Raw genomic sequence first — 121,896 nt, forward strand, 5'->3', positions numbered from 1 at the left:
TTCAGATACATGTATTTCTAACAACCTTATTCTGAGGTAAAAAACATTAATATTACTCTGAGATCAAATGTTAAAAAAATTACAACCTCAAACTATTATAATATCAATCATTTGAAGCATCTCTTCACAAAAATGACTGTAGAGAGTGCCAAAGAATGCTCATTGACCCTCACACAAGTGTTTATCAAGTAGGCAACTTCCCTGACAACCCAACATCTACAAGCAAAAGTCTGACCACACTGTGAGGGGAACTGGAAGGAGCCATGTGGCTGTTTTCTAGTGTACGGAAGTTGACAACAGAGGCCTAGGGCACTTCTGAAGGTCATGACCAGATGCTGTGGAAAAATACAAAGGTTCTCTGTCAACAATGGTGTTGTCCTCCTGAGCCCTATCTGAGCTAAGAATCCATGTGACAAACAACCTCTTGCCCTTGGTGCCCATGGCAGACCTTTCATATTTAACCAGTGTACATCTAAAAGGCTAAATCAATTAGTTGAAGTCACACTTCATATTTATCTAGGTCAACATGTCCTGGGGCTATCTTGTGACCTAAGAACAAGGTCTGAGTGATGATAACATGGCGAACCCTCTCACCTTAGAAACCTTTTTCATCCCATCTAATTTACAGTACATCATTCAAAACATCTGTTAAACTAGGTCCTAGGGATTGTGTAGTAGTGTATACTGAACGTTCCAGCCTGGCATTCTCATCAGAGTGTAGGAGTAGGGAATGTTATTGCGATGCAATTGCTATTAATGTCCTGTATGTATAGTTATTGAGACGATTATGCAGATGTTTTGTGTCACCTGTGCATGTTACATAAGACAACATTGAGTGAAGACACTGTAAGGTCAGATAGTTGGTTGCTGGGGTGGAACCTAACCTTTAACACTAAACACAACATTTTGTCAAACCTAGTGCTTTTTAGTGTGTTATTATTTGGTTAATTTAATAATGTATTGACTTAGTGTACATGTTTGCGTTCAATGGGCGGAATTTAACCATGCAACCTTTTGATCTGCAGTTACATTTTCTGCAACTGCGCTACAGCCATTAGTCACTTTGGTGTCCTTATTGGATACCCCCTAGTTATGAAACCATCTATGAGGTCTACCCCATCTCCTCAGTTTCAGCACTGGCTGTCCTTTGTGTAGAGCCCAATGTTCTCAATGTCAATCCATGTGCATTAACCTATCTTAGTAACATGATGTTCTCTCACTAGAACAGTTACCCAATGTTTGTATGTTCTTCCTGGCTAATAGCCCCTTTCTATAGGAAGTTGGTATGGCCACAGGTTTAATCTTTACACTGACTCTCTGTCGTAAACCAGGTTCTCTGGGTGCAAATCCATACTGTTCAAACACATTTTTCTTTTAAAAAAATCCTTGAATTCACATGTCAAGCACTGGCACCCTATCTTAAAAAGGCTGTGCAAATTTGCTATGCAGCACAAACGCACACACACATAGCCTGCAAGCCATGGCTCACATGTTGCGAGGGTCAGGCAGGGTTGTGATAAGGCGTTGTTCAGTTAGAGTGGATTCAGATATGAAGCTTCCATATCATTTATGTATGAATTGACACAAGTTGTAGATGTTTATATTCTTTAACAAAAGAGGCAGGATGGGGTCACTTTCAATTATGAATAATAATAATAACTAGAGAGCATACAATTTCTGGGGAAATTGTGAGGATGTGCTTGCGGCTGCCCATAGTCTCCTGGTGTTTACATATTTCAAAACGCATTTAAGTGTATGACTGCAGTTCTGACCATTATGTTTCCTTGATAATAATTTTGTAAAAATGACATGTGTCACTCAGATGAAGGAGTGGTGTTATTAGCTGGTTGGAAGAGAAGGAGGCCAAATGTAGCTCATGAAGATGCAGCACTCAATAGGAAACTTAGAAAGTAAATTGTAATCAGATATAAACAACTTGTTGGTTGCCCAGCAAGAGGAAGACACAGCATCTGCTTCTTCAACTCCTTAATCCTCTCAAGGCACCTGTTGCACCTGGTTATGAACTCCCATCTTTGGTAGCCTATGTTTAAAAGGTCAATTGTAGGCTATGGGATGTCTAATATTGCATTTGTTTAATTATGTGTGTTTCTCAAGTGGTAGGACATATTGATTCATAAAACATCTAAATGTAACCTATCAACGTCAATATATATACATAGGGCAGCACGGTGGCTCAGTGGTGAGCACTGTCGCCTCACAGCAAGAAGGTCCCTGGTTCAAACCAGTCGCTTCCAGGTCCTTTCTGCGTGGAGTTTACATGTTCTCCCCGTGCCTGCGTGGGTTTCCTCCGGGTACTCTGGTTTACGCCACCATCATAAAGACATGCATCGTATGAATGTTGGTATCAAATGTTGGTGGGGGTCGGAGGGGCCGTAGGTGCTGATTGGCAGTCACGCTTCTGTGCCAACACCGGTTTGACTGTGTCTGAATGAATGCTGGACTCTGTAAAGCGACTTTAAGTACCTTAAAAAGCGCTAGATAAATAAAATGTATCATTATATTAATGGGTTCTGTTATTTTAAAGCAAGCTCAAAGACACATGAATGTAGCTGCTCGCTATATAGAGTAGCCTACCGGACACCGTGAGCTGAGCTCGCAATGTAGCCTACGTGACGCTGCTTTTTATGACACACTTCAAAGATGTAAATATGGTTGGCTACCATTTACCCTGTAAGACCCTATGATTGTAAAATTAAAACGGCACTTTTAACGGTCTAATTGCTCTTTTTTTTAACATTTTGGGTGGCTCTTAAAAGAGCCGTTGTTGTGTGTGCTCTGGCTAACACAGGAGTTGTCGGAGACCGTCTTGGATGTTTCCCAAGAAAACCTTGTTTCCAACGTGATCAAGATGGACACCGTGGGTCGCCTCGGAGCGTAGGCACAAGGTCTGCCCACCTTATGCCCCTCACCCCTACCCATTCAATAAGGCACTCGAAGGCAAGCACAACCCAATAATAATAAAATGTTACATTTTTATAGCGCCTTTCCGGAGCTCAAGGACGCAATTGACATGCAATTGCCTGTTCTCGACTTGCTTTAATAAGTTTCAGTTTCTGTCCTGATCTGGATTACTGACACAGGAACCAGAGGGCAAGAGACACATGCACGCACAAGCCAGACCTCGGCAGCCCCAACTAGGGGGGGAGTAAAGGCATTTTGGGGTGAACAACCTGATCTACCCTTTCGATCTTCCGCTCAATGCATCACTTACGTAATTGACTTCCTGTCAATGATTGACAGGTGTCATTCTCAGTGTCAGAGCTGGCATGGAGTCATGGGAGTGGCTAGCAGGCTTGCGCTGACATACAGATGGGAGAAACAGGCATTTGGAAAAAACACATTCAGAGGTTGGGTATCGCTCAGTAGTTAAAGCACTTGACTGTTCCAAGAGGTCATAGGTTTAAATCCTACCAGAACTGCTTGCGTTTGATAAAAGGTTTACAAAATGATGTGTTATTATAATAAATATTCTATTAAGAGGTTATTAGCTGACGGCAGGAGTTTATAGGCTCTTGTCTTGGCCTGCACTGACTTGATTTTGTTGCGTTTTTCTGTTAAACATTCCAGTACAATCCATCAGTCCTATCGACATGTGAAAGTTTTGTTCAAAGTTGAAGACTTTAAACAGCTGATGTTACTGTTTAACAGAGATCACTACATTGTACATAATACTGTCAGCTCAGGCTAAATGTGAGGATTCAAAACTGTTACATGTTCGCTTGACCTTTTGTACTGGAAACGTATTTGCTTTTCACGATGCATGCTTCATGTTTTGGCTACCCACAATGTTTTTGGGGTTATCTTGTTGTTTAGTCATTCTTGTAAGTCATTTGGATAAAACGTCTAAATAAATGTATAACGTCTGAATAAATGTAAATGTAAACATACTCATGCAGCAGTTTTCAAGTATGTGTGTCAAGGTTCACATAAGGTGTCACCCTGGAACGGATAAACAGTTCCACATTAGCACCGACAGCAGGGCATCAGGCAGCGGTCATGTGACACAATAGGGTTACTGTCACTTGACCAGTAACCCTTTGACCCGGCTTCCATGCTGTAATCCGGCTGAGCAATGAAAATAAACATCTCGTTGGCCCTTCCCCCTTCTTCTTACCCTTAGGCCCTTGTCTTGGGATCAGCTCACTGTTTACTAACAGAGTTCACTGGAAGAGAGCAAGTGATAATCTCCTGAGACAAAAGCTTCATCATGACCTCCACCTGACCCGTGTACTTGTCTTTGAGGAGCAAAAAAGAAACAGTTTAACGAGGGATAAAGAATCTGTTTAGTCTGCAGAATATCGTCCAATGGTATATAAACAAAACAACAACACACATTCTTAAAACATTTAGTATTAGGTTGTATGACTTGTTTATTAGGATGGCCAACCAATGTAACTACTGTGTTAAAAAATGTACTAGTGGTTACAATACTTAAATGAAGTAATCCCTATGTTGAGATTATGGACTATATCCTGTATTGATACCTTAGTGTGTGAAAGATGATAATTAGAAAAAGAAATATAGATAACAAAGAGGAAGTCTGAATGAAAACAAATTCAGATAAAGTAATTACCTGCTTTCTCTCAGTTGTCTAAGATGAAACAAAAATGATGCCTTCAAAAGACAAAGGATTAAGTAATGTGGTCTGCTTCTCTACTCAGACAAACCTGTGAAACAAACATCACATAGAACCAAGCACATTCCTTAAAAAAGACTTGTGAATGAAGAAACGTAACAAGCATAAATTAAGCAACAATATTCATAGAAATGCAGGATCGTTTTTATAGATGATTCCAGAAACTCCATGAGGTCATTTTCCTCACCAGCTGAATGACATCACTCACTGACAAGCTGTATGTTTGACGGTGAGAAAAGAGTCTCTGGGTTCAATTCAGGGGAGAAGGAACTCCCCCCGTCCATTTCAGAAGATGATAAGAGGATGTGAAGTCTGAGACTCCCATGAGACAGTGACCCAGGCCCCCCTGATTCAGTCCTTCAGTAAGTGAATCTGGCGTTACCGGAACATATCCTTAGACTCACAACTTGTCTCACGTGAAAAATTACTTGAGCGTCTGAACTTTAACATAAGCAAGTACTGTACTGTTCTTAGCTGAGAAGATATAATATGTGCTAATACAAGAACATGTTTAATGTGAAGCAAAACGTTTCAAACACTTGTTTGTGTCTTAATGAGTCAAACAATGGTCTCAACTATGTGTTCACAGTTTGCGGACTAGGATTACAGTGTTATTCTCACTACATCCACATGTCTCCAAATATAGGATGGTCCAAGAGGTAAGAGAATAAATTCAAACACTAGGGGCTATTTTGGACTCTGTATCACTTTAGTTCCACAGAAAAGTATATTTTTAGTGTCGCTATTATCTTGTTATACTAACACAGCTATGTCTTACCATGCCACACTAGTCAGTGCCAGCTTCCTAATTGAGATCACTGTTTAAGATGAACAGACCATTCCAAGAAATCCCTTTCCAAGGAACTTTTCTATAATAAAATCCAACAAACTGATCTCAGTCTCGTCTCTTGTGTTATCTATCCAATCTTTTTCATATCCCAAGAGCAAACCTACATGAATTCTTGTAGTGAATTGAATCAGATCATTAATGATTGAACATAATAACCTGTAAATATTCTTCAGCAGTTAATTTGCCTTTTACTATAGTTTCCATCATCCCCTGAATGTAGGGTGTCTTGATACAGCAATGATGTGAGATGAATACTCTGACTGAACAATTATTACTAAGTAGTAATTTAGCAGACGCTATTATCCAAAGCAAACATTGGGGGATTTAGGCAAAGTTTTAAATGCAATGAAATATATCTTCAACATTATACATCAACAACATGCCAATACAAACTAGTCTTGAGAGAGACACAAGAGACCTCTATACAACAAGTGACAACATCCCTTAATTCATAGAAACAGGACGAACTTGGGAAACCTTAGACATTAAAAAGGTGTTTTTATCCTCCTCAGACTGAGGGACAAAAGACGTGCGAGGGAGGGTGACCTATCAACGGTCTGCTGAGGTTTCCATCACGGCTAGACCACAACCTTGATAGTACGATTAGCCCGAGTGGGACTTGATGGTTGCTTAGGAACCGCAAGCCTACTCAATGGCATGTGAAATCTAAGAGACACAGTAGCATGTTGACTGTGGCTAAAGGAATATTCAAGGGGGGAGGGGGCGGGTGGGGTAAACAAATGTTCAAAGAGAGTTATATTTAGGCTTAATTTACAGAATATACCTTTTATTTTCTGTACAACTGACCCTCAAGGTTTAGAGAGCAGTCATGACAGTGTGTGTGTTTGTGTGTGTATGAGTGTGTGTATGTGTGTGTACCTGTGTGTATTTTGTTGTGTTGCTCTCTGGCAGGCTGGCTGGTGTACAGTGGTTTCTGCTGGATCTCCCTCGCTCTGCTTGCCTCCCTGCAGGCTCTGACTGGGCTGTTTATTCTTATTCTCGGTTGTCCTCGCATGACCTGCGCTGCAATGCCAAGCACTGAACTGAGGCTCATAAAAGTAACTGGGTTGGGAGCCAGTAATTTATTTCAGAAACAAAAACAACCAGGCGAAAAAACTCAATCAAGAGTCAGGCTACCAATATAATTCCAATAAGCCCTACATGTCAGACGCATGATCCAGAATGTGGAGGAGTAGTGGTGAGACTGTGACTGCTGCAAAAGCCAGCTAACAGAGATTTACTGGGTTAGGGTTAGTAGGCTAGAGGAAATCTCTCTCCTCTGTTAAGGCTGTTTTGCCTCGGATGTGCTGTAGGCTGCAGGCTATGCTGCAGTCAGTCAGGCTGAATGCTCCTTGTCCCGACACGTCTCAGACTACTACTGCTCAGTACCAGCTGAGCTGAGGTGCTGAGACACAAGACACTGAGTCCTCAGAAGATAATGGTGTCACACGGTAATGGCCGCTATAATAATGTAATATGTCGATCAAACCCCACAGAAACGGAAGTACATTTGAAGGTAACCCTTTACATTGCACTGTCTAGTGCAATTACATGGTTAGGGACAGTGTTGTAAAAACTGTGCATGTGTCTGTTAGTGTTGGTCATGGACATATAAAACAGTCCTAAACTACAAATTAGATAATACTATTGTAAAAAAAAAAAAAAACAGCTACTCCTGCCAGAGTGTACAGGCTGTGGTTATCAGGTTGAGTTTAGTAAACTGACAGAGTCCTTCTCACTGATGTCAGCTGACATTAGAATACATCTCACTTCACTTGTCAGTCTGGGACATTGATCAACTGTAAAAGACACAAAAGCGGCATATACTGTGTGTGTGTGTATTTGTGTGTGTGTGTGTGTATAGGCCTATAGTAATTGAGCAGGAAAACGTTAATAACATAATTATAAGGGTTCTGTTGATATGTTCATATCATTGAAGTATGTGATCAAGTTCTAGCCCGATATTAGACATTTCTATTCGAGGCTTTTCCATAAAAAGAAGAAATAATTTTGGGGGGCGATTTATAAGCTTGTGCAATACAAACGACGTAGAAATCTTAATGATTTTTGCATTTGTGTGTAAATTCTAAGCATTTACAAGGTAAGTCACGTAATTTTGGTGTGGATAGAACATGGTGCTTGTATGTGTTTGCGGCTGTTAGATATGCCAAGGTAGTGGACATCTGGTGTCGGGCAAAGCATTTGCGAAATCATCTGTCTATCTTCCTCAAACAAACAAAAAGGTAGGCCAACAGTCCAGTATGGGCTGTCAGATAATGTCGAGATGGTATACCCTGCAACCTAGTTTGACCCACGTGTAAAGCGTAGTTACAGCATAATCTTAAATGTAAAACCTGGCTCTGTGAACAACAGTACGAGGCTTTAATTTATGCCACATGTTTGCAGTGAGATCAAGAGGTAAGCTTTCACCAGCACCACCTCCTCCCAATTTAGAACCATGAAACCAAATAAATTCACAGCTGAAATACATTCGTGGAGAAATCTCGACCATTAAACTGGGGACTGGTGGACCAGAGGCCTGTAGTGTGACACTGGGAAGAGTGTATTAAAAAATAAACAAGAAATGCACCGCAAATAGTGATAACCTATAAATGGCCTACATATGCACAAATTTCAGCAATGTGCAACCATTTAATAGCCTACATTGTGTTGAAGTAAAAACATATACATTAGTCTTTAACTTAACGTAAATTAATCGCAGCCTATTGTTCGCTGCAATTTATTTTATTTCAATCAATATGTGTTTAATTAAGATCGTTCCAAAAATGAAATAAAGCATTAAAAACGGCTTCGCTTTGCACTCTCAGTGCGTCATTACACATTTTCAGGACAACTGCAAAAAAAACAACGTAGAGCTTTTTCCATGCTTCTATTATAACCCAATAACATAACTCTGACCAGTATGCTTCCATTTGAATCTGGGCTGTCATTTAGGCCTACATAAATCAGTCCAACCCTTACCTTTATGTATTCATTAGGCCATAGATATGTTGTTTCATTTGATCTCTTTTGAAGTATTAATAATGATCGGGCCAAATTGAAAGAGTTTATTCACCAGCAGTCATAATGGTACACTACGCTACACTACAATCCTTGACATAACTGGATAATCCTTGCACTAAACCTTTCCTTACCTTGCAACACCATCAAAATTTGGAAGTTTGTACATGATTATAACTCTCCCAATCTTTTTACTCTTCAAAAACTCTACGTTCTTACATTGAAACGGAGAGGAAATGTGTGTGAAGAATATCGGGAAGAGTAAGTGACCTAAGATAACCCGTTTGGTTATAGCCCATTCCTCTGTGACTCGTATGCGCGAGCGCCGACTAGTGAGAAAATTCTGCGGATCACAAAAAGGACATGGGATAATGTTTACTTACAATTGGAATAATATCTCGCATATTATAATACTAAGATGATATTGCAAATTGCATGACAAACGGAACTAGCACCTCATTTAATCGACCTGGAATAATGTATGTCTATTGGAAATAATGAATAACAAAATAGGACCAAACTGAATAGCCTAACTAAATCTAAATAGCCTTTGAGCGCAAATTCCGAATATATTAGACTATAGATGTCGTAGTCAAATTGTTATCTGTTCAAGCAGGATAACAGCCTATTCACATGTGGAACCGTAAACAATTCGAGGATTCAGGCCTCTAGAATTTCCCATAATAAACGGTTTTGGTAAACCTATTTCTCTCTTTCAATTGCATCATTTCCTAGAAACTGATTGAGATGAGTGTCTGTTTCCGACGTGACAAGTTTCTCTCTCTCTCTCTCTCTCTCTCTCTCTCTCTCTCTCTCTCTCTCTCTCTCTCTCTCTCTCTCTCTCTCTCTCTCTCTCTCTCTCTCTCTCTCTCTCTCTCTCTCTAAAGCACAGAGTTGACGGGAGGTAATCCCCACCATGTGAGGGGGCGGTGCGGGCTCCGGAGGGCGGAGGCGTGTTGTTTTTTATTCAAATCCTAGCTGTTCCTATAAAAAGGCAAACTCAGAACGTCAGAGAATTTCATCCGATGAAGAAAGGTGACTGATGCGATTGCCTTTTTGCTTGCCCGGCTGCATCACCTCTGCAGGCACCAAGATGCAGGAAACTGCAGGTGTCCAAATGCTGAGGGCTTTAAAGCATTCAGCCTTTTGCCTGATGCTACTGCCACGCTTCCTTTTGGCAGCGCTCATGCTGTGGCTCCTAGATTTTTTGTGCATCAGGAGAAAGGTGTTGCAAAAAATGGGAGAGCAGACTGGCGGACCTGACGACCCGCCGGTGTGCGTATCCGACTCGAACAAAATGTTCACCCTGGAGTCTCTCAGAGCCGTGTGGTACGGCCAGAAATTAGACTTTTTCAAAACGGCGCACCTTGGACTTTTTGCGCCCAACACTGAAGTGGTACAGCTTCAAGAGCAAAAAAAGGTTCGAATCCTAGACTACATGAAAGGGAGGAGACCGCTTATCTTAAACTTCGGGAGTTGTTCTTGACCACCGTTCATGACGCGCCTTGCCGCGTTTCAGCGCGTCGTCAATCAGTACGCGGACATTGCCGACTCCCTTCTGGTTTACATTGAGGAGGCGCATCCGGCGGACGGCTGGGTGAGCTCAGACGCGCCCTATCAGATCCCCAAACACCGGTGTTTGGAGGACAGACTGAAAGCGGCTCAGCTGATGCACTTGGAAGTGCTCGGGTGCAGCGTGGTGGTGGATACTATGGACAACTCGTCCAACGCTGCATATGGAGCCTATTTCGAGAGACTCTATGTGCTGAGAGAGGAGAGAGTCGTGTACCAAGGGGACCGGGGCCCAGAGGGATACCGGATTTCTGAGCTCAGAAACTGGCTCGAGCAATACAGGAATGGTCTCCAGAATTCCAGAACAGTGGTGCTCCACGTCTAATTTATCATCTCCAACTGCCAACATCCATCCCAGTGCGCGCTAAGTGTCTACAGTAACGAAATATTAAGATGCTGCTGTAAACTGTTATCACTGCACACAGCCGTTGTTTTGCTCCAGTGTCCAGCAGCAGGAATATTCAGCAAATATCAATCTTGTTTAAAAATGTGAAGTTCTAGTCAGGCCTATAGCTGTTCTGTTGTGCGTGTCTTGCCCGCGCTTGGTCGTTAGATAGTTTTTGTCTGGAGCTGTCAAACTGATATAAACCTGTTCAAATATTCACTATTCATAAATCATTCTATAATTATGAGCATTTTATTTTTTATACCGTGTGTGTGTTTGTTTGAGTGAGTGAGTGTTTGAGATTGAGAGAGTGAGCATGGGAAACAGTGACTAAAGCTAAAACCTTTTACTCCTGTGTTCTTGTGAAGTTCGGCTTTTAAAAGGTTCAGCCAGAAAACCGATACTGATGTTACTAAACACCGGAGTACTGGGCGGTCAGCTGGAGTTTATCCCTAATGAAAAACTGCCAAACTTGTAAATTGTAAATATATTTTATTGAAAAGATATTTTTAATAAATGTTAGACCACATATTGATCTATGATTCTCATGCCTGAAACACCTGCTTCTTTACTCCTTGTGAGATCTTGACATAGAATATTTAAAACATACAGTGGCGACAGAGTATGAATCGGCCGGGGCGCACGCTTCCATACCTAATCTTTAATTAATAAAGCAATTTACTTGTATTTATTTTCTGAAAGGGATGGAGACCATTTTGACATAGTCTAATATGACAATGACACAATCTTTCGAATTCGAATGTGATGTGGAATGTGGCTTAAATAGTCTAGATTTAACTTATTGGTTGATCTTACATAGCAATTTGGCTATCTGTACGTTATCACTGGGCTCCGTTTTCCTCTCATATTTAGATACTTTAGTGTCATCGTATTCTGAACTAGAACTTTCTAAATTCATCAAATTTACACTGGATCTTTGCAGTGTGTATTTAAATACTCGGTTATTGGCTGCATGTCCTTTAAAGTCCTTTAGTCAATTAAGAAATTTTCCTCAAGTATATGAGCTAAAGTTTTATTTTTTGCTGACTCAGAAAGGCCTGACTGAATCTTGGCATCTAGTACAGTTTGGTAGTATAAATACAGAGCCTGTTCATTTCTGTTTTGAAATATTCTAATCCAAAGGAACATAGAAAGGGAGTTTTGAACCTGCAATCTCTTGATCTGCTGTCAAGTGCTCTAACCACTGAGGTATACACTACTCGTTACTGTACTAAGCATACAAGAGTGTGTGTGTCTGTGTGAGTTTATAAATCATGTATGCAATTGTGTACGAGTGTGTTTGTTATGAGAGCGAGCCTCTGTGTTGGTTTGTGGGCAATGTTGTGTGCATGTGTGTTTGTGAATGAGTGTATGTATGTATGTATGTATGTATGTATGTATGTATGTATGTATGTATGTATGTATGTATGTATGTATGTATGTATGTATGTATGTATGTATGTATGTATGTATGTATGTATGTATGTATGTATGTATGTATGTATGCATGCATGTATGTATGTATATAATGCACAGAGTCGTCGGATTCAAAGAAAGTACAATAGTTTAATGCTTGCCGGAAAGGAGACAAATCTGATCGCAATACATGAAGACCATTTAAACATATTGGTGAGAAGTCCCCTCCCCTGCATATCAGCTGTCAATGTGATCGATCCCAGAGGTATTGCGTGGTGCGTGCTCCTGGAATTTTACAGAGTTCTCTGACCCTAGGCTCGACCATATGATTCACTCAACACAGATAAGGTTAAACACATTTATTGCACCTCTAGTAAGACACCGGTCAGCCTAGGTCAGTTTGTTTACGTAAGCCTAGTGTTATCTATAGGTCATGTGAGGAGGGGGTTCTCTGCTGACAAGGACTGCTAAGCGCCAGTGTTTTCAGTATAAAACGTTACATTCTTAATTTCTGCAACCTATGTATGTGTGTGTACATGTGTGCGCGCATGTATGTGCATGTGTACATAGGAAGATTCAGGGTAGGGGTGTATGTGGGCGGAGCATGAGGGAGGGGTACAAATGTTAAAAAGAATTATATATATGATTCATTTACAGAATATAGCATTGTCAGTCCTGTTCAACTGATCCTCAAGGTTTAGAGAGCGGTTTTAACAGTGTGTGTGTGTGTGCCCCCCACCCCTTCCAGTGGGGAGCAGAAGGTGGGACCACCACCAGATGCTGTGGGAGAGTAGAGTCAAGAAAGGGACATGGTGTCTCACCCAAAGCCAGAGCCTAGGACAGCTGCCCTGAACCAGGCCTGACTGAACCTCCACCCTCAGTCACCTGACATAGTGAGTGTTTCACAAACACTTCCATATCTATTCTTCCAATATAAATAACACAATGAATTTTTGGATGTTAAAGTTACTGTAAACAGTACTACTCAAGAAACAAACAAGTAGTCTGCTTGTTTAAACACAATGCACTATCACCATCTTTGGCATTGGAATACCTTTGTTGTTTGTACATATTCTTTTGCGTTGGAATCCAGTGTTCCTTAACCTGGGTCTCTGATTGTACGGACACCTGACCAGACTCCACAACGCCCTATTCACCCTCAGCTTAATTCACTTTGGTGGAATGTTTTTGTGTGCATTTTTTTAATGACCTGACCCAGTAGTTTTCATGTATCAGTAGACAATAACAATAACAAGTTTGGTTCAGGACGTCACAAAATCATAATCATGCAGTGATAAATAGGGTCACATTATTGTAAATTTGTATCCATGAATTTCAGCTGGCACTTTTTATTCATAATTATTTCTTAGTAGCTCATAGAAGCTAGACCACAGGTTGTTTTGGTTATATTCTCCATATAATTAGTATGGAACAGCGGGGCAATCATTAAAAAGTTGAATCCAAACAAATTAAAATAGCAATACCTATAATGATAACAATGTAGATACATACTGTAGTAATTGCTATATGATTAAATTGAATTAAGACTTAGTGGTATATGTATTTACAAAAAAGGCAGATGAAGATTGTGTTACCAAACTATAAATAATGTGAAAAACCTTCCCAATATCAAGTTTCACTTGCATCACAACTTGTACCGCTAAACCATAATGAAGTGTAACTATGTTACAACAATGTTGTAAAAGTCTTGCTAGGAAATTACATGGTTGTTAATTTAACTTAAGAAACTATTTGACATCATAGATTAGTTTACGAGAACATGTTACAATTTCAATGAAACATTTCAGAATAATTTACAAATATATATATATAACTTTTCATTAATATCATCCCAAGCAGCCATTTACAAATCCAGTATGAAACGTCTCAGTATGAGTCATTTCCTGTTTCCTCCTGACCTCGACCCTCAAGCTCTTACAACTAACAAAGGACAAGAGCTTTTGACCTCTGCAAACGTATCATTGCTCGTCAAAGTGAACAACGTCACAAGGTTGCCATTAAAATAACGCCTAAGAAAGTGACAAAATAATTGCCATAGCTTGTATTAGTCCTGTCGTGACATACAAATGAAAACAGCATTATTCGGTGTAGCTACAGCTATCCCTTCCCACACAGCGGCTTGGAGGTTTTTATTACACGTCTTTCTGTCAACACATCAAAGGCTGACTGTCAAACGACAATTCTGTGACTGTCAGCTGTGGAAGTTCTGGCGAGTCCTATCCAGAGCTAGCGTCCTGGTCGCAGGTCCGACCCAGAGCTAGCGTCCTGGTCGGAGGGCCAAGCAGCAGAGCGCCACAGAGAGCGAGGAGGCAGAGAGCTGCAGGATGAGGACTCGCAATGGGGGTCTCTGCTGTAATAAGCTTTGAAGAGATTAGACGGATGATGTTGGGGACACTTCTCCTTTGTAGCGCCAAGCAGACCAGGCCTCAGTAATACACTGCCCAATCACCCTCAAACAAATCAGTCCTATTACATTATGTTCTAGTTTCGATCGGCGTCTGCTCTTTAAGTGCGACACGTGGCCCTTAGCTAGCGGGGGGATTGATCTAATAACATACATCACGTTGTTGGGATGAATTTCCAAACTGCTAAAAACATGACATTTCGGTCTCTCTGTTTTGTCTGTCTGTTTCTTCTCTTCTAGTCCTTCCTCTACTCTTTTCCCTCCTCTTCTCCTCTCTCATCTCCTTTCTTCTCTCTGCCACCAGAAGCTGCCAGAGTGATGTATAGAGTGCGTTAGCCACATCAGAGATGAAAGGTGATTGGATAACTGTGTCTGTAGCCGTGACAAAAGGTATCCATGCATCTTTCTCATAGAGTTCCATTTAACTGGTCACATACTGCATACCTGGCTAATTAAAGGTTATTCTGACAATTGCAGAGGAGTTTGGATACCAGTTGGCCGTGTGGCACTAATTGAATCTTCCTCGATGTTCATACAGAAATTGCCCCTCTCGGAAAACATTAGAATGAAATGAAACATTCAACTCTAATAAATATCTGTTGTATATAAGAATTTGTTGGACGCGCACAGACACACAAATACACTCACAGACACACACAGACACACACACGGACACACACACATGGACACACACACAGACACACACACAGTCACCGACTCAGTCACAAATGGCAGACAGAGGGAGAAGAACTGATTGAGGAGCTGTGTTCCAATGGGATGACATTTTCAATCTAATCTGATGACCTTATATGATAATATTTCATTTTATCAAGCATTCCTGGTCCCAGGGATCCTTGGCTGACAGGGCTGAAGGGAGAGAGACAAAGAGATAGGCCCAGAGAAAGAAAGAGAGAGAGACAGAAAGAGACAGAGAGAAATAAAAGAGAGACAGAGAAGGGAGACGGGGGGTGGAGGTGGAGAAGTAAAGAGTGGTGGTTTGTCTGACGTTACAAAAACAAGTGATAAAGACCATTTTCCCTGATAAAAAAAAGAGAAGATTCACAACCACACAGCGTGAAGTGTTTTGTTGCTCGTCTTCATGGTTAGGAGTGTGTGTGACACGTAGAACGTCACACTATCTTATCTAAAAACCTATGGTCATGCTTGAATAGACCTTACCAGGCAAACAGGCCCAGGACACACCACCAAAATAGATTCTAATGTGGTCAGCGTACATGATAAGATATGATCAGTTTCACCACAGTTATGGAACTGGGGGAGGAGGAGGCCAAAACAGATGAACTGTCTGCAGGCTGTGTCTCTTTCACTATCTGGAGCAATTCTTGATCACCTGCCGCATCACACCGGCCAAGCGTCTGTATCCTAGTTACCATGGCGATCTTGTTGCTACGAGATCAATCCAGCTGACGACTCGATATTTGCTGATAACACCAGTTTCCTTTGTGCTTAGATAATCTACAATTCAACCTTCCTGGTCTCTTTTTACAGTTTATAACGCATATTGTACATCCAACACCCTAACATTGTCAGATTTTTTCAAGATCTCAAACTCATTCAGGGTTAATAACTTAATTAATTGTTTGGAGTGACTGGGATACTCTGTACCACATGACCACCTGGGATGTGTTTTCTAATGCTGAGTAATAACAGAGTTCCTTGTCTTGAATTTAACACATTTTGAGGTGAGTTATGTAGCTGGTACCTACATATCTATAAACAAAAGAACCAGAGTCCTGGTATCGGAGTGTTTGCACCAGCAAATCAAGAAACAGAATCATTTCACAAATATTTATAAAGATTGAGTCCGAATGAGTATGAACCGTTTGACCCCTCAGTCAGGCCCCTCTTGTGTGTTTGCTAGATTTAAAAAATCTTCTTCTTCTGCACATGCCCCTGCTAGTGTCTGGTCAGGGTGACTGTGAAGGAAAATAAATGTTGGATTAGAATGTCTTAAATTGTCTGAGTCTGTTTGATGTCATATACTGAAGGGCCTGTGTTTATCAACTTAAGAGCCTGCAAGAAACAGGAAGGATTTGAAGTCACAGGCTGTGGGAGTGTTTATTAATTTACAGACCATTGGAGGGAGACGTTGTTTTACTTCCCTTGTGGCTGTCCGAGAGGTCACTAAATGACCAGGACCAGTTGTTCAGTCGTTATACAGACGGATCATTACTTTTGACCTATTTGGGTATTTAAGATGCATGTTGAAGACATGTTGGGCATCAGAGCTTGTGAGATGCTGTTTGGGTGTGCACAACTTCTGATCCCATCTGATTCATGGCCAGATGGTTATTTTCTGATGTTTGTGTGTGTCAGACAGTTGCGCCTGTTTAATATATTTGTTTTCGAAAGACATTTAACAGTTTAACAATTGAATATCAGAAAACCTTTGCCAAGATAACCCTCCAGGGTGAACAGACAGCCTGGGATCTGGAGCAGCACAGCCAGCCCAGACAGTCACGTGAGGCTACCTGTGATTCTTCCACTGTTGCTGGGTTAGCGTGACTCCCTGTCCTACTTACAGGGGGACGGTACTACTTACAGTCCCTTCTCTGGACCGTCTCATCGTGTCCCGAGGCAAGTCCCTGTGTGACATGTAGAAGGATAATGAGTGTTTGTGCGTGAATCCTTCCAGCAGGTCAGTGTCTCAATGTAGCTGAGCTGGACAGGCAGCCTTTCTACTCCTTCTGATGGGATTACAGCCACAGCTTCATCCCCCTCACACACACACACACACACACTCACACACGCACACACGCACACACACACACACACACACACACAAACAAACAGAGAGAGATAGAGAGACAGAGAGATAGAGGCTGCCTTTTCAGATCAGCTGAGATAACAGGCTTATCCTTGTTCACCTCACTTCACCTTGCATGGCTCCTTACATCTTCTCATTTTGTAATGTATTCAAGCTGGAGAGCAGGGGGAGGTCAAAGGTGAGATGAGTCTCACTCCTTAAAGCCACTTGTTTTCTCTTTTCTTTACATTCTTTCCTTCATGTTGACCACCCTCCTGCCTGCTTCTCTCCGTCTCTCTCTCTTTGTCAGACAGGCTGACTGAGTCTCATTCTTTGGTGTGGAGCTACACAGTTCTCCAGTGTGATGACCTTAACGCTGTTTCGGAGAGTCCCATGACCGAGGGAAGAGATAAAAACGAGCTCTCTAAGACGACTGGGACTGATGGCTTTGCTGTGTGCTTGGATGATTTACTGAGGTTGTTGTGACCTCACGAAAGGAGTGAGAAAGAGGGATAAAAACAGACATATACAGACAGAAAAGAAGACAGAGGTGGGCAGACTGAATGACTGACGAGTCTATTGATCTATGCATCTGTTTATCTGCCCAGCACACAGACAGACAGGAAGACTGACTGACCTGAATACAGGCAGACAGGAAGACTGACTGACCTGCATACAGACAGACAGGAAGACTGACTGACCTAAATACAGACAGACAGGAAGACTGACTGACCTGAATACAGACAGACAGGAAGACTGACTGACCTGAATATAGACAGTAAGACTGACTTGCAGATTGACAAAATACAAGCAGACAGACAGACAAAGAAGGAGATGAGGACACAAGAGTCAAGGAGAGCACCAGGAAGAAACAGTAAACAGAGATAGAGAGATACAGGAAGAAGGGTCTGAGACAGAGGTAGCCAGAGATAGGCTTGACTGGCAGACTGAGGACCAAGAGGAAGATAGGAAGAGACAGAGAAGGGGACGGACAGAAAGACAGACATGCCAACCTGCTGCCTACCACCCCAGACACCGCCCTCGGGTTGCATGAGTCAGTCTCCAGCTGTGTCTTTCCTTGCTGGTTCGGCCTCATTCCCATTCAGAAGCTTCTAGATACAGATGCTGAGTCACAGGGAGGCGGGGGTGGCACGCACAGACGCACACAAGCACTCACACTCGCAAAAACACACTCGGAGCTATTTCACCAAAGCCTAGCTCAGCATGGAGAACGTTGCCTAAAACGCGATTGGCTGCGATCACAATGGGGTTCGATGCTCGAAAGTTTCGAGCCTTGTTTCCATGGCGATGGCAGTCGACACCTCCTGCGGCGACGAGATGTTTTTGAATAAAGACCCGGGTTTGCGCAGCGAGACTATAACAAGCATCCAACAAACCCACTGACCTCTTCTCTCGGAACAGGAAAGAGAAAGTTAAGGAGGGAGAGAGAGGTAGACAGAGAGAGTGCACTGGAAAAGAGAGAGGTAGAGAAGAAGAGAAACTCCTTTTGACCGACCAACCCTCTGACGTGTTTGTGATGACGTCTTAGATTAGTCTGGGAACGGATAAATAGAATGCAAGGTATTGGTAAAGTAAAGTGGCTAACAACATGAACCCAGTCACAATGCAGCCTTCTTCACTTGTTTTCACACATTATACAAAATTCACAAAAAAACACACAAAAAACAGATGACTGTACAACAGATGACAGATCAAACAAATGTTGCTCAAATAGGGTTTGCATGACTAGAAACCTCAATCTAAAAATAGCAATGGCAATTAACTTCCAAAAGACACAAAATCTGCAGGGACACTCAATTAAAAATAAATAAAAGAAAAGATTTTCACTTGATGGAAAACCCTAAATTTGCACAGTTCAAATGACTATCATCTTCATAGTTAGTCAAAGATGAGGAAGAGACGGCGTCCCTGCTTCAGTGGGTGCGGATCACAGAAGGCTTTCTGGGCGCGGATGGGTGTAAGTCAGGTTTGGGTCCTAAGGGGCGTGAGAGGATACTGAACTGAGATCCAACCATGAGGCAGAACATGAACAACTTAAACCCACAGCACAATTTCTGCTATTTGACATACTATTACAACCTTCAGAGTAAAAACAACTATATCCTACAGGCTTAATAAGTGGAGGTCAGATGGCTTGAGCGGTTAGGGAATCGGGATATTAATCAGAAGGTTGCTGGTTTGATTCCCGGCTGTGAAAAATGACGGTGTGTCCTTGGGCAAGGCACTTAAACCTACTTGCCTCAGGGGAAATGTCACTGTACTTACTGTCAGTCACTCTGGATAAGAGCGTCTGCTAAATGACTAAATGTAAATGTAATAAAAGGTGCTTGCCTTCAGACTGACATTTCACCTCTTTCCTTAAGTTCCATATACCTAAAACACTTAAAACAGTCTCTTATTTACAGATCACGCCGTGAAAATAATGTAACATTCCGCACTTCAACTGGTACTGCAGATTATATTTATTTTAGTAAATGCAACAAATATTTTCAGGCACAGAGGACTACATTTATGTAACTTTAACCATTACTAGACCCATATTAAATCGCATAATTTAAAAAGAGGGCGGACCAAAGTCCTCATGTTTAATTTTCCAATTACGGAATCAAGAACAGAAATGTTTGCAACCTCAAGATGGCAGCAAAGGATCATAGAAATGAGAGGTGGCTAAAGCGAATGTTGTCTCTAAAAGGATACCTGATCTTCAATTCCCATCAATGGGGAATGATTAAGATAAATAGGTGCAGTTTGATTGTCTGGTAAAAACTAAAATAACTATTCAAAACATTTTTGCTTGCAAATTCCACTGGCAGCTAATATTGTTGAATAGTTGGGATGTAAAATCTCTGAGTGCATTCAAACCAGCTTCCAGGAGGAAGAAAAACTACTGGAGGCAGACTGTAGGATGAAAATATAAAACACACATGTTCTCTTTATTTACTGTATATAGATAGATGTACACCACAGAAGGTTTGCATAAAGCACACACAAAAAGCTCATGTATGTAAGATGTTCTCAACACATACTCTTGAATGCAGAAAAAATATCTTAAATTACAAATTGATAAAAAAAACAATTTGAATCCCAATTCTAAACCGTTCTCTAAATGCAAATAGTTACATGTAATGGAGACTGTGCCACATACCAACTGTCTGCAGTGCTTAAAGCCTCTGTGGTCTGTACGCTGGGGCAATTTGTACAAAATATGAAATCTACCATTTAATAATAGATATAACAAAACAAAGTACAGTATATGTACATATTGGATGAAGCCATTTAGTACAGCAAGTATACTAAAAGGACACTTGCAAATATTATTCTTTAGAAAGAAATGCGAGAGTATGTCAACAGTGCTCCAGAGAAGCCATTATTAAAGCCATTTCATGAGGAACTACAGCTACCAACAGGGAGACAGCAGCTCCGCGGAGAACCATGAAGGTCTAGTCTAACTCCAGCCCTCTGCACAGAACACCTGGACGCTATACAGTAGGAGACACCAGGTCAGGTGGGGTGAAGGGAAAGTGTTCAAATATTAAAATCGATCGGACACACTTGGGGAGGATAAAAGCATAAATTATTGAAGCGTGTAATTACTTAAGACAAAGACCAAAGAGATGAAAACAATGCAGTTATGGTAAAAGTGTATTTACAATGTGCACATTCAGATCGAAACATCAACTTGGAGGTTTCACAAAAAAAAAAAAAAAAAAAAAAAGAAACAAAAAAAAATAATAGAACAGAAGAACACCAACTCAGAGGCTTGGAACCCAGGCGTCTAGACGGGGGTAACAGCCAGCAAGCGTGTAGGTCGGCTGAGGTCTCAAACAATGGTACTGGACACCAAGACAGCAATACTCACTGGGCATGGAGGGGGGGGGGAGAGAGTGGGTGAGAATCTCTCTCATGTCGGTCGCTAGGCACACGGGGGAAGTCACACAGCATACGCCAGAGAGCACGACCCATTTCTATTCACCTCTATTTTTATTGTTCGTGTGTGTCGTTTTGTTTTGAAATGTTCAAGTTTTTTCAGGAAGTGCTTTTTCAGTTAAGTAGTTGGGGTCACTCCTCCTCATCATCGTCGTCATCATCTTTTACACTATTCGCCCGTCAGCTACGCCCGTTAAACAAGGCATCTACGATAGATCCAGCAGCTTGACAGCATTTGACATGCTGTTCATACATACAGTGCTTTCACACACATACATACGGGATACTGGGTGGTGTGTTGAGTAGCTGCTAGGAGTCAATGCTAAATATAAACAGTTTGGCATGTAGATTGCACTGCTGTGCTTTTGCCGAGCGTGGTCCATAACCCCTCTTGTACAATAAAGGCACTATAAAAAGAAAGGCTTGTGTTTGACGTCTTTCTGAGCTAAATCTCTCAGGCTACTTGCTAGTGTAACAGTGTCGTTTTAGTTTTTTACTCCGTATGAGTGGTACAAAACCAGGAACATTCAGGAACATTACCAGAGTGTAACCTTGGCCAGCTCAGTTCCTCTCTACCCACTAAGACGATGGGGCTCCATGGGAGTTTGTAGACCCAGCACTTGGTCCTTCTCCTCCTCCAAGACCAGGGGGAGACAAGGGACTTCAGGTGGAGGTGACGACAACAGAGACAGTTTTGTCTGTAGCGTGGGAACGAATAAAGTAAAAAGGATCAATAACGGGCCAGTGAGAGTTCAGAAGCATATGAACGGATGTGTGCGTGTCCTCTGACAGAGCCATATACCATTGTTTGAACAACCAATACACACTGCAAACTGGGTAAGCTTATTGCTTACAATACCATACAGATAAATAAAAAAAAAAAAAAAAAAAAAAAAAGTGTTTGATAAAAAAATAATGTAATAATCTGATACTGAAGTTGGCACCAAGCGATGTTTCTACAGCAGAACAGATGTCCATCAGAGATGAGATCGTCGAGGAGGCTGGCCCACAGACAGCCCAGCCTCATCAGATGTGACTTTATTAGCCGTGACCAACACTCCCAGACAGGCTTCTCAGCTGGGCCCAGTGCCCTCCCTGGGGGTTAGAAACCTGGCTGGAACAGGGCCCACAACACCAGAGGAGGAAGTGAAACCTGCTGTTAAAGGTCAGAGAACCGTCACCTGCTCAGTGACCTTGCGAAAAATAAAACAACATCGTAGATGAGTTTCCACGAGTATATCAGAAAAAAAAAAAAAAAAAAGCTAGACAGAAAGTAATGGTGAAATCAAACCTGTTTGAATAAACAAAGTGTTAAACTGAAGCTGCCATCTAGTGGGATGTGGTGGTGGTTAGACTATACCTGCTAGAAGAGGTGAGAGAAAGGACTGAAGGAAAAATAGACGACCTGAGAGAAATGACCAGAGGGGGGCAGCACTGCACCCGAGTGTCTGCAGGAGGACAGTGAGAGAGGTGGCTGACTGTCTGTGTGTGTGTCTGTGTGTGTGTGTGTGTGTGTGTGTGTCTGTGTCCTTAATTGAAGTGGCTTTATCAGTTGCCCATGCTGAACTGGACCACAGTCAAAGCAAATCTCTCACAAGACCTGTTCAGCAGAGCTGGGATGGTGCTGGTGAATTGTGCTGTTCTGTTCTCTACTGGTGCTGCCTGGCTGGTCTGGGCTGGTCTGGGCTGGTCTGGGCTGGTCTGGGCTGGTCTGGGCTGGTCTGGCCAGTGTTGGTCAGTGTGGGGCCGGTGGGGCGGCTCTCTGGGATGTCTTGGGGTGTCTCGGGGTGTCTAGACTGCGTCCTGCGGGGTGAGCATTTCCTCGGCCCTCCGGTGCGTCTCCAGGGCGCTGACGGTGGAGACGTCCTGGGGCAGCTCGGACTTCCTGCGCACCATCGGACGCTCTTTCCTCTGGTCCCGCTGGATCTGCAGCACACACACACACACACACCAGGGTCACGATGACTCTCACTCTGTCTCTACTCTACAGAAGGCCGCCGTCTGTCAGTGCCGGCCCTGTCTCTACTCTACAGAAGGCTGCCGTCTGTCAGTGCCGGCCCTGTCTCTACTCTACAGAAGGCTGCCGTCTGTCAGTGCCGGCCCTGTCTCTACTCTACAGAAGGCTGCCGTCTGTCAGAGTCAGCAGCCCACCTATGAAACGTGATCCTGGCCACAGCTGCATCAGTCCTTTGCACTGGCCTGCACTTCTCTATCAACAAGCACACAGGAGAGAACAGGGGGTCAGCCACTACTGACGGCCCACTGCGTCACAACACACTACGCCCCAGTACGGAACAGGGCTGCCTGGTTACTCCTTCCAAAGGGCAGCAAGGTGTGACAGCACCCAGGGTCTCCATGTAATGAGTCTCAGGACTGTGCCACATGTCTCAAGAGTTGCAGCCCGGCTGCAGTCATGTCAAGGTAGAGTCAGAGAGAGGGTCAGAGAGAGAGAGTCAGAAAGAACCCAAGAGCTCCCAAATGAAACCATTCCTCTGTTCAAACAGGGACCTAGACAACATGTAGACATGTATGTACACGCACCACCCCCCTCTACAAAGCACACACACGCGTGTTACCTGCGTTGCTTCCTCCTGGACGGTCTTCTTCAGCATGTTGACGTCCTCCAGCAGGGGGCCGTCGGTCTCCATGTCCACCGGGCTGCCCAGGCCTGATGGGTCCACGAACACCAGGAACTACACCCGCACACACACACAGACACAGGGAACTGTGTTACAGCGAGCCACAGGATGTGATGCAGTCAGAGGGCATCGGGAGGGCTTGAGATCCTAGCAGACCACCTAGAGCACGTTGAGGTTAGGACTCTTACCTGAGGGTTGGACTTGGCCAGATCCTCTATCTTGATCCACGCATCTTCCCTCTCTTTCCACTTGGCCTTCTCTCTGCACAGACACACACACAGATGAACAACAGAGTGGCAGGGTGTGTGTGTGTGTGTAGATGATGACAGGAGTTGTGTGTGTTCTTACTTGTTCTTCTCTGCTCTGAACTGCTGAGTGCAGTCATCAAACAGCTTCTGGTTCATCTCCATGAAGAGCTTCAGAGCATTATAGATCAACCCGTGGATTGTTCTGCACACACACACACACGCACATTAACAGCGGGTCACAGGACAGGGAGCTGTGCTGTGCAGGAATCTAACCCAAGACAATAAAGAGAGAAAGAGAAAAAGAGACAGACATAGACGGAGAGTAAGATCGAGAAAGAGAGAGGCAGCGTTGCGGGGATGTGGCTGTGACTCACTTGTTCCAGTGGCTCTTGGAGTTACGGTAGAGCGAGGGGAACATGATAGGCAGGATCCTGGCCGCGTTGTCACTGATCAGGCTCATGATGTACTCATTGTTCCAGTAGTAGAGCGCTCTCTCTGCCACCTAGCACACCACAACAGTCAGGGACCAGCGCATACGCAAACAAAACACGTTCCAATTCGACACACAGGTAAACTGAAACGTTCTTTGTTCTGTCACACACCAAAAGGCAGTGTTCCTATCACTAGCACTCAACGCCCCGCACGCAGACGAGGGGGGGGGGGGGGGGGTTGGAAGGAGACGGACCTGGAAGTGCGGGCTGGAGACACACTTGGCCAGCTGTCTGAAGAGGGGCTCCATGACCTTGACAAACTCGCTGGGTTCGATCACATCCAGGATCTCCTCCAGCTCGTTAAGGAACATCACCTCCTTAGGACTGTGGGTCTTGGGCCAGTACTTCAGCAGAGCCATCACTGTCTGTAGACACACAGAGTCTTCAGCAAATACCACATCTTCAACTTCAACACATCATACCAACTGCAAAAATTGCCAAAGTTCTGAACAAAGTTTTCACCTTGCTGCTGCTTAAAACACACGTGTTAGGCTGCCAGTGCAGTTAAAATATTTCATTTGATGAAACTTTGTAACACTATGTGTTGTTTACTTAAACTAACGTCACTAGATAAGCCAAAGAAACAAGTCCAGCTAGATATCAAAAGTGTCTTACCGGCTCTGTGAGAGTGCTATCCTTCTCCAGAAACTGCACAACACAGTATGCCAGCTGAAAGAGACAAGAGAGAAAGGAGAGCGAGAGAGAAAGCGAGAGCGAGAGCGAGAGAGCGAGAGAGAACAAGAGAGAGGTCAGATGAGAGAGAGAGAATAGATAAGGTTGGGGGAGAGAGAGCAAGATAGATGGAAGAGAGGAAAAAGAGAGGGGTTTCTTATGAGTCCATGTCTGCAGTCTAAGCAGGATTCCAGTACTGATCCCAGAGGGAAAAGGAGGGGGCTTACCTGGGGGTGGTACACACTAAGAGACTTGACTTTGTGTAAAGGCAACAGAACTTTCAACAGGAAAATCTTGTGCTCCTCTTTCAATGGTAAGGCAAACCCATTGATTATGCTGTAAGGGAGATAAGGAGGGAGACAGATTAATGACCCGACAATCCAATACAGTTGACAGGGCATGAAGGCATTTTCTGTGGAGCAAGGCATCAATTACCTTCCTAATATTTCCAATAGTTCTGCTATTCCATTATGATGTTCTGTTTCATAGATGAACCTGAGAGGAAAATAACAGCCCTTTTAGTCAGCAAATAATGAACCAAACATCTCAAATAATCCTAATAATAATCCATTAGCCTTGGCACCATGTAAAGACCGTGCAGCGTAGCATGGCTTGTCCCTCACCTGTAGAAGATGTTGTTGATGTGTTTCCTGATGTAGGCGCGCAGGCCTAAGAACTTGCCGTAGATGCGGTGCAGAGTGGTCTTCAGGAAGTCTCGTTCCCGAGGGTCTTCACTGTCAAACAGATCCAGCAGCTGGGGGGAGACCGCACCGGGGTGAGCCAGCGCCACCCAACACACACACACACACACACACACACACACACACACACACACACACACACACACACACACACACACACACACACACACACACACACACACACACACACACACACACACACACACACACACACACACACACACACACACACACACACACACACACACACACACACACACACACACACACACACACACACACACACACAATAAAAAATGGGGCAATTCGATTGAATGCCCTTTATTGATCACTTGAACCCGGAATTTCCTCCTGGATCAATATAATGAATGGAATTGATCCACATACAAAAAGACATAGACCATAAACGCATGCAGGCATCGCTCACAGCCATCCTTCACAGGCATCGCTCACAGCCATCCTTCACAGGCATCCTTCACAGGCATCGCTCACAGCCATCCTTCACAGGCATCCTTCACAGGCATCGCTCACAGCCATCCTTCACAGGCATCCTTCACAGGCATCGCTCACAGCCATCCTTCACAGGCATCGCTCACAGCCATCCTTCACAGGCATCCTTCACAGGCATCGCTCACAGCCATCCTTCACAGGCATCCTTCACAGGCATCGCTCACAGCCATCCTTCACAGGCATCGCTCACAGCCATCCTTCACAGGCATCCTTCACAGGCATCGCTCACAGCCATCCTTCACAGGCATCCTTCACAGGCATCGCTCACAGCCATCCTTCACAGGCATCCTTCACAGGCATCCTTCACAGGCATCGCTCACAGCCATCCTTCACAGGCATCCTTCACAGGCATCGCTCACAGCCATCCTTCACAGGCATCCTTCACAGGCATCGCTCACAGCCATCCTTCACAGGCATCGCTCACAGCCATCCTTCACAGGCATCGCTCACAGCCATCCTTCACAGGCATCCTTCACAGGCATCGCTCACAGCCATCCTTCACAGGCATCCTTCACAGGCATCGCTCACAGCCATCCTTCACAGGCATCGCTCACAGCCATCCTTCACAGGCATCGCTCACAGCCATCCTTCACAGGCATCCTTCACAGGCATCGCTCACAGCCATCCTTCACAGGCATCGCTCACAGCCATCCTTCACAGGCATCGCTCACAGCCATCCTTCACAGGCATCGCTCACAGCCATCCTTCACAGCCATCCTTCACAGGCATCGCTCACAGGCATCCTTCACAGGCATCCTTCACAGGCATGCCCTCTGATCCACTTGACCCAGACAGAGAGGGGGAGAGGGGTCGTACCTGCATTACAAACTTCTGGTCGATGTACTTCTTGGCTACATTTGGTTGGAAGTCGGGCGACTCGAGGAACCGCAGGAAAAACTCATAGACGAGCTACAGAGAGAGAAGCAGGGTCACTCTTCCTGTGTGTGTGTGTGCGTGTGTGTGCACATATACTGTATACAGTACTGTGTGTGTGTGGGCAAATATACTGTATACAGTACTGTGTGTGTGTGTGTGTGTGCACATATCCTGTATACAGTACTGTGTGTGTGTGTGCAAATATACTGTATACAGTACTGTGTGTGTGTGGGCAAATATACTGTATACAGTACTGTGTGTGTGTGTGTGTGGGCAAATATACTGTATACGGTACTGTGTGTGTGTGGGCAAATATACTGTATACAGTACTGTGTGTGTGTGGGCAAATATACTGTATACAGTACTGTGTGTGTGTGGGCAAATATACTGTATACAGTACTGTGTGTGTGTGGGCAAATATACTGTATACAGTACTGTGTGTGTGTGTGCACATATCCTGTATACAGTACTGTGTGTGTGTGGGCAAATATACTGTATACAGTACTGTGTGTGTGTGGGCAAATATACTGTATACAGTACTGTGTGTGTGTGTGCACATATCCTGTATACAGTACTGTGTGTGTGTGGGCAAATATACTGTATACAGTACTGTGTGTGTGTGGGCAAATATACTGTATACAGTACTGTGTGTGTGTGGGAAAATATACTGTATACAGTACTGTGTGTGTGTGTGCACATATCCTGTATACAGTACTGTGTGTGTGTGGGCAAATATACTGTATACAGTACTGTGTGTGTGTGGGCAAATATACTGTATACAGTACTGTGTGTGTGTGTGCACATATCCTGTATACAGTACTGTGTGTGTGTGGGCAAATATACTGTATACAGTACTGTGTGTGTGTGGGCAAATATACTGTATACAGTACTGTGTGTGTGTGCACATATCCGGTATACAGTACTGTGTGTGTGTACCTGTAAGTGCGGCCACGCAGCCTCCAGCGTGGGCTCGTCCTCCTCGGGGTCAAACTCGGCGCCCGTGGGGTTGGAGGACGGCGGCAGCGTCCTGAACATGTTCACTGCAAACTGGAGGCAAGCAGACAGTTACTACCCAGCCTGCACAACCAAAACCACAGCACCACACACCTACGGGAAAGCACACAAACCACCAGCTAACTAACGCGCTTGCGCGTGTCATCGAGTGTTCATTTGCGAGAGCGTTTGAATCAATACAGCCACTGGGGCCCGCAGGCTGTTAATCAGTGGTAGTGTGGAAGCAGGCCCTGTGCAGCAAGACATGACAGAGTGTCAGGACCTTTACACTGGCATTTACAGGGCCTTCCTCTCTATCACAAACACAGAGCACACCCTTCCTTTGCACTTCTCTCACTAACGCCCTCACTTTTCATAACCTTCAAAATGCTGACAGCCACTCCCTCAGATGAGAAACCACAGAGAGAAAGAGAGAGAGAGAGAGAGGAGATAAAGATGCCCTCACTTGTCAAAGTTTACATTATTTACATTTAGTCATTTAGCAAACGTTCTTATCCAGAGTGACTTACAGTAAGTACAGGGACATCCCCCCCCCCCCCCCGAGGCAAGTAGGGTGAAGTGCCTTGCCCAAGGACACAACATCATTTGGCACAGCCGGGAATCGAACCAGTGACCTTCTGATTATTAGCCCGATTCCCTATCCGCTCAGCCATCTGACTTATCTGATGTCACACGCTCCCCCCCAGCGTGACTCAGCCCACCCCAGCCTTCCCCAGCCCTCCCCAGCCAGTGGAACCTTCATGTCACCAGAGAACCAGAACAGTGGCAGCAGAGCCTGGAACCCCCTGCCAGGGCCACGCAGGCGTCTGGGTTCCTTATCCCTGTGGTGTCAGCTCTCAGACTACGCTGGCTGAATAATGGAACCACAAGAATTAGAATAGAAGCCGCGTCCTCGTCAATCTCCATACTTTGATGATAAAAGCAGCTGGCTTCAAAGTGTCGTCTTTGTTAAGGGAGGAGGAGGAGGGGACAGGAAAGGAACAACTCAGGGGTTACAGAGTATATTTTCATGCTGATTCGACTGCCACCTTGCATTTTCTGCTGCCCTGATCAAATAAAAAGGCCACGCGAGGTGAATGGGGGGCAATTTGCACCTCGCCCGCCGTATCCTGCCCCGCGGCATCGAGGCCAGCTTTGATAAACATCAAAGAGCTTTAATTCAACCACAGGGACGGTGAGAGAGAGACTGAGAGAGACGGACCTGGCATCCAGCGCTCATCCAGGTCACATCATCAGGGGAGCCTGATCTGATCAGCCTGACCGGACCCTCTCGCTCCCCCCGCTCCCCCCGCCCTCCAAACAACACGTCTGAATCAGAGTGTCACAAATGAAGCAGGCTGGTTGATTTCGACACAAGTGTAAACCAACGGTAAACCAACTGCAACCACCGCCTTTAATCCTGAGGCAGGGGAGAAAAAAAAAAGAGCAGACCGCTTCTGCCCTCAAGGTTAGCTCACAAGCAACCTCAAGACAGACAGTTGCTAATTCAGCTACCACTTGATTATGCCAGCTCCACAAAGCCAGAGGTCTGGTAAGCCTGATCAGGAATGTTAGATAAGAAATCCTAGATGAGTTGCGTGTGGCGTGACGTCCTCCCCAGGGTTCAGATGCAGGTCACTGGATTGTCTTTGAAGTGTCTGTGACTCAGGGGCCAGGGACAGAGGGAGGTGGAGCTGAGATGAGCAGAGGCTCTGTGTGCACACCTCTCCTCAGGCTCAGACCAACCATGTGAGTACTAACCATGATAGATCAAAAGATACCTACTAGATGCTGACCCTGTGTGACAGAAAGACAGACAGCTGTTGGGTACTGACCCTGTGCGACAGACAGACAGGTGTTGGGTACTGAACCTGTGCGACAGACAGACAGCTGTTGGGTACTGACCCTGTGCGACAGACAGACAGGTGTTGGGTACTGAACCTGTGCGACAGACAGACAGCTGTTGGGTACTGACCCTGTGCGACAGACAGACAGGTGTTGGGTACTGAACCTGTGCGACAAACAGACAGCTGTTGGGTACTGAACCTGTGTGACAGACAGACAGCTGTTGGGTACTGACCCTGTGAGACAGACAGACAGCTGTTGGGTACTGACCCTATGTGACAGACACAGACAGACAGCTGTTGGGTACTGACCCTATGTGACAGACACAGACAGACAGCTGTTGGGTACTGACCCTGTGCGACAGACAGACAGCTGTTGGGTACTGACCCTGTGCGACAGACAGACAGACAGGTGTTGGGTACTGACCCTGTACGACAGACAGACAGACAGGTATTGGGTACTGACCCTGTGCGACAGACAGACAGACAGGTGTTGGGTACTGACCATGTGCGACAGACAGACAGACAGACAGACAGAGACAGGTGTTGGGTACTGACCATGTGCGACAGACAGACAGACAGACAGACAGAGACAGGTGTTGGGTACTGACCATGTGCACCACCTCTGGGTAGATGGGCTCTGTGATGACGTTCCTGTTGTGGGTGATGTACTCCACCATCTCGCTCAGCGCCGCCCGCTTCACCTCCTTCCATTTCAGGTCGCTCAGCGGGTCGGACAGGAAGTCAAAGAGCACACAACACTGTCTGAGCTTCTGGATGAAGAGCTTCTCCTGCTCGGCGGGGGGGACATCTACAGGGCACAGGGGAGGAAGGGAGGAGATCTTCATCACGCACAGGACGCAGCCAGTGTTTCTGTACGTAGACCCAACCCACCAATGGAACATTTGAAACCAGTGCAGGTGCTGAGGAGCTTTGAGTATGTGTGTACATGCTCGAGTGTAAGAAAAAGATAACATCATTGGAAAAACCAGTTCTGTAAACGATCACGTCAGTGAATTGGGCCTTCTGTCTGTGGCGGTTAATTTCTACTCACTGCACTTCTGAAGTCGCCCATCTATACTATACAGACAGACAGCCTTCTGTGTATGCATGATGGATCGCACAACAAGCCTGGCACAAATCAATGTTTATGAGCAACCAACCAACTCACTCACCCTATTATCATCATCTGTGGAGAGGAGATGGATGTGGACCATCTAATTCAACCTCTAATCTCAATAGAACCAACCACAATTCCCTTCGCCTACATCTGCAACGACTGAATGAATGTAGATTAACAGTCCCAACCTAAAGGGTTCTCAACATGGCCCATTTACGAAACAGGGGCCTAATGTAGTACTTATATATATCTAGCACAGTTCCCTCTCCTCCTAAGCATGTAAGAGGGTGAGGTCTATTTTGAAGCATTTCAAACAGTGTTACAAAAATTCTGTAACACTGCCCTCTCCAACTTCCCTGTCTGGGCACCCTGTGAAGAACAGATGGGATCAGCTCTCTCTCGCTCTCTTTCCCCTCAGACTCCCTCTCCCTCCTACTTTCCTCACTCCCTTTCTCTTCATTCTTTCTCACTGTCCCCTGGTTCCTGCTTGTCGTTGGTGTGTTGAGACATGTGCTGTGCTCTTAGCATGTCCCCTCTACCCCTCCAAGGCAAGCACAGGTCTGCTCCAGTTACACAACAGCACTAGTGTTTCTGAACAGGCCCTGAAATATTAAGAGAGGATCGAGTCTGGCTGTGTGTGTCGCTGCATGCCTGGGCTCCTGACCTTTCCTCCCTCACAGGAATCCAGCCACCCTCCCCAGGCACAGCCTGCCTGCCAGCCTTTACCTTTCAGCCAGCCAGCCAGCCTACCTGCCTCCCTTTCAACATGCCAGTCTACCTACCTACCTCCCTTTCAACATGCCTGTCTACCTGTCTACCTACCTGCCTCCCTTTCAACATGCCTGTCTACCTGCCAGCCTACCTGCCTCCCTTTCAACACGCCAGTCTACCTACCTACCTCCCTTTCAACATGCCTGTCTACCTGCCAGCCTACCTGCCTCCCTTTCAACATGCCAGTCTACCTACCTACCTCCCTTTCAACATGCCTGTCTACCTGTCTACCTACCTGCCTCCCTTTCAACATGCCTGTCTACCTGCCAGCCTACCTGCCTCCCTTTCAACATGCCAGTCTACCTACCTACCTCCCTTTCAACATGCCTGTCTACCTGTCTACCTACCTGCCTCCCTTTCAACATGCCTGTCTACCTGCCAGCCTACCTGCCTCCCTTTCAACACGCCAGTCTACCTACCTACCTCCCTTTCAACATGCCTGTCTACCTGCCAGCCTACCTGCCTCCCTTTCAACATGCCAGTCTACCTACCTACCTCCCTTTCAACATGCCTGTCTACCTGTCTACCTACCTGCCTCCCTTTCAACATGCCTGTCTACCTGCCAGCCTACCTGCCTCCCTTTCAACACGCCAGTCTACCTACCTACCTCCCTTTCAACATGCCTGTCTACCTGCCAGCCTACCTGCCTCCCTTTCAACATGCCAGTCTACCTACCTACCTCCCTTTCAACATGCCTGTCTACCTGTCTACCTACCTGCCTCCCTTTCAACATGCCTGTCTACCTGCCAGCCTACCTGCCTCCCTTTCAACACGCCAGTCTACCTACCTACCTCCCTTTCAACATGCCTGTCTTCCTGCCTGCCTACCTGCCTCCCTTTCAACATGCCTGTCTTCCTACCTGCCTCCCTTTCAACATGCCTGTCTTCTTGCCTGCCTACCTGCCTCCCTTTCAACATACCTGTCTACCTGCCTGCATTCCAGCCTGCCATTCAGTCTGCCTGTCTACCTGCATTCAAGCCTGCCCTTCAACCTTTCAGCCTGCCTGTCTACCTGCCTTTCAGCCCTGCCTGCATGGCCTCCTACCTGTCTGCCCTTTGACATCTATAGCCAGCTTGTCCAACAGGGGGGAAAAGGCTAAACAAGCAGTCCTGTAGATCTGAAGGAACTCGTAACTCTGGTGTAATCCTCTGGTATTGGAAGGAAGTTAAAAAGGCCTATAGCGTAAATCTATGCATGTTGATAATGGACTAACATTTACTGTGTGGATTTTAAACTAACCTTTTAAATGCTTTTTTTTCTTTCAGTAGTCATATGAAAAAAGATGACCACTGAAATCACAGGAAAATCTGTGATTACTCATACACACAACTGCCAGCAATCCCTGTATTTCAGTACACGTTACAACGCAACATCATTAAAATGCCAACCTCACAGTCACTTCACAGATTTACCCCTGCAGCAAAGTGGATCAACTTCAAGACAAACCCCCTACACACACCCCACATTAATTTAGCTGAGCAGCAGTTTGAGAAGTCATAAAGCAGCAGAGACCTGGGAACACAGCTTCAGAGAGACAACATACATCTCTCCAGCCTGTGACCTCACATCCTTAGACATCAGCAGTCTTAGTGGGGGATGGGAGAGGCAGCAGAAGACAGTTAAACTAGCCCCCCTCCCCTGACTCGCTCCCTTCCTCCCGCTCTCTTTAGCCCAGCTATGCAGTGCACTAGCCTTCCCCGTTGACACAATCACAACACTTATCACCTCCCCCCCCAAAAAAAATAAATAAATAAATACCCACGTACTAACCCAGTGAGTACACAAGAGGATATCACACAAACACACGGCAAACTGACAACCTCCACACAAACCACTCCTGTTCCCTGCTTTTCCTCCACCAGCACGCTTAGCACGAGGCCACAGATGGCAAACGGTGACGCTTTGCTCAACCGCCCCGAGAATCAAACACGCAGGAGAAGACACAGAATTATTATTTTTTTAAATCCAAAATAAAAATAAAATACAGAACATAGCAGTCCTCCTCACCTCTAAAATGCATAAGGGCCACAGGATGAAACGGCCCGTTGGAGCTTGGTGCATCCAGGACCATCCCTGCAGCAGTTCTAGTACATGTCAACATCTAGTGGCTGAGGCAGACGCGAGGAGAGCAGAGGGCAGGCCAGGCTACTGCGAGGAGCCAGCCTCCATTTTAGCACAAACACTCAGAGCAGAAAATGAAGCTCCCCTGCTGCTGGAGGGAACCAGCTAGTTAGTGATGTCATTCCTTACAGGAGGAGCCTGATTGGCTGCCCCCTGGTCACATGGGCAAGCTGTCAGAATGCATAAACATGAGGGAGGAGATTGGCCTGGTGGGCTGGGGGAAGGGAGGGACCTCTCCTGTGATTGGAGCAGGTCTTACAGCTAGGTTCAGAGTGCAGTGAACTTCAGACAGCTCTAGAATCTAAACCAAACAACATTTAAGGGAAGAAAAAAAACTCTTCAAGAAGAAACTATAACTCAGGGGCTAAACAAAACATTTGATTTCCCTCCCTCTCCATATGTCTCAGATAAACCAGCATTGTTCTCCAACTACAAAGTATAAATCATGTTAGTCTAAAAGGGACTTAGGCCTAGAGATCAATAAAAGAACAGTATGAAAACAGAGAATAAAGGGATCTGATGTCTCAATGACAGTCACAGGCCAAAAAATGGCATGGGCTACTGTCATACATCGGGTGTGTTTATGTGACCCAGATCCAGGTGCATGCGAGAAACACAACGACAGGAAGTCAATATGCAAGCAACTCAGGAAGTGCTTATGCAAGGCACCACATTCTACAGCTAGCTCAATTGCTCATTTAGGGCAGAAACGTGCACTGCTGATGAGCTAACACCAACACCACACACACACACACACCCCAACACCACACACACACACACACACACAGAAGACTGGGGGAAGGTGTATGGGAAAATTAGGCTGTATTCTTATGCTAGACCATAATATTAATAACATTAAACTCTGCGAGGCACCTTATTCAAATGTCTAAGGAAATCTCCAGACTGTGACTCAGATGCTTGGACAGAGCCCTCAACATGGCGAGATGAGACCATGGGCATGAGTTCTAATATCCCCATAGTTCCACTTCATCTCAGAAACACCGTCCAACTTACTAAATAAGACTAAGTCATGCGTCATTTCACTGGACTATCGAGCCCATGTTCACATTGAGACGCCTGCTTTTCTATGCAGACACAAGCATGATTCATCTTTTACCTACTTTTTGTTTGGAGTGTATTATCTAAATCAATCATGTTGTTATCTGAAAGGTCACAACTAGCTGGTCGACTTTCCAAAGCAAGTTGGCCACTGTGTTCCTAGGTCCCGGCCGGGGTCCAGCCCAGAGGAGCATGTGTAGGCAGAGGAGCTGTCGCTATGCCAACAGTTGTAAAATGTGTGGAGTGTGGGAGGGGTTGAACGTGGTTATAAATGAACTGGCTAAAGCAACCAGGCCACACCCTCACCCTTCAACCCCAGAGTGAAGCTCCAACAGAAACACAAGACACAGAAGGCACAACATGGAGCTTCTAAGCAAGCCTTCAGTGAGCTTAAGAAGGGGGGGGGGGGAATGTGCTGGATCAGCGTTTGGCTTTGACACTTACTGGACGACGGTCGGAAAACAAATCTGCATATTTAAAGCTGAGAACCACACTTCAGATATCGTCTTGTTCCATTTGACGGTTTGTTGTTATTAATGGAAAGTCAGACTCGTCATCTAAAAGGATCACTCAGAGATCATCACCCTCAGGCATACTGACGTTGAAGATTTTTCTGGTTGTCGTGGGTTTAGTGCTGGTCTGAATCTCGAGCCGGGACACCAGATCTTCCTCGGGCTTGGCTTACGTAGAGGCCAAGTCTTCCTCTGTGAAGAGGGGCTCTGGGTTGTCTCTGTGAATGCAGCCCTTTCTGAGCTGGTCTCTAGTCATGAGGTATTCTACCATCAGAGGACCTGTTGTTCCAAAACATACCAACCCAACACACACACTCTCTCTCTCTCTCTCTCTCTCTCTCTCTCTCTCTCTCTCTCTCTCTCTCCCTCTGTGGTTATTTTACCCTCCTTTGACACCCACACACACACACACACACACACACACACCAGTCCAGGTTATTAATAAACACTTGTCCCATTCTCAAGAGTCACGGTGTAGAATGAGTTTTAGCTTGTGAGGCATCAGGCTGTTCTACATCTAAGGTTTGTTTGTAGACCTTAGAGAGAATTCTGGGATAGCGAGAGAAAGTACAAAAATACACTAAAGCTGCTGACAGCTAAAGGCTTGATTCGGTCTGCTGATCTTATTAATAATCACAGGCAGCCAGTACTGTATTATCACTAGCATTTAGGGACCTCGTCCATTTGAAGCACTATACCGTTGATCAGATACACAATAGATTAATGTCCTTCGCAGAGAGGAGGACTGAGAGTAGAACCCATCTGAGGGTTCTAAAGTTGATTCTAGAACATGGCATCAAATTAAGAGACACTTGGGCTGATAATAAAGGGAAGAAAATTAATCAGCGAAGTGCTGTGTTTCCGCTCAACCAACAGGTGGAGACAAAACTCAGGAAGATGTTCCTCAGCTCAGGACAGCCTCTCTCCACATGGAAGGGTTTGGGTTATATTATGCCTGACTGTGTTTAGTTTCACATTCACATTGAGTCATTTAGCAGACGCTCTTATCCAGAGCGACTTACAGTTAGTACAGGGACATTCCCCCCAAGGCGAGTAGGCTGAAGTGCCTTGCCCAAAGACACAACCTCATTTTTTGCACGGCCAGGAATCAAACTGGCAACCTTCTGATTAATAGCCCGATTCCCTAACCGCTCAGCCATCTGACTACCTGTTTCTGGACAGGCTCTGCACTGGGCAGCGTTCTACCAGGCCGGAAGGCTTGCAGCTAACACACACAGCCCCCGTCCAGAGGCACAATGTCTGGGATGACAACAGGCCTTGCTAGGTGGACAGGATCCCTGATTACATCCAACCGACCACAGGACAACATATGGAGGAGCTTAAGATGCAGGATAAACCGAAGAAATGGGAAGCTTATCTGACATCTGTATACAGTTTATGTAACGCAGACTGTAACCCAAGTCTGTGCCCAAGTTAACAGAGTATTGAGTCCAGTGCAGATTGCCCTCCTGTGGCTGACGGAGCAGCTAACCACAGGACACGGTGTTACTGCAGCTGAGGCAGTTAGATTACCTGGTTACTGTTACAGATCAACAGAGGTGTGCGTGCATGCGTGTGTGTGTGCGCGTGTGTGTGTGCGTGCGTGTGTGCGTGCGTGTGTGCGTGGGGTGGGCCCTTTTCCAAAGGTCTACTTCAGGTTGGGCAGGAGCCATAGATGGATCAGCAATTCAACCTCTGACCTAATCCTTCTGAGAGTAGGAGTTATTAAGTCCTGCAAAAGCAGAGCACCAGCCCACAGCACTAACATGAACACGGCAGGACCACCCAAACGACCTCATCCTGACTGATTGTATAACAACAAAAAACTAACGCTGTTCTGGTCCTTGACGTCCAAATCGACACCAGTCTGTGACACACACATTAACAACAATATTATACGTCAAGTTTGGCATAGCAGAGGTCTTCTCTGTGCTATAACAGACAGTTGGACAGAGAGGGTCCTGTTGGCCTCTGCTTATCTGGGCACCAAAAGTATTCTGAAACACAAGGGCCGGTGGCATTAGAGCCTTATCTCTGGATTACCCCTAAATATAGACACTTGGGTCAAATCCAGCACAAAGTCCATGCCATCTACGTCTCCTGTTTGTTTCCATGTCTTGCGTAAGTCTGTCTGCGGCTCGACGTTTTACGAGGACTGGGCACGGTAGCGGTGGAAAGGCAGGGGATGCTCAGAGGGCCGTCGAAGGAGGAGAGACAAGGGAGCGTGTCATCCATGTGATTTACATAAGATTTTTTTTACGTAGTGGGTGGTAAATCCACAGCTTACTCAGGGCTAAAGCCCCAGGGGCCTGGGCTGGAGCACTGAGCATGTAGACTGCTTAGAGTGCAACATAAGAACTGATGGGACCAGAGGCACAATAAAACCCAGCTTAGCAACCAAGCTCAGACCATCCTCCCAGATGAGGTGAGCTTCACCACTGATGTTAGAAACTGGTTCTTGATAGGTGCCATAAGAGATGAATAAATCAGAGAGCCCAAGAAAGGGAGACTCCTCTGCATGTAATAATAATGAAATTATTGGGGGGGGGGGGGGAGATTTGATCTTGCGACCTTGTGATCTGCGGTCACATGCTCTACCACTGAGCTAAACCTATCCCACCAAGCCAATATACTCAAAAAATAAAAATAAATGACTGTGGCAGAACTGTCTGTAGATAAACACGAGGTGTGCCCGGGGGGGGGGTTGTGATACCTTTGAATGCAGGCAGCTTCTGCAGCTCTCTGTTGTTGCTGAGGCTGAACCGGGACGAGCTCTGCCTCTTGTCCTTCTTGACCGGGGTCTGGGCTCCTGGCTGCTTCCCCTTCAACAGCTGAGTGGTGGGAGGAACGCTGTTACTGCCCTTCCTGTTGGAGCCCTGGGGAAACAGGAGGGACAAGGTGAGACGGAAGAATTTCGCAATACAATGAATGTGAAGGCAGTGGCGTGAATGATGCCAAGGCTTCACTCCTTGCCATGGCAACCTCCGTTGTGTTTACAGATCTGACGGCAACATGAATACAGTGTAAACAACAAGCCAAACTTCCCTTACAACGTAGAACTCTGAAGACAGGGCAGTTAGGGTTCGGGTCATGTTTGTTTAGATAAACTGTTCCCAGAGCCATAAACGTAGATCACATGGGACAAGTCTGGATGTTAATGTGTGCGTGTTTCATGGCTGGTCCCACCTGCTGGCTAGGATCCTTTAATCCCCACACACCTGACAACATCATGCTCACTCTCACTGCAACCACGGGTTCACATCAGTCTGGTTTTATCAACAGTAGCCCTGGGGGCAATTGTCAAAGTCACTTAAAAACCCAACTAATGTTGCCCCACTGGCTCTGCTTGCTGTCCCTCTCTCACACACTACAAGACCACAAGTGTTTAGGAGTTAGACCAGCTTAGCGTGGTGGCCACTGTCTCGTAATGGGAGAACTAAATCTGCGGCTGGACCCCATGATGGGCTGGATTACTGACTCATGTGACCCAACAGAAGGTCTTCTCTCCCACTGATTCATTAACCCAATGTTGTCTATGCTCTTGATACATCCTCAGGCAGCTTCATGGGTTCATACAGTACGCAGGAGAGCAGCGCTTCAACTGGCAGGTCCTCTGAGGTATTGCCAAGCGTTGATTTGGAAGAGCATACAGTTACAAGTAAAACCTGAAGCGGTATTCCGGAGAGGCCCTTAGCTAGAAAGGCGATGAATAACGAGAATAACTAGCAAAGAAACCAGCTAGCAGCTTGCTCCAAAGCAGTAAGCTTGATACTTGCGCGTAAACAAAGGGCATTACAGTGCCTAAATCGGCTCTATGATAGCTATGACCACCATGATTTTGTCACTATCCCTCTGAAGCTTACAGGGCTCTTGTGGTCAAAGGCATCTAAGAGGACGCGTTGATGGGAGGGGCTTTGGTGGTATAGTGTGTGTGTGTGTGTGTGTGTGTAGCAGGGGGTGGAACAGTGACAGCTTGTTGCCCAGCAATTTCAATTTGACACAAGGTTTGCGCATTAGCAGATATGCAGCTGACACACAACTGAATACAGATAACCCAGGATTACAACTCAGGAATAGGCAGAAAGGAGGAGATTCTTACGTCTTCAAATATTTCAAAACATCAGTTAACTAGGGTCTATCCACATTTCTGTAAGCTTAACATGTCACTGTTGGTGGTGGAGATATTGTATCTGTCTCCCCACTCACATAGCAAAATGGGGTCTCACAGAACACCATTTTTATTTTCTACAATATGATGACAAACAAGAGATTAAATTCTTTCATTCGTTCAAGAGTGTCCCTTTTTGTTCAAGATGATCTCTTATCGTGTCATAGAGACCCACAAAAGTTAAGGTCACCATCAATGGCTGGTGTTCCTTATTTGACAGAGTTGCTACTGTACAGTACGTGTTGTCATGTCTGATGTCTGAGTACTACGTTACCTCATGTTCTGAATTCTCTTGTGCTCCAGTTTTCCCGACTTTACCAGACTTGGGGGTCTCCTAAAATAAAACGTGAAAATACCTTAATTTATATCGTCTTAATTCACAACTCTAGGCTCAAAGCTCGAGAGGGTTAGCTTACATAACGGTGACTAGTACCCACACTTCGAAGCCAAATTTAGCACAACAATAAAGTGGCTACTCTACTTGGCCTAGTCACATAGTACTTACCTCGAGCTAGCTATGTAGCGTTAGCTGTCAAACGGACGTGGCTAGCATTACCCTAGCTAAAGTTTAAGCAATGTTACCGCTAGCTGACACATCTACCTAGCCATCTGGCTAGTGCTAAATAACGTGATGTGGTGCATATGTCCGCTTAATTTCCGAATTATAGTATGACTAGAACAAAGTATTTCAAAGATACTAGCTAGCTAACATAGCTGAGCATTTTTGGTGACTGACGCTTTGGTGAGGATTCAGTCTCAGACTAATGTTACTGTGTCTTGCTCGCCTCTACAGACACCCGGCAAATCATAGTGGCTAGCTCAAAGTTCAGGATTTCAGGCACATATACGTTATAATAGTAGCCATTACAAACATATTATTTTTGTGCATAGTTAGTTCACAACCGGCTTAAATTTCCAAGCGTGAAATTACAAAGTACTTGCTAACGTCGTTACCACATACCACACACACACCAGCCAAGAGTCTGTTTGTAGTCGCACCTAGATCCAGATGGGACATACCGTAACGTTAGCTAACTGTCAAGTATGTGGGCTTAGATTAATCTTTAAAGACATCGAAACGATACAAATGTTATCTGCAGATAGGCCAGTCCCGTGTTGTAAACTCACCTTATCTTTTTTCGTTTTATTCGGCATTGCATTAACGTAGCCACCCTTGCTCCCCTTCTGACAGTCCAGTAGCACCAAATCTGCCAACTCCCGTCTTCTGCGCTGTAGTGGCTGGCGTCGCTGGTGTGATAGGCTGCCATCTATCAGGTGACCCAACGTCTCTCTGACAGATTGTGCTGGTGGAAGAGAGCGGGAGCTGTCGGTAGGCGACACCTTGTGACAGCGGCGGCTTTTTGACACATTGTGATGAGTTACCTCTAATATAACACTACATTATAATCCAGTTTCATATGAGTACCAAACAACAAGGTCAGACATGTAGGCATTTCCAAATGCCACTATTATTCTTATCTTTACCTATTTGGTAGGCTCCATTACAACTTTTATTAAACCATTATTCCAAAACGATATGACGAGCTAATGAAAGTTCGGGAAAGCGTGCTCCTCTCCCTTCCCCCACTGATCGATGTCGATATACGGAGGCAAGCGCCATCTACCGTCATATTCATGTAAAATACTCCAGCAATTTATTTATTTTTATCAGTATTCTTGCTTCAGTCTGTTGCAAAGCAAGACAAGGAAAATATTACATTCAATCATTGTATACGTTTATTTTGGGTTCCATCGTTTCAGGATACAGTGTCAATTTTGAGAATATATTTACAATAAAATGACACAAAAGGAATGCCGGTATGTGTATAAATAAAAAACTTAATAGAAAAAAAAGAATTGTCAAATGGCTCTTATTTCTTAAAATAAACAAAACACAATTTTTCAAGGAATGAATCTGAGCTGTTTGTCGTCAACGTAGAGGGCAAAGGAGATCCTGGTTGAGTGGAAAGCAGGGAAACATTCCACATGAACAAAACATCAAATCCAGGCATACACAACACTACTGCCGAACGGTTTCTGGTATGATATAACGGCATCTGGTCTAATCAACCTCCTCCATCCTGGAAGTGTCATCTTCCCCTTCCAGAGGGGGCATGTCTTCAAGTGGGGCAGAGGAAGGCTCATCTGTGGTGAGGTCATCCTCATCAATACCTGGGGGGTAGAGGAGAGTGTCAGTTGAATCAAGACCCTTGAAACTATCTGCCTGTCCCTCAGCCATTGAAGCCCCTAACACTTTTTTTGGCTGGCATTCTCTACAGTAAGAACTGCTTAGAGTGATGCAATGTAGGTGAGGCTTAGGGGGATGATTATAGATAGGACTGTCAAAGGCCCCCCCACTCACCCAGACCAAGCTTGATCATCCTGTAGATGCGGTTGGAGTGGGTCTGGGGGTCATCCAGGGTGAACCCAGAAGACAGCAGAGCCGTCTCAAACAGCAGGATGACCAGATCCTTGACAGACTTGTCGTTCTTGTCTGCCTCGGCCTTCTGCCTGAGGGTCTCCACGATGGCGTGGTCTGGGTTGATCTCCAGGTGCTTCTTGGCAGCCATGTAGCCCATGGTGGAGTTGTCCCTGAGGGCCTGAGCCTTCATGATCCTCTCCATGTTGGCCGTCCAGCCGTAGGTGCTGGTGACGATGCAGCAGGGAGAGGAGACTAGGCGGTTGGAGACTGTGACCTTTGCAGGGAAGGTGTTTACGGTTAGAGTAGCAGTAAAGAGGAAGGGAAAACTTTCATTTGTCCTCAAGCAGTACGGAACAATATAAACATTGACACTCAGATCAAAGCACACACACACACCACTGTACTGTACACCAAGGCCGTAATCATAATACATATTGGGGGACACACATCCCCCCCCAATATTCAAATCTGGTCAAAATGTCCCCCCCAATATATTGACATAAAAATATAAAATGTGCTACCCTACGACAGTCAACCACGCACGCTGTCCCAAAATTATCATAACAAAAATGAATTTGTCCCCCCCAATGTTGACTCCATGGCTATGGCCTTGTTGTACACACATAAAAACTGTAGTCAAGTACTTTAAAATTAAGGAGTGTTACGTGGAACAGGTTTTGATCACAATAAAGCTGTAAGAAATAGCTTGGCAGTCCGCATTAGAGTAGTATTATCGATCACTCCCCTCCATTCCTTTCCATTGGACTGGACAAGTCTCAGTTTCAGAGCCAGAGATTGATTTTATGCTAGAGCCTTGGCTTAAGTCAATACTGTAGCACTGAGTGAAATCAGGGACATTTCATCTCACCTTCTCCACTTTCTTCTCCAGGATGTCCTTCATGATCTTGCAGAGGTTCTCAAACTTGGTCTTCAGCTCTTCCTGCTTCTTCTTCTCATCCTCATCCTCAGGCAGCTCCAGACCCTCCTTGGTCACTGAAACCAGGTTCTTGCCATCATACTCCTTCAGCTGTTGGACGCAGTACTCATCAATCGGCTCAATCATGTAGATGACCTCCAGACCCGCTTTGCGAAGGCGCTCCACAAAGGCAGAGTTGGCTACCTGGTCTTTGGTCTCACCTTAAGAACACAAGTGAAGAATTAAAGAAAGAGGGAAGTTATTTAGATATTATTACGTACACAAATATCTTTCACTTTGATGTGATGGATGAAGTATGAAAACGGGAAGGATGATTTGATGATGGCTTTTCATTGGTTGAAGTGTGTGTTCTCACCAGTGATGTAGTAGATATGTTTCTGGGTGTCCTTCATGCGTGTGACATAGTCCTTGAGAGACACCATCTCATCTCCTGAGGAGGAAGTGTAGTAGCGCAGCATATCTGACAACTTCTTCCTGTTCTGAGAGTCCTCATGGATACCCAGCTTTAACAAACAAAAGACCAGAGAATTGGGATTATTAAACACAATCATTCTAAAGCCAATACAGTAAACTTAGTGCAAGCTGTTATTATGCACATTTTACATGATTTTCAGTTGGGATAGGAATTGCAAATGCAGTGCAGAAATTACACATCAATTCATGATGGACTGCCAACTATTCCCTGTTATCCATAGGAGTGGTACAAGATGGAGGTAAGAGGATCTGGGAATGGCCGTAAGATGCTTAGCTCAGGTTTAAGAGGACAAGATGGCGGGTGGATCAGACAGGTGGAGAACTACTACTGGTTAGTGGGGCACTAAAAAACGCTCCACTAGACCAGACATGTAAAGAAGGAAGATGGTGAAACAATCAATGGTGACAGCGTCTACCCTTTAGGCAACAGTGTTTGAGGTCTTTCTCAGTTTAACCTGCAAGGTCATGGCAAAGTGTGAGAGCACTGGTGTTAGGAACACGAAAGTATAGTAAGAGTATGTTAAACCAACCTTGATGTTCTTAGAGAACTGCTCGTAATACTTGGAGTAGTTTTCCTTGTCTTCTGACAGCTCTGTGAAGAGCTCCAGACACTTCTTGACCAGGTTCTTGCGGATCACCTTCAGGATCTTGCTCTGCTGCAGCATCTCTCTGGAGATGTTCAGGGGAAGATCCTCTGAGTCCACCACACCCCTGATGAAGTCTGATCAGGAAACACAGACACCAACGGTTACTGCTTTACATTTCGCTTAGTGCTAAAGAAAATCTATGTCAATTACAGGGACGACGAGCAGACAATAAAGCTAAAAGGATTTGCTGAGATACAGATAATAAATTCTCATTATAATCTGTTTACAAGAACAATCTGACTCATTTCTGACACAAAATGAATATCTACAATGTGTGATATATATAGTATATTCATATATATGTTGTCTTACTGAGGTACTCTGGGATGAGCTCATCACAGTTGTCCATGATGAACACCCTTCGCACATACAACTTGATGTTGTTCTTCTTCTTCTTGTTTTCAAAGAGGTCAAAGGGCGCACGGCGAGGCACAAAGAGCAGGGCCCGGAACTCCAGCTGGCCCTCCACTGAGAAATGCTGCAGGGGGAAACCAACAGGAGGTCAACGATTATACTGGATTTGTCAATTAACTTTACTTATGGTTTAGATAAACAGTGCTGCAACTTGGATGCAAAAGGACAACTGCCCTTTCTTGGTCTAATACCATACACTATATCCTGTATTCGTTTTGTGCGGTTGGGATTTAGAGAGGTATGAGGACTACAAATTAGTTATTAGCTATTGAAGTTATTTGCGTTCCATGATGGACTTGGTATGCCTCACCTTGACTGCCAGGTGCTCCTCCCAGTCGTTGGTGAGGCTCTTGTAGAACTCTCCGTACTCCTCGTTGGTGATGTCGTCTGGGTTGCGGGTCCACAGAGGTTTGGTCTTGTTCAGCTCTTCATGGTCGATGTACTTCTCCTTGATCTTCTTCTTCTTCTTCTTCTTGTCTGAGCATTTGTCGTGGTCGTGCTCGTCATCTGAACCCACATCCTCAATCTCAGGCTTGTCCTCGTCCTTGTCATCCTCGTCTTCCTCATCTTTCTCCTTCTTCTCCTCCTCCTCCTCCGCTTCATCGTCACTCACCTCCTTGTCTCTCTCTTTTTCCACCTGACAAAGAAATATACAGTATTTATACATCACTTAAAACGAAATATATACTGTATCATACGTACAAACATTCATAAAATGCAGGGCTTGAAATTGCAACCATTTTGGTAGCAAATAGTCTTGATATTTTACCTGTACGACCTCAAAATATATTTGGGAGCATTTGTGCGAGTGCAAATAATTGTTAGGGTGGGACCTGTTTTAATTTCTTTATAAAAACGCTGCCTAATTAGCCTACTGCACAGTTTGTGCCTACTGTGAGCTCTGTATTCATGTCACATGGAGATAACTAACACCCAAAATGAGCTGAAAAGACGATATAAAAACCTTCGGTGGGTGCTCCTGCATTTTGGCTGGTACTCTTGTATTTTGGCAGTGCCAGTGCTACCAAATAAAAGTTAATTTCAAGCCCTGAAATTGCCTTTCTTTAGTATGGACCAAGGCACATATATTATTTGATCTATTTAAGAAATATATTTTCACGGGGAATACTTACAAAAAGTGTGATGGGGTAGCCAATGAACTGTGAATGCTTCTTCACAATCTCTTTGACCCTTTTTTCCTCGTGGTACTCTGTCTGGTCATCCTTCAGGTGCAGGATCACCTTGGTGCCACGCCCAATTGGCTCATCTACAGGATGACATCACGGTTAGAATTGACTTTATTTAACTGACATGCATACATCTCCAACACCCGCCAAACTGAAGTCAAGTCAGACATAGCCAATGAATGAAAAGGAAGTGTACTGAATAAAAAAATTAAATTAAAAAACTGTCTGCATTAGCTGTGCTTACGGTTATCAACTTTAACTGTGAAGGAGCCACCAGCAGACGATTCCCAGATGTACTGCTCGTCATCGTTGTGCTTGGTGATGACGGTCACCCGCTCAGCTACCAGATAAGCAGAGTAGAAACCCACACCGAACTGGCCAATCATGGAGATGTCAGCTCCAGCCTGCAGGGCCTCCATGAAGGCCTTTGTACCAGACTTGGCAATGGTGCCCAGGTTGTTGATCAGGTCAGCCTTGGTCATGCCGATGCCCGTGTCGACCAGGGTCAGGGTGCGCTCTTGGGGGTTGGGAATGATCTCGATTTTTAGGTCTTTGCCCGAATCCAACTTACTGGGGTCAGTCAGACTCTCATATCTGATTTTGTCCAAAGCCTTTAAAACATTTTTTTTTTTTTAATCAATGAAGGGTTTGAAAAGTCAACTTTTTGTCCCAGTAGTGTATTCATTCAACGTCATCAACTAATACAAAAATCTATAATAGATCAGCCTAATGAACGATAAAACTTAATTGCAATATCAAACAGATATTTAACCAGGGGGCTTTTCCTACTTCAAAGGTTCAGGCCTAGTGTATATGTGTGTGTGTGTGTGTCTGTGTGTGTGTGTGTGTATATAAATATATAAAAAATAAAAACTTACATCAGAGGAGTTGGAGATGAGCTCTCTCAGGAAGATCTCTTTGTTGGAGTAGAAGGTGTTAATGATCAGAGACATCAACTGAGCAATCTCAGCCTGGAAGGCGAAGGTCTCCACTTCCTCCTCCATGGGCTGGTCGTGTGCCTCGGGCATCTGATGACAGCACACGCATGAGCAAAACAGGCATGGAAGGAGCAAACACACTTCGAAGGGAACACAGCGAGAATGTGTGTCATATTCACACAGTGTTTTCATGGCACTTCCCAACCAAAATATATATATATATATATATATATATATATATTGTGCTGCCAAGGTTTTTATCAGGCCACAGAAGGTGAGTCACCAGCTGTGACGTAATTGGCACAGCAAAAAAAAAAAAAAAAAATGTTACACTGTATGGTCAGTTATGTAATGTAGTTATGTGAATAAAGATGGATCTTTGGCTAAGGTGCTCGCAATAATCAATTACTCCTGAACCCCTAAAAACTTCCTGAGAGACTAATGGCTTAGGACAGGTGGTGTGACAGACTGCTCTCTCTCTCTCTCTCTGTTCTGCTTACTGCTGCATTAGGGTAATCCATCCTTACAGAACAAACAAGAGATCTAATTGTCCCTATCATGATAAAACAAAGGCTATTACACGATCAAAATTACGTGTATTGTTTGACAAGACAGGCTAAAAGTCGTATGTCTTCTCTGCATGTTCCTCTAAAATCGGAACATTCTATAGTTTGATCAAATTATTTAAATTTTGAATCTCACTAAGCACATTCCAGACATACTGTGTGGTAGTAGATGCCTGTGATGGGGGGGGGGATGAGGCTGGTATAATTATATTTATTTAAGCTTTTGAAGCCGAGTAGCACATGGCTTGAGATGCCATAGCCTACAGAGAATACTCCACCTGCCGGTTCGCGCAGCAAACGACATGATGTTTCTAGAAACTACTAGATAACACGATTAATTCATCTCAAACCGAAACTCTGCCTTCAGGATTAAGGGAAACCTTGGGAAGGTAGCTAATTATCAATGTGTCACGACAGTTAGTGTACGAACGGAAAATAACTCCAGTAAAATGCACAATCAACTTGAATTAACAGTAACGTTAAATTAACTGACATTACAAATTAATTAATCCGTCGATGAGAAGATCTAAGCACGTGGCAGCAGGTTAGACCACGTATAGCTAGGAATAGATTTGAATACTGTAGGTACAAGGTACAATAAATGTGTCAAGTACAATAAATAAATTGGATAACGTTAGACAAAATACTTCCCAGGCACCGACTACAGCAGTTAAATTATGAAAAACAATTATGATTTAACGTTTTAAAATACAACGATGTCATTTTCATATTTCCATCATTCTCCACAGTCACAGAATCGTTTGGTACAGTACAGTGTAGTAATAGCTAGCGAGCTACCTTAAATCCTACTTTTCTAATTGATGTAGCTATATAAGTTGTTCTCTTTAGTGTGACTAGTGTGTCTTACCTTTCTATTAGGTTTGAAAAATGCCTACAGTCTTCGTGTGAGGTTGGTCCTCAGTTGACAACAACACTGTCTTGCCAAACGATGGGGAAAAGGAGAGCAGGATGGGTTTTATACCGTCCCGGAGTGTTCGAGAAATCTTCAGCTTCGAGAACAGTCTGGAATATTCCAGGCTAGCTCGTGAGCGTGCTGTGTGAGTGGGGCAAAACAATGTCAATCATACAGTATAGTCACTCTGTCCACGCCCATCGTTCATTCAATTCTGTTGTGGAAGGCGGGCAAAGAGGGGTGGTTCAGATTCAATACTGAAGACAAGAACGTGGATTTCATGTAGATGCATTTGTTGCTGTTTTTGTCGACATAGTTGCATAATGAGTTATACAAATGATACGATTAATTAAAGAAGCCAAACTGGTTGTATATTTGAATATATATGTTTTATTACAAAGCCTTATTTTTTCATACAAAATATTTCACTCTTACAAAAATGAAATTGGTAAAACTCCCGTTGAATTCTTATTGAAGTGTTGTTGACACTTCAAGTGCAATCGAAAAGACAGAAAATGTGTAATTATAGTTGATGAATTGATAATGAATAGCTGATATATTACAATAAAGTGAAGGACCTCACAGTGAAGTTAACTTAAAATGATAAACATTGATATAATTTAACAGATTAAAATGGCAAACGGAAAATATGTACTTCCATAATCATTAGTCAACTTCCTCCATTCTTGATGTGTCATCATCACCTTCCAAGACAGGCATATCATCCTCACTGGGCTGAAGGATATCATCAACTGCTGAATCATCATCATCAATGCCTGAAATGCAGAGAAGATAAGTACAACATGAGTAAAGAACAGTCCTCCTATCTAGTGCGTATTAGACCCCCCAAAATAATGATCAAATCCTTGTATCTTTATGTCGTCAAGGAAAGTCAACCGAACTCACCAAGGCCTAGCTTAATCATCCTGTAAATACGGTTTGCATGGGTCTGGGGGTCCTCCAGAGTGAAGCCTGATGACAACAGAGCTGTCTCGAACAACAGGATAACAAGATCCTTCACTGCTTTGTCATTTTTGTCCGCCTCTGCCTTCTCTCTAAGGGTCTCCACAATGGGATGATTGGGGTTAATCTCCAGGTGCTTTTTGGCTGTCATGTAGCCCATGGTGGAGTTGTCTCTGAGAGCTTGAGACTTCATGATCCTCTCCATGTTGGCCGTCCAGCCGTAGGTGCTGGTGACGATGCAGCAGGGAGAGGAGACTAGGCGGTTGGAAACTGTGACCTGTTATTATTGAAAACAATATATGGGTTATCGTATTCTTTGCGATTGTGTTGTTACGTTGCTGCTGTGTTTGAGCAAAGTTGAAACTGTAAGCATACCTTCTCAATCTTCTTGTCAAGAATGTCCTTCATGATCTTGCAGAGGTTCTCAAACTTGGTCTTCAGCTCTTCCTGCTTCTTCTTCTCGTCCTCATCCTCAGGCAGCTCCAGACCCTCCTTGGTCACTGAAACCAGGTTCTTGCCATCATACTCCTTCAGCTGTTGGACGCAGTACTCATCAATCGGCTCAATCATGTAGATGACCTCCAGACCAGCTTTGCGAAGGCGCTCCACAAACGCAGAGTTTGCCACTTGCTCTTTAGTCTCGCCTAAAAGAGAGAGTGCATGATGAGTCACGTTGTTTGAGGTTTTGTTTTTTGCTAAAATGTATGTTCAATTGAATGTGCTACAAAAGAAGGAACGTGGATTTAAATAACTCACCAGTGATGTAATAGATATGTTTCTGGGTGTCCTTCATGCGTGAAACATAGTCCTGGAGAGACAGCATCTCATCTCCGGAGGAGGAAGTGTAGTAACGCAGCAGCTCTGACAGCTTCTTCCTGTTCTGAGAGTCCTCGTGGATACCCAGCTAGACAAAAAAAAAAAAAGCAACGAGTTTTGAATCTGTTATTATGCACTTAGACAGGTAAAGTAGTCTCAAAAAGATGCCTTGGAAAGTTGCGAGTATCCATTTTCGGATGGGCTTACCTTGATATTCTTAGAGAATTGTTCATAACACTTCTTGTAGTTTTCCTTGTCTTCCGACAGCTCTGTGAAGAGGTCCAGGCACTTCTTGACCAGGTTCTTGCGGATCACCTTCAGGATCTTGCTCTGCTGCAGCATCTCTCTGGAAATGTTCAGAGGAAGATCCTCGGAGTCCACCACACCCTTGATGAAGTCTGACAAGGATCACAAAAGCAATTGGTCAACTCTCAACCAAGGACCTAGGGTATTGTGGTAGAGACACTGATGGTGAAGCTACTATTGCAGGTGAAGTACTCACTAAGGTACTCTGGCATCAGCTCATCACAGTTGTCCATGATGAAAACCCTGCGCACGTACAGCTTGATGTTGTTTCTTCTCTTCTTGTTCTCAAAGAGGTCAAAGGAAGCCCTTCTGGGCACAAAAAGCAGGGCACGGAATTCCAGTTGGCCCTCCACAGAGAAATGCTGCAAAAAACATGAATTCATGAGATAAGCATTTACCCATTCTGTCTCATAAGGATTGTTAACTATCCTTTCTGGGGGGGGGGGGGAACATGAGATTTGGTGTGTTTTGTCAAACATTCAAATATTTACCTTGACTGCCAGGTGGTCCTCCCAGTCGTTGGTGAGGCTCTTGTAAAACTCTCCGTACTCCTCGTTGGTGATGTCGTCTGGGTTACGGGTCCATATGGGCTTGGTCTTGTTCAGTTCCTGGGCATCAATGTACTTCTCCTTGACCTTCTTCTTCCTCTTGTTCTTCCCGTCCTTGGTGTCCTCGTCTTCATCAGAGCCTACATCCTCAATCTTAGGCTTGTCTTTGTCCTCAGCGGTAGCAGCATCCTTCTCAGCCTCCTCCTCCTTCTCTCCATCCTCAAGGTCAACCTCCTTCTCTCTAGACTTCTCCACCTTCAAATAAATATATTTGTATTTTAAACTGGTTTTAGGGTAGCTTAATGGAGGATTTTGATAGTATTATGTTGATCCATGAGGTATTATAAAGATGTAGTAAGGATTCAAATTGAACTTACATAGAGTGTGATTGGGTAGCCAATGAACTGTGAGTGCTTCTTCACAACTTCCTTAACGCGCTTCTCCTCACAATATTCAGATTGGTCTTCCTTTAAGTGCAAGATCACTCTGGTTCCCCGGCCAATAGGTTCGCCTGTTGGATGTGTAAAAAACAAACAATCATTGGATGTGGAATTAAATTATGTGGAACAAGCATTTTAATAGGTACAATCTGTGTTTGAATTGTTGTGATTGAGTAGCTTACCAGTGTCAACTTTAACTGTGAATGAGCCGCCAGCTGCTGACTCCCAGATGTACTGCTCGTCATCGTTGTGCTTGGTGATGACGGTCACCCGCTCAGCTACCAGATAAGCAGAGTAGAAACCCACACCGAACTGGCCAATCATGGAGATGTCAGCTCCAGCTTGCAGGGCCTCCATGAAGGCCTTGGTACCAGACTTGGCAATGGTGCCCAGGTTGTTGATCAGGTCAGCCTTGGTCATGCCGATGCCCGTGTCGACCAGGGTCAGGGTGCGAGTACGCAAGTCAGGTGTGATCTCAATCTTTAGGTCCTTGCAGGACTCAAGTTTGCTGGGGTCTGTCAGGCTCTCATATCTGATTTTGTCCAAAGCCTGCCATAATAATGAAAGGAGATCATAATAGGGGTTCAGTGATGTGGTTACTGGATAATAACCAGTGTAAAACATGTATAGAATACTGAGTGTGCACAACGTTTTATCAGGTAGTTTGTTTCGTATTAAGGCTTTATCAAACCAGACAGGGAAGTTGAAAACACTTTCTTTATATGACAGTGATGGTGTCAAATATAGACGGGTTAACTCAGATGTATATTTTTTTTACTTACATCAGAGGAGTTGGAGATGAGCTCTCTGAGGAAGATCTCTTTGTTGGAGTAGAAGGTGTTAATGATCAGAGACATCAACTGAGCAATCTCAGCCTGGAAGGCGAAGGTCTCCACCTCCTCCTCCATTGCGGGGCCGGCTTTCTCTGGCATCTGCAAAGAAAATGGCAGAGGTTACATTTTTCATGCAGGAATATCCAGTCAAATCCCTACCTCTGTCTGTATATCTTAAGAACATTTTTTAAATAATATACAGGAGATAGAAAACCATATACAACCCAGTTTGGACCCCCGTTATTGCCTATTAAAAGTGAGTGTCAGTAAAATGGGAAATAATAATAATTAATCTAGTATGACTTGCATTGACTCAAATTACTTAATTTTATTTAATATCTCGTTATTTTGCACATTTTGGTTGTTGCTTTGGACAATCCCAGGTTTTGACATTAATTTTGTTCATGAAGCCAGTGGTCATCTCGAAAGCTAGGAGACTAATGAAGAGACGCAGAGGCAGCTGCAGCTCAGGATCACATTGCACAAGCCCCATCTGTCAATCAAACCCTTGCCGTTTCAAAAGACGGTCTTTCACACCCACATAGCAACAGCTGCAATAGCACCATGTGACTCCGGTTGTCTGAAACGCCAGCACTAGAAATTTCAACTTTTGTCTAAAATACCGTTTAATTTGATCTTTTAGTAGTAGAATATCTTTCCAAGTGTTTGGCTACATCTTTATTTAAAGGTTTTAGGTCATTTGTCCTGAAGTTGTATAGGCCCCCTGACAGCCGTGGCAAGCTCTAAGGCTTTAAACTTCTGCATTGAAAGTTAGTCATTAACCACTCAAGCAAATGTTTCTTTATAAAAGTTACCGTCATCAAAATGACCCACAATTCACTATTTCTGTTCATTTCAAATACCATTGCCTTTGAGACTTCGTGTAACAGGTATGCAGCATGTGTCATTCCTTCAGGGTCATGCTTTTGGCCATGTGCTCCCGTCCTTTCACAGACATCTACAGCATCCAGAAATCATTTGTTGCCTTCTACCCAGTGAGCTTTTATCATGTCAAAGCCATTCTGTATGATGGTAATACATCTCTGTATTTTCTCCTGTGTTTGCAAGTATGCTCCCTTGCAACCCCTCGATTGTAACATCAAATTATCATCATCAAATAATGTAATAATTATGTCATCAGATGAGTAGAATGTCTTACCTTGAATTTTATTTATGAACTTCTGAGCTTTGCGTCTTCCTGAATGTGTCAGTAGAATGAAGAGCTGAGTTGAATAGTATAGCTGAGTAGTATAAATCTCAGTGTATCACTGCTTGTCCTGTGTATCGTAGTCCTCTAACCTTTCAGGTCAATGTCTTCTCACTGGCTTCAGACCCCCAGGTCAGTTCTGGTCTTTATATACTCAAGGGGTGCCTTTCTGGAAGCTCCCATTCAGAAGGTTCTAGAATAAACGCCAGGGGGAGGGGGGGGGGGGAGGGTGTGTGAGGGGTTTGTAGCCGTAAACTGCTTGTGTCCTTATAGGGCTGTGGAGTCACAAGGGGTATCTGTCAGTCAGCGCAAGCCATCTTCTGATAGAGTAGGTGGGCCTGGCCCACCTCCGGGCGCCTTGTCAACGTCACAGCTGTGCGCAGCCCGCTCTGACACCAGCTGCTTCCAGCACTGGATAAACGCGGGCCAGAAGGCCTCTGAGAGAAAACAGGCCTCAAATCTTTTTTGGGACGGTGAGATTGTGGAGAATAGCTCATGTGCTTAAGCCACAGTTGCACCCAAAATTCAGAAAGGCCGTGGGCTGGTGGTTATTTTGGTCCTTTTCTGTTTAAGAAGAAAACAGGTGTACACCTAAGATTCAGAGTTTTTACACTTAAATTGTTGTTCATTAGATCTCATATAGTTGAACACATTCAAAATCAATGCATTTTTCTTTCATATTCAAGAACGTTTTGTTATAAATGCTGGCACACATGGAAAATAAACCAAAATGACACATACATGTTGCCTAGGTGTTCAATGTATTGCTTTTGAAAGTCATACATCACAATCAACAACAACAATTTTATAAACATGTATTATCCTACTTAATGCAGAGTACATTAAACCAGTTCAAACGTAAAACACAGGCCTAGAGTCGGTAGAAGATCATTGATTATACTAGTAAAGACTAGAATATCCGTGGTGATGACTAGGGTGCTATGACTTCAGCTATACAGAGGATGGCACTGCTATTCATTTTTCCCACACACCAGTAATCTGAACGTTAATAGTTGTTAATGGAAGCTGTTTCCTTAGAAACATCCAGATGAGACAGCAGAACATTTTAAATATACCCTGACCTCAATTGAGCATGATGAATCATCGTATCTTGGTTTCCAACTTCTACAGTGCAAGTTGACACAATATAATTGTGATCTTCTAGTCTGAGTCGTGGGTTTATGCTAGTCATGTTCTCATTTAATTTCAACTGGCGTTTCAAATTCACTCTTCTCTTTTTTATACCTTGGTCAGACATGGGAGAGATTTAGAGAGAAATTAGTTACAAATGAGCAAATGTTTAACGTTTCAGTGTGGAATACTTCAGCGCAGACGTGAGGACACTCGGGTATAAACATACGTTTATTTATTTTTTTATTTTTTTTACATAATTTAGCTGTTATATACTACTACACATATAGCTTATACAATGCCATTTGTCTAATTCTGGCTTCTTTCTTAAGCTAAGAAGTTTACTCAACAATCGCGAAGACTTTACTCATCCCCCTGAAAGCACATGACCATAGTTTTGTTGAATTCCTACTATTTCTGTAAAGTAGCCTTGCAAAAACACTGATCAATCGCAACACAGTACACCGCAGGATAGCCCAAGTACTTTTAACAAAAGTTACTCCTAAGTTCTGGAATCAACGGTTGAACGCATGCACTGTGGGTAAGATCCGGGGTTTGGACAGGATGAACGCCAATTTCCAAGATGGCGGCGGAGGGAGGAGGGAAGGAGATGAACGAAATTAAAACTCAATTCACCACTCGGGAAGGTGTCTATAAACTCCTCACTCACTCCGAATACAGCCGCCCAAACAGGGTGCCTTTTAACTCACAGGGCTCGAATCCAGTTAAGGTATCATTCGTTAATGTGAACGATCAGTCCGGTAACGGCGACAGAATCTGTTTCAATGTGGGCCGGGAACTGTACTTTTATATTTACAAAGGCGTGAGAAAGGTAAATAACATTGTTTTATTACAACGCATTTAAAGCTATGGAGTTAATGTCTGTCTTCAAATATGTTGCATTATGCCTGTCAATTTGGTTGTTTCATTGACGTACGCACATAGCCAGTCAAGCTAGGCCATATATCTGGCCAGCTAGCTAACGTTAGCTACCTAGCTAATTTAGCTAGCATCGCCACAGTTTGTTTTGCCCGTACCTTGTCCGGGATGTGCTATGTGTAGTTCGGTAGCTAACTAGTTGTAACGAAGTTAACGTCCGCATTTTAGTGCTGGCGAACTTTTCATCTTGCCGGTGCAGCATGTGTGACATTACATTCTTTCGAGGCTGAATTGCACTCGAAATGTTCACGCTTAACCTTGGAGTGAAGGAATGGCTCGTCATGAGATGAGTGCGACACGATGTTGACATCCAGTGTGACACGTCCCGTCATTGACGATTGGCACTGTAAAGTAGAAACTATATTGACAGATTCATTGCAGTACTGACCTGTTCAGTTAGCTAGGTGTTACAATAATGTATTGTGTGCTAACATTACACAGAATGGTTGTTAGAGAGGCATCGATGTTAGTCTGAGGGGAGACAGTGTTTGTGTGTCTGTCATTTAATGACGGTGTGTTTGTGTGGAACATTGCTGGGCAGTTCTGTTTTTGTTGATGTCATGCTCAAGTGAGGCTTGCGGGTTGCGGTGGTTGTGACCTCCTGTTTGTACATGGGGGTGTTGGCATTTTAGCAAGAAGCGGTTGTTGACAGAGGTGGTTGTGGTGATGATCATCACACACAGTTGTGGTTTTCTTCCATAGTAGCCTAACGGACCTTACATTCAACCCCTCATATTGAATATGTCTTTAGAACTGCTTGTGAAGTAATAGTCCAACAAAGGTTGACATATTGTGTCTATTTATATCTAATCATCCCATTGACTAGGTGGTGCCTTGCTATATCCCATTGCAACCCCAGTTGAATGGTTGCTGGTGCATCATTGGCCATATTGATAATCTCAATCTTATCCAATTTGCAAGTGAATCATTTATTATATTGATAACATCAATCCTATAAACTCTGAACTAGCGATTAGCAAGTTAATTGTAGGTGATGTTTCTGGAGTTCACATAATAGCAACTTAACATTTTCACCAGTTTGGCCTTAGTTCAACTTGATCTAGTTAACTTTGCATAGCCCAGCCACCTGTTGGTAGACACAGGCACTGCAGGGTAACCTACATTCCCTTCTGGGCCTCAGTCTCTAGGGTAATGATTGCCAGTGTTTCAAACATCATTACCCCCAGATAGGTGCAGTGTCTTCGGTCCAGTGTAGATGATAACAAGTATTACCAGTCGCTACTTGTTTGATGAAGTCAATCGATTGGATCTGCTGTAGCCTGGGACTGGAGGTTTATTTTTGATTGTGTTTGTGCTGTTGGTGCATTTTCTGTGTCAACATCTTCTACAAGACAATCGCCGAAGACAAGTCAGATTGTTGTTGGGCTGTTCAAAGTCATCGGGCTTGGATATGTCGGATTTAGTTACAACAGATCTTTTTATGATAATGAACTAAAGAGGTATGTGGTATGTAATAACGTGTCCTCGAACCTTCCAGGCAGCAGATCTCAGCAAGCCTATAGACAAGAGGATATACAAAGGAACGCAGCCTACTTGTCATGACTTCAACCCCCTCACTGCCACGGCAGAGAGCGTCTCCCTGCTGGTGGGCTTCTCTGCCGGACAGGTGCAGCTCATCGACCCCATCAAGAAGGAGACCAGCAAGCTGTTCAATGAGGAGGTGGGTACCCCACTCCCTTATGGATCAGAGTTTGTGTCTTTTAATGACCCTCTTGAAAGCAGATTGCATGTCCACCACAGCCTCTCTTCTCTGCTTGTCCCACACATGAATGTCAGTACATGAATGGAAAAATACAAGAAAAAAATACAGGTAGTCAATGAATGTCTACTTTCTGCGAGGCATAGACAGATCATTTTCATGTAGGATTGTCAATGATCGAGTGTCAAATTCCAAGAGTGCCATACTTTTCGGAAAAGCAGGTGTTCTCACACGCCCTCACAAGCTTCTTTGTCTCTCCTCCCCCAGAGACTAATAGACAAGTCTCGGGTGACGTGCGTGCGGTGGGTCCCTGGTTCTGAGAGCCTGTTCCTGGTGGCCCACTCCAGCGGCAGTTTGTACCTGTACAACGTGGAGCACACCTGTGGCACCACGGCGCCCCACTACCAGCTCCTAAAGCAGGGCGACAGCTACGCCGTGCACACCTGCAAGAGCAAGTCCGCCCGCAATCCCTTACTCCGCTGGACGGTGGGCGAGGGGGCGCTCAACGAGTTTGCCTTCTCCCCGGACGGTAAGTTCCTGGCCTGCGCCAGCCAGGACGGCTTCTTGCGGGTGTTTGGCTTCGATGCCGCGGAGCTCCACGGAACCATGAAGAGCTATTTTGGCGGGCTGCTGTGTGTGTGCTGGAGCCCGGACGGACGGTACATCGTAGCGGGCGGGGAGGACGACCTGGTGACCGTGTGGTCGTTCTCAGACTGCAGGGTGATCGCGAGGGGTCACGGTCACAAGTCGTGGGTGAGCGTGGTGGCGTTCGATCACTGCACGACCAGCGTGGAGGACAGCGACCCGCCGGCTGAGTTCAGCGGCAGCGACGAGGAATTCCACGAGCAGATCCATTTCGGAGCGGGTAGAGACCGGGCCAACAGCGGCCAGTCAGGCCTCTCCAAAAGGAACTCCACAGATGGGAGGCCGGTCAGCGTGACCTACCGGTTTGGCTCGGTGGGGCAGGACACACAGCTGTGCCTGTGGGACCTGACAGAGGACATTCTCTTCCCCCATCTCCCCCTGTCCCGTACCCGAACTCACACTAACGTCATGAGTGCCACCACCCCCCCTCCTGCCACTGGGGTGACTGTTGCTACCACCACTACTACGACCACCACCACCACCAACTCCACCATCTCAAATCCCTCCGGCACAAACGGCAACAACAGTGTAAGCAGTAGTAGTAACAGTGGCAACCCCGCTAACTCCCTCCCTGCCCCCCTGCCTCGCTCCAACAGCCTGCCACACTCCTCCAACCCAGCAGGGGGCAGCACCCCCAACAGCCACACCGGGAGCAGCGGCAGCAGTACGAAGGGCGGCAGCATCATCGACAGCGCCTTCATCGCCACGGGCGTCAGCAAGTTTGCCACGCTGTCGCTGCACGACACGCGCAAGGAGCGCCACGAGAAGGACCACAAACGCAACCACAGCATGGGCCACATCAGCAGCAAAAGCAGCGACAAGCTCAACCAGCTGAGCTCGGCGCGGACGGCCAAGGCAGACGCCGCTAAGACTCTGGGCACCCTGCTGTGCCCGCGCATGGAGGATGTTCCTCTGCTGGAGCCCCTGGTGTGTAAGAAGATCGCTCACGAGAGACTCACTGTGTTAATCTTCCTGGAGGACTGTCTGGTCACAGCCTGTCAGGAGGGCTTCATTTGCACATGGGCCAGGCCGGGGAAAGTGGTGAGTTGTTGATCCCTCCCCCCTCCCCCCTGGTTACTGGGATGTGATTAATTCGCTGGCCTAGAGATGGTACAAAACTGTATCTAAATGTAATAACTTGTATAATAGTAACATTGATTAATAGTACCCTGTATAATAGTTACATACATGTTGGTTTGTTAGGATCGAAGACACCTCATTTATAAACAGATGTGCCAACTACCCTAACTTACCAATAGGACTAACTCCATGATACTTTCACAATTGTCATGTGTTCATTATGTGTTCCTCTCAGTCTAACCCAACACTCACACACTCCCTCTCTCTCTCTCCCTCCCTCCCTCTCTCTCGGACACAGGGTTTACTATCATCCCAGAACCCAGCCAACTCCCCCAGTGGGACAGTAGTATAGCCCTGGCTCCTGCTGCTGCTGCTGCTTAACCAAGCTCCATTGCACAGAGACGGGATCACCCAGACCCAGGCCCTGCAGCGCTGCTCTTCACTCTCACATCATCATCATCACCTCCATCGTCATCATCACCATCATCAGTGTGATCCCCACCTACCATGCTCTGATTGGGTTCCTTTTCATGTCCAGATAGCTGTGAGTGTGTATGGTAGTACCAACACGCTGTCTGACAAGTGGGGAAAGGATGTGAGAGATGCAAGCTTGAACAGGTCTTGGGAGACTTTTACTGTTTTGTTTGATCAGGGATCTGAGCAGGCTGCTTTCAGTGTGCTTCGACCTTGGTTTTAATCAGCTTGTGTCCCGCTTAGTCTGAAAACAACCTGTGGCTTCCTTTCCACGTGTGGACTGACCTGAAGGAGATTGGACAGGGGTAAGCGCAGTGTGGGGAAGGCTTTATCCAGGCCGACAACAGGGTCCTATGTGGGAACTTCTGCCATATTTTATACACATCTCTTGTACCTGGCTTCTTCCAAACAAACCGCACAGGACGTAAGGACAGGCAGGTTGTCGTCAGACTAGGCTCTGGTCTCTCCTCTGGTCTCTCCTCTGGTCTCTCCTCTGGTCGTACCTTGGGTCTTTCCTCTGGTCTTTCCTCTAGTTGTACCTCTGGTCTCTCCTCTGGTCTCACCTTCTGGTCTCACCTTCCTGATACAGCTCGATCTCAAGCTCACAGATAAGGGAGACTGGAGTCTTTGCTTCCTTTACCAAGACAAAAAAAAGGCTTTTGAAAATCTCAATCAGAATATCATAGCTTGAGTATTTTGCACTGATTTTTCTTGTTCTGTCATTTTCTGTTTCTTTTTAATTTTTTTAAATTCATTTAAGTCTGACGGGACATAACGTTTTCTTTTTCTTTGGAAGAAGGCCTTGGATGCACTTGGGATTATGGGATTATGACGTCACCCCCCTCTGTCTGAACTCTGGATGCTGCAATCATAGTTTTTTTTAAAGAAAGAAAAATAAGATAAAATTGTTTGCACTTAATAGTTTATTAGAAGAGAATGGCTTTACAATTTTGGAGTGTGCAAGGACTCCCTGACAAGGTTGGAATATAAATAGAATAAAAACCTTTGTATCTATTGAACATTTATTTTAATATTGTTTCAGATTAAAATGGGCTCTGTATTATATATGTAAATATTGTACTTCAATGATTTATGGGTGAAATGATCATTATTTCTAGTTGGAAGTTCCTCATTTCAGAAAATAGTGACATTTCTAATGCAGAAAAATATATACATAATAATATTAAAATGAATCTTGAATATGCAGGTTAATGTTTCTTTTCTGTTGTACATAAAGAAAATTCAGGTGTATTTTTCTTAATGAAACATTTGGTATAGGAGAAGTCTATGAAATCCTCTTAACTAATAGGTAGTGCTGAGCGCTAGCTAGCCTGTGGCTGCAGGGTCCTCCAGGTAGGCAGGAAGGCCGAAGTGCAGCAGTCTAACTCAGCCATCACTCAGAGCTCAGGTAAACCACAGAAGACTAAGACTGACATAGTCCCTTCACCCATTAGCACCAGTGCATTGACATGTGTGAATAACTCACTCACCTACATAACCAACCAGACTGGTCCGGTGTTGCGTCATGGGAGTGGGGGTCATGGGTGCTATGAGGAACGATGATGGGGACTGATGTCGTCATTGTGTGAACTGACTGACACTGTGTTGATAACGTCAGTACTTGATGGTAAGGGTGCTTGGATCCAGCAAGTACTCGGAGCACCCACAGAGGGGTGTGAGGATTCTTAACAGTGGGAGCTTTTTTCCTCCATGTTATATCTATTAAACAGCTTTGACAGACCACCTGTCTCTGACCTCTTTCTTGCACATAGGGAACAAGTAACATTAGGGCCATTTTTTCTTCTTTTTTTTTCACAAAGCTTGGGTTATGAGGATTATGCACAGAATTGTCCTCAAGCATGCTGTGAAATTATTCACTCTGTGTAAAGTTGAATCTAGTTTTAATAACTTGGCATGTGGTATGAGAGAAGCTAAGATTAACATATTATGCGTGAGGGCTTCGTGACTCCTTCCTGTTGGTGTTACCCAGAGGGGGAAATATGGTTCTCTCCTTTGCCTGCAGTGGAACCTCTTCTCTGGGCTGTGGGAAACCCAGAACAGGCATGAGGGGAGTTCAGTAGGACATCACCACTCAGTTCAGATTGACAGGTCACTGATACATACAGCAGTATGGACATGAATAATCTGACTATCCATGCTAAAACCCTAGGTTACTCAATATTATATAATACACAATATTTATACAACTTACATAATTCGAAGAAGTTCTCAATCTCCCTTTCTATGTATTTGAAAGTTTCAAAATCCTTACCTTCTGGCAAGTGGAGCGATTGGTCCTGTTGGTAATGGGTGGAAGACGTTCTTGGTTGCACCTGGCTGGACAGAAGGGCAGGGAGTCAGGGCAGGCCCTGGGGGAAGGCTGGATGGCTTGGTTCAGCCTGGGCAGCTTCACTACCTGACAGGCCTAGAAAGGAGACACGATCAAACAGGCTGTGAGAGGTGGAGTTGATTACTCTTGCATTTGGAATGTTGGGCGGCCATATTGGCTTGGCACTCTAGTTGATCGGTGTCCCAAAATTCTGTGTCTGTGTGTGTAAGGACCTGTCGCATCCCATGTTTCTGGTTGGCTCCAGTGCTGGGAGAGTGGGTGCTTCTCTGTCCTCTCTCTAGATCCATGCTGGTTTGTCGGGTCAGGCTAGTGGCTCTCCTCTCCTCCAGCCTGCCAGAAAAATCAACATGCCCACACATGCACACAACACGGTTTTGTCTGCAAACAGTTGGGACTGTCACCAATACAATCATCGTGTTCATTCAGGCTAGACTGGCAGAGTGGGTTGTTGTCCCAGAGACTAACCGCTGTTCTCTGAACCAGAGGTGCTGCAGTGCAGCTCTGGAGCTGATGCGCTCCTCTGGGTCGTACTGCAACATGAGGCCCAGCAAGGACATGCTCGTCTCGGAGCACTGAGGGATCAGAGCAGACAGACCTCTGCCTTTCCTCTTCGTAAAGTTGAAGGCCACCTTACGATATCTGACGGGAATGAGTCTACTTTCAAACAGTGGTTTCAAATGAATGGATGTAGGGTAGAAAGTAGCATTAGACTTGTCTATTGACAGCAATCGGCTTGATTTAGAGAAGGACAGGTGTCATTTTTCTTTTACTATTACTGGTTTTGGAAGAGGGACTGGCTTATCAACTGTGGATGTCAAGTGGTAGAAGCCCTTTACTCACGGCTTGAACTTCCTAAGAACAGTGGGTTTGGGTGTTCCCAGGACATCATGGATCTTTGACACCTGGTCAAGATCACTGGATCCAGGGAAGAGCGGTCTAAACCTGGAGCGAACAGGAAGTCATGTCAAGGGGTGAAAACTTGGAGAGAAAAAAATGAAACCACAAATAACAGCATATTCTAACGAGACATTTTTGTTTCACCATAATGTTTCAATAGTTCACATGTTTCATAGGTTGACTGTTTGTTCTCATGCCCAGTGTAATGTATGCCTACGTGAGGATCTCATAAAAGACGCAGCCAGCGCTCCACAAGTCCATCTTGTGTGAGTAGTGTCCGTCAGTAAGCAGACACTCGGGTGCGCGGTACCACCGGGTGGAGATGTACTCGGTGTAGGGAGGTCCTGCGTACAGACTATTACAGGAGCCAAAGTCTCCCAGCTTCAGAGTGTTGTGCTGTTGGGGTATTTGGTTCTAAAACTGCGTCTGTATTAAATGTTGTTGAGATGTGAAGTGTTTTGGAGTTGACTGGCTGTCTCACCTTGATCAGAATGTTTTCAGGTTTGACATCCCTGTGAAAGATCCCGTTGCTGACAAAGTGAAGACAGGTTGTGTTTTGTCCACCATGGCTGTTTTCTCATCTTTCTAAGTGTTATAAACAATAATTTACTAGGACTACGAGACTGTGCTTGCAGAATAACTCCAGAGCATACCTGTGCAGGTGGTGGAGAGACTTGCAAAGCTGGTACATGTAGTTCTGGATCTTGCTCTCTGGCATGGGATACTGGCGGGCTTAAAATAAAACACTTTTTAGCACGTCAGATAGTTCAGATTCCTTTCTGGTCAACGTCATGCTGTGAACAGAATGGTGAACTGTCCAACATTAGGTAGCCTGTATTGTTTGTGTTTTGCATAACTTGTACTGTTCCTCAGTTACAATGACATAGGTGGATAGGTGACTGGGATAATGGAAGGAGAAGACATGGATGGATGGATAAATGGATGGATGGATGGGCGGATGGACAGACAGACAGACAGACAGACACATTGATTGATAGAACAGAACTTTTGGATGGACATGTTGCCTCATATCACTGACCTTTGATCAACTCAAATATATTCATCTCCATCAGTTCAAATACCAGGCACACTGATCCAGTTTCCAGATCACTAAACAGCCGACAAGACCAAAGAAAATGAGTCATTTTGATTTTGCATCTGTTTTTTCCAATTGATCTATTGGCAGGATGTCCTGGATATAGTTGGAGCAACAAGTGAATTAATTGGCTTGAATGTTTCAAAAGACCTACTGATCAAACAAACAGCAAAATAAGATACTGCTGGGAAGCAGGTAATGTCACCACTTCAACACATCTTACACCAAATAGCCAAGTTGCCTGAATAAACCACCACACATTAACTTTATAGTACGGTTGCTGAATCCTCACAAAAGGATATCATGGAGCTGCAGGAGGTTGGGGTGTGAGTCCAGCATCCTCAAAGCTTGGACCTCTCTCAGGTTGTAAACATGGTTCCAACTGAAAAACCACACAGAAGATTTACAGGAAAGAATATCTAAATCTGTGCCATGATATTACTTTTTGTGTTCAACTGGTGTCAGTGTAAGTTTAAAAGAGAAATGTATAGTATCAATTTACAAGTGTTGTGAGTTACCTTCTTAGAGTGTGTTTCAATGTCTTACAGGCATAGTATTTTCCATCCTCCAGACTTTTGGCCTTAACCACAACAGCAAATGTCCCCTCTCCAATCTTCTTGATTGTTCTATATTCTGTGACAGAACAAAAAAACATGACATACTGAAGGCTTGGGTAGTGCCAGGATGAATTCGGAAATATATGCAATCCAATAATGGCCCATAGTCCTTATGACATGTCTAAATCAACCCTAAAACACTAATGACTGAAGTTAAAATAATATAAATGTGCACAAATGTTCGTACTATTCATTCTTCAGTTTGATTCTTTAGCTCTGAATGACATATTGCATTTCAGGTGGCCACAAGTAAAATGTAGACTGATGTGTAATACAGACACAGACATCACAACATATCGAAATGACAAGGGGAATTATGACATCATTCTGAGGGTCATAAGAGACCTCTGCCAAGTAACGCCTGAAAGAAAGCTGCAATTTACGGGTAATTTCAGTAGGAGGCGGTATAAAAATTAGTACAATTGAACAAAGCACGCATTCAAAGTAAACATCTTAACAACGATACACATGTTCAAAAGTTTCGTATCGAAGTGTTGCCTGGACACCGGTTCAACATTTCATTTGGAAGACGCACATATACAGATAGTGGTTGTATCCCACAAACCCCGGGCTCATTCGATCCGACAACCTCAGCCTCCCGGTAACTTGGATTACAGGCACGCACCACCGTGCCCGGCGAGATCAGAAGCTGCAGGTGTGGGTCATGAGTTGATTTTGTGTGACGTCATCGAGAATGGGCTACATCTGCACAGCCTATTAATTTGTTTTGAGTCGAATTCTCTTGTCTGTATTCATTGCATTCGAAATAAATGAATACAAATGTGCTATGCCAACCTTTTTGGGAATATGAGGTTCTATGAAATCCCCAAAGATGAATAGCCTGTTGTTTTGGATCTAGCCTACTGTGTGACATAAGCAACCAAAGGAACTGTTGTTTTATTTATCAACACAAATGGAGAAGAATAAAAAGGATGGGTTCCGAATTATTGCCAAGGCTGAGCTGCAGCGTCTATTCACGGGCGCAATCCCACTACTGGACGGTACGGGGGCTTTGACCTGCTCCGTTTCCGACCTGGGCCGGTACACCTCTCCTTAGACGACCTGGTAGTCCCGGGCTCCCCCAGGAGCACCATATCGATACCGAACTTAGTCTGGACACCCGTTCGACATAGCAGACTGCAACCCACAAACCCCGGGCTCATTCGATCCGACAACCTCAGCCTCCCGGTAACTTGGATTACAGGCACGCGCCACCGTGCCCGGCGAGATCTGAAGCTGCAGGTGTGGGTCATGAGTTGATTTCGTGTGACGTCATCGAGAATGGGCTACATCTGCACAGCCTATTAATTTGTTTTGAGTCGAATTCTCTTGTCTGTATTCATTGCATTCGAAATAAATGAATACAAATGTGCTATGCCAACCTTTTTGGGAATATGAGGTTCTATGAAATCCCCAAAGATGAATAGCCTGTTGTTTTGGATCTAGCCTACTGTGTGACATAAGCAACCAAAGGAACTGTTGTTTTATTTATCAACACAAATGGAGAAGAATAAAAAGGTTGGGTTCCGAATTATTGCCAAGGCTGAGCTGCAGCGTCTATTCACGGGCGCAATCCCACTACTGTACGGTACGGGGGCTTTGACCTGCTCCGTTTCCGACCTGGGCCGGTACACCTCTCCTTAGACGACCTGGTAGTCCCGGGCTCCCCCAGGAGCACCATATCGATACCGAACTTAGTCTGGACACCCGTTCGACACAGCAGACTGCAACCCACAAACCCCGGGCTCATTCGATCCGACAACCTCAGCCTCCCGGTAACTTGGATTACAGGCACGCGCCACCGTGCCCGGCGAGATCTGAAGCTGCAGGTGTGGGTCATGAGTTGATTTCGTGTGACGTCATCGAGAATGGGCTACATCTGCACAGCCTATTAATTTGTTTTGAGTCGAATTCTCTTGTCTGTAGGCCTATTCATTGCATTCGAAATAAATGAATACAAATGTGCTATGCCAACCTTTTTGGGAATATGAGGTTCTATGAAACCCCCAAAGACGAATAGCCTGTTGTTTTGGATCTAGCCTACTGTGTGACATAAGCAACCAAAGGAACTGTTGTTTTATTTATCAACACAAATGGAAAGAATAAAAAGGCTGGGTTCCGAATTATTGCCAAGGCTGAGCTGCAGCGTCTATTCACGGGCGCAATCCCACTACTGGACGGTACGGGGGCTTTGACCTGCTCCGTTTCCGACCTGGGCCGGTACACCTCTCCTTAGACGACCTGGTAGTCCCGGGCTCCCCCAGGAGCACCATATCGATACCGAACTTAGTCTGGACACCCGTTCGACATAGCAGACTGCAACCCACAAACCCCGGGCTCATTCGATCCGACAACCTCAGCCTCCCGGTAACTTGGATTACAGGCACGCGCCACCGTGCCCGGCGAGATCTGAAGCTGCAGGTGTGGGTCATGAGTTGATTTCGTGTGACGTCATCGAGAATGGGCTACATCTGCACAGCCTATTAATTTGTTTTGAGTCGAATTCTCTTGTCTGTATTCATTGCATTCGAAATAAATGAATACAAATGTGCTATGCCAACCTTTTTGGGAATATGAGGTTCTATGAAATCCCCAAAGATGAATAGCCTGTTGTTTTGGATCTAGCCTACTGTGTGACATAAGCAACCAAAGGAACTGTTGTTTTATTTATCAACACAAATGGAGAAGAATAAAAAGGTTGGGTTCCGAATTATTGCCAAGGCTGAGCTGCAGCGTCTATTCACGGGCGCAATCCCACTACTGTACGGTACGGGGGCTTTGACCTGCTCCGTTTCCGACCTGGGCCGGTACACCTCTCCTTAGACGACCTGGTAGTCCCGGGCTCCCCCAGGAGCACCATATCGATACCGAACTTAGTCTGGACACCCGTTCGACACAGCAGACTGCAACCCACAAACCCCGGGCTCATTCGATCCGACAACCTCAGCCTCCCGGTAACTTGGATTACAGGCACGCGCCACCGTGCCCGGCGAGATCTGAAGCTGCAGGTGTGGGTCATGAGTTGATTTCGTGTGACGTCATCGAGAATGGGCTACATCTGCACAGCCTATTAATTTGTTTTGAGTCGAATTCTCTTGTCTGTATTCATTGCATTCGAAATAAATGAATACAAATGTGCTATGCCAACCTTTTTGGGAATATGAGGTTCTATGAAATCCCCAAAGATGAATAGCCTGTTGTTTTGGATCTAGCCTACTGTGTGACATAAGCAACCAAAGGAACTGTTGTTTTATTTATCAACACAAATGGAGAAGAATAAAAAGGTTGGGTTCCGAATTATTGCCAAGGCTGAGCTGCAGCGTCTATTCACGGGCGCAATCCCACTACTGTACGGTACGGGGGCTTTGACCTGCTCCGTTTCCGACCTGGGCCGGTACACCTCTCCTTAGACGACCTGGTAGTCCCGGGCTCCCCCAGGAGCACCATATCGATACCGAACTTAGTCTGGACACCCGTTCGACACAGCAGACTGCAACCCACAAACCCCGGGCTCATTCGATCCGACAACCTCAGCCTCCCGGTAACTTGGATTACAGGCACGCGCCACCGTGCCCGGCGAGATCTGAAGCTGCAGGTGTGGGTCATGAGTTGATTTCGTGTGACGTCATCGAGAATGGGCTACATCTGCACAGCCTATTAATTTGTTTTGAGTCGAATTCTCTTGTCTGTAGGCCTATTCATTGCATTCGAAATAAATGAATACAAATGTGCTATGCCAACCTTTTTGGGAATATGAGGTTCTATGAAACCCCCAAAGACGAATAGCCTGTTGTTTTGGATCTAGCCTACTGTGTGACATAAGCAACCAAAGGAACTGTTGTTTTATTTATCAACACAAATGGAGAAGAATAAAAAGGCTGGGTTCCGAATTATTGCCAAGGCTGAGCTGCAGCGTCTATTCACGGGCGCAATCCCACTACTGGACGGTAAGGGGGCTTTGACCTGCTCCGTTTCCGACCTGGGCCGGTACACCTCTCCTTAGACGACCTGGTAGTCCCGGGCTCCCCCAGGAGCACCATATCGATACCGAACTTAGTCTGGACACCCGTTCGACATAGCAGACTGCAACCCACAAACCCCGGGCTCATTCGATCCGACAACCTCAGCCTCCCGGTAACTTGGATTACAGGCACGCGCCACCGTGCCCGGCGAGATCTGAAGCTGCAGGTGTGGGTCATGAGTTGATTTCGTGTGACGTCATCGAGAATGGGCTACATCTGCACAGCCTATTAATTTGTTTTGAGTCGAATTCTCTTGTCTGTATTCATTGCATTCGAAATAAATGAATACAAATGTGCTATGCCAACCTTTTTGGGAATATGAGGTTCTATGAAATCCCCAAAGATGAATAGCCTGTTGTTTTGGATCTAGCCTACTGTGTGACATAAGCAACCAAAGGAACTGTTGTTTTATTTATCAACACAAATGGAGAAGAATAAAAAGGTTGGGTTCCGAATTATTGCCAAGGCTGAGCTGCAGCGTCTATTCACGGGCGCAATCCCACTACTGTACGGTACGGGGGCTTTGACCTGCTCCGTTTCCGACCTGGGCCGGTACACCTCTCCTTAGACGACCTGGTAGTCCCGGGCTCCCCCAGGAGCACCATATCGATACCGAACTTAGTCTGGACACCCGTTCGACACAGCAGACTGCAACCCACAAACCCCGGGCTCATTCGATCCGACAACCTCAGCCTCCCGGTAACTTGGATTACAGGCACGCGCCACCGTGCCCGGCGAGATCTGAAGCTGCAGGTGTGGGTCATGAGTTGATTTCGTGTGACGTCATCGAGAATGGGCTACATCTGCACAGCCTATTAATTTGTTTTGAGTCGAATTCTCTTGTCTGTAGGCCTATTCATTGCATTCGAAATAAATGAATACAAATGTGCTATGCCAATGTAACCGGACAGGTTAAAAACGTTAGACCCTTGAATACACAACAATACCAACAATGTATTTATGAACACGGTTTTATTGGTATTAACAAAGTTTAAAACAGGAAACTGTCATCCTATAAAATACTAGCAGAGGAAATAACACAAGAAAACAACTCATCAATTCACAGTTAGAACAGGGTGGCCAGACTAGGCGCCGGCAGTGGAAATGGGTATTATCTGCAAACCTGTAAAGAGGGCTATAGTAATCTAACCGACCGTGTGGTAACCCTATAGTGGAAAACGTCAAGATGTGCAAAGTTTAAGCAGTGATCCCCACTGAGATCAGTCTGTGCAAAGCGTGTAAACAATGACACTGCAAACGTACGTGCAAAAACTGCAAACAATCTGGCACTATAATAGCATGTGCAATATGCAAACAGCTGGAGGCTAAATGAGCCAACAGGTAAGATCACCACCCAGTATGACAACACAGAGCCCCAGGTATGAAGATAATCGATATAAATATGGTGACACTGCGGGCAGCCAGTGGAAAGTCCAACCACAATTTAAAATACACAATTCCCTACTCTAACGGGGAACGGATTCGAAGGCCAATCACCGTTCGACAGTACTCACGGCCCAACCCACGGCCTAGCCAACCGAAGTCCAGGAGGAGGTTGAGGGACAGATGCGAGCCTGTCGGCCACGCCTACGAGGCACTGACGTTGTTCCCCCGTGCGTTAGCAGCCCAGCTCAGACTGGGGAAACAGGAAACTATAATCCACACCAACAATAGTTCGTCTCGGGGTAGTCGTCCACACTGCTGATGGCGTCTGCTTCTTCTGTGTGCTGGGGAAGTGCAGGAGGTGTATAATTAAACGCAACCAAATGTAACGATCACGGTTGCAGTTGTTCTTACACACATAAAGTAATAGCGGGGCTACTTCCCTTTATGGCGTGGAGTTGAGTGCGTTGAACAATCTGATGGGGCTTGGAGGCACCGTGCTGACCGATCATCCAGGACTCGGGGAAGAGGGCGGCTGGCTCCGGATCTCGCCTCCGTGTGTGGAAACCGTTGTCGTCCGTAGTCGGGTGCGAGCCCTGAGAGGAGATCTTGGTTTGTTCTTATGCCTTTACCCAGCCAATCCCGTAGGTGGTCAAATCAGCCCGCCGATAAGGAACACCTGTAGAGAGATGTCACGCAAACACCGACACAGCAAACATACAGAACGATATCGGCTGTCCCGCCCCCAAACATGTGTTCAAATGAATGACATTTGCTCCCGTTACAATTATTCCCCCCACATTAACAGTGGTCGTCCCGAGCACTACTGTCTGGTTCAATCCTCAGGGCGGTACCGTGCTGGAGGTTGACCCCGATTGTGGCGAGCTGGGTACCTTGGTGGGGTACCCGTTGCGTTTCCTTGATGGTGTGTAGGGGTTGGGCCATGATCTACAGGTACATTAAGAGGAACTACTAGATCGTATACAGGGGCTTCGGGGGCCGGGGCGACTGGAGCAATGGCAGGAGGTGGCGTTGCTGTGGAGGCCGTTGGCGCTGCGGCCGGTCTCAGCGGTGCGGCTGTGGGTTCCTGCTGCTGTTGTGGCATCAGTTGGTGGCGTGCCAGTGGGATGTATGGCCAAACCGGTTCTGGTTGCCAGGTGTCGTTTCTATGTGGGTTCGCAGGGGTGTGGTTGGTTGGTGGTGGATCACCAGGACAGGATCTCAAGTTGTTACGATGGATTGTTCGAATAGGACCATCTTTACCCTCTGGCCGTATAGCAAATACTGGCCGGTCCTGGTAAGGCTGGGAGACGACTACAAAGGGTAATGGGAGCCACTGAGGGGCCAATTTACCTTGAGCCCGACGGCGAAAATTTCTGATTAGCACCCTCTCTCCAGGTAGCAGCGGCAAGGTACGGGCATTGCGGTCATACCGTTTTTGGTTCCAGTTTACACGACGCTCCGCATTTCCCCGTACTGCGTCATAAGCTTGTAGAAGTGAGTGATAGTGCGTTCGGACCCACCCGTCTAGATCAGCTCTTTGTTGAGGTGGTGCGACTTCATGTAGCATGTCCACTGGAAGCCTGGCGTGGCGGCCAAACACGACGTAGTGTGGTGTCATCCCGGTGCTAGCGTGGGAGGAATTGTTGTATGCTTGCAGGAGGGCTGGAAGATGAACTGGCCACTGGGCCTGGTGCTTAACCTCGATTGTGCTCAACAGGGACAGAAGTGTGCGGTTAAGCCTTTCGCAGGCCCCGTTGCCCTGTGGGTGGTACGGGGTAGTATGTACCTTCCTGCAGCCATACATGGCACATAGTTGTTGCATTAGGGCCGACTCGAATGCTCCCCCTCGGTCGGTGAGGATCCGTTCTGGGCAGCCAAATGGGAGGATGAGAGCAGTCCACAGTGCCTTCACCGTTGTAGCAGCCGTCTGATCCTTCGTGGGCACGGCCAGTGCGTAGCGTGAAAACAGATCCGTGATGACCAAAATATATTGGTAAGGGTCCGCGGGCCTTCCGAGTGATAAAAAGTCCAGGGCCACAGTTTCAAATGGAAAGCTGGACGGAATGGGGCACAGGGGGGCTTTTGGTTGTTGCCCCCGCTTTCCTACCACACAGGTGGTACATTCGGTGGTCCATGCCCGGGCACTTGCACTCATTCCCACCCAAAAGAACCTCCTCCTAAGCAAGGACATCATCTTGTCGCCGTGAGCGTGACCTGCCGCTCTGTGGTATTCCTCCCATATCGATCGAGCTTGGCCCTCTGGGATGACAATTTGTCTTACTGGGGCCCCAGTGTCAGGTTCAGTGACGTGCCTCACCAAGGCTCCATCTTGAAGCTCCAGATGGTCCCACTCTTGAAGCAGGCGACGGAGTTGTGGGGACAAGGCCGAACGGTTACCGGTGACTGGAGGTTCTGCCTCTAGCCTCCAGGCCTGGAGGAGTCGTAGGTCTGGATCCTCTATTTGACGCGTCGCCCATAGGTTTGAGCCAGGGCAGGGTTCTACTGACGTCGTGCACGCTGTGGCCTGTGTGGTGGTGCTGGTGGCTTCTCCTGGAAGTCGCGACAAGACATCTGCGTTTCGGTTGGCCGTCCCTGGTCGGTAGCGTACTTCGTACGAGTAGTTGGCCAGTTGGGCCACCCATCGTTGTTCGGTTGCCCCCAGTCGTGCGGTCTGCAGGTGGACTAGCGGGTTGTTGTCTGTGAACACAGTGACTTGGGCCCCCCACAAGTAGTCTTTGAATTTGTCTGTAATTGCCCACTTCAAGGCCAAGAGCTCCAGCTTGAAGGAGCTGTAATTTTTGTCGTTGCGCTCAGCCGGAGCGAGGCTACGGCTTGCGTATGCTATGACCCGCTCTTTTCCATCCTGGACTTGGGACAGGACCGCTCCTAGGCCATCCAGGCTGGCGTCTGTGTACAGCTTGAAAGGCAATTGGAAGTCCGCAAAAGCCAGTATGGGGGCACTAAGAAGAGCCTGTTTCAGGTTGTCAAAAGCAACTTGGCAGTCAGCTGTCCACTGGATTGGGGCAGAAGGTCTATTAGCCTGGCCCTGTAGGAGCTGGTGAAGTGGAGCGGCGACTTTGGAGAAAGCAGGGATAAATCGCCTGTAGTACCCCGCGAAGCCTAAAAATGACCTCACTTGCTTGACGGTCGTGGGCGCAGCCCAATCGCGGACAATGGCCGTCTTGTCTGGGTCGGTTGCCACACCCTGACTGCTAACCACATGCCCCAGGTAGACCACTTGCTTCTGGAACAGATGACACTTACGGGGTTGTAGTTTCAGGCCATGTTCTTGAAGGCGGGTAAATACCTGTTCTAGGTGTTGTAAGTGGGTGGGGAAGTCGGGCGAATAGACTATGACGTCATCGAGATAAATCAAGAGGTGATCGTACACTTGTGAGCCGAGGCAACGTTGCATTAATCTCTGAAACGTAGCTGGCGCATTGCAGAGTCCAAAAGGCATACGTTCAAAGTGGTAGAGGCCAAAGGGTGTAGTGAACGCAGTCTTCTCCTGGTCCTCTGGTGCGACATCCACTTGCCAGTATCCGCTCGCCAAGTCGAGCGTGGAGTACCATTTGGCTTGGGTTAGGCTCGTGAGGGACTCCTCAATGCGCGGCAGGGGAAAGGAGTCTTTGTGAGTCACGGAATTAAGCTTGCGGTAATCCACACAGAATCTCCACGACCCGTCTTTCTTTTTTGCCAGGACCACTGGAGCTGCCCACGGACTCGAACTTTCTTTCACCACCCCACTGTCAAGCATGCCCTGCAATAAGGCCCTCAACTCTGGGTAGAGGTTTGGAGCGACAGGGCGGTAGCGTTCTCTTATTGGGGGTGCTGTGCCAGTGGGTATCTGGTGGGTGACCACTGAGGTCCTTCCAAAATCTTCATCGTGTGCAGCGAATATGTGTGACCACTTCTGCAGGAGGGCCTTCAGTTGTGCTTGTTGATAGTCATTCAATTCCTCCCCACGTAGTGCCAGTGCCGGGTGCTCCTCGGTTGAAGTCTGCCCTACGTGCTGTACATCGACCTCAACTATCTGGGGACCAGTATTGCGCAGCACCAACTTCGACCGCCCTTGTACATCTCTGGGGTCAATCTGGGTCACTGTAGCCAGGGGGCGTCGTTGAGGTAGTTCCAGCGGGAAAGGATTAGGGTTGCAGATGCGCAGGGGGACCCTCCCACCACGGGTCCAGCTCAAAGATCTGGCCACTCTCCATTCGTGCCCATGGTCTTCTAGGTCTTCAACCAGGACCAGGCAATCCTGTAGGCCAGCTGCTTGTGGAACTTGGGCCCAGATAATAGTCTCTGTGGTAGGAGGTAACCTCACTGGGGACTGCCGCTGGAGTCTAGCCACCCCTTGTAGCTCCATCTGGCCCATCGACGTATCCGCTTTCTGGCAAGCGGCAAAAGCTGCATCCCAAGCCTTCTCTGCATGAGGAGAGAACACAGATTTAAATGCCGTCACTCCTGGGTGCCCCCTACGGAATACCTCTGTCCAACAATCCGCCACCACATTCATTCCAAGGAGGCCATATTCTGTGTTTATACAATCATCCCTCACAATAACCACACCCTTTTTCTTAATGTCTATTCCCCCAATACTAAAATCCAAGACAGCATAACCCACATAAGGAATACGAAGACCATTGGCCGCTTTCAAGGTTAGCCATGGTATACCACTGGGATCTTGTATGCACTCCCCCCCAAAATAGTGCTGGAACAGTGTTTGGCTGAACATGGTGACTTGGGAGCCAGTGTCAAGTATAAATGGAACCCGTTGCCCTTGAACAAACACTTCCACTTCAGGGCATTTGCCCACCATTGAGGGCCTTTGTGGGGGTACGATCTGGGGCCCCTCCCGGTTCACTCGCCCTGCTGTGACCGGGGATACCGAAAACCCGGCTGGTGCGGCCGTCGCCGTGGGCAAAACCTCTGAATATGCCCAGCCTCCCCGCAGTCGCGGCAAATGGCTCTCCCTTGGCCATCCCATTGGTAAGACGTATTATCCGGGGGGGCAGACCCTAGCCGCTGTCGTCTCGGGTCATGTTCTTGACGCCAAGCCTGTTGGGGGTTTGCACCCATGGCCGGCAGTGCTGTAGCACCGGTGGCTGGTATGATGTTTAAACGCCCTTGCAGCTGTTCGACGATGGATTTACTTAGGAGGCTCACCTGTTCTGTCAACTCTTGACGCAATTCGGCTCGGAGGGCTTCCTTCATTTGCTGCCAATCAGAGGTGACCGTTGAGGGCCTCTTGGATGTTGTGGCAACAGTTGGGCAAACTTGGGCTTCTTCAGTGTGGCCCAGTTCACGCTCCAATGCTTTTGCCTCTGCACAGACCTGGACAAATGTGAGCGTTGTGACCCTTCTGAGCTGTCTTTGCAGTTCTTGTTTGGCTAATCCCTGCCTCAGGCCCATGGAAAACTGGGTGCGCAGCAGTTCGTCATCCGAGCCCGCATCCTGGGGGTCTCTTGCTCTCCACCTGTGATGCAGCTCCCGCAGCCGAAGAGTGAACGTGCCCACATCCTCTCCAGGTTCTTGTTTACAGTTAAAGAACTGTACTCGCAGCAGGGCTACTGGTTGCTGGCCCCCATACAGCCTCGCCAGGGCGTCCAGAATCTTTACATCCGTATTTCGATCAGCCTCTGCCAACAGCGCCACCTCCCTTTTTGCATTCCCTTCCAATACGCTCAACAAAAAGTCTACCCGCTGTTCGTCATTTAGCCCCTGGGCCCGAATAAAAGCCTCAATTTGGGTTCGCCAATCTAGAAATTTGGATGGTTCTCCTTCCCCGCTATACTTTGGCACCCATGGCCCACTCATGAACCATGGCATCATTGTGGGCACTACTTGGGGTTGTGCCCCCGCTACCATTGGCTGCCCGCCATTATTCATATTGCTGTGTACGTCAAGGGTCCTGCCGACTACGCCAAATTTGTAACCGGACAGGTTAAAAACGTTAGACCCTTGAATACACAACAATACCAACAATGTATTTATGAACACGGTTTTATTGGTATTAACAAAGTTTAAAACAGGAAACTGTCATCCTATAAAGTACTAGCAGAGGAAATAACACAAGAAAACAACTCATCAATTCACAGTTAGAACAGGGTGGCCAGACTAGGCGCCGGCAGTGGAAATGGGTATTATCTGCAAACCTGTAAAGAGGGCTATAGTAATCTAACCGACCGTGTGGTAACCCTATAGTGGAAAACGTCAAGATGTGCAAAGTTTAAGCAGTGATCCCCACTGAGATCAGTCTGTGCAAAGCGTGTAAACAATGACACTGCAAACGTACGTGCAAAAACTGCAAACAATCTGGCACTATAATAGCATGTGCAATATGCAAACAGCTGGAGGCTAAATGAGCCAACAGGTAAGATCACCACCCAGTATGACAACACAGAGCCCCAGGTATGAAGATAATCGATATAAATATGGTGACACTGCGGGCAGCCAGTGGAAAGTCCAACCACAATTTAAAATACACAATTCCCTACTCTAACGGGGAACGGATTCGAAGGCCAATCACCGTTCGACAGTACTCACGGCCCAACCCACGGCCTAGCCAACCGAAGTCCAGGAGGAGGTTGAGGGACAGATGCGAGCCTGTCGGCCACGCCTACGAGGCACTGACGTTGTTCCCCCGTGCGTTAGCAGCCCAGCTCAGACTGGGGAAACAGGAAACTATAATCCACACCAACAATAGTTCGTCTCGGGGTAGTCGTCCACACTGCTGATGGCGTCTGCTTCTTCTGTGTGCTGGGGAAGTGCAGGAGGTGTATAATTAAACGCAACCAAATGTAACGATCACGGTTGCAGTTGTTCTTACACACATAAAGTAATAGCGGGGCTACTTCCCTTTATGGCGTGGAGTTGAGTGCGTTGAACAATCTGATGGGGCTTGGAGGCACCGTGCTGACCGATCATCCAGGACTCGGGGAAGAGGGCGGCTGGCTCCGGATCTCGCCTCCGTGTGTGGAAACCGTTGTCGTCCGTAGTCGGGTGCGAGCCCTGAGAGGAGATCTTGGTTTGTTCTTATGCCTTTACCCAGCCAATCCCGTAGGTGGTCAAATCAGCCCGCCGATAAGGAACACCTGTAGAGAGATGTCACGCAAACACCGACACAGCAAACATACAGAACGATATCGGCTGTCCCGCCCCCAAACATGTGTTCAAATGAATGACATTTGCTCCCGTTACACCAACCTTTTTGGGAATATGAGGTTCTATGAAACCCCCAAAGACGAATAGCCTGTTGTTTTGGATCTAGCCTACTGTGTGACATAAGCAACCAAAGGAACTGTTGTTTTATTTATCAACACAAATGGAGAAGAATAAAAAGGCTGGGTTCCGAATTATTGCCAAGGCTGAGCTGCAGCGTCTATTCACGGGCGCAATCCCACTACTGGACGGTACGGGGGCTTTGACCTGCTCCGTTTCCGACCTGGGCCGGTACACCTCTCCTTAGACGACCTGGTAGTCCCGGGCTCCCCCAGGAGCACCATATCGATACCGAACTTAGTCTGGACACCCGTTCGACATAGCAGACTGCAACCCACAAACCCCGGGCTCATTCGATCCGACAACCTCAGCCTCCCGGTAACTTGGATTACAGGCACGCGCCACCGTGCCCGGCGAGATCTGAAGCTGCAGGTGTGGGTCATGAGTTGATTTCGTGTGACGTCATCGAGAATGGGCTACATCTGCACAGCCTATTAATTTGTTTTGAGTCGAATTCTCTTGTCTGTATTCATTGCATTCGAAATAAATGAATACAAATGTGCTATGCCAACCTTTTTGGGAATATGAGGTTCTATGAAATCCCCAAAGATGAATAGCCTGTTGTTTTGGATCTAGCCTACTGTGTGACATAAGTGTAACCGGACAGGTTAAAAACGTTAGACCCTTGAATACACAACAATACCAACAATGTATTTATGAACACGGTTTTATTGGTATTAACAAAGTTTAAAACAGGAAAACTGTCATCCTATAAAATACTAGCAGAGGAAATAACACAAGAAAACAACTCATCAATTCACAGTTAGAACAGGGTGGCCAGACTAGGCGCCGGCAGTGGAAATGGGTATTATCTGCAAACCTGTAAAGAGGGCTATAGTAATCTAACCGACCGTGTGGTAACCCTATAGTGGAAAACGTCAAGATGTGCAAAGTTTAAGCAGTGATCCCCACTGAGATCAGTCTGTGCAAAGCGTGTAAACAATGACACTGCAAACGTACGTGCAAAAACTGCAAACAATCTGGCACTATAATAGCATGTGCAATATGCAAACAGCTGGAGGCTAAATGAGCCAACAGGTAAGATCACCACCCAGTATGACAACACAGAGCCCCAGGTATGAAGATAATCGATATAAATATGGTGACACTGCGGGCAGCCAGTGGAAAGTCTAACCACAATTTAAAATACACAATTCCCTACTCTAACGGGGAACGGATTCGAAGGCCAATCACCGTTCGACAGTACTCACGGCCCAACCCACGGCCTAGCCAACCGAAGTCCAGGAGGAGGTTGAGGGACAGATGCGAGCCTGTCGGCCACGCCTACGAGGCACTGACGTTGTTCCCCCGTGCGTTAGCAGCCCAGCTCAGACTGGGGAAACAGGAAACTATAATCCACACCAACAATAGTTCGTCTCGGGGTAGTCGTCCACACTGCTGATGGCGTCTGCTTCTTCTGTGTGCTGGGGAAGTGCAGGAGGTGTATAATTAAACGCAACCAAATGTAACGATCACGGTTGCAGTTGTTCTTACACACATAGAGTAATAGCGGGGCTACTTCCCTTTATGGCGTGGAGTTGAGTGCGTTGAACAATCTGATGGGGCTTGGAGGCACCGTGCTGACCGATCATCCAGGACTCGGGGAAGAGGGCGGCTGGCTCCGGATCTCGCCTCCGTGTGTGGAAACCGTTGTCGTCCGTAGTCGGGTGCGAGCCCTGAGAGGAGATCTTGGTTTGTTCTTATGCCTTTACCCAGCCAATCCCGTAGGTGGTCAAATCAGCCCGCCGATAAGGAACACCTGTAGAGAGATGTCACGCAAACACCGACACAGCAAACATACAGAACGATATCGGCTGTCCCGCCCCCAAACATGTGTTCAAATGAATGACATTTGCTCCCGTTACAATTATTCCCCCCCACATTAACAGTGGTCGTCCCGAGCACTACTGTCTGGTTCAATCCTCAGGGTGGTACCGTGCTGGAGGTTGACCCCGATTGTGGCGAGCTGGGTACCTTGGTGGGGTACCCGTTGCGGTTCCTTGATGGTGTGTAGGGGTTGGGCCATGATCTACAGGTACATTAAGAGGAACTACTAGATCGTATACAGGGGCTTCGGGGGCCGGGGCGACTGGAGCAATGGCAGGAGGTGGCGTTGCTGTGGAGGCCGTTGGCGCTGCGGCCGGTCTCAGCGGTGCGGCTGTGGGTTCCTGCTGCTGTTGTGGCATCAGTTGGTGGCGTGCCAGTGGGATGTATGGCCAAACCGGTTCTGGTTGCCAGGTGTCGTTTCTATGTGGGTTCGCAGGGGTGTGGTTGGTTGGTGGTGGATCACCAGGACAGGATCTCAAGTTGTTACGATGGATTGTTCGAATAGGACCATCTTTACCCTCTGGCCGTATAGCAAATACTGGCCGGTCCTGGTAAGGCTGGGAGACGACTACAAAGGGTAATGGGAGCCACTGAGGGGCCAATTTACCTTGAGCCCGACGGCGAAAATTTCTGATTAGCACCCTCTCTCCAGGTAGCAGCGGCAAGGTACGGGCATTGCGGTCATACCGTTTTTGGTTCCAGTTTACACGACGCTCCGCATTTCCCCGTACTGCGTCATAAGCTTGTAGAAGTGAGTGATAGTGCGTTCGGACCCACCCGTCTAGATCAGCTCTTTGTTGAGGTGGTGCGACTTCATGTAGCATGTCCACTGGAAGCCTGGCGTGGCGGCCAAACACGACGTAGTGTGGTGTCATCCCGGTGCTAGCGTGGGAGGAATTGTTGTATGCTTGCAGGAGGGCTGGAAGATGAACTGGCCACTGGGCCTGGTGCTTAACCTCGATTGTGCTCAACAGGGACAGAAGTGTGCGGTTAAGCCTTTCGCAGGCCCCGTTGCCCTGTGGGTGGTACGGGGTAGTATGTACCTTCCTGCAGCCATACATGGCACATAGTTGTTGCATTAGGGCCGACTCGAATGCTCCCCCTCGGTCGGTGAGGATCCGTTCTGGGCAGCCAAATGGGAGGATGAGAGCAGTCCACAGTGCCTTCACCGTTGTAGCAGCCGTCTGATCCTTCGTGGGCACGGCCAGTGCGTAGCGTGAAAACAGATCCGTGATGACCAAAATATATTGGTAAGGGTCCGCGGGCCTTCCGAGTGATAAAAAGTCCAGGGCCACAGTTTCAAATGGAAAGCTGGACGGAATGGGGCACAGGGGGGCTTTTGGTTGTTGCCCCCGCTTTCCTACCACACAGGTGGTACATTCGGTGGTCCATGCCCGGGCACTTGCACTCATTCCCACCCAAAAGAACCTCCTCCTAAGCAAGGACATCATCTTGTCGCCGTGAGCGTGACCTGCCGCTCTGTGGTATTCCTCCCATATCGATCGAGCTTGGCCCTCTGGGATGACAATTTGTCTTACTGGGGCCCCAGTGTCAGGTTCAGTGACGTGCCTCACCAAGGCTCCATCTTGAAGCTCCAGATGGTCCCACTCTTGAAGCAGGCGACGGAGTTGTGGGGACAAGGCCGAACGGTTACCGGTGACTGGAGGTTCTGCCTCTAGCCTCCAGGCCTGGAGGAGTCGTAGGTCTGGATCCTCTATTTGACGCGTCGCCCATAGGTTTGAGCCAGGGCAGGGTTCTACTGACGTCGTGCACGCTGTGGCCTGTGTGGTGGTGCTGGTGGCTTCTCCTGGAAGTCGCGACAAGACATCTGCGTTTCGGTTGGCCGTCCCTGGTCGGTAGCGTACTTCGTACGAGTAGTTGGCCAGTTGGGCCACCCATCGTTGTTCGGTTGCCCCCAGTCGTGCGGTCTGCAGGTGGACTAGCGGGTTGTTGTCTGTGAACACAGTGACTTGGGCCCCCCACAAGTAGTCTTTGAATTTGTCTGTAATTGCCCACTTCAAGGCCAAGAGCTCCAGCTTGAAGGAGCTGTAATTTTTGTCGTTGCGCTCAGCCGGAGCGAGGCTACGGCTTGCGTATGCTATGACCCGCTCTTTTCCATCCTGGACTTGGGACAGGACCGCTCCTAGGCCATCCAGGCTGGCGTCTGTGTACAGCTTGAAAGGCAATTGGAAGTCCGCAAAAGCCAGTATGGGGGCACTAAGAAGAGCCTGTTTCAGGTTGTCAAAAGCAACTTGGCAGTCAGCTGTCCACTGGATTGGGGCAGAAGGTCTATTAGCCTGGCCCTGTAGGAGCTGGTGAAGTGGAGCGGCGACTTTGGAGAAAGCAGGGATAAATCGCCTGTAGTACCCCGCGAAGCCTAAAAATGACCTCACTTGCTTGACGGTCGTGGGCGCAGCCCAATCGCGGACAATGGCCGTCTTGTCTGGGTCGGTTGCCACACCCTGACTGCTAACCACATGCCCCAGGTAGACCACTTGCTTCTGGAACAGATGACACTTACGGGGTTGTAGTTTCAGGCCATGTTCTTGAAGGCGGGTAAATACCTGTTCCAGGTGTTGTAAGTGGGTGGGGAAGTCGGGCGAATAGACTATGACGTCATCGAGATAAATCAAGAGGTGATCGTACACTTGTGAGCCGAGGCAACGTTGCATTAATCTCTGAAACGTAGCTGGCGCATTGCAGAGTCCAAAAGGCATACGTTCAAAGTGGTAGAGGCCAAAGGGTGTAGTGAACGCAGTCTTCTCCTGGTCCTCTGGTGCGACATCCACTTGCCAGTATCCGCTCGCCAAGTCGAGCGTGGAGTACCATTTGGCTTGGGTTAGGCTCGTGAGGGACTCCTCAATGCGCGGCAGGGGAAAGGAGTCTTTGTGAGTCACGGAATTAAGCTTGCGGTAATCCACACAGAATCTCCACGACCCGTCTTTCTTTTTTGCCAGGACCACTGGAGCTGCCCACGGACTCGAACTTTCTTTCACCACCCCACTGTCAAGCATGCCCTGCAATAAGGCCCTCAACTCTGGGTAGAGGTTTGGAGCGACAGGGCGGTAGCGTTCTCTTATTGGGGGTGCTGTGCCAGTGGGTATCTGGTGGGTGACCACTGAGGTCCTTCCAAAATCTTCATCGTGTGCAGCGAATATGTGTGACCACTTCTGCAGGAGGGCCTTCAGTTGTGCTTGTTGATAGTCATTCAATTCCTCCCCACGTAGTGCCAGTGCCGGGTGCTCCTCGGTTGAAGTCTGCCCTACGTGCTGTACATCGACCTCAACTATCTGGGGACCAGTATTGCGCAGCACCAACTTCGACCGCCCTTGTACATCTCTGGGGTCAATCTGGGTCACTGTAGCCAGGGGGCGTCGTTGAGGTAGTTCCAGCGGGAAAGGATTAGGGTTGCAGATGCGCAGGGGGACCCTCCCACCACGGGTCCAGCTCAAAGATCTGGCCACTCTCCATTCGTGCCCATGGTCTTCTAGGTCTTCAACCAGGACCAGGCAATCCTGTAGGCCAGCTGCTTGTGGAACTTGGGCCCAGATAATAGTCTCTGTGGTAGGAGGTAACCTCACTGGGGACTGCCGCTGGAGTCTAGCCACCCCTTGTAGCTCCATCTGGCCCATCGACGTATCCGCTTTCTGGCAAGCGGCAAAAGCTGCATCCCAAGCCTTCTCTGCATGAGGAGAGAACACAGATTTAAATGCCGTCACTCCTGGGTGCCCCCTACGGAATACCTCTGTCCAACAATCCGCCACCACATTCATTCCAAGGAGGCCATATTCTGTGTTTATACAATCATCCCTCACAATAACCACACCCTTTTTCTTAATGTCTATTCCCCCAATACTAAAATCCAAGACAGCATAACCCACATAAGGAATACGAAGACCATTGGCCGCTTTCAAGGTTAGCCATGGTATACCACTGGGATCTTGTATGCACTCCCCCCCAAAATAGTGCTGGAACAGTGTTTGGCTGAACATGGTGACTTGGGAGCCAGTGTCAAGTATAAATGGGACCCGTTGCCCTTGAACAAACACTTCCACTTCAGGGCATTTGCCCACCATTGAGGGCCTTTGTGGGGGTACGATCTGGGGCCCCTCCCGGTTCACTCGCCCTGCTGTGACCGGGGATACCGAAAACCCGGCTGGTGCGGCCGTCGCCGTGGGCAAAACCTCTGAATATGCCCAGCCTCCCCGCAGTCGCGGCAAATGGCTCTCCCTTGGCCATCCCATTGGTAAGACGTATTATCCGGGGGGGCAGACCCTAGCCGCTGTCGTCTCGGGTCATGTTCTTGACGCCAAGCCTGTTGGGGGTTTGCACCCATGGCCGGCAGTGCTGTAGCACCGGTGGCTGGTATGATGTTTAAACGCCCTTGCAGCTGTTCGACGATGGATTTACTTAGGAGGCTCACCTGTTCTGTCAACTCTTGACGCAATTCGGCTCGGAGGGCTTCCTTCATTTGCTGCCAATCAGAGGTGACCGTTGAGGGCCTCTTGGATGTTGTGGCAACAGTTGGGCAAACTTGGGCTTCTTCAGTGTGGCCCAGTTCACGCTCCAATGCTTTTGCCTCTGCACAGACCTGGACAAATGTAAGCGTTGTGACCCTTCTGAGCTGTCTTTGCAGTTCTTGTTTGGCTAATCCCTGCCTCAGGCCCATGGAAAACTGGGTGCGCAGCAGTTCGTCATCCGAGCCCGCATCCTGGGGGTCTCTTGCTCTCCACCTGTGATGCAGCTCCCGCAGCCGAAGAGTGAACGTGCCCACATCCTCTCCAGGTTCTTGTTTACAGTTAAAGAACTGTACTCGCAGCAGGGCTACTGGTTGCTGGCCCCCATACAGCCTCGCCAGGGCGTCCAGAATCTTTACATCCGTATTTCGATCAGCCTCTGCCAACAGCGCCACCTCCCTTTTTGCATTCCCTTCCAATACGCTCAACAAAAAGTCTACCCGCTGTTCGTCATTTAGCCCCTGGGCCCGAATAAAAGCCTCAATTTGGGTTCGCCAATCTAGAAATTTGGATGGTTCTCCTTCCCCGCTATACTTTGGCACCCATGGCCCACTCATGAACCATGGCATCATTGTGGGCACTACTTGGGGTTGTGCCCCCGCCACCATTGGCTGCCCGCCATTATTCATATTGCTGTGTACGTCAAGGGTCCTGCCGACTACGCCAAATTTGTAACCGGACAGGTTAAAAACGTTAGACCCTTGAATACACAACAATACCAACAATGTATTTATGAACACGGTTTTATTGGTATTAACAAAGTTTAAAACAGGAAAACTGTCATCCTATAAAATACTAGCAGAGGAAATAACACAAGAAAACAACTCATCAATTCACAGTTAGAACAGGGTGGCCAGACTAGGCGCCGGCAGTGGAAATGGGTATTATCTGCAAACCTGTAAAGAGGGCTATAGTAATCTAACCGACCGTGTGGTAACCCTATAGTGGAAAACGTCAAGATGTGCAAAGTTTAAGCAGTGATCCCCACTGAGATCAGTCTGTGCAAAGCGTGTAAACAATGACACTGCAAACGTACGTGCAAAAACTGCAAACAATCTGGCACTATAATAGCATGTGCAATATGCAAACAGCTGGAGGCTAAATGAGCCAACAGGTAAGATCACCACCCAGTATGACAACACAGAGCCCCAGGTATGAAGATAATCGATATAAATATGGTGACACTGCGGGCAGCCAGTGGAAAGTCTAACCACAATTTAAAATACACAATTCCCTACTCTAACGGGGAACGGATTCGAAGGCCAATCACCGTTCGACAGTACTCACGGCCCAACCCACGGCCTAGCCAACCGAAGTCCAGGAGGAGGTTGAGGGACAGATGCGAGCCTGTCGGCCACGCCTACGAGGCACTGACGTTGTTCCCCCGTGCGTTAGCAGCCCAGCTCAGACTGGGGAAACAGGAAACTATAATCCACACCAACAATAGTTCGTCTCGGGGTAGTCGTCCACACTGCTGATGGCGTCTGCTTCTTCTGTGTGCTGGGGAAGTGCAGGAGGTGTATAATTAAACGCAACCAAATGTAACGATCACGGTTGCAGTTGTTCTTACACACATAGAGTAATAGCGGGGCTACTTCCCTTTATGGCGTGGAGTTGAGTGCGTTGAACAATCTGATGGGGCTTGGAGGCACCGTGCTGACCGATCATCCAGGACTCGGGGAAGAGGGCGGCTGGCTCCGGATCTCGCCTCCGTGTGTGGAAACCGTTGTCGTCCGTAGTCGGGTGCGAGCCCTGAGAGGAGATCTTGGTTTGTTCTTATGCCTTTACCCAGCCAATCCCGTAGGTGGTCAAATCAGCCCGCCGATAAGGAACACCTGTAGAGAGATGTCACGCAAACACCGACACAGCAAACATACAGAACGATATCGGCTGTCCCGCCCCCAAACATGTGTTCAAATGAATGACATTTGCTCCCGTTACATAAGCAACCAAAGGAACTGTTGTTTTATTTATCAACACAAATGGAGAAGAATAAAAAGGTTGGGTTCCGAATTATTGCCAAGGCTGAGCTGCAGCGTCTATTCACGGGCGCAATCCCACTACTGTACGGTACGGGGGCTTTGACCTGCTCCGTTTCCGACCTGGGCCGGTACACCTCTCCTTAGACGACCTGGTAGTCCCGGGCTCCCCCAGGAGCACCATATCGATACCGAACTTAGTCTGGACACCCGTTCGACACAGCAGACTGCAACCCACAAACCCCGGGCTCATTCGATCCGACAACCTCAGCCTCCCGGTAACTTGGATTACAGGCACGCGCCACCGTGCCCGGCGAGATCTGAAGCTGCAGGTGTGGGTCATGAGTTGATTTCGTGTGACGTCATCGAGAATGGGCTACATCTGCACAGCCTATTAATTTGTTTTGAGTCGAATTCTCTTGTCTGTATTCATTGCATTCGAAATAAATGAATACAAATGTGCTATGCCAACCTTTTTGGGAATATGAGGTTCTATGAAATCCCCAAAGATGAATAGCCTGTTGTTTTGGATCTAGCCTACTGTGTGACATAAGCAACCAAAGGAACTGTTGTTTTATTTATCAACACAAATGGAGAAGAATAAAAAGGTTGGGTTCCGAATTATTGCCAAGGCTGAGCTGCAGCGTCTATTCACGGGCGCAATCCCACTACTGTACGGTACGGGGGCTTTGACCTGCTCCGTTTCCGACCTGGGCCGGTACACCTCTCCTTAGACGACCTGGTAGTCCCGGGCTCCCCCAGGAGCACCATATCGATACCGAACTTAGTCTGGACACCCGTTCGACACAGCAGACTGCAACCCACAAACCCCGGGCTCATTCGATCCGACAACCTCAGCCTCCCGGTAACTTGGATTACAGGCACGCGCCACCGTGCCCGGCGAGATCTGAAGCTGCAGGTGTGGGTCATGAGTTGATTTCGTGTGACGTCATCGAGAATGGGCTACATCTGCACAGCCTATTAATTTGTTTTGAGTCGAATTCTCTTGTCTGTAGGCCTATTCATTGCATTCGAAATAAATGAATACAAATGTGCTATGCCAACCTTTTTGGGAATATGAGGTTCTATGAAACCCCCAAAGACGAATAGCCTGTTGTTTTGGATCTAGCCTACTGTGTGACATAAGCAACCAAAGGAACTGTTGTTTTATTTATCAACACAAATGGAGAAGAATAAAAAGGCTGGGTTCCGAATTATTGCCAAGGCTGAGCTGCAGCGTCTATTCACGGGCGCAATCCCACTACTGGACGGTACGGGGGCTTTGACCTGCTCCGTTTCCGACCTGGGCCGGTACACCTCTCCTTAGACGACCTGGTAGTCCCGGGCTCCCCCAGGAGCACCATATCGATACCGAACTTAGTCTGGACACCCGTTCGACATAGCAGACTGCAACCCACAAACCCCGGGCTCATTCGATCCGACAACCTCAGCCTCCCGGTAACTTGGATTACAGGCACGCGCCACCGTGCCCGGCGAGATCTGAAGCTGCAGGTGTGGGTCATGAGTTGATTTCGTGTGACGTCATCGAGAATGGGCTACATCTGCACAGCCTATTAATTTGTTTTGAGTCGAATTCTCTTGTCTGTATTCATTGCATTCGAAATAAATGAATACAAATGTGCTATGCCAACCTTTTTGGGAATATGAGGTTCTATGAAATCCCCAAAGATGAATAGCCTGTTGTTTTGGATCTAGCCTACTGTGTGACATAAGCAACCAAAGGAACTGTTGTTTTATTTATCAACACAAATGGAGAAGAATAAAAAGGTTGGGTTCCGAATTATTGCCAAGGCTGAGCTGCAGCGTCTATTCACGGGCGCAATCCCACTACTGTACGGTACGGGGGCTTTGACCTGCTCCGTTTCCGACCTGGGCCGGTACACCTCTCCTTAGACGACCTGGTAGTCCCGGGCTCCACCAGGAGCACCATATCGATACCGAACTTAGTCTGGACACCCGTTCGACACAGCAGACTGCAACCCACAAACCCCGGGCTCATTCGATCCGACAACCTCAGCCTCCCGGTAACTTGGATTACAGGCACGCGCCACCGTGCCCGGCGAGATCTGAAGCTGCAGGTGTGGGTCATGAGTTGATTTCGTGTGACGTCATCGAGAATGGGCTACATCTGCACAGCCTATTAATTTGTTTTGAGTCGAATTCTCTTGTCTGTAGGCCTATTCATTGCATTCGAAATAAATGAATACAAATGTGCTATGCCAACCTTTTTGGGAATATGAGGTTCTATGAAACCCCCAAAGACGAATAGCCTGTTGTTTTGGATCTAGCCTACTGTGTGACATAAGCAACCAAAGGAACTGTTGTTTTATTTATCAACACAAATGGAGAAGAATAAAAAGGCTGGGTTCCGAATTATTGCCAAGGCTGAGCTGCAGCGTCTATTCACGGGCGCAATCCCACTACTGGACGGTACGGGGGCTTTGACCTGCTCCGTTTCCGACCTGGGCCGGTACACCTCTCCTTAGACGACCTGGTAGTCCCGGGCTCCCCCAGGAGCACCATATCGATACCGAACTTAGTCTGGACACCCGTTCGACATAGCAGACTGCAACCCACAAACCCCGGGCTCATTCGATCCGACAACCTCAGCCTCCCGGTAACTTGGATTACAGGCACGCGCCACCGTGCCCGGCGAGATCTGAAGCTGCAGGTGTGGGTCATGAGTTGATTTCGTGTGACGTCATCGAGAATGGGCTACATCTGCACAGCCTATTAATTTGTTTTGAGTCGAATTCTCTTGTCTGTAGGCCTATTCATTGCATTCGAAATAAATGAATACAAATGTGCTATGCCAACCTTTTTGGGAATATGAGGTTCTATGAAATCCCCAAAGACGAATAGCCTGTTGTTTTGGATCTAGCCTACTGTGTGACATAAGCAACCAAAGGAACTGTTGTTTTATTTATCAACACAAATGGAGAAGAATAAAAAGGTTGGGTTCCGAATTATTGCCAAGGCTGAGCTGCAGCGTCTATTCACGGGCGCAATCCCACTACTGGACGGTACGGGGGCTTTGACCTGCTCCGTTTCCGACCTGGGCCGGTACACCTCTCCTTAGACGACCTGGTAGTCCCGGGCTCCCCCAGGAGCACCATATCGATACCGAACTTAGTCTGGACACCCGTTCGACATAGCAGACTGCAACCCACAAACCCCGGGCTCATTCGATCCGACAACCTCAGCCTCCCGGTAACTTGGATTACAGGCACGCGCCACCGTGCCCGGCGAGATCTGAAGCTGCAGGTGTGGGTCATGAGTTGATTTCGTGTGACGTCATCGAGAATGGGCTACATCTGCACAGCCTATTAATTTGTTTTGAGTCGAATTCTCTTGTCTGTAGGCCTATTCATTGCATTCGAAATAAATGAATACAAATGTCCTATGCCAACCTTTTGGGGAATATGAGGTTCTATGAAACCCCCAAAGACGAATAGCCTGTTGTTTTGGATCTAGCCTACTGTGTGACATAAGCAACCAAAGGAACTGTTGTTTTATTTATCAACACAAATGGAGAAGAATAAAAAGGATGGGTTCCGAATTATTGCCAAGGCTGAGCTGCAGCGTCTATTCACGGGCGCAATCCCACTACTGGACGGTACGGGGGCTTTGACCTGCTCCGTTTCCGACCTGGGCCGGTACACCTCTCCTTAGACGACCTGGTAGTCCCGGGCTCCCCCAGGAGCACCATATCGATACCGAACTTAGTCTGGACACCCGTTCGACATAGCAGACTGCAACCCACAAACCCCGGGCTCATTCGATCCGACAACCTCAGCCTCCCGGTAACTTGGATTACAGGCACGCGCCACCGTGCCCGGCGAGATCTGAAGCTGCAGGTGTGGGTCATGAGTTGATTTCGTGTGACGTCATCGAGAATGGGCTACATCTGCACAGCCTATTAATTTGTTTTGAGTCGAATTCTCTTGTCTGTAGGCCTATTCATTGCATTCGAAATAAATGAATACAAATGTCCTATGCCAACCTTTTGGGGAATATGAGGTTCTATGAAACCCCCAAAGACGAATAGCCTGTTGTTTTGGATCTAGCCTACTGTGTGACATAAGCAACCAAAGGAACTGTTGTTTTATTTATCAAAACAAATGGAGAAGAATAAAAAGGATGGGTTCCGAATTATTGCCAAGGCTGAGCTGCAGCGTCTATTCACGGGCGCAATCCCACTACTGGACGGTACGGGGGCTTTGACCTGCTCCGTTTCCGACCTGGGCCGGTACACCTCTCCTTAGACGACCTGGTAGTCCCGGGCTCCCCCAGGAGCACCATATCGATACCGAACTTAGTCTGGACACCCGTTCGACATAGCAGACTGCAACCCACAAACCCCGGGCTCATTCGATCCGACAACCTCAGCCTCCCGGTAACTTGGATTACAGGCAAGCGCCACCGTGCCCGGCGAGATCTGAAGCTGCAGGTGTGGGTCATGAGTTGATTTCGTGTGACGTCATCGAGAATGGGCTACATCTGCACAGCCTATTAATTTGTTTTGAGTCGAATTCTCTTGTCTGTAGGCCTATTCATTGCATTCGAAATAAATGAATACAAATGTGCTATGCCAACCTTTTTGGGAATATGAGGTTCTATGAAATCCCCAAAGACGAATAGCCTGTTGTTTTGGATCTAGCCTACTGTGTGACATAAGCAACCAAAGGAACTGTTGTTTTATTTATCAACACAAATGGAGAAGAATAAAAAGGTTGGGTTCCGAATTATTGCCAAGGCTGAGCTGCAGCGTCTATTCACGGGCGCAATCCCACTACTGGACGGTACGGGGGCTTTGACCTGCTCCGTTTCCGACCTGGGCCGGTACACCTCTCCTTAGACGACCTGGTAGTCCCGGGCTCCCCCAGGAGCACCATATCGATACCGAACTTAGTCTGGACACCCGTTCGACATAGCAGACTGCAACCCACAAACCCCGGGCTCATTCGATCCGACAACCTCAGCCTCCCGGTAACTTGGATTACAGGCACGCGCCACCGTGCCCGGCGAGATCTGAAGCTGCAGGTGTGGGTCATGAGTTGATTTCGTGTGACGTCATCGAGAATGGGCTACATCTGCACAGCCTATTAATTTGTTTTGAGTCGAATTCTCTTGTCTGTAGGCCTATTCATTGCATTCGAAATAAATGAATACAAATGTCCTATGCCAACCTTTTGGGGAATATGAGGTTCTATGAAACCCCCAAAGACGAATAGCCTGTTGTTTTGGATCTAGCCTACTGTGTGACATAAGCAACCAAAGGAACTGTTGTTTTATTTATCAACACAAATGGAGAAGAATAAAAAGGATGGGTTCCGAATTATTGCCAAGGCTGAGCTGCAGCGTCTATTCACGGGCGCAATCCCACTACTGGACGGTACGGGGGCTTTGACCTGCTCCGTTTCCGACCTGGGCCGGTACACCTCTCCTTAGACGACCTGGTAGTCCCGGGCTCCCCCAGGAGCACCATATCGATACCGAACTTAGTCTGGACACCCGTTCGACATAGCAGACTGCAACCCACAAACCCCGGGCTCATTCGATCCGACAACCTCCGCCTCCCAGTAACTTGGATTACAGGCACGCGCCACCGTGCCCGGCGAGATCTGAAGCTGCAGGTGTGGGTCATGAGTTGATTTCGTGTGACGTCATCGAGAATGGGCTACATCTGCACAGCCTATTAATTTGTTTTGAGTCGAATTCTCTTGTCTGTAGGCCTATTCATTGCATTCGAAATAAATGAATACAAATGTCCTATGCCAACCTTTTGGGGAATATGAGGTTCTATGAAATCCCCAAAGACGAATAGCCTGTTGTTTTGGATCTAGCCTACTGTGTGACATAAGCAACCAAAGTAACTGTTGTTTTATTTATCAACACAAATGGAGAAGAATAAAAAGGTTGGGTTCCGAATTATTGCCAAGGCTGAGCTGCAGCGTCTATTCACGGGCGCAATCCCACTACTGGACGGTACGGGGGCTTTGACCTGCTCCGTTTCCGACCTGGGCCGGTACACCTCTCCTTAGACGACCTGGTAGTCCCGGGCTCCCCCAGGAGCACCATATCGATACCGAACTTAGTCTGGACACCCGTTCGACATAGCAGACTGCAACCCACAAACCCCGGGCTCATTCGATCCGACAACCTCAGCCTCCCGGTAACTTGGATTACAGGCACGCGCCACCGTGCCCGGCGAGATCTGAAGCTGCAGGTGTGGGTCATGAGTTGATTTCGTGTGACGTCATCGAGAATGGGCTACATCTGCACAGCCTATTAATTTGTTTTGAGTCGAATTCTCTTGTCTGTAGGCCTATTCATTGCATTCGAAATAAATGAATACAAATGTGCTATGCCAACCTTTTTGGGAATATGAGGTTCTATGAAATCCCCAAAGACGAATAGCCTGTTGTTTTGGATCTAGCCTACTGTGTGACATAAGCAACCAAAGGAACTGTTGTTTTATTTATCAACACAAATGGAGAAGAATAAAAAGGTTGGGTTCCGAATTATTGCCAAGGCTGAGCTGCAGCGTCTATTCACGGGCGCAATCCCACTACTGGACGGTACGGGGGCTTTGACCTGCTCCGTTTCCGACCTGGGCCGGTACACCTCTCCTTAGACGACCTGGTAGTCCCGGGCTCCCCCAGGAGCACCATATCGATACCGAACTTAGTCTGGACACCCGTTCGACATAGCAGACTGCAACCCACAAACCCCGGGCTCATTCGATCCGACAACCTCAGCCTCCCGGTAACTTGGATTACAGGCACGCGCCACCGTGCCCGGCGAGATCTGAAGCTGCAGGTGTGGGTCATGAGTTGATTTCGTGTGACGTCATCGAGAATGGGCTACATCTGCACAGCCTATTAATTTGTTTTGAGTCGAATTCTCTTGTCTGTAGGCCTATTCATTGCATTCGAAATAAATGAATACAAATGTCCTATGCCAACCTTTTGGGGAATATGAGGTTCTATGAAACCCCCAAAGACGAATAGCCTGTTGTTTTGGATCTAGCCTACTGTGTGACATAAGCAACCAAAGGAACTGTTGTTTTATTTATCAACACAAATGGAGAAGAATAAAAAGGATGGGTTCCGAATTATTGCCAAGGCTGAGCTGCAGCGTCTATTCACGGGCGCAATCCCACTACTGGACGGTACGGGGGCTTTGACCTGCTCCGTTTCCGACCTGGGCCGGTACACCTCTCCTTAGACGACCTGGTAGTCCCGGGCTCCCCCAGGAGCACCATATCGATACCGAACTTAGTCTGGACACCCGTTCGACATAGCAGACTGCAACCCACAAACCCCGGGCTCATTCGATCCGACAACCTCCGCCTCCCAGTAACTTGGATTACAGGCACGCGCCACCGTGCCCGGCGAGATCTGAAGCTGCAGGTGTGGGTCATGAGTTGATTTCGTGTGACGTCATCGAGAATGGGCTACATCTGCACAGCCTATTAATTTGTTTTGAGTCGAATTCTCTTGTCTGTAGGCCTATTCATTGCATTCGAAATAAATGAATACAAATGTCCTATGCCAACCTTTTGGGGAATATGAGGTTCTATGAAATCCCCAAAGACGAATAGCCTGTTGTTTTGGATCTAGCCTACTGTGTGACATAAGCAACCAAAGTAACTGTTGTTTTATTTATCAACACAAATGGAGAAGAATAAAAAGGTTGGGTTCCGAATTATTGCCAAGGCTGAGCTGCAGCGTCTATTCACGGGCGCAATCCCACTACTGGACGGTACGGGGGCTTTGACCTGCTCCGTTTCCGACCTGGGCCGGTACACCTCTCCTTAGACGACCTGGTAGTCCCGGGCTCCCCCAGGAGCACCATATCGATACCGAACTTAGTCTGGACACCCGTTCGACATAGCAGACTGCAACCCACAAACCCCGGGCTCATTCGATCCGACAACCTCAGCCTCCCGGTAACTTGGATTACAGGCACGCGCCACCGTGCCCGGCGAGATCTGAAGCTGCAGGTGTGGGTCATGAGTTGATTTCGTGTGACGTCATCGAGAATGGGCTACATCTGCACAGCCTATTAATTTGTTTTGAGTCGAATTCTCTTGTCTGTAGGCCTATTCATTGCATTCGAAATAAATGAATACAAATGTGCTATGCCAACCTTTTTGGGAATATGAGGTTCTATGAAATCCCCAAAGACGAATAGCCTGTTGTTTTGGATCTAGCCTACTGTGTGACATAAGCAACCAAAGGAACTGTTGTTTTATTTATCAACACAAATGGAGAAGAATAAAAAGGTTGGGTTCCGAATTATTGCCAAGGCTGAGCGTCTATTCACGGGCGCAATCCCACTACTGGACGGTACGGGGGCTTTGACCTGCTCCGTTTCCGACCTGGGCCGGTACACCTCTCCTTAGACGACCTGGTAGTCCCGGGCTCCCCCAGGAGCACCATATCGATACCGAACTTAGTCTGGACACCCGTTCGACATAGCAGACTGCAACCCACAAACCCCGGGCTCATTCGATCCGACAACCTCAGCCTCCCGGTAACTTGGATTACAGGCACGCGCCACCGTGCCCGGCGAGATCTGAAGCTGCAGGTGTGGGTCATGAGTTGATTTCGTGTGACGTCATCGAGAATGGGCTACATCTGCACAGCCTATTAATTTGTTTTGAGTCGAATTCTCTTGTCTGTAGGCCTATTCATTGCATTCGAAATAAATGAATACAAATGTCCTATGCCAACCTTTTGGGGAATATGAGGTTCTATGAAACCCCCAAAGACGAATAGCCTGTTGTTTTGGATCTAGCCTACTGTGTGACATAAGCAACCAAAGGAACTGTTGTTTTATTTATCAACACAAATGGAGAAGAATAAAAAGGATGGGTTCCGAATTATTGCCAAGGCTGAGCTGCAGCGTCTATTCACGGGCGCAATCCCACTACTGGACGGTACGGGGGCTTTGACCTGCTCCGTTTCCGACCTGGGCCGGTACACCTCTCCTTAGACGACCTGGTAGTCCCGGGCTCCCCCAGGAGCACCATATCGATACCGAACTTAGTCTGGACACCCGTTCGACATAGCAGACTGCAACCCACAAACCCCGGGCTCATTCGATCCGACAACCTCAGCCTCCCGGTAACTTGGATTACAGGCACGCGCCACCGTGCCCGGCGAGATCTGAAGCTGCAGGTGTGGGTCATGAGTTGATTTCGTGTGACGTCATCGAGAATGGGCTACATCTGCACAGCCTATTAATTTGTTTTGAGTCGAATTCTCTTGTCTGTAGGCCTATTCATTGCATTCGAAATAAATGAATACAAATGTCCTATGCCAACCTTTTGGGGAATATGAGGTTCTATGAAACCCCCAAAGACGAATAGCCTGTTGTTTTGGATCTAGCCTACTGTGTGACATAAGCAACCAAAGGAACTGTTGTTTTATTTATCAACACAAATGGAGAAGAATAAAAAGGATGGGTTCCGAATTATTGCCAAGGCTGAGCTGCAGCGTCTATTCACGGGCGCAATCCCACTACTGGACGGTACGGGGGCTTTGACCTGCTCCGTTTCCGACCTGGGCCGGTACACCTCTCCTTAGACGACCTGGTAGTCCCGGGCTCCCCCAGGAGCACCATATCGATACCGAACTTAGTCTGGACACCCGTTCGACATAGCAGACTGCAACCCACAAACCCCGGGCTCATTCGATCCGACAACCTCAGCCTCCCGGTAACTTGGATTACAGGCACGCGCCACCGTGCCCGGCGAGATCTGAAGCTGCAGGTGTGGGTCATGAGTTGATTTCGTGTGACGTCATCGAGAATGGGCTACATCTGCACAGCCTATTAATTTGTTTTGAGTCGAATTCTCTTGTCTGTAGGCCTATTCATTGCATTCGAAATAAATGAATACAAATGTCCTATGCCAACCTTTTGGGGAATATGAGGTTCTATGAAACCCCCAAAGATGAATAGCCTGTTGTTTTGGATCTAGCCTACTGTGTGACATAAGCAACCAAAGGAACTGTTGTTTTATTTATCAACACAAATGGAGAAGAATAAAAAGGATGGGTTCCGAATTATTGCCAAGGCTGAGCTGCAGCGTCTATTCACGGGCGCAATCCCACTACTGGACGGTACGGGGGCTTTGACCTGCTCCGTTTCCGACCTGGGCCGGTACACCTCTCCTTAGACGACCTGGTAGTCCCGGGCTCCCCCAGGAGCACCATATCGATACCGAACTTAGTCTGGACACCCGTTCGACATAGCAGACTGCAACCCACAAACCCCGGGCTCATTCGATCCGACAACCTCAGCCTCCCGGTAACTTGGATTACAGGCACGCGCCACCGTGCCCGGCGAGATCTGAAGCTGCAGGTGTGGGTCATGAGTTGATTTCGTGTGACGTCATCGAGAATGGGCTACATCTGCACAGCCTATTAATTTGTTTTGAGTCGAATTCTCTTGTCTGTAGGCCTATTCATTGCATTCGAAATAAATGAATACAAATGTCCTATGCCAACCTTTTGGGGAATATGAGGTTCTATGAAACCCCCAAAGACGAATAGCCTGTTGTTTTGGATCTAGCCTACTGTGTGACATAAGCAACCAAAGGAACTGTTGTTTTATTTATCAACACAAATGGAGAAGAATAAAAAGGATGGGTTCCGAATTATTGCCAAGGCTGAGCTGCAGCGTCTATTCACGGGCGCAATCCCACTACTGGACGGTACGGGGGCTTTGACCTGCTCCGTTTCCGACCTGGGCCGGTACACCTCTCCTTAGACGACCTGGTAGTCCCGGGCTCCCCCAGGAGCACCATATCGATACCGAACTTAGTCTGGACACCCGTTCGACATAGCAGACTGCAACCCACAAACCCCGGGCTCATTCGATCCGACAACCTCAGCCTCCCGGTAACTTGGATTACAGGCACGCGCCACCGTGCCCGGCGAGATCTGAAGCTGCAGGTGTGGGTCATGAGTTGATTTCGTGTGACGTCATCGAGAATGGGCTACATCTGCACAGCCTATTAATTTGTTTTGAGTCGAATTCTCTTGTCTGTAGGCCTATTCATTGCATTCGAAATAAATGAATACAAATGTCCTATGCCAACCTTTTGGGGAATATGAGGTTCTATGAAACCCCCAAAGACGAATAGCCTGTTGTTTTGGATCTAGCCTACTGTGTGACATAAGCAACCAAAGGAACTGTTGTTTTATTTATCAACACAAATGGAGAAGAATAAAAAGGCTGGGTTCCGAATTATTGCCAAGGCTGAGCTGCAGCGTCTATTCACGGGCGCAATCCCACTACTGGACGGTACGGGGGCTTTGACCTGCTCCGTTTCCGACCTGGGCCGGTACACCTCTCCTTAGACGACCTGGTAGTCCCGGGCTCCCCCAGGAGCACCATATCGATACCGAACTTAGTCTGGACACCCGTTCGACATAGCAGACTGCAACCCACAAACCCCGGGCTCATTCGATCCGACAACCTCAGCCTCCCGGTAACTTGGATTACAGGCACGCGCCACCGTGCCCGGCGAGATCTGAAGCTGCAGGTGTGGGTCATGAGTTGATTTCGTGTGACGTCATCGAGAATGGGCTACATCTGCACAGCCTATTAATTTGTTTTGAGTCGAATTCTCTTGTCTGTAGGCCTATTCATTGCATTCGAAATAAATGAATACAAATGTGCTATGCCAACCTTTTTGGGAATATGAGGTTCTATGAAATCCCCAAAGACGAATAGCCTGTTGTTTTGGATCTAGCCTACTGTGTGACATAAGCAACCAAAGGAACTGTTGTTTTATTTATCAACACAAATGGAGAAGAATAAAAAGGTTGGGTTCCGAATTATTGCCAAGGCTGAGCTGCAGCGTCTATTCACGGGCGCAATCCCACTACTGGACGGTACGGGGGCTTTGACCTGCTCCGTTTCCGACCTGGGCCGGTACACCTCTCCTTAGACGACCTGGTAGTCCCGGGCTCCCCCAGGAGCACCATATCGATACCGAACTTAGTCTGGACACCCGTTCGACATAGCAGACTGCAACCCACAAACCCCGGGCTCATTCGATCCGACAACCTCAGCCTCCCGGTAACTTGGATTACAGGCACGCGCCACCGTGCCCGGCGAGATCTGAAGCTGCAGGTGTGGGTCATGAGTTGATTTCGTGTGACGTCATCGAGAATGGGCTACATCTGCACAGCCTATTAATTTGTTTTGAGTCGAATTCTCTTGTCTGTAGGCCTATTCATTGCATTCGAAATAAATGAATACAAATGTCCTATGCCAACCTTTTGGGGAATATGAGGTTCTATGAAACCCCCAAAGACGAATAGCCTGTTGTTTTGGATCTAGCCTACTGTGTGACATAAGCAACCAAAGGAACTGTTGTTTTATTTATCAACACAAATGGAGAAGAATAAAAAGGATGGGTTCCGAATTATTGCCAAGGCTGAGCTGCAGCGTCTATTCACGGGCGCAATCCCACTACTGGACGGTACGGGGGCTTTGACCTGCTCCGTTTCCGACCTGGGCCGGTACACCTCTCCTTAGACGACCTGGTAGTCCCGGGCTCCCCCAGGAGCACCATATCGATACCGAACTTAGTCTGGACACCCGTTCGACATAGCAGACTGCAACCCACAAACCCCGGGCTCATTCGATCCGACAACCTCAGCCTCCCGGTAACTTGGATTACAGGCACGCGCCACCGTGCCCGGCGAGATCTGAAGCTGCAGGTGTGGGTCATGAGTTGATTTCGTGTGACGTCATCGAGAATGGGCTACATCTGCACAGCCTATTAATTTGTTTTGAGTCGAATTCTCTTGTCTGTAGGCCTATTCATTGCATTCGAAATAAATGAATACAAATGTCCTATGCCAACCTTTTTGGGAATATGAGGTTCTATGAAATCCCCAAAGACGAATAGCCTGTTGTTTTGGATCTAGCCTACTGTGTGACATAAGCAACCAAAGGAACTGTTGTTTTATTTATCAACACAAATGGAGAAGAATAAAAAGGTTGGGTTCCGAATTATTGCCAAGGCTGAGCTGCAGCGTCTATTCACGGGCGCAATCCCACTACTGGACGGTACGGGGGCTTTGACCTGCTCCGTTTCCGACCTGGGCCGGTACACCTCTCCTTAGACGACCTGGTAGTCCCGGGCTCCCCCAGGAGCACCATATCGATACCGAACTTAGTCTGGACACCCGTTCGACATAGCAGACTGCAACCCACAAACCCCGGGCTCATTCGATCCGACAACCTCAGCCTCCCGGTAACTTGGATTACAGGCACGCGCCACCGTGCCCGGCGAGATCTGAAGCTGCAGGTGTGGGTCATGAGTTGATTTCGTGTGACGTCATCGAGAATGGGCTACATCTGCACAGCCTATTAATTTGTTTTGAGTCGAATTCTCTTGTCTGTAGGCCTATTCATTGCATTCGAAATAAATGAATACAAATGTCCTATGCCAACCTTTTGGGGAATATGAGGTTCTATGAAACCCCCAAAGACGAATAGCCTGTTGTTTTGGATCTAGCCTACTGTGTGACATAAGCAACCAAAGGAACTGTTGTTTTATTTATCAACACAAATGGAGAAGAATAAAAAGGATGGGTTCCGAATTATTGCCAAGGCTGAGCTGCAGCGTCTATTCACGGGCGCAATCCCACTACTGGACGGTACGGGGGCTTTGACCTGCTCCGTTTCCGACCTGGGCCGGTACACCTCTCCTTAGACGACCTGGTAGTCCCGGGCTCCCCCAGGAGCACCATATCGATACCGAACTTAGTCTGGACACCCGTTCGACATAGCAGACTGCAACCCACAAACCCCGGGCTCATTCGATCCGACAACCTCAGCCTCCCGGTAACTTGGATTACAGGCACGCGCCACCGTGCCCGGCGAGATCTGAAGCTGCAGGTGTGGGTCATGAGTTGATTTCGTGTGACGTCATCGAGAATGGGCTACATCTGCACAGCCTATTAATTTGTTTTGAGTCGAATTCTCTTGTCTGTAGGCCTATTCATTGCATTCGAAATAAATGAATACAAATGTCCTATGCCAACCTTTTGGGGAATATGAGGTTCTATGAAACCCCCAAAGACGAATAGCCTGTTGTTTTGGATCTAGCCTACTGTGTGACATAAGCAACCAAAGGAACTGTTGTTTTATTTATCAACACAAATGGAGAAGAATAAAAAGGATGGGTTCCGAATTATTGCCAAGGCTGAGCTGCAGCGTCTATTCACGGGCGCAATCCCACTACTGGACGGTACGGGGGCTTTGACCTGCTCCGTTTCCGACCTGGGCCGGTACACCTCTCCTTAGACGACCTGGTAGTCCCGGGCTCCCCCAGGAGCACCATATCGATACCGAACTTAGTCTGGACACCCGTTCGACATAGCAGACTGCAACCCACAAACCCCGGGCTCATTCGATCCGACAACCTCAGCCTCCCGGTAACTTGGATTACAGGCACGCGCCACCGTGCCCGGCGAGATCTGAAGCTGCAGGTGTGGGTCATGAGTTGATTTCGTGTGACGTCATCGAGAATGGGCTACATCTGCACAGCCTATTAATTTGTTTTGAGTCGAATTCTCTTGTCTGTAGGCCTATTCATTGCATTCGAAATAAATGAATACAAATGTCCTATGCCAACCTTTTTGGGAATATGAGGTTCTATGAAATCCCCAAAGACGAATAGCCTGTTGTTTTGGATCTAGCCTACTGTGTGACATAAGCAACCAAAGGAACTGTTGTTTTATTTATCAACACAAATGGAGAAGAATAAAAAGGTTGGGTTCCGAATTATTGCCAAGGCTGAGCTGCAGCGTCTATTCACGGGCGCAATCCCACTACTGGACGGTACGGGGGCTTTGACCTGCTCCGTTTCCGACCTGGGCCGGTACACCTCTCCTTAGACGACCTGGTAGTCCCGGGCTCCCCCAGGAGCACCATATCGATACCGAACTTAGTCTGGACACCCGTTCGACATAGCAGACTGCAACCCACAAACCCCGGGCTCATTCGATCCGACAACCTCAGCCTCCCGGTAACTTGGATTACAGGCACGCGCCACCGTGCCCGGCGAGATCTGAAGCTGCAGGTGTGGGTCATGAGTTGATTTCGTGTGACGTCATCGAGAATGGGCTACATCTGCACAGCCTATTAATTTGTTTTGAGTCGAATTCTCTTGTCTGTAGGCCTATTCATTGCATTCGAAATAAATGAATACAAATGTCCTATGCCAACCTTTTGGGGAATATGAGGTTCTATGAAACCCCCAAAGACGAATAGCCTGTTGTTTTGGATCTAGCCTACTGTGTGACATAAGCAACCAAAGGAACTGTTGTTTTATTTATCAACACAAATGGAGAAGAATAAAAAGGCTGGGTTCCGAATTATTGCCAAGGCTGAGCTGCAGCGTCTATTCACGGGCGCAATCCCACTACTGGACGGTACGGGGGCTTTGACCTGCTCCGTTTCCGACCTGGGCCGGTACACCTCTCCTTAGACGACCTGGTAGTCCCGGGCTCCCCCAGGAGCACCATATCGATACCGAACTTAGTCTGGACACCCGTTCGACATAGCAGACTGCAACCCACAAACCCCGGGCTCATTCGATCCGACAACCTCAGCCTCCCGGTAACTTGGATTACAGGCACGCGCCACCGTGCCCGGCGAGATCTGAAGCTGCAGGTGTGGGTCATGAGTTGATTTCGTGTGACGTCATCGAGAATGGGCTACATCTGCACAGCCTATTAATTTGTTTTGAGTCGAATTCTCTTGTCTGTAGGCCTATTCATTGCATTCGAAATAAATGAATACAAATGTGCTATGCCAACCTTTTTGGGAATATGAGGTTCTATGAAATCCCCAAAGACGAATAGCCTGTTGTTTTGGATCTAGCCTACTGTGTGACATAAGCAACCAAAGGAACTGTTGTTTTATTTATCAACACAAATGGAGAAGAATAAAAAGGTTGGGTTCCGAATTATTGCCAAGGCTGAGCTGCAGCGTCTATTCACGGGCGCAATCCCACTACTGGACGGTACGGGGGCTTTGACCTGCTCCGTTTCCGACCTGGGCCGGTACACCTCTCCTTAGACGACCTGGTAGTCCCGGGCTCCCCCAGGAGCACCATATCGATACCGAACTTAGTCTGGACACCCGTTCGACATAGCAGACTGCAACCCACAAACCCCGGGCTCATTCGATCCGACAACCTCAGCCTCCCGGTAACTTGGATTACAGGCACGCGCCACCGTGCCCGGCGAGATCTGAAGCTGCAGGTGTGGGTCATGAGTTGATTTCGTGTGACGTCATCGAGAATGGGCTACATCTGCACAGCCTATTAATTTGTTTTGAGTCGAATTCTCTTGTCTGTAGGCCTATTCATTGCATTCGAAATAAATGAATACAAATGTCCTATGCCAACCTTTTTGGGAATATGAGGTTCTATGAAATCCCCAAAGACGAATAGCCTGTTGTTTTGGATCTAGCCTACTGTGTGACATAAGCAACCAAAGGAACTGTTGTTTTATTTATCAACACAAATGGAGAAGAATAAAAAGGTTGGGTTCCGAATTATTGCCAAGGCTGAGCTGCAGCGTCTATTCACGGGCGCAATCCCACTACTGGACGGTACGGGGGCTTTGACCTGCTCCGTTTCCGACCTGGGCCGGTACACCTCTCCTTAGACGACCTGGTAGTCCCGGGCTCCCCCAGGAGCACCATATCGATACCGAACTTAGTCTGGACACCCGTTCGACATAGCAGACTGCAACCCACAAACCCCGGGCTCATTCGATCCGACAACCTCAGCCTCCCGGTAACTTGGATTACAGGCACGCGCCACCGTGCCCGGCGAGATCTGAAGCTGCAGGTGTGGGTCATGAGTTGATTTCGTGTGACGTCATCGAGAATGGGCTACATCTGCACAGCCTATTAATTTGTTTTGAGTCGAATTCTCTTGTCTGTAGGCCTATTCATTGCATTCGAAATAAATGAATACAAATGTCCTATGCCAACCTTTTGGGGAATATGAGGTTCTATGAAACCCCCAAAGACGAATAGCCTGTTGTTTTGGATCTAGCCTACTGTGTGACATAAGCAACCAAAGGAACTGTTGTTTTATTTATCAACACAAATGGAGAAGAATAAAAAGGCTGGGTTCCGAATTATTGCCAAGGCTGAGCTGCAGCGTCTATTCACGGGCGCAATCCCACTACTGGACGGTACGGGGGCTTTGACCTGCTCCGTTTCCGACCTGGGCCGGTACACCTCTCCTTAGACGACCTGGTAGTCCCGGGCTCCCCCAGGAGCACCATATCGATACCGAACTTAGTCTGGACACCCGTTCGACATAGCAGACTGCAACCCACAAACCCCGGGCTCATTCGATCCGACAACCTCAGCCTCCCGGTAACTTGGATTACAGGCACGCGCCACCGTGCCCGGCGAGATCTGAAGCTGCAGGTGTGGGTCATGAGTTGATTTCGTGTGACGTCATCGAGAATGGGCTACATCTGCACAGCCTATTAATTTGTTTTGAGTCGAATTCTCTTGTCTGTAGGCCTATTCATTGCATTCGAAATAAATGAATACAAATGTCCTATGCCAACCTTTTTGGGAATATGAGGTTCTATGAAATCCCCAAAGACGAATAGCCTGTTGTTTTGGATCTAGCCTACTGTGTGACATAAGCAACCAAAGGAACTGTTGTTTTATTTATCAACACAAATGGAGAAGAATAAAAAGGTTGGGTTCCGAATTATTGCCAAGGCTGAGCTGCAGCGTCTATTCACGGGCGCAATCCCACTACTGGACGGTACGGGGGCTTTGACCTGCTCCGTTTCCGACCTGGGCCGGTACACCTCTCCTTAGACGACCTGGTAGTCCCGGGCTCCCCCAGGAGCACCATATCGATACCGAACTTAGTCTGGACACCCGTTCGACATAGCAGACTGCAACCCACAAACCCCGGGCTCATTCGATCCGACAACCTCAGCCTCCCGGTAACTTGGATTACAGGCACGCGCCACCGTGCCCGGCGAGATCTGAAGCTGCAGGTGTGGGTCATGAGTTGATTTCGTGTGACGTCATCGAGAATGGGCTACATCTGCACAGCCTATTAATTTGTTTTGAGTCGAATTCTCTTGTCTGTAGGCCTATTCATTGCATTCGAAATAAATGAATACAAATGTCCTATGCCAACCTTTTTGGGAATATGAGGTTCTATGAAATCCCCAAAGACGAATAGCCTGTTGTTTTGGATCTAGCCTACTGTGTGACATAAGCAACCAAAGGAACTGTTGTTTTATTTATCAACACAAATGGAGAAGAATAAAAAGGTTGGGTTCCGAATTATTGCCAAGGCTGAGCTGCAGCGTCTATTCACGGGCGCAATCCCACTACTGGACGGTACGGGGGCTTTGACCTGCTCCGTTTCCGACCTGGGCCGGTACACCTCTCCTTAGACGACCTGGTAGTCCCGGGCTCCCCCAGGAGCACCATATCGATACCGAACTTAGTCTGGACACCCGTTCGACATAGCAGACTGCAACCCACAAACCCCGGGCTCATTCGATCCGACAACCTCAGCCTCCCGGTAACTTGGATTACAGGCACGCGCCACCGTGCCCGGCGAGATCTGAAGCTGCAGGTGTGGGTCATGAGTTGATTTCGTGTGACGTCATCGAGAATGGGCTACATCTGCACAGCCTATTAATTTGTTTTGAGTCGAATTCTCTTGTCTGTAGGCCTATTCATTGCATTCGAAATAAATGAATACAAATGTCCTATGCCAACCTTTTGGGGAATATGAGGTTCTATGAAACCCCCAAAGACGAATAGCCTGTTGTTTTGGATCTAGCCTACTGTGTGACATAAGCAACCAAAGGAACTGTTGTTTTATTTATCAACACAAATGGAGAAGAATAAAAAGGCTGGGTTCCGAATTATTGCCAAGGCTGAGCTGCAGCGTCTATTCACGGGCGCAATCCCACTACTGGACGGTACGGGGGCTTTGACCTGCTCCGTTTCCGACCTGGGCCGGTACACCTCTCCTTAGACGACCTGGTAGTCCCGGGCTCCCCCAGGAGCACCATATCGATACCGAACTTAGTCTGGACACCTGTTCGACATAGCAGACTGCAACCCACAAACCCCGGGCTCATTCGATCCGACAACCTCAGCCTCCCGGTAACTTGGATTACAGGCACGCGCCACCGTGCCCGGCGAGATCTGAAGCTGCAGGTGTGGGTCATGAGTTGATTTCGTGTGACGTCATCGAGAATGGGCTACATCTGCACAGCCTATTAATTTGTTTTGAGTCGAATTCTCTTGTCTGTAGGCCTATTCATTGCATTCGAAATAAATGAATACAAATGTCCTATGCCAACCTTTTTGGGAATATGAGGTTCTATGAAATCCCCAAAGACGAATAGCCTGTTGTTTTGGATCTAGCCTACTGTGTGACATAAGCAACCAAAGGAACTGTTGTTTTATTTATCAACACAAATGGAGAAGAATAAAAAGGTTGGGTTCCGAATTATTGCCAAGGCTGAGCTGCAGCGTCTATTCACGGGCGCAATCCCACTACTGGACGGTACGGGGGCTTTGACCTGCTCCGTTTCCGACCTGGGCCGGTACACCTCTCCTTAGACGACCTGGTAGTCCCGGGCTCCCCCAGGAGCACCATATCGATACCGAACTTAGTCTGGACACCCGTTCGACATAGCAGACTGCAACCCACAAACCCCGGGCTCATTCGATCCGACAACCTCAGCCTCCCGGTAACTTGGATTACAGGCACGCGCCACCGTGCCCGGCGAGATCTGAAGCTGCAGGTGTGGGTCATGAGTTGATTTCGTGTGACGTCATCGAGAATGGGCTACATCTGCACAGCCTATTAATTTGTTTTGAGTCGAATTCTCTTGTCTGTATTCATTGCATTCGAAATAAATGAATACAAATGTCCTATGCCAACCTTTTGGGGAATATGAGGTTCTATGAAACCCTTAAAGATGAATAGCCTGTTGTTTTGGATCTAGCCTACTGTGTGACATAAGCAACCAAAGGAACTGTTGTTTTATTTATCAACACAAATGGAGAAGAATAAAAAGGATGGGTTCCGAATTATTGCCAAGGCTGCGCTGCAGCGTCTATTCACGGGCGCAAACCCACTACTGGACGGTACGGGGGCTTTGACCTGCTCCGTTTCCGACCTGGGCCGGTACACCTCTCCTTAGACGACCGGTAGTCCCGGGCTCCCCCAGGAGCACCATATCGATACCGAACTTAGTCTGGACACCCGTTCGACATAGCAGACTGCAACCCACAAACCCCGGGCTCATTCGATCCGACAACCTCGGCCTCCCGGTAACTTGGATTACAGGCACGCGCCACCGTGCCCGGCGAGATCTGAAGCTGCAGGTGTGGGTCGTGAGTTGATTTCGTGTGACGTCATCGAGAACGGGCTACATCTGCACAGCCTATTAATTTCTGCCTCCTGGTAACATGAGAGCCTGTTTTGGATCTACTCTGTGACATAAGCAACCCCCCTCCCCCCCAAAAGCACCATTTCTCTCCAATCCCACACACACACACACACACACACACTTAATGAGCCGTGTTATGCGAAATTTACATTTATTGTGAATAGAAACATGTAAACAACACTAACATTTTACCAGGATTTAACAATATTTAACTGCAATATTTCACAATAAATCATTGTATTATAACTTTACAGACTTGAACTGCAATAATCCCAATATCATGTTGTAACGTAGAATTTACTGTGAAATCAATGTAACCTACACCCTACTGGCTCTTCACCAAGAGCCAGCGGTAAGCTAGAACAGTAGTTATCACGAAGGTGTGTTCAATTAAATGAAAAGGGGAGGAGGCGGCGTACAAAAATAATGCACTTTATTTATGGTACAGTTGGTGTTCCCTCGAGCCACTAGCACAACAAGCTGCACCAAGGCTGCGATCTTATTACGTTGCCTGTTACACAAAGTCAAATCAAACTAATATAATTAAATCAATCCAAACACAAGGGGGGCACTCTCACTGCAAAGAAACAAAAGGACAGAATAACGCCCGTCCAATAAAATAAATGACACACAAAACTTGGAGGTGGTTTACATAACAAAGGCACTCAACGGCAAACTGCAAGCCCTGAACTGCTGTCTTGTAATAGGCATTAGGCTGGGAAACAGCGAATGTTTTAACTAGTTGAAATTCTACGGTGGGAAAAACAGTGGCTACTAATGATCCCTGAAAATAGCAGACATTATTTTAGCCACTTGTGTATCAAAACATACAGGTTTTACATAATATTACACTGGTCAATTAATACCTTTACGTCTGTGCTGAGGTCCGATTTCAGATGGGAACCATGCGTTTCTAGCACAGGACACTACAACAACAATCAATGCATAATCAATACAACAGTATAAACATTACTCATTTACTCCCACAATTTACTCTGTTTAATTCACCTCACATTTACTGTCTTAAAATCTCAATTAAAACACAAACATTTGTAAACATGGGTTACGTGGTGACGCTTGTCCTTACCCGCTTCCAATTTATCACCGCCGGCCAGCTCTGATTGAAAACAACACTAACTGTGGTATGCCATCTACCTGCATTTAATTGAAATTAAGGTGGTCATGTGACAGAACCAGGTGAACCAAATGGCTCCCTGGTTTATCCCCCTCCCACCTGTCACATCAATGTAGACACAGTAAGTTACTGTGAATGAAACGATACTGGGATTTCACAGCATTTTGTTGGGTGATTTCACAGTAAAATACTATTTTCAAATCATAATTTGAGATAACCCACTACATTACTGTAAAACCTTAACTAGTTTTGAGGTGGAAATGACGACAGTTTTCGCGTTTTCCCAACCGTTTCTCTTTTTCACCATTTCACCTCGGCGCTGCCTGCCAGGATCGTGACTTCTGCTCTTTAACGGTAAAGTATCTGCAGGCATCCAATTTAGTTGCTCGTAATCTCTGTGCGTAGGCCTACTTATGTTTTACTTGTGCAGTTAATACCATATTTCACTGATTTGAATAATCAAATCCAGTAGCGTTAAATCCGTCATGATTGCAAACATTTTCGTCTAGTTTGATGGCTAGCTAAATCTCACATGGTCGATGCTTCAGCTACAGTAGGGTTGCTGGCGTCAGTGAAATAGGAACAGAGTACGTTGCCTCAGCTAAAGATTCGTAGCAAGTACTGTTCAAATTATACATACACATTCTTGGGTTTTGCCAGCTCCAAATTTAGGATGAACTTTTAGCTAACTCTGCTCTGGGTCAGCGCGAATGCTATTTTTATAGGTAAGTATTAACTTTGGAGTGAACTAGCTAGTGTTGCACAGTAAACCTGTACTAAAAAGAGACTCTTACATGGCTTCAGTGTCCCTGTGCACACATAGGAGACAATCACTGCAAAAGAGCTGCAGTTCCAGTGCAGACAGGAGAACCTAGCAGAACGCCATCTCTGTAGCACTCCATCCAGTCCAGAACCCGGGGTCCTGAAGTCTCGACTCTTACGATACTCAAACGATGCGATGTTAATATACCTCTCTGATCTAACGAGTCTGGCTAACTGTCGTGACCTCTCTGTGGGCTATGGCTGCGTTGGAGAGCTGGAGAGATGGTTGTTCTGCTAGCTTCTCCTGTCTCTGCACAGGAACTGCAGATATTTTGCAGTGATCGTTAATGAGCCTAATGACGAATCATGGTCAGAATTATGATGGCCCATGCTACACCCCCTACAATGGAAGACAATTCCAGGTTGATGGTAAACAATATAAAACAGGAGGCCTACATGGGAAGTCCGAAAGTTAAATTGTTGAATTTAATAGTGAATTTAATACTTGTTATCATTATTAAAAAGTTTAAATTAGTTTTGTCTTTGTTGTCTTTGTTCTTGCTTTGACTTTTAATTTAGCAACTCCAAAGCATGTTTGTGTGGTAAAATCACATTAAAAGTAAAGTCAAATTTGCAGTATTTTGCAGTGTTATTTAAATTGTAAATGTACAGTAAATTACTGGCTACTAGTTGCATTACTTTTACAGTAAAAAACAGAAATACAGACAATCACTGTAATTTATATACAGCAAGACGATGTAATTCCACAGCTACATTCTGCTATATCACAGTAACCCAATGGCATGACAACTGTGTAGTTACAATATACCGCTGTAGTTGCATTGCATATTACTGTGAAATGTTTACAGTTCATTATTGTGAAACATGTGCAATACATTAATGTGAAATATGTATAATAACTGTAAAATTACTGTGAAAGTAATGCAACTAGTAGCCAGTAATTTACTGTAAAGTTACAGTAAAATATTTTACAGTGATTTACTTCATAATGATTAACTTCACAGCAAAACGGCTGACTTTAACATCAATTTTGAGTAATTTTGAGTGTGTGTGTGAGAGAGAGAAAGAGAGAAAACAGAGAGAAGAGAGAGAGAGAATGAGTGTGAAAAAAGTGAGTGAATGAGTGTGATGACCATGGTGGTATCATGTGCCCCCTCAGTGCAGGGGTCTGTGTCAGGGATATGGGCTGTGATGATGTGGTACATGACGATGGCTCATCGTTTTTAGAAGCAAGGCAGGCAGGGCTAATTGGTGTTAAAGTGGCTGTTTGTCTGCTAGCAATAGCTAAACTTGGCCCAGCAGCACTTGAAACATTATCAGAAATGTCTTCATCTTCCACGGACGCATTCTTGGATTGGAAAAACTGCGTTAGCTTAGGTAATTTCTTCCTGAACTTCTCCTCCCTTTTCTTATTTCTTTTTTTACTGCCACTTTGAAATCTTTTCATTTTTCCGCAATCATACACACTCCACCACACGACCCTGACAGAAACGTCATAAGACCTGAATCATATGTTCCATGATGGATTCAAAAGATAACATTTAGCTATAAAGAATAGAATTATAGAATTGTGTTTTCATGCTTAATTAGAATTGTCATTCATTTGCAATGACAAATGATTTATTTTAATAATAAAAAAATAATTGTAAATACGACGAGGCCCCCCTGGTGACCGAGGCCCTGGGCAACTGCCCGACTCGCCCAATGGGACGCACCTCCCCTGTCCAGCACTGACTGCCAACTCTCCTCCAGGAAGCACAAATCAATGTCCTATTACACTGAGTGTGTGTAAATCCAGATTGGAGTCACGTAAATGTCTCATACGAACCTAATGCACTACCTAAATCAAAGGAGGTCTGTATGTGTCTAAATAATTCCTGGAATGAGGTTATATTAACCATTTACTTTTCATATTTTCACGTTGCTGTTAGGTAGATATTGATGGGTGATGGTCAGTGTTAAATGTGTATTTGTAAGTGTTGGGTAGGATATTTACAAACATTAGATCACACTGTTCACCAAAAACAGTCAGTTGGTCCAAAGCAAAAACCTGCAAGAGAATGCGTAATAGGATATGGGTCTTTCTTGACTCTGAGAACAGAATGAACCATTTCTCTAAGCTGTATTACTCATCCAGTAAAATTCTCTCATGTGTATTTGCTTCCGTATTGACCTATTTATACAGCCAAGTGTGCAGTGGTCATCAATGATTTATAAGTATAGCCACTCAGAAACGTAAAAGCTTTGGGCTGTTGAAAGCATGGTTGTTCTCAATTGAGATGCTGTAACACAACAACGTTATACAACATAAATACAACTCAAAACAGACAAAACTCATAAGATTGGAATGCAAATGACTTATTTGCTTCCTGGACACCGTATTTATCGTAGTCTGTAATGGATATTAATGGATGGTAAAATAATACTCTACCAATGTGGCTTTTGAGCCCAACACCAACACTGAATCACTATAGATACCTGTTCCGGGCAAAAGCCAACTCATAAGAAATGCAAGACTGATTATTAGGCTGAGTCATGATGTGAGTAAAATTCACAAGTCACATGGTCCCACAGCATCCCACAGCACTGTCTATGCCGTTACAAAAGGCCATAACAGAAAAGGGAACTGATTCCTGACCTGTGTGTATTTTATGTTATGATGAAATGCAACTTCTGTATATCCGTCAAATAGACCATGGAAAATGTGGATTTTTTTTGCATCTATTTATACGTGGATCATTTTACTTATACTAGTACGCATCATGATTAAAACAGCCAAATGTCAGTTTCTTCTATTGTTCAGGACGTGCAAAGGGTGCAACATCAACACTTGATATTGTGAATAATTGATCATATGGATAGAGTTGGGTAGACTGGAGGGTTAGCAGTTATTCCAGGTCTTGGAAGAGAAAGTCTGGCCTTGCTTTACAACATGGCCCCTGGGGGAGGGGAAAATCAATGTTGCCTCAGTATAGCCACTGAGCACGACCCTCTGAGGAAACAGTCAATACTGAGCTCTGGACTCTTGAGTTCTTAAAATGTAAAGGCACTCCCTTACCACGCTAACACAAAGAATTATGAGAAACTTGTGTCTGTATCTGGTAAATCCAGCTATGGACTTCCGTGCGTTATCTGTGAATTTATACTGACTAAAACCAAAAAGTCGATTTGCAACCATTGAGTTTTCTGTTTCAAGGATTGACCACTTCACTGTGATGACATGATTGGGCAGAGGAAGCATAAAGTGCAGCCTCATGAGGAAACTTGATATAAATATCTTAGATTCTGTGGAGTTATAGCTTGTTAATGATGTAATACACACAGCATCAGTACTTGATAGGATCTCACTGATCACAGAAATGCGACATGCGGATCAGACATGTAAACCTGTGGAGAATAAGCCAAATGAGATATTTTAAATGCGGACAAGGTATCTCTGTGGATCCACTTTGATCTTGACAATTTTACGAGTTAAAAATACCTCAAAATTAATTATGCATGCACAAAGGGACTGTGAAGTGCACTAATTTACATTAGATTTACGACTGCCCCCAACCTGCAGTTCTGCCTCCAATTTACAACCTCCAAGATGAATTTCACTTATTATAGACACCTATTTTAATCGCTAATGTGCTACGTGGTTTATATTGCCATAAAACACTGAACATCTTACCGCATCATTATAAGTAACAAAGAAACTAGGAACAAAAAAGCCAAAACCAAACATACTTTTTAAATTTTATTTGGAACAGTCCAGTAAAACAGGCAATATGAAGAATAGTCCATAAAGATTTATTTTTTAAAAGGCTTTCTTTTCTTTAAAGAGGATGCAAAAGAGATGATAATAATAAGAGTTGTAATAAGGTCACTGTAATCGAAGGTAGCTCTTGCAGAGTTCATGGTCCCTAATATCCCCCCAACCTCCGTTCTTCACATGGGGGGCCACACCTCCAACACCAGGGGCGGGAAGTCTCTTAGTTATCAAGAGGTTCTTTGGAAACAGCTGGTTTCCACTGCTCTGGAGAATGTTCTCTATCTTGATTTTCTGGCTGGCAGGCATGCACACTGCCTTCTTGTGGTGCATGCCACAGTCCCCAGCGTGGAAGATCCTGGGAGCCTCGCATACCATCACCTTCCAGTAGGAGGGCAGGCAGGTAACAGTCAGGTGCTGCAGCGACCAGTCCCAGTTGTAGTCGTCATAAGTGCAAAAAGCATCAGTACAGTGGATGAGCTTCTGGTAGGTGGCTCTGCCCAGAGCCATTCCCATGTTGTGCTCAGTAGACTTCCAGGCTTTCACCTCCACCTTGTTGGCTTTGCTGGAGTAGCCAATGTGGGTGTAACTCCCCATAGACAGGATGTCACAGTCAGGGCACTGCTCTGTCTTCAGGACCGTCATCAGCTTCAGAGTGTGGATGAAGTCAGGTGACAGGAAGTGGTCCTCTTCAATCAGCAGGACCAGACCGTTGTGGTCCTTCATAGCCCTGACTCTGTCCCAAACAAAATGCAGCTTCCACCACCAGTGGTGTTTGGTCTGGGAGAACTTGGCTTCACGGTAGTGTCCGAACGAGTCAGGGTACTCTGCATTGATGCAACCCAGCTTTAAGGCTTCCGTCTTGGAAATGTCTCTGGGGCAGTCTTTGGGGTCATTACCAGGGAACTCCTGGGGGTAGAGTTGTATGCTGAATGGAAAGAAGATCTGAAGGACCTGACAAAAGTCAACTGAGGCCACCACCTGGTTGACCTCCGGGGACCAGAAATCGTGGCTGAACACCAACAGCACCCTCTCAATGCCCTCGGCCTTCCTCAGGCTATCCACAAGCAGTTTCAAGTAGTCGGGCCTGTTGTGCACTTGGACCACAACGACCAGATCATCTTTATGTCTGACTGTCTTGAACTTCTCCTCGTTTCTTACGGTCTGGTCAAAGTTGAACTGGAACACAATGCCACGGTATACCAAGGTGGTGTTGTCTACATCCGGCTTCACCACTTTCTCTTTCTCCTTTACCTTCTCCTGGTGAGTCTCGTTGGCAATTGCAGCAGGGATGACAGGTGGGGGTACCTTACTGACCACTGGTGTGACCTGTACCTGGTTACTACTACTACTACTACTACTACTACTACTGCTGCTGCTACTGCTTCTTTTCACAGGCTCCACTTCTTTAGGGACAGATGTGCTGTTACTCTTCTTCTGCTTTCCACTGCTCCAGAATGCCAGCCCACAGATGACCACCACCAGTGTCAGAATCACCACCTTCCTCTTGTAGATTCGGAATCTCATGATAGGCAGTCCCTTGGGAAGGGAGAGGAGTCTGATTGTAGTGAAACGAAAAGGTCGGTTTTATGATTGCTAATGGGTTGTGCTGGGCCAAACAGCTGGTTTTGATACTCTTCGGAAATTAGATTGACACTAAGGCCAACTTTTGGAATGTAAACATGGATGGTTCTGGAATGTCAATGATGCCAGATGAATATCCCATAAGGCATGTTGGTTGCTGGTAGGCAGCAGGGTAGTGGTGTGCATGTAGCGTTAATCACTGAAAGAAAAAGGAAAAAGGGGAAATGTTGTTTATGTTTCAGTTGTGTAGCTTAAGTTGGGTACATAATAATACCGAACATACATTAATCAAGAAATCGGGTGTCCTATACACATTTTACGAGATTCCCTACCCCACAGTTGAAAATATATGATTTAAGTTGTTGATAATACCAAAATTCCACTTGGTTTCCGCTATATTTACTCCCATCTCTATTGCCGCCTTTAACAATCCATGTAGATTCATAAAATGGAAAGAACTGTACGACAAAGTCGACATCAATTGCATACTGAGACGAGAAATGGTATACAAGCACAAAACAATACAGGAATAAAGTAACTAATAATTTACTATAAAAGGGTGCTGTGCAACAGACCTGTGGAACATGCATTCAATTGAAATATTTGCCGTTACTTACCGATAGGATATCTAGCTAAATAGCTAGCAATGTACATAACATGCGATGAGGAAATCGTGGTCGTCAGCCATCTAGCTGACGTTAACAATCTAGCTAACCATATGTAAATTATTCTACACTGAAGCGTTCCTTCCTTCAATGCAAAATCGTTTGGCAAGTTACTACAAGCAGCCCACTCACGGCGCTTCCGAGCAAATGATATGGCAGCGTATTCGAGCTACAGAATAGCTACGAAAGACAACTGTACTATATTCAGATGTTAAAACCAAGCAACTGAACAAGCGTTATTAGTTAATGTTCCTTAGCAAGATAAGACACCCAGTACGCCAAACTATTGAAGTGACGACGTAGCTAGTGTTAGCTATTTACAACAAGAGCCTCTTCGGTTGCGCCCCCCACCCTCAAAATAATTAATCGTTGCCAGCAGTGTCCAAGCTCAAGTGTAAATAAAGATTTTCATAATTACCAAAAAACGGTAACGTACAGTGCAGCTTCGTCACCAAAATTCAACCAAGAATAGACGTCAAAGATTCATTCTCCTCCATTCCTTTTATCCAGCTCCAGATGTCTGGATAAAAAACGCTATCCAACAGTAAGCTAGGGCTGGCTCAAAATACCAACTACGGAACGACTGCTTGCTGCCTGGCTGCCTGGCTGCCTGCAAGTCTCCCACAATGCAATGGCTAAGTGAGGGAGGACCACAACGTCAGAAATAAAGTGATAACGTCTGAAATAACCATAACTCGTGATCTTAAATTGTACAGCACCAATGCTTTAAAATCACCATTATTAACGTATGACTACTGTGAAATTAATAACGTATTCATGTGTGGCATCATCAAATATGGCATTTCTTGTAGTTCTTTAGTATGCATTAACAAACTAATTTTAAGACCTGTAATGTCAAACGTTATGCATGTAAAGAACAAGATTGAAATGATGGAATAAAGGGCTGCTAACTTCTACCATTATCAGATAGTACGTAAGATAATAGTCTAACTGTACTACACTGATCTAATTCAGTCAGACATACCTAATTAATGTATTTTACATTCATTTACTACACAAAGCACTGCACGCACCTCACCATCTTTAATCCAAACGTGAAAGCCATAGTTATTTACGGAATTTTGACGTAGCCTGTCCAGTAGGCCTATAGCCTAGTAGGCCCTAATAGTTACACACATAATACAAACACCTGCAGTGCTAAGCCAATAAAAGCTTATCCCATTAACTCCTCCTTTGTGCTCTTAAAGTGAAAGACAGTAACGGACAACATCCTATTTTGCTCTCAGGTCACACTTAAATACTATAGTAGTCCACGTAAGAACTGAACTCACAACGCAAGCAAATACATGGCATCGCTGTATTAGCACAAACCTCTACCCAACTGAGCCACTGCTAGGTGTCTAGGTGACGTGAAATAATACAGTGTATTATCATTAAAAAAACAACTTAGTCTTCCTTTCCAGGTTTTTTTTTGTTATTATTATTGTGATCCTGTTTTGTTAACCGCTAGGAGGCACCATATTTTGCCGTGAACGGAAGAAGGATGTGCTGAACAGTTTTACTTGCGCACGCGCAACATTCTTCCTTCCTTTTCGACATTCGACCGAAAGAGACAAGATGGGCCATCAACAGCTCTATTGGAGTCACCCTAGAAAATTCGGCCAGGGTTCCCGATCCTGGTCAGTCTTCTTCAACATATTATTAATAACCAAACATTACATTATTTAGATGTACGTTTGTAGTTCATTTGGTGTTCTTTGACCGAATTAACTTATCTTAAACGTGCACCACATGGATGGCCGAGCTCAAACTAATATGGCGGCTGCTCCACATTCAAGTGCACCGGTGTACATGGCTGTTATTATCTAGAATGCTAGACTTCTACATTAATTGTAGGTCGGTTGCCTATGCCGTCAACATGCACTCTTAAACAGTTGACGAAAGATGATACATTTCATGTTAATATATGTACATTGAAAACTTAAGTAGTTAAATAGGTATATTTTACTAGTAGTGGTGCGGAGGGAACTCGGCAAGCTAGCTTGTTAGCTTGCTAACTGTGAATTAACAGCCTATTACGTTCATCAAGTACATTTTAAAATGAATTAATCAAACTATTTCTTCACTTCCAGCCGGGTTTGCTCGAACAGACACGGTTTGATCCGTAAATATGGTCTGAACATGTGCCGTCAGTGCTTCAGGCAGTACGCAAAAGACATCGGCTTTGTGAAGGTAAGGCTTCCGCCGGGATTCCGTCCTGACTTGATAAATCGACTAGTCTGTACAGACATAACATCGTTTCTAAAAATACGTTTTATATACACTCCGTAAATGACTAATTACATTACTGTCCTTCATGGAATTTATTGTCACTGCTTGTTGATAACGTTGATATCCTAAACTTGATATCCCTCCCACAGCTGGATTAAATGCGTTGAGATGTCGAGTGGGCTATTCGACTCGAGCTGTTTCCCGCAAACTTCAGTGGATATGGGATGATGAGGCATTGAAATAAACGTTTTCTTTTGTCCAAATCTTGTGCTGTCTTAATTTTTGGCATTTTGAGTAATGTAGTTTACATAATGTCGACTGCTTTGTATTAGGCCCTGTGTCTCATTGAATGCCAGTCTCATTAATCATGCTTATTTCCTGGCAAATTTCGTGGATGTGTTCATGGTACACACCAACTTGGATAAAATGACACTAGGATGTAGATTGAAGGCACTGGGTCTCAAACTATTGTTGCTTGAAGTAAAGGTATCATGTTAGACAAACATTAAATTAGTCCTGCGGTGGAATAGTACTAGTGTTAAGTAGTACTATGGTAGGCAGCAGGGGCGATTAAAGTATCAGACCTTTAGGGATGCTCAGCTCCCAATGAGAATGTGACATCAATACAGTGCCTTACAAAAGTGTTAAAACCCCTTGCTAATGAATCCCTAATTTCAATGGAAAACATTTAATACATGTATTATGCAAAATGTTGAATTAATGAAAAATCTAAGGACGTCCCTTCATGAACTACCAGCATCAAATGATAATAAACAATAATTGTTAATATAATTTTAAGGGGTGCTAAGATTAAATGTATACGGTGATTGAGCAGCCCTAAAAATTGTCTAAAATCGCCACTGGTAAGCAGACATGATCCCAAGAGCATTGAGAAATTGGACCTGGGACATCACTTGAGCCAATTGTTATTTAATCATTTTCGTATCTTTTCACGGAGAACGCTTACTTTTCAAGATAAAGTTTTGTAAACATGTAACCTGAGTTCGAATGGCTCCACTGTCAAACTGAATTTTTGATTATTTATTTTTTACATTGTTGGACACTAGATGGCAGCATCGTTCCATCTGAGTTGAGCTCTTGGAAGTGTTTTGCTTGGAAAAATCCAAGGACAGTGTCAGACCTCAAAGGGATTCATGGGCATCGATTATAATGACACGTGTTTCAAATTGATATTGAAAGCATATATAGGCAACACGACAATGGGCCTAATGGTATTAACTCCAGTGATTTCCCTAAAATACTCATGATTGTTGAAACCACATTGTCCATTTGTAACTACAGATCTACACATGTCAGGAGAACAGCGCTAAGGGCAAGAAATGTTAGTGATGTCACATTCCATCCCTTCACGACCCATACTTGCAGCTTTAGATCTCGCCGGGCACGGTGGCGCGTGCCTGTAATCCAAGTTACCGGGAGGCTGAGGTTGTCGGATCGAATGAGCCTGGGGTTTGTGGGTTGCAGTCTGCTATGTCGAACGGGTGTCCAGACTAAGTTCGGTATCGATATGGTGCTCCTGGGGGAGCCCGGGACTACCAGGTCGTCTAAGGAGAGGTGTACCGGCCCAGGTCGGAAACGGAGCAGGTCAAAGCCCCCGTACCGTCCAGTAGTGGGTTTGCGCCCGTGAATAGACGCTGCAGCTCAGCCTTGGCAATACTTTGGAACCCAACCTTTTTATTCTTCTTCTCCATTGTGTTGATAAATAAAAGAAAAGTTCCTTTGGTTGCTTATGTCACAGAGTAGATCCAAAACAATAGGCAATAGGTAGGCAACAGCAATACCCAATCCTGCCCAAGGGGGCAGCAGTGCACCGCAATGGGATGTGGAGACAAGAGCAAGCGTTCAAAGGCAAATCAGCGGGGTGCTTGTGCAGCACCCTGGGGAGTGATTCTTCACCCACTGTTAAGAAAGAGATGCAAATTGACAATGGTAACAGTCTTGCCAAGGCTTTGAGCTGGGGGCATACCTAATTGAATACTCCACATCCATTTGAAGTGCCAGGGCGGTTGCCAGGCAGGGTGAGACCGTGTGGAGAGGGTGCAGTAGGGCTGCGGCCTTCACCAAACAACAAGGGAGGGCTGAGTCAAAGGGTAGACATGCATAATCAAGTAGATTCTTCACTGATCTGTGTCTGATGTTGCTCTCTGGATGGATGTGTGTGTGTGTGTGTGTGAGTGTGAAAGAGAGAGATAAGGAAAAGGAATGGGGAATGGATGAGTGACAAGGACTGACAAGGAGAAATGGAGAAACAGGCAGCAAGAAAGAGGGATCTTCATCTATGTACTCCATCTGTTTTCTCTCTCCCTCCCACACACACACACACACACACACACACACGCACACATGCACATATACACGTGCACGCAAGAAAGTAAAAAAGACTGAATGTGCTTGTTGCAGAAACAGCAAGAGAGAGAGACAACATGGCATACTGCCAGAGATGACTTGCTCTTTTAACGCTCTATATAACATGGCAAATTTTCCTGCTCTTTAAAATTACTCATGAGTGGTAAAGATCAAATGGTGACATTTAACAATAGGGAAGTGACATGGTGTCAGTGCAAACGTGACTGATTCCCCTTGGGCCACAAGTGTCTAATAATCCTCTCAAACTGTTTTTTATTTATGCAACCAGCCATGGATTGATAATTACACCATGTTCCTGACTGGGTGGTAGATAGCATGCAATACAGCATGTTTGTTCAGATGGTCAGCGTTATTGGTGGGTTTTATGGGAACAGATATAACCATGAACCATATTCCCAGATATCATGTTCCAACCGAGGGGTGCTGGTGCTGTCGTAGTGTCTAGGGCTGCATCAAATACCCTTTTTTGCTCTGCTAAATAGCTGCACTAGTCCACACTTGACCGGTGAGGATCTCATTCTATTATGTCTGTAACTGTTAATTGCTCCTGGCATTCTTTAATCCCTGCTCTCCTCTCTATGTCCCCCCCCACACACACACACACACATCCCTTGTGGTGTGGGGGGTTTGAGCTGTCAGCACCTGCCTGGTCGTCGGTATGCCAACGCTGGACCTGGTTGCCAACCAGAAACCATTCTCCATGACGGCCAACAGCAAGTTTCCCGGTCCCTTCCTGCATCAACCAAGAAGTTGAACAATGGATTTTGGTGTTTCAAAACCCATTGACACTTCCCTGCTGTATGACTATGTTAAGCCTGTATTCTGCACCTATCTTTCACCAACCGTCTCTGGAGGAGGGGATCCCTCACTTAATTGCTTCTCCCAAGGTTTCTTCAATTTTTTCTCCTGGTGTGAGTTTTTCTGGGAGTTTTTCCTTGTCTTCCTTGAGGGTTTAGGTTGGTTGAGGGGCAGTTCTATGGGCGTATGTGAAGCCCTCTGTGACATGCTTGCGTGTAAAAAGGGCTATACAAATAAATGTTGATTTGATTTATTCATAATCACAATGGGAATACATAAATCAATGTCCATGAGTGAATCCCCCTTGACCATGGGCTTGGATGTCAATTTATTTACCGCAAACTGAAAGTAACCTTTAACATCCACCTACTTAAATGGAACTCTAAGATAACCTTGGAATGTTGACAAATATTTGACATTGTTTACAGGAAACAGCGTAGTTATGTGCCAAGGCTACTGCTCAGCAATCAATAATCCACGGTTAAACAACGGACTGGAGATGTCACCACCTGTTTGTAAATCAAAGAATCTTCAAACATTTTCAAGGTCTTGAAAGTGTTTACTTTGAGAGTTCTCATGAAATTCTATTTTTCCAGCACCTTTACAATTAACATTATGCTCTCAATCCTTGCACCCATTCTTCCGTTCATCCTGTTTCCACTTTAGTCCTTTGTTTCTGATTTAATAATGATTTTACACATTGCTTTCTTGCGAGGCATCCAGAGCAGGCTTGACCTCCTCGTCTGAGGTCAGGGTCTGCCACCCACTATCCTTGTTAGCAGTTGTTAATTCCATCAACTTTTTGTCTCCACGCGTAGGAAATGACTGTGACTTTGTCCAAAAATCATCATGGTTTGATAGTGTGTGGCCTTTTATGTGTCCATGCAGATACCAGCGTCCTCCACTTGTGATATGGGAAAGATATTTGGATTTTTATGTTTAAAAGTGGATAACAGTTTTTATGAAAACAGCTCAAGAAACCTACCATTGCCCATGATCAGTTTGTACAATGTGTAGTCCCTTTACCAAAATTACCTTTACCATAGCAACAACTGAATCCAAACAACTTACAGAACCACCAACCGTATTTACCGATTGCTGAAACGTCTGGAGGCAGAAGACATGGTCTTCATCTCCATTTCAAAGAAATGGAAGACAATATTGTTTCCAGGCAGGTGTTTGTTTGACAAACAGAAGCTAGAATTGAATCACGTAACTTTGAGAATCTCGCCTTCTTTATCAAAAACGTGAATCTCAATTCAGGAAGTGGGAGCCTGGTGGGAAATGTACAGATGAATAGTTATGAGACGGTTTATTTTTGACCCCCCGTCTGAATAATTCGATGACTTGCAGGGTTACTCACCAGAAGTGTATTTGAAATGCAGATTGGCTGCCATTCGCCATGAAAATGTTGACCCTCGCACACACTCGCAACGGCCTTCCGTTTTGACCTGTCGTCGCTTGCCACAGATGATGTTTTCCACAGCGAGTGCCCTAACTCAAGGACACAAGGATCAAGAGCTTCCAGAGCACCTTTCAAATAGTCGGTCTGGCTGAAGAGACTCCAAACTACCTTCCCTGAGCTGCTTTTCATGTGGGAACAGCAGCCTCTCATATGAAGTAAAGGGCCACTGAATGTCTAGTTCTGTAAACGTAAATGTGTTATTTTAGATGTGTGTGGTAAATGTTATGCATTCATTTACACTGGAATCACTTCAAGCCTGATTCAGTTTCCCACTGGTTATGTGTACTTCCTTCAGGCATTACAAAAGGTTGAATGACCGGGTTAAGAGAACGGATATATGGGTCTTCGGTATCTAAAAGTTGCAGGATAAAAAAATGCTGGAGGTGGAGATAGTCCATTGTGGGTTGTTGGAGATGTGTTAGGTGATGGTGGAGCTCCCTGGTGGTTAGCTGTGCCTCTGGGTAAGCGTTGTTCCTCCTACTCTCTATCATGGAGAGAGAGAGAGAGAGATGGGGAAAAAGAGATGGAGAAAGAGAGCGAAGGAGAGTGTAAAGGAGAGAGTGAGTAAGAGAGAAAAAAGAGAGAAAGGTGAAAAGGGCTATCGATCTCACTTGTCCAGTCGCTAGAGGATCCAATACCAGTTAACATGATGCAGCGTCCATATATATAAGGGCCGCAGGGTATCTGTGGACAGGGCTGTGATGAGAGTCATTGAGAATGATAGGGATCAGTTAGAGCAGGTTCCTATTGATCAGGCTGGGGTATAAACAGATAGTGAGATCAATAAAAATAGGTCAATGGAAATTATAGCCATTTTGAAAAGCACTAATGAGCAGGTTAGGTGACAATGCCATGCAAGTCAGGTATCTTTTTTTTGGTCACCAAGGAATAACAATAGTGGATTGTGTAGAAGGAATCTTTGAGGTAAAATGGTTTAACCCAGTCAATCCAGCCAGCTAGCCAGACAAACCAGCATGCCAGCCAGTCAGATTACCAAGGGGGAAAGGTTGAGGAGAGACAGGTGAAGCCTTGGTAGGATAGGATGACATGAGGGTGGAGACTTGAGGGGTGAGGATGAGGGTGAGGAGGGGGGGGAGACAGAGGACTTGGTGCGTTAGTGCAATGTGCGATAACATTTCCGCACCAGTGTGGACAACAGGCAGGCTTCCAGAGAGGGGCTTATCTGGGTCTGTCAGGGTCTATCAGCATCTGTCATGTTTACT

General features: G+C 46.3%; 9 protein-coding genes and 44 non-coding genes across 58 annotated transcripts; 4 read left to right on the forward strand and 49 right to left on the reverse strand.

Moving 5' to 3' along the window:
- The first annotated feature begins 9,562 nt into the window (after nucleotides 1–9,562).
- dio3b (iodothyronine deiodinase 3b) lies at nucleotides 9,563–11,033 on the forward strand. Its single transcript, XM_084699772.1, has one exon. It carries the CDS (start codon nucleotides 9,571–9,573, stop codon nucleotides 10,423–10,425), a length of 855 nt encoding a protein of 284 aa, XP_084555898.1. The 5' UTR covers nucleotides 9,563–9,570; the 3' UTR covers nucleotides 10,426–11,033.
- Nucleotides 11,034–20,015: 8,982 nt separating this feature from the next.
- ppp2r5cb (protein phosphatase 2, regulatory subunit B', gamma b) lies at nucleotides 20,016–41,006 on the reverse strand. 3 transcript variants are annotated; one of them, XR_014758463.1, is made up of 17 exons: nucleotides 40,895–41,006; nucleotides 40,041–40,100; nucleotides 38,312–38,474; nucleotides 30,627–30,826; nucleotides 28,115–28,225; nucleotides 27,119–27,211; nucleotides 25,715–25,845; nucleotides 25,527–25,586; nucleotides 25,319–25,427; nucleotides 25,035–25,088; nucleotides 24,614–24,784; nucleotides 24,303–24,430; nucleotides 24,029–24,130; nucleotides 23,869–23,941; nucleotides 23,618–23,734; nucleotides 22,402–22,967; nucleotides 20,016–22,234 (listed from the first exon to the last, which is right to left on the reverse strand). XR_014758463.1 is itself a non-coding variant. In XM_084699959.1 (16 exons), the coding sequence occupies exons 1-16, from the start codon at nucleotides 40,919–40,921 to the stop codon at nucleotides 22,833–22,835; spliced, it is 1,734 nt and encodes a 577-aa protein (XP_084556085.1). In that variant the 5' UTR covers nucleotides 40,922–41,006; the 3' UTR covers nucleotides 20,016–22,832. The 3 variants fall into 3 exon arrangements, 2 of the variants coding, with proteins under 2 accessions (XP_084556085.1, XP_084556086.1); XM_084699959.1 differs by having other exon boundaries at nucleotides 20,016–22,967; XM_084699960.1 differs by lacking the exons at nucleotides 38,312–38,474; nucleotides 40,041–40,100; nucleotides 40,895–41,006 and adding an exon at nucleotides 33,914–34,084 and having other exon boundaries at nucleotides 20,016–22,967.
- Nucleotides 41,007–41,480: 474 nt separating this feature from the next.
- LOC146287305 (heat shock protein HSP 90-alpha) lies at nucleotides 41,481–48,365 on the reverse strand. Its single transcript, XM_084700826.1, has 11 exons — nucleotides 48,220–48,365; nucleotides 46,726–46,875; nucleotides 46,092–46,458; nucleotides 45,794–45,927; nucleotides 44,971–45,297; nucleotides 44,559–44,724; nucleotides 44,130–44,320; nucleotides 43,481–43,628; nucleotides 43,057–43,325; nucleotides 42,129–42,462; nucleotides 41,481–41,938 (listed from the first exon to the last, which is right to left on the reverse strand). Exons 2-11 carry the CDS (start codon nucleotides 46,873–46,875, stop codon nucleotides 41,829–41,831), a joined length of 2,196 nt encoding a protein of 731 aa, XP_084556952.1. The 5' UTR covers nucleotides 48,220–48,365; the 3' UTR covers nucleotides 41,481–41,828.
- Nucleotides 48,366–48,631: 266 nt separating this feature from the next.
- hsp90aa1.1 (heat shock protein 90, alpha (cytosolic), class A member 1, tandem duplicate 1) lies at nucleotides 48,632–53,498 on the reverse strand. The gene is made up of 11 exons (XM_084700827.1): nucleotides 53,330–53,498; nucleotides 52,120–52,269; nucleotides 51,520–51,886; nucleotides 51,275–51,408; nucleotides 50,841–51,152; nucleotides 50,546–50,711; nucleotides 50,251–50,441; nucleotides 49,984–50,131; nucleotides 49,603–49,871; nucleotides 49,171–49,504; nucleotides 48,632–49,040 (listed from the first exon to the last, which is right to left on the reverse strand). The coding sequence occupies exons 2-11, from the start codon at nucleotides 52,267–52,269 to the stop codon at nucleotides 48,931–48,933; spliced, it is 2,181 nt and encodes a 726-aa protein (XP_084556953.1). The 5' UTR covers nucleotides 53,330–53,498; the 3' UTR covers nucleotides 48,632–48,930.
- Nucleotides 53,499–55,055: 1,557 nt separating this feature from the next.
- wdr20b (WD repeat domain 20b) lies at nucleotides 55,056–61,107 on the forward strand. The gene is made up of 4 exons (XM_084700484.1): nucleotides 55,056–55,340; nucleotides 56,946–57,128; nucleotides 57,435–58,853; nucleotides 59,191–61,107. The coding sequence occupies exons 1-4, from the start codon at nucleotides 55,092–55,094 to the stop codon at nucleotides 59,242–59,244; spliced, it is 1,905 nt and encodes a 634-aa protein (XP_084556610.1). The 5' UTR covers nucleotides 55,056–55,091; the 3' UTR covers nucleotides 59,245–61,107.
- Nucleotides 61,108–61,271: 164 nt separating this feature from the next.
- LOC146287308 (MAPK/MAK/MRK overlapping kinase-like) lies at nucleotides 61,272–64,956 on the reverse strand. Of its 2 annotated transcripts, none has more exons than XM_084700390.1 (12): nucleotides 64,862–64,956; nucleotides 64,228–64,342; nucleotides 64,002–64,091; nucleotides 63,653–63,723; nucleotides 63,267–63,345; nucleotides 63,095–63,143; nucleotides 62,831–63,009; nucleotides 62,557–62,658; nucleotides 62,182–62,355; nucleotides 61,929–62,046; nucleotides 61,639–61,791; nucleotides 61,272–61,407 (listed from the first exon to the last, which is right to left on the reverse strand). In XM_084700390.1, the coding sequence occupies exons 3-12, from the start codon at nucleotides 64,046–64,048 to the stop codon at nucleotides 61,312–61,314; spliced, it is 1,068 nt and encodes a 355-aa protein (XP_084556516.1). In that variant the 5' UTR covers nucleotides 64,049–64,091; nucleotides 64,228–64,342; nucleotides 64,862–64,956; the 3' UTR covers nucleotides 61,272–61,311. The 2 variants fall into 2 exon arrangements, with proteins under 2 accessions (XP_084556516.1, XP_084556515.1); XM_084700389.1 differs by lacking the exon at nucleotides 64,862–64,956 and adding an exon at nucleotides 64,514–64,646.
- A 296-nt stretch (nucleotides 64,957–65,252) lies between these two features.
- LOC146287309 (signal recognition particle RNA) lies at nucleotides 65,253–65,551 on the reverse strand. The gene has a single exon (XR_014762331.1).
- A 288-nt stretch (nucleotides 65,552–65,839) lies between these two features.
- LOC146287310 (signal recognition particle RNA) lies at nucleotides 65,840–66,138 on the reverse strand. Its single transcript, XR_014762302.1, has one exon.
- A 293-nt stretch (nucleotides 66,139–66,431) lies between these two features.
- On the reverse strand, nucleotides 66,432–66,730 carry LOC146287311 (signal recognition particle RNA). The gene has a single exon (XR_014762323.1).
- A 288-nt stretch (nucleotides 66,731–67,018) lies between these two features.
- On the reverse strand, nucleotides 67,019–67,317 carry LOC146287312 (signal recognition particle RNA). Its single transcript, XR_014762303.1, has one exon.
- Nucleotides 67,318–67,605: 288 nt separating this feature from the next.
- On the reverse strand, nucleotides 67,606–67,904 carry LOC146287313 (signal recognition particle RNA). The gene has a single exon (XR_014762304.1).
- A 294-nt stretch (nucleotides 67,905–68,198) lies between these two features.
- On the reverse strand, nucleotides 68,199–68,497 carry LOC146287314 (signal recognition particle RNA). The gene has a single exon (XR_014762348.1).
- A 288-nt stretch (nucleotides 68,498–68,785) lies between these two features.
- On the reverse strand, nucleotides 68,786–69,084 carry LOC146287315 (signal recognition particle RNA). The gene has a single exon (XR_014762305.1).
- A 217-nt stretch (nucleotides 69,085–69,301) lies between these two features.
- LOC146287316 (uncharacterized) lies at nucleotides 69,302–85,306 on the reverse strand. Its single transcript, XM_084700285.1, has 3 exons — nucleotides 78,934–85,306; nucleotides 74,901–75,406; nucleotides 69,302–74,733 (listed from the first exon to the last, which is right to left on the reverse strand). Exons 1-3 carry the CDS (start codon nucleotides 83,084–83,086, stop codon nucleotides 70,567–70,569), a joined length of 8,826 nt encoding a protein of 2,941 aa, XP_084556411.1. The 5' UTR covers nucleotides 83,087–85,306; the 3' UTR covers nucleotides 69,302–70,566.
- LOC146287317 (signal recognition particle RNA) lies at nucleotides 77,072–77,370 on the reverse strand. Its single transcript, XR_014762324.1, has one exon.
- Nucleotides 85,307–85,354: 48 nt separating the features above from the next.
- Nucleotides 85,355–85,653, reverse strand: LOC146287318 (signal recognition particle RNA). The gene has a single exon (XR_014762307.1).
- Nucleotides 85,654–85,941: 288 nt separating this feature from the next.
- Nucleotides 85,942–86,240, reverse strand: LOC146287319 (signal recognition particle RNA). The gene has a single exon (XR_014762308.1).
- A 294-nt stretch (nucleotides 86,241–86,534) lies between these two features.
- On the reverse strand, nucleotides 86,535–86,833 carry LOC146287320 (signal recognition particle RNA). Its single transcript, XR_014762325.1, has one exon.
- A 288-nt stretch (nucleotides 86,834–87,121) lies between these two features.
- On the reverse strand, nucleotides 87,122–87,420 carry LOC146287321 (signal recognition particle RNA). The gene has a single exon (XR_014762345.1).
- A 294-nt stretch (nucleotides 87,421–87,714) lies between these two features.
- LOC146287322 (signal recognition particle RNA) lies at nucleotides 87,715–88,013 on the reverse strand. Its single transcript, XR_014762326.1, has one exon.
- Nucleotides 88,014–88,307: 294 nt separating this feature from the next.
- LOC146287323 (signal recognition particle RNA) lies at nucleotides 88,308–88,606 on the reverse strand. Its single transcript, XR_014762309.1, has one exon.
- A 294-nt stretch (nucleotides 88,607–88,900) lies between these two features.
- LOC146287324 (signal recognition particle RNA) lies at nucleotides 88,901–89,199 on the reverse strand. The gene has a single exon (XR_014762332.1).
- Nucleotides 89,200–89,493: 294 nt separating this feature from the next.
- On the reverse strand, nucleotides 89,494–89,792 carry LOC146287325 (signal recognition particle RNA). Its single transcript, XR_014762347.1, has one exon.
- Nucleotides 89,793–90,086: 294 nt separating this feature from the next.
- Nucleotides 90,087–90,385, reverse strand: LOC146287326 (signal recognition particle RNA). The gene has a single exon (XR_014762310.1).
- A 294-nt stretch (nucleotides 90,386–90,679) lies between these two features.
- On the reverse strand, nucleotides 90,680–90,978 carry LOC146287327 (signal recognition particle RNA). The gene has a single exon (XR_014762342.1).
- A 294-nt stretch (nucleotides 90,979–91,272) lies between these two features.
- LOC146287328 (signal recognition particle RNA) lies at nucleotides 91,273–91,571 on the reverse strand. Its single transcript, XR_014762311.1, has one exon.
- Nucleotides 91,572–91,865: 294 nt separating this feature from the next.
- On the reverse strand, nucleotides 91,866–92,164 carry LOC146287329 (signal recognition particle RNA). The gene has a single exon (XR_014762312.1).
- Nucleotides 92,165–92,458: 294 nt separating this feature from the next.
- On the reverse strand, nucleotides 92,459–92,757 carry LOC146287330 (signal recognition particle RNA). Its single transcript, XR_014762343.1, has one exon.
- Nucleotides 92,758–93,051: 294 nt separating this feature from the next.
- Nucleotides 93,052–93,350, reverse strand: LOC146287331 (signal recognition particle RNA). Its single transcript, XR_014762313.1, has one exon.
- A 294-nt stretch (nucleotides 93,351–93,644) lies between these two features.
- LOC146287332 (signal recognition particle RNA) lies at nucleotides 93,645–93,937 on the reverse strand. Its single transcript, XR_014762349.1, has one exon.
- A 294-nt stretch (nucleotides 93,938–94,231) lies between these two features.
- Nucleotides 94,232–94,530, reverse strand: LOC146287333 (signal recognition particle RNA). Its single transcript, XR_014762333.1, has one exon.
- A 294-nt stretch (nucleotides 94,531–94,824) lies between these two features.
- On the reverse strand, nucleotides 94,825–95,123 carry LOC146287334 (signal recognition particle RNA). The gene has a single exon (XR_014762335.1).
- A 294-nt stretch (nucleotides 95,124–95,417) lies between these two features.
- LOC146287335 (signal recognition particle RNA) lies at nucleotides 95,418–95,716 on the reverse strand. The gene has a single exon (XR_014762336.1).
- Nucleotides 95,717–96,010: 294 nt separating this feature from the next.
- Nucleotides 96,011–96,309, reverse strand: LOC146287336 (signal recognition particle RNA). Its single transcript, XR_014762337.1, has one exon.
- A 294-nt stretch (nucleotides 96,310–96,603) lies between these two features.
- LOC146287337 (signal recognition particle RNA) lies at nucleotides 96,604–96,902 on the reverse strand. Its single transcript, XR_014762327.1, has one exon.
- A 294-nt stretch (nucleotides 96,903–97,196) lies between these two features.
- On the reverse strand, nucleotides 97,197–97,495 carry LOC146287338 (signal recognition particle RNA). The gene has a single exon (XR_014762314.1).
- A 294-nt stretch (nucleotides 97,496–97,789) lies between these two features.
- Nucleotides 97,790–98,088, reverse strand: LOC146287339 (signal recognition particle RNA). Its single transcript, XR_014762338.1, has one exon.
- Nucleotides 98,089–98,382: 294 nt separating this feature from the next.
- LOC146287340 (signal recognition particle RNA) lies at nucleotides 98,383–98,681 on the reverse strand. The gene has a single exon (XR_014762315.1).
- A 294-nt stretch (nucleotides 98,682–98,975) lies between these two features.
- LOC146287341 (signal recognition particle RNA) lies at nucleotides 98,976–99,274 on the reverse strand. The gene has a single exon (XR_014762339.1).
- Nucleotides 99,275–99,568: 294 nt separating this feature from the next.
- Nucleotides 99,569–99,867, reverse strand: LOC146287342 (signal recognition particle RNA). The gene has a single exon (XR_014762341.1).
- Nucleotides 99,868–100,161: 294 nt separating this feature from the next.
- Nucleotides 100,162–100,460, reverse strand: LOC146287343 (signal recognition particle RNA). The gene has a single exon (XR_014762316.1).
- Nucleotides 100,461–100,754: 294 nt separating this feature from the next.
- Nucleotides 100,755–101,053, reverse strand: LOC146287344 (signal recognition particle RNA). Its single transcript, XR_014762329.1, has one exon.
- Nucleotides 101,054–101,347: 294 nt separating this feature from the next.
- LOC146287345 (signal recognition particle RNA) lies at nucleotides 101,348–101,646 on the reverse strand. Its single transcript, XR_014762318.1, has one exon.
- Nucleotides 101,647–101,940: 294 nt separating this feature from the next.
- Nucleotides 101,941–102,239, reverse strand: LOC146287346 (signal recognition particle RNA). The gene has a single exon (XR_014762319.1).
- A 294-nt stretch (nucleotides 102,240–102,533) lies between these two features.
- Nucleotides 102,534–102,832, reverse strand: LOC146287347 (signal recognition particle RNA). Its single transcript, XR_014762330.1, has one exon.
- A 294-nt stretch (nucleotides 102,833–103,126) lies between these two features.
- Nucleotides 103,127–103,425, reverse strand: LOC146287348 (signal recognition particle RNA). The gene has a single exon (XR_014762320.1).
- Nucleotides 103,426–103,719: 294 nt separating this feature from the next.
- On the reverse strand, nucleotides 103,720–104,018 carry LOC146287349 (signal recognition particle RNA). The gene has a single exon (XR_014762321.1).
- A 294-nt stretch (nucleotides 104,019–104,312) lies between these two features.
- On the reverse strand, nucleotides 104,313–104,611 carry LOC146287350 (signal recognition particle RNA). Its single transcript, XR_014762346.1, has one exon.
- Nucleotides 104,612–104,905: 294 nt separating this feature from the next.
- Nucleotides 104,906–105,204, reverse strand: LOC146287351 (signal recognition particle RNA). The gene has a single exon (XR_014762322.1).
- A 288-nt stretch (nucleotides 105,205–105,492) lies between these two features.
- Nucleotides 105,493–105,790, reverse strand: LOC146287352 (signal recognition particle RNA). Its single transcript, XR_014762350.1, has one exon.
- A 5,726-nt stretch (nucleotides 105,791–111,516) lies between these two features.
- Nucleotides 111,517–114,423, reverse strand: mgat2 (alpha-1,6-mannosyl-glycoprotein 2-beta-N-acetylglucosaminyltransferase). 3 transcript variants are annotated; one of them, XM_084700598.1, is made up of 2 exons: nucleotides 114,227–114,423; nucleotides 111,517–113,324 (listed from the first exon to the last, which is right to left on the reverse strand). In XM_084700598.1, the coding sequence occupies exon 2, from the start codon at nucleotides 113,066–113,068 to the stop codon at nucleotides 111,656–111,658; it is 1,413 nt and encodes a 470-aa protein (XP_084556724.1). In that variant the 5' UTR covers nucleotides 113,069–113,324; nucleotides 114,227–114,423; the 3' UTR covers nucleotides 111,517–111,655. The 3 variants fall into 3 exon arrangements, with proteins under 3 accessions (XP_084556724.1, XP_084556723.1, XP_084556725.1); XM_084700597.1 differs by having other exon boundaries at nucleotides 114,209–114,423; XM_084700599.1 differs by lacking the exon at nucleotides 114,227–114,423 and adding an exon at nucleotides 113,743–114,148.
- Nucleotides 114,424–115,281: 858 nt separating this feature from the next.
- rps29 (ribosomal protein S29) lies at nucleotides 115,282–116,285 on the forward strand. Its single transcript, XM_084700600.1, has 3 exons — nucleotides 115,282–115,430; nucleotides 115,884–115,983; nucleotides 116,172–116,285. The coding sequence occupies exons 1-3, from the start codon at nucleotides 115,369–115,371 to the stop codon at nucleotides 116,178–116,180; spliced, it is 171 nt and encodes a 56-aa protein (XP_084556726.1). The 5' UTR covers nucleotides 115,282–115,368; the 3' UTR covers nucleotides 116,181–116,285.
- Nucleotides 116,286–117,419: 1,134 nt separating this feature from the next.
- On the forward strand, nucleotides 117,420–117,718 carry LOC146287355 (signal recognition particle RNA). The gene has a single exon (XR_014762344.1).
- The last annotated feature ends 4,178 nt before the right edge of the window (nucleotides 117,719–121,896 follow it).

The sequence above is a fragment of the Hypomesus nipponensis genome, chromosome 6, assembly GCF_054491055.1.
Source record: "Hypomesus nipponensis isolate SF chromosome 6, ASM5449105v1, whole genome shotgun sequence".
NCBI lineage: Eukaryota > Metazoa > Chordata > Actinopteri > Osmeriformes > Osmeridae > Hypomesus > Hypomesus nipponensis.

Excerpts from the sequence above, each read along its gene's own strand:
- mgat2 (XM_084700598.1), bottom strand. The coding sequence starts at position 113,068 with ATGAGATTCCGAATCTACAAGAGGAAGGTGGTGATTCTGACACTGGTG.
- hsp90aa1.1 (XM_084700827.1), bottom strand. The coding sequence starts at position 52,269 with ATGCCAGAGAAAGCCGGCCCCGCAATGGAGGAGGAGGTGGAGACCTTC. Across the intron at positions 51,887-52,119 it reads TCATCTCCAACTCCTCTGAT|GCTTTGGACAAAATCAGATA; the intron begins GTAAGTAAAAAA and ends TTATTATGGCAG. Across the intron at positions 50,132-50,250 it reads AATTCTCTAAGAATATCAAG|CTGGGTATCCACGAGGACTC; the intron begins GTAAGCCCATCC and ends TTTTTTGTCTAG.
- LOC146287316 (XM_084700285.1), bottom strand. The coding sequence starts at position 83,086 with ATGGGATGGCCAAGGGAGAGCCATTTGCCGCGACTGCGGGGAGGCTGG. Across the intron at positions 75,407-78,933 it reads ACGGTACCACCCTGAGGATT|GGAATGCAAAAAGGGAGGTG; the intron begins GAACCAGACAGT and ends GCGTATTGGAAG. Across the intron at positions 74,734-74,900 it reads GTCAAGAGTTGACAGAACAG|TACGTCTTACCAATGGGATG; the intron begins GTGAGCCTCCTA and ends CCCCCCGGATAA.
- ppp2r5cb (XM_084699959.1), bottom strand. The coding sequence starts at position 40,921 with ATGCCGAATAAAACGAAAAAAGATAAG. Across the intron at positions 27,212-28,114 it reads CTGCGTGGCCGCACTTACAG|CTCGTCTATGAGTTTTTCCT; the intron begins GTACACACACAC and ends CTCTCTCTGTAG. Across the intron at positions 25,846-27,118 it reads ACCAGAAGTTTGTAATGCAG|CTGCTGGATCTGTTTGACAG; the intron begins GTACGACCCCTC and ends GTCTCCCCCCAG.
- LOC146287305 (XM_084700826.1), bottom strand. The coding sequence starts at position 46,875 with ATGCCCGAGGCACACGACCAGCCCATGGAGGAGGAAGTGGAGACCTTC. Across the intron at positions 46,459-46,725 it reads TCATCTCCAACTCCTCTGAT|GCTTTGGACAAAATCAGATA; the intron begins GTAAGTTTTTAT and ends AATGTTTTAAAG. Across the intron at positions 42,463-43,056 it reads TGGAGAAGAAAGTGGAGAAG|GTCACAGTCTCCAACCGCCT; the intron begins GTGAGATGAAAT and ends TTCCCTGCAAAG.
- rps29 (XM_084700600.1), top strand. The coding sequence starts at position 115,369 with ATGGGCCATCAACAGCTCTATTGGAGTCACCCTAGAAAATTCGGCCAG. Across the intron at positions 115,431-115,883 it reads GGCCAGGGTTCCCGATCCTG|CCGGGTTTGCTCGAACAGAC; the intron begins GTCAGTCTTCTT and ends CTTCACTTCCAG.
- wdr20b (XM_084700484.1), top strand. The coding sequence starts at position 55,092 with ATGGCGGCGGAGGGAGGAGGGAAGGAGATGAACGAAATTAAAACTCAA. Across the intron at positions 57,129-57,434 it reads GCAAGCTGTTCAATGAGGAG|AGACTAATAGACAAGTCTCG; the intron begins GTGGGTACCCCA and ends CTCCTCCCCCAG. Across the intron at positions 58,854-59,190 it reads GGGCCAGGCCGGGGAAAGTG|GGTTTACTATCATCCCAGAA; the intron begins GTGAGTTGTTGA and ends TCTCGGACACAG.
- LOC146287308 (XM_084700389.1), bottom strand. Across the intron at positions 64,092-64,227 it reads TTGAAACACACTCTAAGAAG|TTGGAACCATGTTTACAACC; the intron begins GTAACTCACAAC and ends GTGGTTTTTCAG. Across the intron at positions 63,144-63,266 it reads TCTCTCCACCACCTGCACAG|CAACGGGATCTTTCACAGGG; the intron begins GTATGCTCTGGA and ends TCACTTTGTCAG.